The 143,436-nt window shown below is 45.2% G+C and overlaps 5 protein-coding genes across 14 annotated transcripts in view; 2 read left to right on the forward strand and 3 right to left on the reverse strand.

The window, feature by feature from the left end:
- Positions 1 to 2,616: 2,616 nt before the first annotated feature.
- KIF3B (kinesin family member 3B) lies at positions 2,617 to 49,791 on the reverse strand. Its single transcript, XM_080683013.1, has 9 exons — positions 49,684 to 49,791; positions 21,028 to 22,487; positions 17,667 to 17,768; positions 17,332 to 17,454; positions 17,106 to 17,224; positions 11,771 to 11,884; positions 11,038 to 11,143; positions 7,100 to 7,278; positions 2,617 to 6,427 (listed from the first exon to the last, which is right to left on the reverse strand). The coding sequence occupies exons 2-9, from the start codon at positions 22,429 to 22,431 to the stop codon at positions 6,331 to 6,333; spliced, it is 2,244 nt and encodes a 747-aa protein (XP_080539139.1). The 5' UTR covers positions 22,432 to 22,487; positions 49,684 to 49,791; the 3' UTR covers positions 2,617 to 6,330.
- Positions 49,792 to 72,985: 23,194 nt separating this feature from the next.
- POFUT1 (protein O-fucosyltransferase 1) lies at positions 72,986 to 95,596 on the reverse strand. 2 transcript variants are annotated; one of them, XM_080684992.1, is made up of 7 exons: positions 95,349 to 95,596; positions 93,674 to 93,795; positions 90,292 to 90,474; positions 88,978 to 89,090; positions 80,389 to 80,581; positions 78,476 to 78,718; positions 72,986 to 74,297 (listed from the first exon to the last, which is right to left on the reverse strand). In XM_080684992.1, the coding sequence occupies exons 1-7, from the start codon at positions 95,464 to 95,466 to the stop codon at positions 74,109 to 74,111; spliced, it is 1,161 nt and encodes a 386-aa protein (XP_080541118.1). In that variant the 5' UTR covers positions 95,467 to 95,596; the 3' UTR covers positions 72,986 to 74,108. The 2 variants fall into 2 exon arrangements, with proteins under 2 accessions (XP_080541118.1, XP_080541119.1); XM_080684993.1 differs by lacking the exon at positions 72,986 to 74,297 and adding an exon at positions 76,109 to 76,223 and having other exon boundaries at positions 95,349 to 95,575.
- A 75-nt stretch (positions 95,597 to 95,671) lies between these two features.
- PLAGL2 (PLAG1 like zinc finger 2) lies at positions 95,672 to 108,691 on the forward strand. Its single transcript, XM_080686778.1, has 3 exons — positions 95,672 to 95,778; positions 101,492 to 101,865; positions 104,879 to 108,691. Exons 2-3 carry the CDS (start codon positions 101,606 to 101,608, stop codon positions 106,107 to 106,109), a joined length of 1,491 nt encoding a protein of 496 aa, XP_080542904.1. The 5' UTR covers positions 95,672 to 95,778; positions 101,492 to 101,605; the 3' UTR covers positions 106,110 to 108,691.
- Positions 108,692 to 113,766: 5,075 nt separating this feature from the next.
- On the forward strand, positions 113,767 to 114,700 carry LOC308256569 (putative testis-specific Y-encoded-like protein 3; the record flags this gene model as incomplete). The annotated part of the gene is given in 4 exon segments (XM_080684901.1): positions 113,767 to 113,772; positions 113,931 to 114,285; positions 114,334 to 114,480; positions 114,483 to 114,700. Coding segments are annotated over 4 exon segments (726 nt in total).
- Positions 114,701 to 127,844: 13,144 nt separating this feature from the next.
- The window catches only part of TM9SF4 (transmembrane 9 superfamily member 4), a gene marked incomplete at its 5' end in the record, with an annotated part of 50,553 nt that continues 34,961 nt past the window's right edge, over positions 127,845 to 143,436 (reverse strand). For 2 of the 9 annotated variants that reach the window (XR_013961361.1, XR_013961364.1), the window contains 11 exons: positions 127,845 to 128,196; positions 128,854 to 129,791; positions 132,755 to 132,844; positions 133,422 to 133,541; positions 135,201 to 135,264; positions 135,755 to 135,930; positions 137,807 to 137,890; positions 139,945 to 140,020; positions 140,115 to 140,196; positions 141,370 to 141,502; positions 143,277 to 143,347. Coding sequence is in view for 5 of the 9 variants with exons in the window: in XM_080683132.1 (XP_080539258.1) it covers positions 129,642 to 129,791; positions 132,755 to 132,844; positions 133,422 to 133,541; positions 135,201 to 135,264; positions 135,755 to 135,930; positions 137,807 to 137,890; positions 139,945 to 140,020; positions 140,115 to 140,196; positions 141,370 to 141,502; positions 143,277 to 143,347 (1,046 nt within the window). Of the gene's footprint in view, positions 129,792 to 132,754; positions 132,845 to 133,421; positions 133,542 to 135,200; positions 135,265 to 135,754; positions 135,931 to 137,806; positions 137,891 to 139,944; positions 140,021 to 140,114; positions 140,197 to 141,369; positions 141,503 to 143,276; positions 143,348 to 143,436 lie in introns of all 9 variants that reach the window. The other 7 variants (XR_013961362.1, XR_013961363.1, XM_080683132.1 and 4 more) reach the window with 4 other exon arrangements.

Below are 143,436 nucleotides of genomic sequence, written 5' to 3' on the forward strand. Positions count from 1 at the left end.
CATCAGTCAGGCTGTCAGGGAAGTGGTTAGGGGGTGATCAGGCTGGCAGGCAGAAGCAGTTAGGGGCAATCAGGAAGGCAGGCAGGCGAGCAGTTGGGAGCCAGCAGTCCTGGATTATGAAAGGGATGTCCGACTGCCTGTTTAGGCCCGATCCCACCTAAACGGGCAGTCAGACATCCCTCGAGGGGTCCCAGATTGGAGAGGGTGCAGGCTGGGCTGAGGGTCACCCCCCCACCCGTGCAGGAATTTTGTGCACCGGGCCTCTAGTTTATTATAAAGGATGCAACTCCCAGGAAGAGCCAAATGGAAGAAATGCATAGAAGATGGGAGTGGGGGTGGGGGAAATGGGGAGCCTCCATGCCTTCAGACATGCCATCCTCCAATGTGTTGACTAACCTGGGAGCTCTCCAAACCCCCAATGTTTAGGGGCTTTTTTTGGTGGTTCCATTACATAGCCATGATGAAATCATTGCTATTGGTGATTAACTCAATCTCCAGTTCCTCTCCCCTCCCTGGAGGTCAGGTGGTGGGACTGAAAGTTCCAAACCTCTAATCACATGATTGGTTCCTCTGGCAATCAGCCCCCATCCTGAACCTATTTAGGGGCCCAACTAGAGTCACTTTATTAGCATAAACTCTGATGTGGTTGAAAGGGGCTTGTTAGGAATACCAAAAGATACTCCCATAACTCAGGAAATTCCAAGGGTTGTAGAAGCTCTTCAGGGACAAAGACCAAATATTTTTCTTACAGAATCATACAAGGTTTGAGTAGTTTCTTGATTTTTTTTTTTTTTTTTTTTTTTTTTTTTTTTTAACAATCCAGAAGATGCGAAGACAACTTGGTGAGTGGCAGGAATTTCCAAGTTTGCTTAGCTTCCCTGCCTTGCACCACCAAATTAGCCCTTGGTCCAATGCTCATAATTCTTCAAATCATACTTTGAACTCTTGCTTTTTGGCTAATGGATTTTGAACTATTCTACACTAATAATTATTTAGGCTAAGCCAAGCTATGGTTTTTAACTCTTTTTAGGAAAAGGGGTGTATAGGGACATTAACACATAGCTTGAGGGTATCTTATGAAGAAACACAATTAAGAATCATTTGCCTAAGTCACATAGGCCACTATCCTCTCTGTGCTCTTTAAATACTAGTATCTTGTTGGCATTTTTTAAAGTTCTATACTGTAATCTTTTCTACAATAGTTCTCCATGCTTCCCTCTAGTGAGTAAAAAAGGACTGCAGATACCTTCTTCTTTAAAAAAAAAAAAAAAGTTTTAATTGACTTTTGAGAGAGAGAGAGAGAGGACCATAGATGAGAAACATTGATTGGCTGCCTCCTGCATGGCCCCTACTAGGGATCGAGTCCTCAACCAGGGCATGTGCCCTGATCAGGAATCAAACCAGTGATCACTTGGTGCATGGAACTATGTTTAAGCAACTGAGCCACACTGGCCTGGGCTGCAGCTATCTTCTTAGTAAAATTCTACTACTCTGTTATATAAGACCTTCACAAATGCTGTTCACTCTTTCACAAATTCCTTTTCCTCATTTCTCGTCTAGCTAACTCCTTATTCTCTAGATAAATGGTTGCCAACCAGTGGTCCACGGACCACTGGTGGTCCGTGAGGTCTGAAAGGTTGGCGACCACTGCTTTAGATCTCACTGTAAATGTCATTTCTTCAGAAGGTCCTTCTCTTATTTACCCACCAATCCAAATTAGGCTCCTGTTATTCTAATATAATATACTATAATATCACTTCATGGCTTTTATCATAATTTGTAATTATACATTTATGTGTGTTTGGTTAACACTTATCCTGTCTCTCCTTCCCCATTAAAATACAAGCTCTGTGAGTTCAGGGACCATGTCAGTGTTGCCCACATCTATATATCCAATGCCCAGAATAGCATGGTGCACAGTAGGTATTCACCATATATTTGTTAATGGCCGAGTAGGTCAGTTGGTTAGAGTATGGTCCTGATATGCCAATGCTGCAGGTTCGATCCCTGATCAAGGCACATACAAGAAGCAACCAGTGAATGAATAAATAAGTGGAACAACAAATCATTTTTTTTCTTTCTCTCCCCCTCTCTACCCATTTCTCTCTCTCTCTCTCTCTCTCTCTCTCTCTCAACAATTTTTTTTTTTAATGCCAGCTTTTCTATAGAGGCCTAGGATTTTCTGAACATGATGTGCCCAGTACTAGCTTCTAGTACCTTAGGTTACAAATTGTTCATGGTATCTTCTGAACACAGGGATCTGTCACTGCAGCAAGTACATTTTAAATGTCTGCTCTAGTCTACATACTATGTGCTTGTTGCTTTAAATCATTGCTAATCCTCACAATGGTCCTGCAAGGCAGGGATTATCACCCCATTTTACAGACAAGGACCCCGAGATTCACAGAGGTAAATTAAATTCCTCATAGTCATATGGTTAGTAAGCAGACACAACCAGAATTCAGACCCAGACAGAGGCCAGGATCTGTGCTCTCTACTCAGTCCCTACATCTCAACCAGGAGGCACAACCCCCCAGGGATATACTTCAGCAGGCCTGAGAATATGAGAAGCCACAAGACCAACATATGGCCCATTTCTGATATTTCTTTTTTTTTCCTCATGGTTAATAACATAAAATATTTTTATGTAAAAAAACCCTTATTTTAAAGTATAATATGTAATACATTTAAAGAAATTAAAAAAAAACCACAATCATTACAAAGACATTTCATGGCTGTTGCCTAGGCTGGTCTCAGGAACCTCCTTGGAAAAACATGAGAAGCACTTACTTGTCACTCTGTCTTGCTTCATTTTATGTCCCTTTATCTTGTTGCTCTATTTTTTAAATACCAGCATTCCAACTCAATCTTCATTTCCACTCCCACACTCTTTTCACTAGAAAAATTAAAATGTTTAAAGAAAGTGGCAGTGTATCCGCCACAGAAATATCATTTTCAAAAGCATTAGTCATTTATGAGGACACCTTTTTGTAGGTACAATAAATCTGATTGATTTTTATTACACATCTTAGTTTAGAATCACTTTTACATTCCTAGACAAAGAGATGATACAAATAAATATTAACTGTAAAACTTAGAGCCCCAAGTATTGGCGTGTTCTTTGTCTAAAGGTAGCCAAAGAGAAGGTCAAGATCAATATTAACTCTAAAGAGCCATAAAGCCCACTGCCTCCTTCCTGCACCAGGATTACTCATTTCATAAATAACCTCAAAAACATTTCATTGAAGAAACAAGGGCAAGGAGAAAGGTGGTAGATTTCTGAACAGTACAAGACAAAACCTTGTGAGATATACAATAGCCAGGCCCACTCTTCTTATCCAGTTCCCTCTGAGCATTTTCATTATGGCTTTTAGAGTATATTAATAGCCCCATTTTTGCCCACTGATGGTATTCAGATGGCCCAAGGTGTTACTTGCAGTGAGCCTTGACCTCTAGTGGGAAATGTGAGGCAGAACTGATATCCCATGTTAACAACAGGGAATTGACACTTCTCAGCAACTTGGCAACAATTTTACATTCAATGAGGGAGGACTTACAAGAGTCAGACAGGAAAAGCAGAGAGCAGCCCATGGCCCACACCTGAGCTGCAGAACTCTGATGCCCTTGGTCATGGAGGTGTGGGTGGTGCAATTCAAGCAGCATGCAGGCAGGCATTCAATGGGGAACAATCCAATGTTAAGTCAGTCTTAAGAAAGTGCTTCATGCCTATGATTTCTGGCCTTGGGTTCTGGATCCAGGGGTCTGGGAGACAGGTGACTTTAAAATATAAAGCCAGATACATTCCTACTGATCAGAGCAAAAAGGTGCCTGATGAAGATTGCACACACAGTCTCAAACTCCTTCTCTCAGATGATCTTCTTAGATAGCGTTAGGTTGGCTTCCAGACTTCACTAACTGCTGCTGGCCCTCAGATGGCTTGGAACATTCTAGCATGACTACAGACAGGGAAACCTGGTCCCTCAGTGGGCCTGGGAGGTCCTCCACACACTTGGCTCAATTCAGAGTCCAACACAGCAGCTTATGTTCTGCTATCTGCTCTATTCAAATATTTATCGGATCCACTTTGAGAGAAGAAAAGCACCGGAGACTGGGAAGGGACAGCTTCACCTCCACTCAGGTGTTCTTCCACTTTGTTCATAGACCATCAGATGAGTACAAGGCAAGCTGTTTTACTAACCCTGCTTGTCAACTTAGCTTTCTTCTTTTGCCTTCTTAGAAAAGCTCTATGGTCACGCAACCACCCTTGGTCAGAATAGCCACCTTGAGACATCAGTATTAAGGTATCGTGTTATCTGCAGTGTTCAGTTCCCAAATTTGCCAGATGAATATTTTTAGCCTATAGAATTCATACTAGTTTTGAAAAAAATTGGGGGCAAGAGACAGGTGTAACTGGCAAAAAAAAACATCTTAGGCTCCAACTTGGTCATTTGGTTCCTATTCAAACAGGTAAATAAGAGAGAAGCAGGGTTTGATCCCAAGGAAGATGAGGGAAGGCTCCATTAGGCTCTGGGAATTACTGAAAAGGACCCTGGGTTCAGAAAGAATAGTAACTAAAAAGGAGATAAGCTGCCAGATGACAGATCTCCATTTACAAAATGCTGTGACATTGCACTTGGTACCTCCTCTTTCCCACAGGTTCTGATCCAGAAATGTGCCCTGGGAACTGAGCAGCTGAGTTAAAATACAACTCAAGGCCCACCTGAGTCACCACCTTCCTGAGGCACCATGCCAGCAAGGTACACCAGTGAGGCAGACCTGGGGACTCACACTGTCCCCTCAGGCTTGGCTTGTGGACTCAGACACCCACATGGGAGTGCTTCCAACCTGGATTAGTCATTCAATGGGCCTTTAATACAGACAAAGGCAACAACTGTACATTAGTGTATTTCTAAAATTGGGCAAGTTCTTGGTCTCTATCTTTCTCTTACAGACACACGTGGACACACTCAAAGAACATAGGCACCATTGTGCTTGCACATCCACACACACTTATGAGTGTCTCTTGGGGGAAAAAGGAGTAACAGTCACCTAATGACCAACATAAAATGAAGCTTTGAATTTCAATAATACAAAGAACTAAAACTTATAAACCAAACTAGTATATGTAAACGGGGAATTTCTAACTCTCCTCTGAGCCTATGCAATCACAAAGCACCTCCTAGCCACCACTTTAGGTTCTGCCTGGGAGAGCCACCATCCTAGGATTTGGTGAGTTTCAGCTGAAGGCAGGCAGGTTCATTTGCTCCCACCTTTGTCTTCCCTTCACACTGCACTGAGCCGCATGTCTCTGTCTCTGCATCTGCCCAGTACCCTTATGCTCTCTACGTAAATATGGGACAAAATGGGGAAGTGCCACCATATGTCTCATTCCTCCTACTTTTGTCCAAACAGAGAAGACAGAGCCAGCCTCCCTTCTCCCACAAAACAGGCCCACTGTAGAGCATGCTCAGGAGGCAGATGGGCCTAGGAAGGATGTTCAGAGTACACACACTTGGCTAAAGATGGTGACAAATGAAGAGTAAAATGACACGGTGTATGGACATGGCATCAGCTTACAGATTTATGTCTTTGACAGGATGGTCATGGTTTTGAGGTTTTTAAAGAAGCCTCTAAACTCTCTAAGGAGGCAAAGGGAATGTGATTTCTATTGCTTCCAACATTAACCCCTCAGGAGCGAAATTGGTAGCTTCCTCGGAAAACATTTCCTCATTCAGCAGATCCCAAAGACAGATCCCCTTCTTTCTGAGGAGCATGGATCATGCCCACTGGGGGTTTGGGTCCAAATGAGATTTCTCATTTCAATCTACAAGAACAAGCACGTATTCAAGTTCTAGGGCTTTCACTTTTCAACCTCACTGTTATTTTATCCTGAGGCTCCAAAGACTTGGTCCTGCTAAGGTGACTCCTGATTCTGCTCTATTGTTCAACAAGAAGGGAGCCCAGTGTAAAGAACAGGCTAGAAAAGGAGAGGGGAGAAGGGAAGGGAAAGGAAGGGAGAGAAGGCAAGGGAGAAGGGAAGCAAGGTCACTGGTCATCCTCTTGCTTTCCACTTCAACTATCGACTATCGCACTTTACCTTACCCATGCATATCTGAGATGCTAATTAAGGGACGTTGCCCAGAGGAGCTGAATGCCAGGTTAGGACCAGCACCTTTCAGCCAGATTAAGTTGGTTAATCTGCAAAGAGGCCATCGCTTCTCCCCAGGGGAATGTTCTGAGTTTGGGCTGGAGTCCTCTCTGCAGGTATTTGCTCATCTCTTTTCTCAGAAGGCAAATGCTGTTTAAACCCCAGGAGAGCAGGAACTGGCTTTACTTTGGAACCAGCCCCCGAGACTGTGGATAAAGCTGAGATGCAGGGGTTCCTGAGGAAGAGGAGGAGGATCCCGACTTCCTTCCGCTTTTAGGCCTGCAAAAGTCAAGCACATGTTCACATTATTATATGTCCCATCTCTGTCACCAGCACAGATCAGACTCCTTTCCCACCAAGTGCCATTAACATTTCCAGGTGCCCTTTCGCCAATGGCCTTTCAACTGTAAAACCATGAGACTGGCATAGCCCGACCCTCTGCACATGGCCAACACAACCTGCCAACCAAGGAGTGAAACCTCACAGAAGGAACTCTGATTCTCAGCCATTGTTCTTCCATTTAAATAAAATCTTGACTTTCTTCTCCAAAGTGGCAAAAATATTAAGTTTCCAGATAGAATTTCTTCCATTTTTGGTTTTACATCCAGTTGTTTCCTTAAACTTCTAATCCAAAATTTAATATGGCAGAATTTCTAATTTAGCACCAAATTAAGTCCCTGATACCTGGTGGGAACCAAAGAACTGTCCCCTGTTTCTGTAGAACACATGCTCCTTATAGTAGGAACCAGGCACATTCGGCATTCTGGTATTCAGTCTACCTGGCATAATGCCTGAACCATAAATATTTGTGTAATAAATGAATAAACCCAGAAGTAATATGGCACTATTTTCTGGTGTGTCCTGTAAAGCATTTTATGATAAACAAGCACTCTTGCCACCCGCTACTTTCATTTGTCCTTGTTCAAACATAGGTCATCAAGAGCCACTCACCTGGTCTTGGATTTCTTATTTGCAGTACTTTCAAAGGATGATGCATCCACCTGTATTTCATCCTCATCCTGCAGAGCTGCATCCAATGCCGCCTGGACTTTGGGGGCAATGGCAGGGCCCTCATAGTCCCTGGTGGTCCGGCTGGGCATGTCCAGCTCTAGCAGCACAATGTTTTCTGCCTGCAGAAGCACAGCCATAACCAGCAAGGTTGGTTTCCAATCAGACACAGAGAGTACAAGCAAAGTAGACACCTTCCAAAAGCAGAACTGCAAATTGCTTGCTACTCAGAGCCTACCAAGTACCTGCCTAGAAGTGATGTAGTTTTATAACGTTTTTCCTGGTGGGATTACAGATACTTTTTATTTTCTTCTATAGGCATTTCGCTATTTTCCTTTAAAAAAATTTTTTTAAACAATGTACATATATTATACCCTAAGGGGAATAATAATAAATTAAGTAAAACCCATTTGTTGAAGAAAATGTAAAAATACAAAAAGGTATAAAGAAGAACATAGTAATCACCAATAACCTCACCACCTACAGCAGCTTTGATGAATGTTTTGGTTGCCAAGGGGAGGGGGCAGGTATGGTGTATGTGTGTGGAGGGTGTGTGTGGTAGTGTATGTGCATGTAACCACATTTGAAAAATCAGTTTGGAAAAATAAAGAATAATCAGTCAGGGCCTGCTTCATAATTGGCCTTGTGGAGGGATTTCTTCACCTGCTACCCGGTGGTGGGCCTTTTCTGAGCTCCCACAAACCGAGGCAAATGCTTATCGGAAGAGCACATCCTGTCCTCTAGCTCCTCCCACACAGCAGAGTTCAGGCCCCAGCACTCCAGAGCGGGTAGGAGGGGCCACTGGGAGGAGAAGGTGAGGAGAGGGAGTGGCTCTAATTCTCAATTTTATATATTAAGATACTGCTTAAAATTTCTCTTAATGGATTGGGTCTACTGCTAAAAACACCTGCATGCCACTGCTTTAAATTCTACCTTTGGATCAGGTTAGCCTCCTGGAAATCTACATATTTGATTTGTAGGCTTTAAAAGCATGTTTTTGGCTTAAGACACGAAATAACCGGCAAGATATGCACCCTCTGAAACTGCTAGAAAAATGTTTCTGAGGATTTTGTCTGACACATCACTCATCTTCCACTATATAAAACTCCATCTAATACATCTTTTTTTGCTTTTGTTTTCTTTATTTTAAATAACTCAGTGCCAGGAAGAACGGCACCTGAGGAGCTAATTCTAATCTGTTTCACTCTGGCTGCCAAGGGAGACTCAAATATATTTTAAATGAAAACCTTTCATTATCAAAATAATACAGGTTCCCCACTGATAGTTATAAAATACAGATAAGCAAAAAGAAGAAAATTTAAATTGAGTGTACTTCTAATAACCAGGGATAACCAGTTCACATTTTGATATATTTTGCCCCAGATTTTTTTATTCATATATACACTTGCAATACCAATCTATACTAATAAAAGGGTAATATGCTAATTAGACTGGGAGACCTTCCAGGAGACCTTCCGGACGTTCTTCTGGACAAAGCCATGGTGGTGGGGCCGAGGCAGAGGCGGTTAGAAGCCAAGAGGAGAGGGCAGTTGCGGGTGATCAGGCCAGGATGGGACAGCAGTTGTGGGTGATCAGGCCGGTGGGGGGGGGGGACAGTTGGGGTTGAGCAGACCAGCAGGGGGGCCGGTTGAGGGTGAGCAGGCCGTCAGTGGGGGTCAGTTGGGGGTGATCAGGACAGCAAGGGAGGGCAGTTTGGGGTAAGCAGGCCAGCAGGGGGGTAGTTGGGGGTGAGCAGGCCACTGGGGAGGGCAGGTGGGGGCGAGCAGGCCAGCAGGGGGGGAAGTTGGGGGTGAGCAGGCCAGCAGGGGAGGGCAGGGGGGGCGAGCACGCTGGCACGGGGGGCAGGTGGGGGTGATCAGGCTGGTGAGGGGGCATTTGGGGGCAAGCAGGCCAGCAGCGGGGGGCAGTTGGGGGTGAGCAGGCCGGCAGGCAGAGTGTTTAGGGGCAATCAGGCAGGTAGGCAGGTGAGCGGTTAGAAGCCAGCAGTCCCGGATTGCGAGAGGGATGTCCGACTGCCGGTTTAGGCCCGATCCCTGTAAACTGGCAGTAGGACATCCTTTGAGGGGTCCCAGATTGGAGAGGGTGCAGGCCGGGCTGAGGGACACCCCCTGCCCCGTGCACAAATTTCATGCACCAGGCCACTAGTTGTTTTAATGAGTGGAACAAAAAATTTAAGTTCTAAAGCACTGAGGATAGTGCCTGGCACACAGCAAATGCTTATAAATAGCTCATCCAGTACTATTATATGTTTGGGTCATTAAACAGGTCTTAATTATGGCACTTTAAATTACTTCTTGACTGACCCACATTATGTTAAATGGAAGTACCGTAACTTCTTTAACCCATTTCCATCTCCTCTCACTGACACCAACATTCTTTTTTTTTTTTTTTTAATATATATTTTATTGATATTTTACAGAGAGGAAGGGAGAGGGATAGAGAGCTAGAAACATTGATGAGAGAGAAAAATCGATCAGCTGCCCCCTGCACACCTCCTACTGGAGATGTGCCCACAACCAAGGTACATGCCCTTGACCGGAATCGAACCCGGGACCCTTCAGTCCGCAGGCCGACGCTCTATCCACTGAGCCAAACCGGTTTTGGCGACACCAACATTCTTTCCAGTCTTCCCAAAGAGCCATTTTTGTTAATCCTCACCTGAGGATATTTTTTCCATTGATTTTTTAGAGAGTGGAACAGATAGGAAATGACAGAGAGAAACATCGATGTGAGAGAAACACACTGATTGATTGCCTCCTACACATGCCGGGCCAGGAAGAGAAGCCTGCAACCAATGTGCCCTTGACCGGAATCGAACCCGGGACCCTTTGGTCTGCAGGCTGATGCACTATCCACTGAGCCAAACTGGCTATGGCCTCACAGAGCCATTTAAATTTTTTGTTTGGTTGGTTTTTTTTTATTTTTTATTGATTTCAGAGAGAGTGAGAAGGAGAGATAGAAACATCAATAATGAGAATCATTGATTGGCTGCCTCCTGCATGCCCCCTACTGGTGATCTAGCCCATAATGAGAGCATATGCCCCAACCTGGAAACAAACCATGACCACCTGATTCATGTGTCTATGCCAGCCTTGGGCAAACTACGGCCCGCGGGCCGGATCCGGCTGTTCTATCCGGTTCTCTTGCTCTCCCCTCCGCTCCTTTACTTTGAATTTATATTAGTTCACACAAACACTCCATCCATGCTTTTGTTCCGGCCCTCCGGTTCAGTTTAAGAACCCATTGTGGCCCTCAAGTCAAAAAGTTTGCCCACCCCTGGTCTATGCTCAACCACTGAGCAACACCAGCTGGGCCCACAGAGCCATTTAGAAACTTATCATTAACATTTATTGGCCATTATGGACAGGATGCTTATACTCTCCTCCTTCCCTAGTCCTGATTTTCTAAATATCATTCTATTTTTACTTTTTATTTATAATTATTTATTTTTTATTTGTTATTTATTATTTGTTAAAATTGCTATATTAAGCCCAGCCAGCGTGGCTCAGTGGTTGAGCATTGACCTATGAACCAGGAGGTCACAATTTTATTCCCAGTCAGGGCATAAAATTCCTAGTTTGTGGGCTTGATCCCCACTGTGAGGCGTGCAAGAGGCAGCTAATCAATGATTCTCTCTCATCATTGATGTTTCTATCTCTCTCTCCCTCTCCCGTCCTCTCTGAAATCAATAAAAATATATATTTTTAAAAATTTTTGTTATATTAATATTAATTTCCTCAGGTGCCTCTGGAAAGAGTCAGGATGAAAACTCTGTGACTTTGCAAAACGGTGCCTAAGTGTTTACATGAGTCTAAACTCCTCTAAAAGAGAGGAGAGGAAGACAAGAACAATCGTCTCACCCTATATCGGGCCTCTGGACGAATCATCATGGACATTCTTGCATGCTGGCTCAATGGTCTCTTATATCCCACAGCTGAGACGGGCCGCTTCATCATCTGCTGATTCCTGGAAATGCACTGCAGTGGTTAAAGACCTGGCTGGCGTGTGGTCCACAGCCCCAGGATCGGTCCTGTGGAACCAGCACTCAGAAGACTCTGAGCCTGCTTAAAGAGAATCTGAAGCAAGTGACTCCCTGGATTGAGGGCTGACATGGAAATGACACAGGAGCTGCTTCTACTTTTTGCTTGAGTTGCTTTCTGAGATGGTAGGCATGAAGCATAGCTGTCAACACTCCCCACCCCTGGGTCCTTGGCAGACATCTTCCATTTTCCCAGCAGGACCCAGACTTATACTGAGAGTCCTTCTCAAAACTGTGTCAGACTGACACACAAGATAACATCTGCATACCGCCCCTCATCTGGCCTATCTTGCTTCACTTGATAGCTGGGGAAGCTGAAATGAGGAACTTAGGAAAGGTCATTAGTTCACTGTGACAAAGTCTCCCAGTTCCTAATACCATACTCATCAAACTTTTATCTTGTGGAACTATGGCCATCACAAAAGCAGAGATGCAACTGGTTCCAGCTTTAAATGAAACTGCGTTCTTACCATACCCCTCTGGCCAAGTCCAGCTTATCAACATTCCTTCCCTCCTGCCACCTTAAAGTCTACTTAAAGTCAATAGTGACTTACTCCAGTCTGGTTATAGGATGTAGTTTCCAATGATCTTCCTCTTCATCAAAGAAGGATCTATTCATAATTTTACTTTTTTCTTCCAGAGGGATAAAGTTTTCTATAATAAGATTCCTGTAAGAGCACACATACAGGGGTGAATACAGATAGAGAAAGAATACAGATGGAGTGTTGACTATCTGGTCCCACATGTAGTGAGTAATTAGATAAGTCAAATTACTCAGCAAACATTCACTAAGCAGGTACTATGAACCTGCCATCATACAAAGAACTGGGTTACAGACATGAATGATACTTGGTCCCTGCCTGAGACAGAGAGGTAATGGTATAGCACTCTTAGGTATAACAGGTGCTGACAGTGGTCTGCCCTAGGAATATAGAGAGGTCACTTCTACCCAAGGAGAAGTAGCTTGAGGAGCTGAAAGAACTGAAGAGGGAGATGATGCCTGGACTATACTGGAATGAACCTGTGCTATTTGAAGTAACTTTTGGAGGAACACTGGTACTGCTAACCCAGCTCATTAACTTCCAACATGCTGAAAACAGATTAGAAATTAAACTGCCTTCCTCCAATCCCCTGGATTGTTGCCAGAGATGGAAAATTTCACATTCTAATCACTAGGACAAAGAGTAGGACCAAATATTTCAGTCCCTTAGACTTCTCAGAATAAAGACCATTCCTGAGAAGAGTTTGTGTCAGAAGCCAGGGAACATGGCAAACAATGAAAGAGGAGCCCAGTGGGTTGTGTCTCACCATGGTGATGACTATCTCCCGCCACATTTCTGCATTCACTCTTTCAAAACCTCAGGACAGAACAATGCCAAAGGGGTGTTAACGTGAGAGAGACGCACAACAAACACCAGAGGTGAAGGGTACTGGCCGTAAAAAACAGATTGACTCACTGTTTATTCAAAAGAAGTAAGAGCTAAAAATGCCTTCATTAGGGGAAAAAAACAGTATTCTGGAGAGATTAAATTTTCTCTTCATTTTACTTGACATTTAAGAAATTATTTTTCATAACGTATTTGTTTTTTCTGATTTTAAAGGGCCTATTTACACATTGGAAATTTTGAAAAAATATCATTACACACAATTTCACTATCCAGAAATAGCTATTATTAATATTTTGGCATGTTTTGTTCTGATCTTTTTTTCCAGGTGTTCATACCTAGAAAGAGGACTGATACATACATTTAATATTTTTTAATTTCAACCCTTTAAAAAATTATTGATTTTAGAGAGATAGAGAGAAAGAGAGAGAAACATCAATGTGAAAAGAAACATCAGTCAGTTGCCTACCGTATGCTCCCTGACTGGGGATCGAACCAGCAACTTGGGCATGTGTCTTTACAGGAATCTAACCTGCCACCTTTTGGTGTATGGGATGACACTGTAACAAACGGAGCCACATTGGTCAAGGCCATTCATTTAATTTAAAGGGCTCCTTTCCAAATTTAACATGTGGTTATTAAAATAATCCCTTTGAAAAGTTCTTCTTTAAAGAAAAATTCCAGCTAATGCTGTGGTGGAGGACTGATATAGAAAAACATCATTTTGTAACCCCTAATGAAATAAAAGATCCAGACAAAGATCATTATTGGTTGAAACCATTAGCTCAATGGTTTTCAAGCCAAGCTGCACATTAATATCATTTAGAGAGTTCTAAAAATTATCTTGTCCAGATCTCATGACAGATCAATGGTTCTCAAAGTATGTTCACTGAACCAGCAAGAGCAACAACTAGACCTTGTTAGAAAGGAAAATTCTCAGGCCATTTTCCAGACACCAAATCACACTTTCTGGGTATGGGGCCCAGCCATCTGTGTTTAACAAGCCCTTCAGGTGTTTTGGTGCCTGCTAAAGTTTAAGGACCCTGTCCTAGAGCAATTAAATAAAAATTTCTGGGGTGGGGCCCAAGAATCATTTTACAAACTCCTGAGATGATTTCTATGTTGAGAACCAGTGTTTCAGAGCTAGCTTTCAGTTAAAGGAAAATAGGGGAGACAGACACAAATTAGACAATTCCATGAAGAAGCAGACCAACAAATCCAGAATGTGAGCTATTTCTACAGGCTACCTGACCCAACTTTTTCAACAAGTTAACTAGGAAATAAGTTCTTAACAGAGAAATGGATTGCTCCACATTAAAATAAAGTTAAGAGACATAACTACCAAATGCAATATGTGGGACACATATAGATCTGAATATGAACAAACCAAAAATATCTGAATATGAACAGGGTATGAGAAAATACTGAGAAACTTAATGTTAATTTTGTTAGGTGGAAAGACAATATATTCTATAAAAAATCAACTGTAGTACCCTGAAAGAAAATTAAGAAAACAATCCTATCTAATGAAAGAGTAATATGCAAATTAACCACCACTCCACTACACCCACAAGCCACGCCCACAAGCCAATCAGGAGCGAATATGCAAATAAACCCAACCAAGATGGCTACGGCCACAGAGAGCAGGAGGGAGGCTTGGGTTTCCCCAGCAATGGAGGAAGCCAAGCTTTCCGCCTGCCCTTGGCGGCCTAGGCCTCCACTCAAGGCTACAAAGTTTCAATGATAGAAGATACATAAATCCAAACAGAAATGGCGGCAGCCACGGAGCTGGAAAGAGCAGGAGGCTACGGTTGCCCCCAGTGATGGAGGAAGCCAAGCTTTCTGCACACCCTGGCCAGCCCAGGCCTCCACTTAAGGCTACAAAGTTTCAATTATAGAAGATACATAAATCCAAAAAAAATGGCTGCCGCCTCGGAGCAAGCAGAAGGCTTGGCTCCACTCCAGGCTACAAAGTTTCAATTGTAGAAGATAAATAAACCCCCAAATACCAGGGCCTCGGCTTGGGTCGCCAGGGGGCGTGGCCGGCCTGCAAACCACCACAGGCCCCTCGCCCAGGCTGCCTCACGCCCCAAGGAAACCCCCACCCTGATCCAGGTCACGCTTCAGGGCAAACCAGCTGGCCCCCACCCGTGCACCAGGCCTCTATCCTATCTAATAAAAGAGTAATATGCAGACTGACCATCACTCCAACACACAAGATGGCTGCCCCCATGTGGTCAAAGATCCTGCCCCCATGTGGACACAAGATGGCCACCACAAGATGGCCAGCAGGGAGGGCAGTTGGAAGGGACCAGGCCTGCAAGGGAGGGCAGTTGGGGGCGATCGGGTGACCAAGATGGCAGAGGAGGGAAGTTGGGGGTGACCAGGCCTGCAGGGAAAGGCAGTTGGGAGGGACCCAGGCCTTCAGGGGAGGGCAGTTAGGGGTGACCAGGCCTGCAGGGGAGGGCAGTTAGGGGCAAACAGGCTGGCAGGGGAGCAGTTAGGCATCAATCAGGCTGGCAGGGGAGTGGTTAGGGGGTGATCAGGCTGGCAGGCAGAAGCGGTTAGGGGCAATCAGGAAGGCAGGCAGGTAAGCAGTTGGGATCCAGCAGTCCTGGATTGTGAGAGGGATGTCTGACTGCCCTCGAGGGGTCCCAGATTGGAGAGGGTGCAGGCTGGGCTGAGGGACACCCCCCCACCCCGTGCATGAATTTTGTGCACCAGGCCTCTAGTTCCATATAAATAGCATCAAAAATAGAATATTTAGGTTTAAACTTAACAAAAGAAGTGCAAGTAGCTGTGCACTGAAAACTATAAAACAGTTTTGACAGAAAACAAAATTCTAAATAAATAGAAAGATATCCTATATTCATGGATCAGAACACAATATTGATAAGATGACAATATTTTCCAAATTGATCTACACATTCAACACAGTCCCTATTAAAATTACAGCTGGCTTTTTTTCAGAAATTGACAAGCTGATCTTAAAATTTATACGGAAATGGCCCTGGCCTGTAGGGCTCAGTTGGTTGAACATTTTCCCATGCATCGAAAGGTCGCTGGTTTGGGCCTGGCTGACGTGGCTCAGTGATTGAGCATCAGCCTATGAACTAGGTGGTCATGGTTCAATTCCCAGTCAGGTTGTGGGTCTGATCCCCAGTGTGGGGCATACAGGAAGCAGCCAATCAATGACCTCTCTCATCATTAATGTTTCTATCTCTCTCTCCCTCTCCCTTCCTCTCTGAAATAAATAAAAATATATTTATAAAAAAACACAAAAAAAACAGAAAGGTCACCGGTTTGATTCCCGGTCATGTTGTGTGCATGACGCACCAGTGGATGTTTCTCTCTCACATCAATGTTTCTTCTTTCTCCCTTTCAGAAAAAAATAAAAATAAAAATAAAAATAAAAATAAAAATAAATAAATAAATATATATATATATATATATATATATATATATATATATATACACACACACACACACACACACACACATACACACATATATATATATTTTTTCCAATTGATTTCAGAGAGAGAGGAAGGGAGAGAGATAGAAACATCAATGAGAGAGAAACATCAATGAGAGAGAAACATCAACTGGCTGCCTCCCTCCTACTGGGGATTAAGCTGCAACCCAGATATGTGCCCTGACCGGGAATTGAACCAGTGACCTCTTGGTACCTGAGTCAATGCTCAACCACTGAACCACACTGGCCAGGCTAAAAATACATATTTTTAATTTATTTGAGAGAGGAAGGGGGCAAAAGAGTGAAGGAAGCAGAGAGAAGAGAGAGAAAGAAAGAGAGAAAGAGCGAGAAAGAAAGAGAGAGAGAAAAATATCAATTTTCTGTTCCACTCATTAATGCATTCATTGGTTGCTTCTTGTATGTGCCCTGACTGGGGACTGAAACCACAACTTTGTCATATAGAGACAATGCTCTAACCAACTGAGCTACCTGGCCGAGGAAAATAAATATTTTTTAAAAACTCACTTGTATACTTTAAGTAGGTGAACTGTATAATATGTGAATTATATTTCAACAAAGCTTTTTAAAAATTGCATTGTGGTCATATAAGTATGCAGGAATGCAGGAGTGACATAACATGAAGTAAGGTTTGCTTTCAAATATTTTTATGAAAAATGACAAAAGATGGTTTATCATTGAATTTGGGTGATGGGCATTTGGGTGTTCTCTATACCATTCAGAAAATTCTAGTTAATAAAAGATTCCTTCTTATCAATAGATAAAGGTGAGGCCAGAGTCCTGAAAGGCTTTAGGAAGGTAGAGTGGAAGGAAACTTGGAGATCATGTAGTAAAATCATTCAGTTCACAGATGAAGTCCATAGACAGAAAGTGACTTTCTCAACAATAGAGTACAAAGTGACAGGAGATGAGCTGGAGAGAAGGGACCCTGTTCTCAGGGAAGTATTTCTTACTTAACAAACAACAACCCAGCAAATGGCTGGGGGGCGCCATGGAGGGCCCAGAACTTACTTGAGTTTCAGCTCCCTGGTGAGCTCATTCTGAGTCTGCTCCAGCTCCTGTCGCTCCTTGATGTGCTCTTCTTGGAGGTCATGGATCTCTGCCTTCACTGCCTGAAGCTTGGAGAAGAGCTGGAACCCCAGGGAGAAGCAGATGAGGAGGGTGGCCCTCCAGACAACGAGCTCTCCCTTTCCCCCAAGTCCCAAGACACCTCTGCCTGGCCTGGTTCCTTTTATACCTTTTTGAGTTTTTTGGTCTTGATGTCCACCTCTTGCTGCAACGAGCTGTAGGTCTCTTTAAGTTCTAAGGTCTCCTCATCTCGACTTTCCATCTGTTGCTGGATTTCTCTTTCTCGACGTTTCTGAGCAACATTCCAAAATTCATCAGCTTGCCTAGAGACAATTTCTACACAAGAATATAGGGCAGGGCTGCTCCAGATCAGTCTCCCACTAGGAAGGGACTACCACAGCTCATTTCCATTCCCTCTGAAGAGTCTAATACAAGAGATATTTGCTTTGTAGCATTAATGTGCCTTACCCTCCACATTCTCCCCAAACAGGAATGAAAAGTTACCTGCTCTGCAATTTCCTGCCGTTTTTGCTCCAAGATTTTCTGCTGTTCGTTGGTATGATCTACTATATTTTTTCCTCCAACAAGCAGCTTACTCTCCATGGCCTGAGAAAAAAGTAGAATCCACCTTGTGAATGGTCTCCCTCAGAATGTATCTTCTAAGAGGAGACTCCTAGGAGCTGCTTCTCCCTCTTCCTGGACTGAGGCAAAGGGGGTGGACTCCGGAGAAAAATACATTGTGTTCAGCTGTGTCTTGCTCATCACTGCGATGGGGCTGAGGGGACTTCCACCTTGGAAATACAGAAGATACATCTTCTCCAGACATACACCAACTCTGGCTTTCTTTTAACAAAAAACTGTTTCAGTGTGAATAGCAGAGCTGAGAGTCCACTGAGGGCCACAGACAAGTAAGCAGGTTCTTACTTATGGGTCAGAAGCCATCATGAGGGAAAAAAACAAGTAATAATCGGAGAGGCACACAGGAGGGAGAGAATTTAGGCTTTTGGAGGGAGTCAGGAAAAGTTCCCTGTCTCAGAGACATCTACACGAGTGCTGAAGTAAAAAGAGAAATCAGCCAAGAAAAAAAATTTGTGTGAGAGGGTAGGGTAGGGAGTGGTGATACATGAAGTTGGCAAAGCAATCGGGGGTCAGTCAGTTCAACAACCTCAAAGCTCTGTTATGGGAGACTAAACTTGATCCTGAGAACCACAGCAAACATGGACATGTTCTTTGAGCATGACGGTACACAATCAGATTTGTGTTTTAGAAACATTGCTCCCATGCCACAAGGAGAGTGCCTGGAAAAGGGCAGGCTGAATGCAGGGAGACCAGCCAGGCGGCTGTTTTGAGGGTCCAGGCCTAGGCTAGGGCAGTAGTGGAGGAGAAGAGCAAAGGGGATCATGGGTCCAAGAGATCATGATGAGACAGGAGTCAGAGGCTGTGGGACTGAGTGGGCCCAAAGGGAGAGGGAGAGGCAGCTCCTAGGAGTCTGATTTGTCTGATAAAAGGAAGGCAGGAGCAGACGCTGGGTGGCTGGGGGCATCTCTGTGGAAATGTCCAGTAGGCAGAGGCTATCAGCTTGGGTGTTAGGAGACAGCTCTGGGTTGGTTATAAGATTGGGAGTCTTCAACATTTAGATGATGGTTGAAGCCACTGGAATGATTTGCACCCGAAAGCATGGAATCTAAAAGCTCCACAACCTTGCTTTTAAGAAACATAAATATTAACTGTAGCCCTGCTGCCATCTCTCTGTGAGTCCCTGAGACTGTGTCCTCTCTTCTTAAAACAAAGGGGTGGGACTGATTGCTACCACCCCCCTGCTACACACACCCACACCCACACACCTTCCAGCTCTAAATTCTTTTGCCCTATTATTTTACAGCAGTGAGGGATTGGGAAAGACAGGAGTAATGTCATTCTCCCATAGACAAAGTGTGTTAAGAGATTCAGTGACCTTGAGGTAATGCTGAGTCCTGCCACATTTGGCTTTGAGAGTTGCCTAAATACACCAGGTAGTTTAGAGACTCTAGGTGTTCCTGGGCCTAGATAACAGATGTGATCCTAAAACACAGCATGCAAATCAAACATGGGCACTCCCAGTTACACTTCAAGTGCAGGAGTTAGGAGGGTGGGACAGTGTTTGGAACACTAATGGAACCCCTTAGAAAGCCCCTCCCTGAAATAGAGTAATCTCCTAACTGTGTTGTAAATGAATCCATTTTCACATTAGGTCTTGAAAGTCCTGGAAAGGACCCCTGTCTCTGAAGTAAATTAGTACCCAGCTCTGTGTGAGGGCTACTATGAGCCACAGGAAAGTCCATGGCTTCATAAAGCAGGGGAAGGGGAGGTGAGAGAGAGGTCACTTGTCCTTTTAAAATTAATAAACATACATACATTTTAGAGTAGAAATAAAAAGTTTGCATAAATTCAATGAGATAGAACCCAACATGTCAAAGGAATTCTGGCTTGTGGTCAGGCAGTGGTCATCCTAGAATTCCAGGGCAAGCTCTGCACCCTCCTCTGCCTTTAACGCCCTGCAACAGCCCAGGGTCCAGGCACCTGATGGAGTAGTACACTGCCACCAGAAAGAAGATTCAACACAGGGAACCTCCTTGCTCTAGAATACTGGTCAGCAACTGCACAGTTGAAGGTTGGGGGGAGGGACTGACTACAGGGAGCATTTGGGAGGTGATGAAACTGTCCTGTATATTGTGTGGTCACTGCACTGCATATTAAAACAACAATGAGCCCGGATGGTGTGGCTTAGTTGGTTAGGTGTCATCCTGTGCACTGAAGAGTTGTCTGTGTGATTCCCGGTCAGGGCACATGCCTGGGCTGTGGGCTCTATCTCCGGTATGAGGCGTGCAGGAGACAGCTGATTCATGTTTCTCTCTTACATCAATGTTTCCGTCTTGCCCCTTTCCCTTTCTCTAAAAATCAATTAAAACACACACACACACACACACACACACACACACACTAGTATATATATACACCACAAATTACCATTTTATATTCACTAGATACACAAAACACTATAGTCTGATAATCTAAGTGTTGGTAAGGATGAGGAGCAACCTGAACTCATGCTCCTGGTAGAAGTTTCAATTCACAGGGCCACTTTAGAAAACAACGTGTCATTATCTAGTAAAGTTGAAGCTGCACATATTCTAGGACCTAGCAGTGTCAGACAAGAAATTCTTGTATGTACCTGTTCTCCTGGAGCCAAGTACAAGAACGTTTATAGCAGAAAACGGAAACAACCCATTCTCTCAGAAGAATGGAATACCGTGCAAGTCTCAGAACAGTAATAATGAATAGATCACAGCTATAGGCATCAATGTGGATAAATCTCATTATCATAACGTTGAGTGAATAAAAGCAAATTGCAGCAGTGAGAATCCATTTATATGAAAGTCAAAAACAATGTGAAACTAAAACTATCCTTTATTTAGAGACATATACATATATGGGAAACTATAAAGGAAATTAACCAACAAATCCAAGATGATCACCTGGTGGGTGAGGAGGGACACAAAGAATTTATAAAGATATGGCTGTTGTTCTATTTCTTACACTGGGTGGTTGGAGGGTAATACGGTGTTAGTTTTAATGCTGCTTTTTATACCTTGCACATATGCAATAATTATTCTTACTATGAATTCAATATTTAAATTTTTTAAATTTGAAAACATTATTCTTCCTCATTCAATACAATTTGACAAATGTTTATTGGGCACTGGATATCATGGAGCTACTGGGAATGAAAAACCAAAAGAAACATCATCCCTCATGTCATTTTGTTTTTTTTTATAAAAACAAAAAGATTTGAAAGAAAAAAAAAGGCCCAAGAGGAGTCTATTACCTTGATTTTGGCGCCCAGCATCTCGGCAGCATCCTTCTCCCGCCTCAGGTCCTCCATCTTCTTCTCCTTCTCTTTCAGCAGCTTCATCTTCTCCTCTGCAACCAAGCTGTGGTCCTCTACAATGGCCCGCTTCTCAATCTCCAGTTTTTCTTGCTGTTCCCGCCAATAATCATCCTTATCATCCCCTTCCTCCTCACCCTCTTCTCCCTCATCCTCCTCGTCTTCCCCACCCCCACCACTGCTACCACCTTCCCTCCGCTTCTCTCGCCTCTTTTTCCTGCCAATGGACCGTTTTTCTAGCTGAGCCTTGAGCCGAGCAATCTCTTCCTGAAATTCTCGAAGGAGGGCATCCTTAGGGTCCTCATTGACCCTTGGCTTGTTCTTAATGTTTTTGGCACGGTTGGCATATCTCAGAGTGGTCAGAGTTTCTTCTACATTGTAAGAGGCAGGCCCCACATTGGCCACCATCACAGTTTTAGCGTTGCCACCAAGAGAATCTTGTAGGAGCCTGGTAAGCTTTGAGTCCCGATATGGAATGTGAGTGCTTTTGCCATCCACCAGGGCAGAGATGACATTACCCAAGGCTGAAAGGGACAGGTTGATCTTGGTCGCTTCCTTCAGTCTTTCCCCTTGTGCACCGGTCTTGGCTTGCCGTTCACTGCCAGCAAGATCTACAAGGTTCAACTTCCCTACACGAATGTGGTTTTCTCCATCAAGGCCCACCTCACTGCACTCGATGGTGATGACAAAAATTGCATGAGAACGCGAACTGTGCTCATTCATGTTAGTAGCACCAACAGAACGGTTCTGGTTCCCCACATTCATCACGTGCTCTATTTCCTTCACGCTCTTGGTGACAAAGGAAGACAGGTCTTTCACATACACTCCAGTGTCAGGCCTCTCTTTGAGCTCAAGCCTTTTGGTCTGATCCTTTGAGAGCAAATCTCGGATCTCCTCCTGATAGATCTCTAAGTAAGAAGCCCTGACCAGGTACTGTTGATTTTGGGATCGAGAGATATGGGTGAAGATGTGATCAAATGAGTTAGGGATGACCCCTCTTTTTTCAGGGTCACCACGGACTCCTTCCATTGTGTAAGTTTTCCCAGTCCCTGTTTGTCCATAGGCAAAAATCGTCCCATTGAAACCCTGCAGAACGGAGTCCACAAGTGGTCGGAACGTCTCATCATAGAGTTCAAACTGCTTGGCATTCCAGTCATACACTGCATCAAAGGTGAAGGTCTTGGGCATTTCATGGGCCACTCCTCTGGGGTTCTTCACAGACACCTGCCCCAGCTTCACGTCCACATCTACCACCTTGTCATATGAAGCGGCCTTTTCCTTGCCATTCATGGGCCGACAGCGAACCACCACCCTGACTGACTCTGAGCTTTTTAACTTGGACATGATGAACTCTGACCAGGTCAACCCTGAAGGCTATGATGTCTCAGGATGCTAAGGTCCTAGAAAAAAAGCAAAAGTAAGTAAGGACAGGACAGTTGTCATAGAAGGCTGCCCAATAGCAACTGACACACCCATGTCACTTTCATCTTGCTAACCTTCTGATAGCTGCATTTCTTTTACTTAAAACATTTTTTTATTTATTTTTAATTTTTCAATACTAAAAGTAAACCGGCTAGGGCAGACAGCTACATTTAATAACGTTACTACACTATATATTTTCTCACAGGACCTTAACCAACTTCAGTGGAAAAAATAAAAACTCTAGTCCACCAATAGTGTTAACTGGCTTGCCCTCGCTTCAACCAATGTTTTATCTTATGTTACAGGTTGAGGCAGCTGGAAACCTTTTAAAAACCTGAGTAATCTTATATCCTGTTGAACTACTAAAACCTCTGCATAGAGTAATTTGGAACTATCTATCAAAATTTTAAATGTACATACCTTTGATTTAGCAGTTGTACTTCTAAGAATTTATCTTACAGATACAAGGATATCTGTTATGGCAGCAATAGATTGAACAACCTCAATTCTCATCAAGAGGGGGCTGATTAAATAAATTAAATATATTTCACATATGTAGTGGAATCCTATGTAGTTACTATAAAGAATGCGCTGATCTAAATGTAGTCCTACACTAAGATATGTTGTTAAGTGAAAAAAGTAGCTGAGGCCTAGCCCGTTTGGCTCAGTGGATAGAGCGTTGGCCTATGGTCTGAAAGGTTCTGAGTTCAATTCCAGTCAAGGGCACATGCCCGAGTTGTGGGCTCGATGCCCAAAAGGGGGCATGCAGGAAGCAGTCAATCAATGATACTCTCTCATCATTGATGTTTCTCTCTCTCTTTCCTTCTCCCTTCCTCTCTGAAATCAATAAAATATATTTTTTAAAAATAGGTAACTCACATAGTTCTTGATTCAAAAGACCCTTTGGTGACAGTTCCCTCTACGCCACCTGTTCTCCAGCCACCTAGTTCCCTTCCCACAGGGCAAGTGTTATTAAATTTTAATCTTCCTGAACTAGCTAATGTATAACAAGCAAGTAGGTATTAATATATACTTACCCTCTCCCTTTGTACACAAGCATAGTATGTTATACACAGTGTCCTGCATCTTCTTTTTCTCACTAAACCATGTATCTTGGAGTTTGTTACATCAGGAAATATAGAGCTGTCTCATTCTTTATGAAAGCAGCTACATATCCCACTGTATGGAAGCATCATAATTTATTTAACCACTACCCTAGCACTTAAGCTATATATGATTTTTACTATGAAAAACCTAGGACCACATCCTTTCATGTGTGGGAAAGTATACCTGCAAGGATAAATGTCGAGAAGTGCAATTCCTGGATCACAGGACATACACATTTGTAATTTCAATAGCTACTTAGAGCAGTGAAAACAATATACTTTTTATTTGTGAGAATGACCTATTCTCTGCTAACTAAAGGGCTGGAGAATGTGAAGCAGTGACGGGCCACTCTAGGCATATATGCTGAAGTTTAATAAACATAAAAAGTCAATGTCTCCCATTGGTCTTTCATTAAAAAAAATAATTCTGCCCTAGCTGGTTTGGCTCAATGGATAGAGCACCGGCCTGTGTTCTGAAGGGTCCCAGGTTCGATTCCGGTCAAGGGCATGTACCTTGGTTGCAGGGTCGATCCCCGGACCTGGTTGGGGGCCCATGCAGGAGGCAACCAATCAATGTCTCTCTCTCACACCTATGTTTCTCTCTCTCTGTCTCTCCCCCTCCCTTCTCTCTCTAAAAATCAATGGAAAAATACCATCAGGTGAAGATTAACAAAAAACAACAAACAAAAAACCTATTCTGCTGCTAAGCATATGGAAACATAAAAAGTTATTCCCGTACTTCTTCTAGTTGCTACATGTAATAAAATTATGTTGTCTAGCATGAAGAACTGAAGGCTTCTATTTTTTTTAATATATTTTTTTATTTTTTACAGAGAGGGAGAGGGATAGTTAGAAATATCAATGACAGAGAAACATCGATGAGCTGCCTCCTGCACACCCCCTACTGCGGATGTACCCGCAACCAAGGTACATGCCCTTGACCGGAATCAAACCTGGGGCCCTTGAATCCACAGGCCGACGCTCTATCCACTGAGCCAAACGGGTCAGGGCGAACCAAAGACTTCTTACCCTCCCTGAACCCCTTTGCTGTAAAATATGCACAACAGGAATCACTGTCCTTCCTTTAAATGATTGTGACACTGCCCTAGCTAGTTTGGCTCAGTGGACAGAGCATCGGCCTGTGGACTAAAGGGTCCCGGTTCAATTCGGGTTAAGGGCATGTACTTTGGTTGCAGGCTCAGTCCCTGGGCGTGTGCGAAGGCAACCAATCGACGTGTCTCTCTTACTTCGATGTTTCTCTCTCTGTCTCTCTCCCTTCTACTCTCTCTAAAAAAAAAAAATAAGCCGAAACCGGTTTGGCTCAGTGGATAGAGCGTTGGCCTGCGGACTGAAGGGTCCCGGGTTCGGTTCCGGTCAGGGGCATGTACCTTGGTTGCGGGCACGTCCTCAGTGGGAGGTGTGCAGGAGGCAGCTGATCAATGTTTCTAGCTCTCTATCCCTCTCCCTTCCTCTCTGTGAAATATCAATAAAATATATTTTTTAAAAAATAAATAAATAAATAAATAAATAAAATAAAAAAAATAATTGTGAGACTAATAGACACTTAGAAAGACAGAAATGCTTTGTGAACTAACATAAAGCTGGATTAAAAAATAATTAATACAGATTCATCCAAATGCCCCGTCAAAGGGTCATTCCAGAGATTACCAGTCAGCCCTAATTTTAGGCATTAAACATCATTACACTAACATTTTCTCTTCTTCCACTGGGAATAATCATCCTAAAAAAATAAATTAGATTAAACTGAGATCCAAATATCTAACCAATGTTCAATTAGAAGTAAATCTCAAATCATTTTTGTTTTTTGTTAATCCTCACCAGAGAATATTTTTTGTTAATTTTTTTTTTTTAACAGAGAGTGGAAGGGAAGGAAGGAGAGGGAGAGAAACATTTATGTGAGAGAGACATATCAATTGGCTGCCTCCCGCACGTGCCCGGACTAGGGCCAGGGATACAACCTGCAACCCAGGTATGTGCCCTTGACTGGGAATCAAACCCTCGACCCTTTGGTGCATAGGCAGACATGGCGCTCTAACCACTGAGACACACCAGCCAGGGCAAGCCACCCCCTCTTTTTTTTAATCCTCATCCCAGGACATGCAGGGAGGGAGAGACAGAGGGAGGAAGGGAGGGAGGAAGGGAGGGAGGGAGGGAGGGAGGGAGGGAGGGAGGGAGGGAGGGAGGAAGGGAGGGAGAGAGGGAGGGAGGGAAACATCAATGATTGGTTGCCTTCTGTACGTGCCCCAACCGGAGATCAAACCTGCAAACCAGTAAGTGCCCTGACCAATAAGCGAACCAGCAACATTTTGGTGCACGTGGTGACACTCATCAACTGAGCCACCCCAACTGAGCAAATCTCAAGCCGTTTAAAGAAAACTATGTAACAGCAGAACAATTTACCATAGCTAAGATCTGGAAACAGCGCAAGTGCCAAGTAGATGGGTAGATAAAAAAGCTGTGGTACATTTATACCACGGAATACTATGCAGCAGTAAAAAAGAAGAATCTCTTACAGTTTGAGACAGCATGGAGGGACCTGGAGAGTATCATGCTAAGTGAAATAAATCAGTCAGAGAAAGACAAGTATCAAATGATCTCACTCATATGTGGAATCTAAGTAACAAAATAAAATGATGAATGGAGTGGATCCAGAGACATAGAAGCATGGAACAGGGTGCAGAATATTGGAGGGAAGGCAGGGGAGGGTGGGTGGGCAGAAGGTAACCAACCAAAAACCTTGTATGCAAATATGCATAACCCATGGACACCGGCAATAGGGTGGTAAAGGCCTGGGGCAGGGCGGGGGGCTGGGGGGGAACATATGTGATACTTTCAACAATAAAGAATTAGAAAAAAGCCCTAACCGGTGTGGCTCTGTGGATAGAGCGTTGGCCTGCGGACTGAAGGGTCCCGGGTTCGATTCCGGTCAAGGGCATGTACCTTGGTTGCGGGCACATACCCAGTGGGGAGTGTGCAGGAGGCAGCTGATCGATGTTTCTCTCTCATCGATGTTTCTAACTCTCTATCTCTCTCCCTTCCTTCCTCTCTGTAAAAAATCAATAAAATATATTTAAAAAAAAAAGAATTAGAAAAAAGAAAATAAAGCACATTGAAAAATATTACAAAAAAGAAAGAAAACTGTAACTTGGTTGCGGGCACATTCCCAGTGGGAGGTGTGCAAGAGGCAGCTGATCGATGTTTCTCTCTCATCGATGTTTCTGACTATCTATCCCTCTTCCTTCCTCTCTGTAAAAAAATCAATAAAATATATTAAAAAAAAAAAAAAAAACTATGTAAAAGGCAGCCCTTTCATTCATCATCTTCTAGATGCTATTAAAATTTTGCCAGATGAGAAGGAACCAGATGTTAGAATGGCCAGACTGTTTACTGCGTCTCCTTTTCTTTTCCAGGGAATGGCCCCCAGATTACAGCTGTGGCTGATCCCTTGCCTGTCTCTCCCTCCATTTTAACAAAATGTCTAGGTGCCAAGCTCAAACCCCAGGCCCTTAAGCCTCCTTTGGGGAGGTCTCTGCTGCAGTGCGTGGGACAGTTCGACAGAATCCAGACTTGAAGGAGTAAGAGAAATGTAACGGGGTAGATGGGGAATGGGTCAATGAAGATGACCCATTCTTCTGCATTATATACCTCTGAAGAGGCAGGGCTATCCAGCTTTTACCTATCAAAACAATGTATCCCCAAGACTGTAAAAAAAAAAAAAAAAAAAAAAAAGCCTGCAGCAGGCTGAATGATGTTCAGCTGCTTATATATTTTTAAGCTCTCCAAAACAATAAAAAACAAAGGCATGATAATGACCTACAATAATCTTAAAAATCTCTTAAAAAGAAGGAACTCCCAAAGCCCCAGTCCCCTTAATTAAATCTCAACTCAGAACACAGAACACCATTTCTTTTCTGAGCTCAATGAGCTCAACTGAACTAGTCATGTTTTATTGATGTATTATTTCAGGAAGATGGACTAATTTAATTTCCTGTCACTAGGGCTTAAAATCCTGCTCTGGATCCACCTCAAGGAAGAGGGTTTTCTTGGAAGAATGCCCTGATACTCTTTCTTTACTTTATTACCTTCCTTATTCTTCTTCTAGCCACTCTAATTACAGTGATAAATCTTTAAAGGAACTCACAGAATTGCCAGGAAAGACGGAATCACAGGTCAGCAGCTAATCACCTTCATCCTAAATACTTTTTCTGCTAGAACTTGTCAATCTGATGTTAACAAGTACTGTTTTAAATGGCTACTGCATGTGAAAATTTGCTAACTTCATCTCTTTTGTCCTCAGAGGAAATCAGTTACACATTTCTCAGGGCAGCCACATTATTCCAGACCATTCTCCAACTCTTTTCTGTTTAGATTCACACACCCTCACCTTTGGTAGTTCTCATGGAATCTGTCTTTTTTTTAAAATATATATTTTATTGATTTTTTTTAGAGAGAGGAAGGGAGAGGGATAGAGAGTTAGAAACATCGATGAGAGAGAAACATTGATCAGCTGCCTCCTGCCCACCCCATCCTGGGGATACGCCCGCAACCAAGGTACATGCCCTTAACCCAGGAATCGAACCCAGGACCCTTCAGTCCGCAGGCCAATGCTCTATCCACTCAGCCAAACCAGTCAGGGCCTCATGGAGTCTTACCTCAAATCCTAGAACTAGGTGTGGATTGATGTCTGAAAACTAATGGCTTCCTATAGATATCCTAGGCTTGAGGTCAACAACTGGTCACATTTTACCTGAAGCATTTTATTTGGCCCACCTCTAATTAAAATAGAGAAAAGAAAAAAACCTTTAGCAATTCCACTTTTACAGCTGTGTTTATCTTGATGAAAATCCTTTGCAAAGGCGCGTAAAGATGCTTTCTGAAGCACTGCTAAAATAGTAGAAAAACGGGAAGCAACCTAAGCATCCATTATAGGGGAATCAAAAAATAAAACATAGTATATTCATATACAGACAGGATACTATTCAGTAGTTAAAAAAAAATAAATTAAGAGCAGGGGTCAGTAAACTACAGCCCACAGGCCAAATCTGGCCCACAGCCCGTTATGTAAAGGAAGTTTTACTGTAACACAGCCATAACCCTTTATTTACCTATTATCTATAGCTGCATTAGCTATAAAACAGAATAACTGCGGAGTTGCAGCGGAGACAGTATGGCCCAAAAACCTAAAATACTTACTACCTGATCTTTTACAGAAAGTCTGCCAACACTGAATTAGTGATGGCAGGGTGGGGCAAAAGTAGGTTTACAATAGTGAGTATGCAAAACAGTTTATTTTTTTCTTTCTTTTAAAAAATATATTTTTATTGATTTCAGAAAGGAAAGGAGAGGGAGAAATAGAAACATCAATGATGAGAGAGAATCATTGATTGGCTGCCTCCTGCACACCCCTACTGGGGATCGAGCCTGTAACCTGGGCATATGCCCTTGACTGGAATTGAACCCGGGACCCTCCAGTCTGCAGGCCAGCACTCTATCCACTGAGCCAAATCAGCTAGGGGTGTTTATTCTTAAATTATTTATTAATTATTGTACTATTTTTCATTTGAACAACTGTAAACCTACTTTTGCCATACCCTGTATATTTTTACATCCTATATATAATAAAGAGGTAATATGCAAATTGACCATCATGCCCTCACACAAGATGGCCACCACAAGATGGCCGGCAGGGGAGGGCAGTTGGGGGTAATCAGGCCAGCAGGGGAGGGCAGTTAGGGGCAACCAGACCAGCAGGGGAGGGGAGTTGGGGGCAACCAGGCCAGCAGGGGAGGGCAGTTGGGGGTGACCAGGCCGGCAGGGGAGGGCATTTGGGGGTGACCAGGCCAGCAGGGGAAGGCAGTTGCGGGGGAACAGGCCTGCAAGGGAGGGCAGTTGGGGGCAACCAGGCCTGCAGGGGAGGGCAGTTGGGGCTGACCAGGCCTGCAGGGGAGGGCAGTTGGGGGGGACCAGGCCGGCAGGGGAGGGCAGTTGGGGGCAACCAGGCCTTCAGGGGAGAGCAGTTGGGGGCAATGGGGTCGGCGGGGAGCAGTTAGGCTTGATCAGGCTGGCAGGGGAGTGGTTAGGGGGTGATCAGGCTGGCAGGTAGGTGAGCAGTTGGGATCCAGCAGTCCCAGATTGGAGAGGGTGCAGGCTGGGCTGAGTGACAACCCCCACCCCCCAGTGCATGAATTTCGTGCACCGGGCCTCTAGTCTATATATAGATATATAAAAGACTAAGTGTCCAACCATCTGCTATGATGCACACTGACCACCAGGGGGCAAATGCTCAATGCAGGAGCTGCCATGATGTGCACAGAGTAACGGCACCGTGGACCAGGCACCCACAAAGCAACACTCGGCTTCCCCCAAGTGGGACACAGGCCCCACCATCACCCTGGAGTGACAGCCCACCAAATCACAGCTGACATGCCAAGACCCCATGGTGCAAAATGCAGCCCACAGCCCAGTCCAGCCCTGAAATGGTGGCTGTGGGCGCCAGGTAATAATGTCATGTAATAATGCCCAGCTCCCTCTCCCTAGTGATGACTAGCCTCCTTGCAGTTTCTTCAGCCCAGAAACATGACTTGCTTTATAGCCAGGTGCAAACATTTCACACTTTAACCAAATGTGTGTGAAGTGTTTTCCTGTGCCTCATCTTATTTGATCCTCACAGAAGTCCTGGAGTACGGAGATAGGACACTCGGTAGAATCCTATTTTCTTTTCATTCGTTGGAAAATGAAGATTTAGAAAGCTTAGAAACTTGACCCAACTGAAAAGAAGTAAGAAATGGTGGACCTTGAAAATGACTTCAGGTTTTCTCACTGCACAGAATATAGTCAAACACTGCTGCAGTTAAATATTTTACCCTTTGTTCTCCCCGAGTGATCTACAATAATAATCTGCTTCATGTTGATATTTACTGCTGTGTTGCTGACAATTACCTGAAAGAGAAGTTGGGGTGCTTCACTGGGCTGGAAAAGGTTTAGCTAAATCAGAAAGCAGGTCTAATTAAGCAAGTTTATTCTATATCTATAAAAGGCCAAGTTGACTCGCACATGTGCAATACATATAAAGCTCTTGATGGTGCCAATCACGTGTGTGTTTCGATCTGTCATTGTCACTCATGAATTTGGTTGACACTTCTATTATAGAGAAAGGGCGAATAGTGATATTAAAATATTTCTTCTAATTAATTTCCTTTCAATGTGCATGAATTTGTGCACCAGGCCTCTAGTGGATAAATAAACAAGTTGAGTAAAAGATGCAAGCTATCCTATATAATAAAAGCCTAATATGCTAAGTGTCCGGTCGTCCGGTCGACTGTTCAACCAATCAAAGCATACTATGCTAATGATATTCTAAGGCCGCTCAACTGCTCGCTATAACGTGCACTGACTACCAGGGCCAGACACTCCGACCAGTAGGTTAGCTTGCTGCTGGAGTCCAGCCAATCAGGACTGAGTGAGATGGGCTGGACACGCCCTGGAGCCCTCCCACGGTCCCTCTCCAACCCTGATTGTGCACTGGTGGGGTCCTTCGGCTTGGCCTGTGCCCTCTCGCAATCTGGGACCCCTCGGGGGATGTCAGAGAGCTGGTTTCGGCCTGATCCCACAGGCCACTCCCCTCGTGAGGGCAACAGTCGCAGGGCTCACACTGCTGCACTGGTGTGGGCGACAGGCGCAGTGGGGCTGGGATGAACGGGAGCGGCAAGTAGGAGCTGCAGGTGGTGTTGGACTGCGGGTTTCAGGCCGATCCCCACAGGCAGGCCACCCCGAGGGACCCCACCCATGCACAAATTTGTACACTGGGCCTCTAGTAGAGAAATAATTATGATTAAAAACATAAAACAACAACAAAAAAAGAAAAACATAAAACACTACTGTGTTCATGTCCATATAAGTAAAAAAATGGAATAGTAGGATATATAATGATTTATTATATTGGACAGGATGAAGTGTGGAGAATGGGATTAGAAATGGGAAGAATAGGAGAGAAACCAAGATGGCGGCATAGGTAAGTACCTAAACTGCTGCCACGCACAACAATTTCAAAACTACAACTAAAAGACAGAACGGACACCATCCAGAACCACAGGAAAGCTGGCTGAGTGAAAATTCTACAACTAGAAGGAAAGAGAAAAGTTCACAGAGAATTGGAGGTATGGCAAAGGGTCTTTGTGTGCGCAGAGAGGAAGGGTGGCTGAGAGCCTGGCTGACTTTCTCTGGCGGAAGGGGGAAGGAAGCCCCCGACCGCACTGAACCCCAGTTCTGACTGCACTGAACCCCAGTCCCGGGCGAAACCCCGTGGACCCAGGCTCATACAGGGGGAGTCTGGACTGTCAGGTAGAGAGAAAGGCACGCGGAGACTCGGAGACCCGGGGGAGACCTGGGGGAGCCCCGGCAGGCAGGGTTCTGGAGGCGCGCACACCAGTGTGCACAAAGGCTGCGGAGGTTGCCACAGGCTTTCCCTAGCAGAAGGGAGTCCGAAGCTCCTGACTGCACTGAGCCCCAGTTCTGACTGCACTGAACCCCAGTTCCAGGCGAGCCCCTGGGGACCCATGCTCTTGTGGGGGGAATCTGGACTCTCAGGCGGAGACTCGGGAGCCAGGGAAGGCAGAGGTCTGCAGGCGCGCACGCGCGCAAGGGCAAGGCTGACTGGAAGCCAAGACTGTCTGCTCCGCCCTGAGACTCCACCCCATCCAAGCTGAGCACAGAGGCTAATGCAATTTGGCAAGTCTAATCCTATAAGGCTGTCTCCAGCACCGAAATTCTCCCAACATAGACACAGCTGATCCTTACGGCCAACTGGCCTGGAGGTCAATTCCTCCCAGTGATACCAACAACAATCAAGACTTAACTACAACAAGGCTGTACACACAGTCCACAAAGGGGTGCACCAAGAGTGTCCACCTCAGGTTAACTAGAGAGGCCGACCCACTGGGCCATATAGGAAACCTAGCACACAAATCTACCCTACCAACTCAGGGAAGCAGTGAAAATGCGGCGTCAAAGAAACAGATCACAAACGAAAGAAATGGAGGAAAACAAACGACTGGATATAGAATTCAAAACCACGGTTATAAGGCTGTTCAAGAATATCCTAGAAAAGGCCGATAAATATAACGAGACCCTCGAAGATATGAAAAAGGACCAACTAGAAATTAAACATACACTGACTGAAATAAAAAATATTATACAGAGACCCAAGAGAGACTAGAGGAACACAAGAATCAAGTCAAAGAATTGAAATACAAAGAAGCAAAAAACAATCAACCGAAAAAGCAAAAAGAAAAAAAATCCAAAAAGTTGAAGAGAGTGTAAGAAGACTCTGGGACAACTTCAAGCGTACCAACATCAGAATTATGGGGGTGCCAGAAGAAGACAGAGAGCAAGATACTGAAAACCTATTTGAAGAAATAATGACAGAAAACTTCCCCCACCTGGTGAAAGAAATAGACTTACAAGTCCAGGAAGCTCACAGAACCCCAAACAAAAGGAATCCAAAGAGGACCACACCAAGACACATCATAATTAAAATGCCAAGAGCAAAAGACAAAGAGAGAATATTAAAAGCAGGAAGAGAAAAACAGTTAATTACCTACAAGGGAGCACCCATACGATTGTCAGCTGATTTCTCAACAGAAACTATGCAGGCCAGACTGGAGTGGCAAGAAATATTCAAAGTGATGAATAGCAAGAACCTACAACCAAGATTACTCTACCCAGCAAAGCTATCATTCAGAATTGAAGGGCAGATAAAGACCTTCACAGATAAGAAAAAGCTAAAGGAGTTCATCACCACCAAACCAGTATTATATGAAATGCTGAAAGGTATTCTTAAAGAAGAGGAAGAAGAAAAAAGTAAAGAGAAAAATTATGAACAACAAATACATATCTATCAACAAGTGAACCTAAAAATCAAGTGAATTAAAAACCTGAGGAACAGAATCATCTGGTGAATATAATAGAATCAGGGGAATAGAAAGGGAGTGGACTGATAATTCTCAGGGGGAAAGGGGTATGGGGGGGTTCAGGAAGAGACTGGACAAAAATCATACACCTATGGATGAGGACAGTGGGGGGAAGGTAAGGGCAGAAGGTGGGGTGGGAACCGGGTGGAGGGGAGCTATGGGGGGAAAAAGGAGAAACAATTGTAATAATCTGAATAAAGATTTATTAAAAAAAAAAAGAAATGGGAAGAATATTTCCATTTTATGAATAATATCATTTTTCTTCCAAGAGAATAAAAAAGAGAAATGAGGCTGCAAGTAAATAAAAGAAAATGTTAACTGTCAATTCCAGTTGTTTTCTATTTATTCTCTGAATGTTTAAAATTTCTCAAAATAGCCAGGCTGGTGTGGCTCAGTGGTTGAGAGTCAATCCATGAGCCAAGAGGTCAGGGTTCAATTTCCCATCAGGATACATGCTTGGGTTGTGGGCTCAATCCCCAGTAGGGGGCTTGCAGGAGGCAGCTGATCAATGATTCTCTCTCATCATTGATGCTTCTCTCTCTCTCCGTCTCTATGAAATCAATAAAAAAAATATTTTTTTTAAAGAATAAATTTTCTGCCCTAACCGGTTTGGCTCAGTGGATAGAGCGTCGGCCTGTGGACTCAAGGGTCCCGGGTTCGATTCCGGCCAAGGGCATGTACCTTCGTTGCGGGCACATACCCAGTGGGGAGTGTGCGGAGGGCAGCTGATCGATGTTTCTCTCTCATCGATGTTTCTGACTCTCTATCCTTCTCCCTTCCTCTCTGTAAAAAAATCAATAAAATATATTAAAAAAAAAAAAAAAGAATAAATTTTCTAAAAAAATCACACCCATTTTACTTTTTTTTAAAATCCTCACCCAAGGATATGTTTTTATTGGTTTTTAAAGAGAGGAAGGGAGTGGTGAAGGAAAAGAAAGAGAGAGAGAGAGAGAGAGAGAAACATCCATGTGAGAGAAACATCAATGGTTGCTTACCCTATGTGCCCCAATCGGGATGGAACCCGCAACCTGGGTATACGCCCTAACCAGGTATCAAACCCACAACTTTTTGGTGTATGGGAAAATGCTCCAAGTAAGCCATCCAACCATGGCTTACATTAAAAACACACACACACACACACACACACACACACACACACACACACACACACACACACACACGCCCTAGCCGGTTTGGCTCAGTGGATAGAGCGTCAGCCTGCGGACTGAAAGGTCCCAGGTTCGATTCCGGCCGGGGGCACGTACCTTGGTTGCGGGCACGTCCCCAGAAGGGGGTGTGCAGGAGGCAGCTGATTGATGTTTCTCTCTCATCGATGTTTCTAACTATCCCTCTCCCTTCCTCTCTGTAAAAAATCAATAAAATATTTTTTAAAAAGTAAAAAAAAAAAACAATAAATAAAAAAAAATTAAAACACACACACACACAAAAAAAAAACTGGCTTGTGTGGCTCAGTTGCTTGGAACATCATCCCATACACCAAAAGGTGGCAGGTTCAATTCCTGGCAAGGGCACATACCCAGGTTGTGAGTCCGATCCATCAAGGGTGTGCGTGGGAGACAACCGATCAATATTTCTCTCTCACATTGATGTTTCTCTCTCTCCCTCTCCCCCTCCCTGACTTCCTCTCTCTAAAAAATAAAACAAACCCTCCACTGAAGAGTCCCAGGTTCGATTCCGGTCAAGGGCACATGCCTGGGCTGCAGGCTCGATCCCCAGTAGGGGGCGTGCAGGAGGCTGCTGATTAATGATTATCTCCCATCATTGATGTTTCTATCTCTCTCTCCCTCTCCCTTCCTCTCTGAAATCAATAACATGTATATATAAAATAAAAATAAGACATCAAAACATCAATAGTAGTCCACTTTGGATGATGGATCTACAGGTGATTTCCCCTGCTCTTCAACATTTCTGTATTTTCTAAATATTCTTTAATGAGCATGTGGTATCATCAAATGGGAAAAATTAAAGGCCTGGCAATTCACCAGAAACAATCCTGCAAGGAGGAGCAATCTGTGGGCACAAAGAGTGCATACTAATGCATCTTTAATCAATGCATTCCAATGCAATGTCCTCTAAGATCAGACCAGGCAACCGCCTGCCAACTCCCTGGCTTGGAGTTTAAGGACTCAGAGTGTCTGAAAGGCAGCCCAAACCATAGATCACATGGGCAATCAAAAAAACACCACAACACTGGGGCAAGAAGAGAAAAGCAACTCCCAGTCCAAACCAACGCCCTGTGCAGGTTTCTCCCAGGGGAAACAGCTGTTTCTCCTCTCTATCCACCTCCTCACCAGCAACACTACTCTCTTTCACAATGGTTGCTAATTGTTTTGAAGTATCAGGACTCCTTGTTTGCAACCCATGAACCACACCATGACTGTAAGTCAACTCTGAGTCCCAGTGTCCCAAGATGGCCAGTTATCACAATGGGAGTTAACACAATTTTCAAAACAAGATTATTCATCTCTAGTTAAAAAATAACATCACTGCTCTGTAGAACTTTAAGAGGATTTAAGATTTGTGTTGAGGGAATAGTTCTATATGTACATGAAATGCATCTATCTGGAGGGATGTACAAGAGCCAGATAACAACAATGGTGGCCTGTAGGGAGAAGAGCTGGATGGCTGAGGGTCAAGAGTGGAAGAGACTTTTCATTGTATACTCTGCACCTTCTTGAATTTTGAATCATGAATATATTACCTAGTCAGTAAAATAAAATTAGAAGAAAGTGATGGAAGTTTTGTGAAATTATAAACTAACTAGTGACCCAGTGCATGGATTGAAAGGAAATTAATTAGAAGATGGCCGGAGGGGCAGGACTGGGTGAGATGGGCTGGACATTCCCTGCAGCCAACCTCCCGCAGTCCCTCCCCAGTGTCTGCGAAATGAGCGGGTTCCTCAGCCTGGCCTGTGCGGATCGGCTGAAACCGGATTTCTGACATTCCCCGAGGGGTCCTGGAGTGCAAGAAGGCACTCTGCAAAGTTGCTGTCGTACAGGGTGTGGGATGCAAAAGCAAGTGTGCAGTAAACCAGATTCAGGGCTGACAGTGCCCCAGCAATAACATAACCCACAGCCAAAGGTGGAATCATCGCACGGCCCCGTGAGGAATCAGGCTCCCTCCTCTTTGGTTTCAGGGTGCGTCTCTCAAGAACCACCACTGCCAAGTCATTGCAGCTCAGCAGCTCCTGCGTTAAGTGTCTGCCCCCTGGTGGTCAGTGTGCATCATAGCGACTGGTCGGATGGTCAGACACTTAGCATATTAGCCTTATATATATATATATATCTATATATCTATATATCTATATATCTATATATCTATATATCTATATCTATATCTATATATATAGATATAGATATATAGATATATATATAGATATATATAGAGAGAGATCCAGGTGTTAAAAGTCATTTTCCTGTCCTAACCAGTTTGGCTCAGTGGATAGAGCGTCGGCCTGCGGACTCAAGGGTCCCAGGTTCGAATCAAGGGCATGTACCTTGATTGCAGGCACATCCCCAGTAGGGGTGTGAAGGAGGCAGTTAATCGATGTTTCTCTCTCACCGATGTTTCTGACACTCTATCCCTCTCCCTTCCTCTCTGTAAAATATCAATAAAATATATTGAGGGGAAAAAAGTCATTTTCCTCTTTTCATCTGTCCATTTTTACCACCATAAATATAACTGATGAACAAAGGGTCCTAGAAGCAAAACTTTGTGGTGAAGCTTCATAAAAGAGCTTCGATGAGGCCTACAGCAATACAATCTTTAACTTTCTAATATCAATGTAGCATGTCAGGTAGTCTCAGCCTGAAAAGATGCTCAGAGCAAAGATGTCAAAATAACAGGCTAACCGGGGCGGTGTGGCCCAGTAGTTGAGTGGCGACCTATCAACCAGGCAGTCACGGTTTTATTCCTGGTCAGGACACATGCCAGGGTTGCCGGCTCAATCCTCAATAGGGGTGGACAGAAGGCAGCCAATCAATGATTCTTTCTCATCATTGATGTTTTTCTCTCTCTTGTGAAATCAATAAAAAAATATATATATATTTTTAAAACAGGCTAATAAAATATATTCTGTTGTTATTACAGGCACTGTTTATAAACATAAAGTCATCTTTTTTTTATAAGCCAAACAGTTGTGTGAACTGTCCAGAAACTTTCGAACTGTCCCTTATACATACAAGAGCCACAGCATCTCAAACTGGTACAAATTATTTGTAAAGTATAATACTGGAAATGTAATACTCCCTTGAAACAGCAACTCCATTTCTTGGAATTATTTTAAGAACATCATTAAATAACTGAAGACGTGCAAAATGTATGTACATGTTTATGTTTATCACAGCACCATCTCTAACCACTTAAATACTCATCATTAAGAGACCAGTTAGATTATGACATATCTCTACAATGGGAAATTATGAATTCATTAAGAATAGCAGCCCTAGCCATTTTGGCTCAATGGATAGAATGTCAGCCATGGGACTAAAGGGTCCCAAGTTCAATTCCGGTCAAGGGCATGTACCTCGGTTGCAGGCTTGATCACTGGCCTTGGTCGGGGCACATGAGGAAGGCAACCAATCAATGTGTCTGTCTCACATCGATGAGGCCCCCCTCTCTTCCACTCTAATAATCAATGGAAAAATATCCTTAGGTGAGGATTAAGAACAACAAAAATAATAGCAACATGCATCTAGGTATTTACATATGGGAAGATGTTCATGACATCTTGTTGAGTGGGGAAAAAAAAAAACCCACAGAAGAGTTACCATGGTGAGATTTGCTTACATGTATACACGAGCATGTGCAGAGAAAGATGTGGGGGAGACAGTGTGAAGTCAGTGTGAAAGCAGGAGCTTTGGTGTTCAACAGGTCAGGGTTTTAATTTTTGCTCTGCCACTTAGCTATAAAATTTTGAGAAAGTTACTTAAATCATAACCTCTTCTATAAAATGGGGCTGATAACACCTACATTAAAGAACCATTCTAAGGAATAAGTAAGCTAATAAATGTTAAATGCTTAGTTAGCACAAAATGTGTAACAAAACTCAGGAAATGCAAGCAATATTAATCTCTGGGAGTGAGCTAGCAAGTGATTTTTTGGCTTTCTCTGGCCGTGTTAAGAGGTGCCTGTATTTGGTTTCTTAATATCAAGTGGGGAGATGGTAATAAAGCTATTTTTTTCTTTGGGGATAATGTCTAGCAGCTTGATTTCAGCTTACGTGTCTTAGGCTACTTATCTGGAAAGAAACCTAGAAAGGTCACAGACAAGAAACATGAACAAATAAATGCCTGCCCTGAATTCAAATTGATGCCATGCATTCCCTGCTTTTGGATGACTGAAACAGGCAAACAAAGAAAGCATTTATCAAAGAGGAAAAAGAGGGAAAGAAATCCTTTTTTGTATCCAATTGTGAAACATTCATAGAATACATCCGTAACAAAATATATTCAAGTCTAGAGGACAATTCTCATTCACAATCAATGTGGGCCTGGGGTTTTGTTGTATTCAATAGTCACAACTCACAGTATATCAAGAGCTGTGTATTCCTCTTCTAATCCTCAAAATCACCTAATGAGGAATAGGTATTAGCCCTATTTTAAAAATAAGCATGGGAGGCTAAGAGAAATTAATTTAGCCAAGGTCACACAGCAATTAAGTGGAACAGTCAGGATTCAAAAGCAGGTTTGTCTTATTTAAAACCCACATATAAACTTATTTTTAAAACATACACGTGTCCTGGCTAGTGTGTCTCAGTTGGCTGAGCATCATCTCATGCACCAAGAGGTTGCCAGGCTTGATCCCCAGATGGGGGCATGCAGGAGGCAGCCTATCGATGTTCTGCTCTCACATCGATGTTTCCGTTTCCCTCACCCTCTCCCTTCCTCTTTCTCTAAAATCAATAAAAACATTAAAACACACACACATATGCATATATGCACTGTACATCAATATATGCATAATTAAAACAATAAAAACAATTCTAGCTGTATATGTGAGTATACAGTGAACAAATAAGTAAATATTCCCCCCACCCCTGGGAGAAAGTCAATGCATAAGCAAGCATTAATGTATCTGTATTGTTCCTTCACTTTTTTTTTTTTTTTTTTTTTTTAGAGAGAGTGGAAGGGAGGGGGAGAGACACCAAAAGAGAAGTATCTTGCCTCCTGCATATGTCCCAACCAGTGCTGGGATCAAGCCTGCAACCAAGGTACATGCCCTTGACTGGAATTGAACCCAGGACCCTTCAGTCTGAGGGCTAATGCTCTATCCACTGAGCAAACCTGTCAGGGCAGCACCATTCTCTATCTCACTTGATAGATCTTGGAGACAGCCCACTCCCCTTTAAAATAGTTGCCCAGATGCCATAGTATGGTTGTCTTATAATATATTTGATTAGTCTCCTACTAAGGGACCTTCTGATGGTTTCTAGTTTTTTTTACTACTGCAAACAATGCTGCAGTGAATATTTTAAACATATACCTTTAGCTACCAGTGGGAGTAATTAGTAGGATCCATTCCTAGACATTTAAATACTTACAAGTTCCTTTTTGACAGAGGGCACCATCTTACCTTTCCCCCAGGCTGTACCATTTATCCTTTCACTAACAGTGCACCCCACTGTCCACATAACCCTGACACACAGAGCTCATGCTCTGACCACCATGAAGCTATGAAGCTGGAAAAGCCTTCTTGCCAGGAACTTCTCATTCCATGTACTAACCCAGGAAAGAAATGAAGCTGTTTCTCTGCTAAAAATATACACACTGGCCCTAGCCAGTTTGGCTCAGTGGATGGAGCAATGGCCTGCGGACTGCAAAGTCCCGGGTTAGATTCCGGTCAAGGTCAAGGGCACATACCTCGGTTGCAGGGTCGATCCCCTGGCCCTAGTCAGGGTGGGTCTGGGAGGCAACCAAACAATGTGTCTCTCTCACATCAGTGTTTCTCTCTCTCTCTGTCTCTCCCCCTCCCTTACACTTTCTCTAAAAATCAATGGAAAAATAATCTCAGGTAAGGATTAACAACAACAAAAATATACACTGATTGCCCGGCCAGTGTGGCTCAGTGGTTGAGCATCAACCCATGCATCAGGAGGTCACTGGTTCCATTCCCAGTCAGGGCACATCCCTGGGTTGCAGGCTTGATCCCCAGTAGGGGGCGTTGCAGGAGGCAACCAATCAATAATTCTCATCATTGCCCTAGCCAGTTTGGCTCAGTGGATACAGGGTCGGCCTGCAGGCCAAAGGATCCTGGGTTCAATTCCAGTCAAGGGGACATACTTCAGTTGCAGGCTCTTCCCTAGCTTGGGCCCTGGTCAGGGCGCGTACAGGAGGCAACCAGTCAATGTGTTTCTTTCACATTGATATTTCTCTCTGTCTTTCCCTCTTTCTTCCACTGTCTCTAAAAGTCAATGGAAAAATATCCTCAGGTGAGGATTTAAAAAAAAAATTATTCTCATTATTTATGTTTCTATCTCTCCCTCTCCCTTCCTCTCTCTGAAATCAATAAAAACATATTAACATATTTTTAAATATACATATGTATATACATTCTGATTAAGAGGCTTAATCAATCAAATACAACATCTGACCCTAGATTGGGACCCTTTTTGGATCTTGGTTCAAACAAACCAACTGTTAAAAAACGTATGAGACAATCAAGGAAATTTGAACACTGGATCTTAGATGGTGTTAAGGAATTGTTGTTACCTTTTTAGGTGTGAAGTTGTATTTTTTAAAAAATATTCTTACTTTGAGATCCAGGCAATAGAATTTTCAGATAAAGTTATATGCTGTCTGGGATCAACATAATCAGGGGTAGGGTGGGGTTATTGGGAGGTTATAGGTGAAACAAAATTACTACATGCTGATAACTGCTGGAGCAGGGTAATGGGTCCATGGTTCATTCTACTATTCTACTTTTTATGTATGCTTTAGATTTTCCATAATAAAAAGTTGTCCTGGCCAATGGCTTCTCTTTTTTCTGTTAACTTTTGAAATTTTTAATTGTAGTGAAAAACCCACATAATATAAAATGTACCCTCTTAATCATTTTTAAGTATACAATTCAGTATTGTTAACTATATCAATTGTTGTATAGTAAACTTTTTAAAAATATTATTTTAATGACTATGATAATATCTTTTTTTTTTTAAATCCTCACCCGAGGCTATTTTTCCATTGATTTTAAGAGAGAGAGGAGGATAGGGAGGAGGGGGGAGGGAGAGACAGAGACAGAGACACAGAGAGATATCAACATGAGAGAGACACATCAATTATTGCCTTCCTATATGTGCTGCAACCAGGGCCTGGGATCAAACCTGCAACGAAGGTACGACGTGCCTTTGACTGGAAATCAAACCCTTTGGTCCGAGGGGTGATGCTCTAACCACTGAGCAACTGGCCAGGACAATATCTAGAACTTTTTCATCTTGCCAAAATGAAACCCTCTACCTATCAAATAACTACTCCCTTTTCCCCCTCATTAGGCTCCGGAAACCATCATTCTATTTCAAGTTTCATTCATGTTATAGCATGTGACAAGATCTCCTTTTTTTAAATATATTTTATTGATTTTTTACAGAAAGGAAGGGAGAGGGAGAGGGAGTTAAAAGCATCGATGAGCGAGAAACATCAATCAGCTGCCTCCTGCACACCCCCTACTGGGGATGTGCCTGCAACCAAGGTACATGCCCTTGACCGGAATGGAACCTGGGACCCTTCAGTCCGCAGGCGACGCTCTATTCACTGAGCCAAACTGGTCAGGGCAAGATCTCCTTTTTTAAGAATAAATAATATCCCACTGTATTTACTAGTAAATACCATTTTCTTTATCCACTCATCTGCCCATAAACATTTGGGCTGCTTCCATCTCTTGGCTACTGTAAATTAAACTATAGTGAACATGGGTGTGTGTAATGACTTTTCATTTTAAAATATATTTTTATTGATTTTAGAGAGGAAGGGAGAGGGAGAGATAGAAACAAAGGGTAAAAGAGAATCATTGATTGGCTGCTTCCTGCATGCCCCTTATTGGGAATCGAGCCCAAAACCCAGGCATGTCGACGCTGGTTCATAGGTCGACGCTCAACCACCGAGCCACACCAGTTACGCAAATGACTTTTCATTTCAATCAGACAGCTACTCACCTCAGTAGAGAGCCACAGCAAAATCTATATTTAAAAGAGGGAGGTGGCCTGGAATAACAAAAAAGATTAAGATACACCTGGGAATGAAGCCCAGGCCTACCATTCCTAGTTCTAGGGCTCCATGCAGGTCCACCCCTCTGAGCCCATTTCCTCCTCTGTGAAATGGGAGCACCAATACCCTGCACCTTGCAGCAGTGTGAGGATCAGAGGGGGACAAGCCTGGCCCACAGGAGGTGCTGCTGTCCTGACTCAATTTACATGAGGAAAAAACCCAGACTTGGAGAAGGAAGTAACATGGCACACCAAGTTAATAAGTGGCAAAGTAAGCAGAAACCAGGTCTAACTAGCTCCAAAGTTCATGGCTTTTTTCTGCACCTGCATGTCCTAAGTGTCAGTCATTGGATTGTCTCTTCACAATTTTGCCATATCCGGGCACCACCTGTACTATTATTTACTTGAGGTTTTCTTGAAAGCTACTTTCTTTTAATACATATTTATTTTTAAAAAATAACTTTATATCCCTACCATGAATGGAAAATCAGTATCACAGTGCAAGTAGAAGGTAACTGTAAAAATAAATATAAGGACACACAACATAGTCACTAAATTCTAGCTAGACACTGTAGTTTCCCTAACATTGAGACCTGATCTCTCTTGGTTAAAAAGCCTCCTTAGCAAGTGTTAAAAAATAGGCTAGAACTAAACAAATATTCTCTCTGACATAGTCAGAAGAACCAAAATAATTTAAAAGGCAATAACTCTTGGCCAGCCATGTGGTTCAGTGGTTGAGTGTTGACCTATGAACCAGGAGGTCATGGTTTGATTTCTGGTCAGGGCACATGCCCTGGTGGTGGGCTTGATCCCCAGTGTGGGGCATGCAGGCGGCAGCCGATCAATGATTCTCTCTCATCATTGATGTTTCTCTCTCTTTCTCCCTCTCCCTGAAATAAATAAAAATACTTTTTTTAAAAATGTCACTTAGGTCACTTATGGCTATTTGCACTTTTTTAATATCTCATGTGGCAATGTAGGCTCAGCCTTCAAGGGTACGTATCTTGGTTGCAGGCTCTATCCCTGGCTGCAGGTCAGAGCGTGTGCAGGAGGCAACCAATTAATGTGTCTCTCTCACATTGATGTTTCTCTCTCTGTGTCTCTCCCCCTCCTTTCCAGTCTCTCTAAAAATTAATGGAAAAAATATCCCTGGGTAATGATTAACACAACAAATATAATAATAATCTTTTTTTTAAATGCTGGCAATTGAAGAAATAAGGAAAGAAAAACACCTTCTCTTTCTTAGGCTAGAATCTGACTCGTTATTACAGATCTTGCAAAACCAGTAAGTATTTCTAAGAACTATCTTCTGTGGTTATCTTAAGTAACTTGAGCTGATATTTTATCTTACCGGAATGGAATCTTTTATGATTTACTAGCTAGGTGTTTTTGCTTAGGTTACTGAAATGTGCTATAAAGTAATGATTACTGCAATCCACTAAGCTGCAGCCTGTGCTCTGAGCGTTCAGTTTCTGTTTATGTCACCCACAAAAGCCCCAATGCAAGTCCTTCCTGAAACCACTGCTGAAGGTGATATGAAAGATCCCAGAATAGGTAACAGATTGTCAAATCTCAACTCCCAATAATCTATTACAATTTCTATTTCACTTGGACTCACTTCCATTTACACACTATGTTCAAATATGACAAAATTCAAGTGCTGCAAATATCTTGCCAACAAGTTTAAAAATAAAACCACACCTACCACAAGGATCATGGTGCTCTCTAATGCAAACTATCATTTAAATAAATCAGCATGCTAAAGATAGCTCTGCCTGTGTGAGAGGAGTTCAATGTCTGCAATCAGTGTGACAAAGTGAGGAGACACAATGTGTCACCATGATTAACGAAGCCTTAAACTCTAACTTCCCAAGCTTCAATGCAGATATGTGATGCTGATGAGATTATCTCGGACTGCCAAGAAATATGCTCTAAAATCCTCACCCCTGAAAGTCTTGGAAAAAGCCCAGCATGCAGCCACCAACGAAGAAGACAATATCACCCAATTCAAAGCTCAGTCTTCAGGAAGGACTGGAAGACATGGGAAGGCTGGCTCATGTCCTCATTTTACATATATAGAGACCAGGGCCAGAGAGGTTGAGTTACTGGCTCCAGGTCACACAGCCAGTGGCAGAATTGCTATTAGAATTCATGCTTCCACCCAGATCCCACTGCCTTTTCATACCAAAATTTCCTGAATGGCATAGGCCTTGATAAAGAAATTCTAAGACTTTGGGGAGATAAGGAGATGTTGAAAGGAAAATAAGGAGTCCACAAGGCAGAGAGGGAAAAGCAAGGCACTATAAAATTGAATCTTTTGCAATTAGTCAGAGGATGGTATAGGACTTTAGCCACCCTCTTTTCACCCAATGTAGATATTATTGCCAGAATAAAAAAAAAAAAAAAGTTTAGCGCTGAATGATTCAGAAGACAAGCCCACAGTTCCTACCTGCTTCAGCTGTTTCTGCCCTGAGTGAGATTGCTAAGCTAAGAAGTGTGAGAGGTAGTCCATCTTACATACTGGGTATCTGTTTGTTACCTATCAGTCAAGTAACTGACATCCATAGTTACATTGAAATAACTCAAGTGTTTTTCCCCTGATTTTTTCATTCTTTGAAGCCACTTTTTCATCAGCATTTAAAGTTCATTACCAGGTACAGAAGAGAAAGGCCTTTAACAAAACATCAGGAATGAACTGCCCACCTGAAAAACAGATGAACAAATGAGTGGCAGAAAGAGCAATGGACTTGGGGTCAGCAGGTCTGGGGAAGTTATTTGACTTTTTTGTGCCTCTACTTTCCTCTTCTGGAAAGCGGTAATCACAATAGTATCCAAAGGTTGCTGTGAGGACTAAGTGAGACAACATATGTAAAGTGCTTAGAACAGTGCTTGGGTTCATTTAACGTTAGCTATTCCTATTACTTTTATTATCATTATCACTGAGTTTGCTACTTATTACCAGTTGAGTGCATCTCAAGCTTTAATATGCACAGAAAACACTCTGAGTGGAGGGGTCGGGTCTTGGTAAAATACAGACTGATTTATTAATCTAGGCTAAAGTCTGCATTTCAAATAAGCTCTCAGGCCCTGGCCAGTTTGGCTCAGTGGATAGAGCGTCGGCCTGCGGACTCAAGGGTCCCAGTTTTGATTCCGGTCAAGGGCATGTACCTTGGGTACCTTGGTTGTGGGCACATACCCAGTGGGGGGTGTGCAGGAGGCAGCTGATCGATGTTTCTCTCTCATCGATGTTTCTAACTCTCTATCCCTCTCCCTTCCTCTCTGTAAAAAAAAAAAAAAAAAAAAATCAATAAAATATATTAAACAAATAAGCTCTCAGGGGCCCGGCTGGTATGGCTCAGTTGGTTGAGCATCGTCCCATGGACCAAGAGGTCACCAGTTCGATTTCCAGTCAGGGTTTGATCCCAAACAGGGGGCATGTAGGAGAGAGCTGATGGATGTTTCTATATCTCTCTCCCTCTCCCATCCTCTCTTTCTAAAGTCAATTTTAAAAAATATCCTATCCTATATAATAAAAGCCTAATATGCTAAGTGTCCGACCCTTGGACCAGTCGCTATGATGTGCACTGACCACCAGGGAGCAGACACTCTGACCGGTAGGTTAGCTTGCTGCTGGGGTCCAGCCGATAGGGACTGGGTGAGACTGACCAGACATGCCCTGGAGCCCTCCTGCGGTTCGTCCCTCCCCGATCAATCGTGCACAGGTGGGACCCCTGGCCCGCGCCCTCTCACAATCCAGGACCTCTCAGGGGATGTCAGAGAGCCAGTTTTGGCCCAATCCTCACAGGCCAGGACCTGTGCACCGGGCCTCTAGTTTTTAAAATAAAAGCTCTCTGAGGACATTAGTGCAGAACACACTTTGAGCAGCAAGGATCTACCTAACCCAACACCTAGCAGTTATTTAATACTGTTGATAAAAACGTATAATCTCTCAGCATCTCAGTGTGTCATCTGTTAACTGAGGATAATACATATCCCGCATAATCTCAACTGACTGAACATTAGTAAATGAAAATGCAGACAAAGAAGCATTCTAAACTGCAAACAAAACTATACAAGTGGAGGTGGTAAGATTATTAGTCTTAAAATTCACAATGTTGAATTTCCAACACTGTAACCCCTAAATTTACACATGCAAGTATTACCATTTATGAAAAGACAGCTTGAATTCCCTTGCTTCATTCAAAAATCCTCTAGGAATTCTGGCAGAACACAACAGCTTTTCAAGGTATTCTCAAATCAAGAGCTCTGAAACTTTAGAAATGTCATTCGATGCCAAGGAAAGAACCACTCTGGCAGGGACAGTGAGCTTCACTTGTGATTCCATTCGCTCTCCCAGACCTGGCCAGCCTCTTTCCAGCCTTCATCAGCCAAGATCTTGAGTCAGCACAGCACAGCAACGCCAACAGCACGAGACAGATAGACACTACCCAGGCAAAGCCCATACCTGCCACTCCACAAGCTGGCAAAGAGCCAGACTTCAAATGAAGGCTTTATGGATGTCCAAGGTGGAGCCTTCAGTTAGAAGCACCTGGCTGTCCTCCTGCAATGAAATCTGGGATTTCCACCCCACAGACTAAAAGATATGATGTTTATACCTTATGCCTCTCCTCGAAGGGGTTCAGAGTGAATCATAGCTAATTCTTCCTCACAGGGCACTTTACCAAAAAGTGCTTTCATCATTTTAGAGGCAGATGGCACCACCAACACCTACCTAATTGCTCAGGCCAAAACCCCAGGAGTCATTCTTGATTTCTTTAGCTCATCTCCCAACCATCCTCCTGCTGGTTCTACCTCCAAAACACATCCACTTACACCATCTCCACTGCCCTGGAAGGCCACTGCCATTTCTCATCTTGCTTCCTAACTAGTCATTTATAAATTAAGCTCTGAGGTCCTTGAGGAATAGGAAGATGTGGCTGATCTCCACATCCTCCACTCTGCTTGGCATAGAGGGATTAAATAAACATTTACTGAACTGGAAGTCAAGCTACCAAACCATGATGGCATCCTATCAACAACTCTCATCTTCCTTTGCAACCCAATCTGGCATGAGATTGCAGGTTCCTGGGACAACCCTGTCATAAATCTGATATTTGTATAATATTGTGACAGCTACTGTTTTATTCACCAATTAGAATAGACAGGAGCTATGTTAAGCCTACATAACAATAGCTAACATTTACCAAAATTTCCAGGCATTTTACCTGTATTAGGCTCAAAATATATCCTCACAATAGCCCAATATGGTGCATACTATTATTATTCCCATTTTACAGATGAGGAAACTGCAGCACAGAGAAGTGAAGTAAATTGCTCAGTGGCACAGAGCCTGGAAGTGGCAGAGCCAAGAATTAAACCCAGGCAGCCTGATGCCATGCTTTTAAGCCACAAGCATGCAATCAGAATTGCATAACAGCACTGAAAGGGCCTTCAGATATCATCTAGCCTGCTCCTCTCATTAAAGAGGAGGGGACTGAGGGACAGAGAAGCCCTCTTTTAAACATTCCAGCTCATTTTGAGGTTCACACTTTGGAGCTTATCTATTTAAATGAAGCTTTATATAAGATCTGATTTCTTTGCCACTGGCAGACAAGCCTCTGGCCACAGCAGTTAGAGTAACAAAAGAACACCCTTGTGGCTTGGTAACAGCTACCATTGAGAAATCAGAGACATCAGGGTATGGGGGAGAAAATATAGGATTTACCTGGGTGTCCTGTTCCATCACTCAATAGGTATGAGATTCTTAGGCAAGTCATTCACTTTTCTGAGCCTCAGTTTCCTCACTTGTGAAATGGAGATAAAATCACCACCTACCTGGAAAAGTCTATGTGAAGATTAAATGAGATGGTGTACCTGAAAATGCTTCTTTAATCATATACTTGTAAACAGGTATTACATGTTAAGCACTTCCCACAAGACATAAAATACCCTTTTTCTTCTGGAAGAGTCAACAAGACCCAAGTAGAAAGTAAGGCCCCATAACCTTGGCCATCTACAAGGACCTGACTAGGGACTTCCCTTGCCAGGGCTACCTGCAAAGTCCACACCACCTCCCTTGCTCGGAACAGAATGGAGAAGTAAAACTGGGGATAGGAATATCCATATGAGCTGGCACTCTACAAATCTAAATCCTACCTGTCTCAAAGTCATTTCCTGGCAGCCTTGCCCACTATCTCACATGCCTCATAATAGGGTGTTGAGCACTGACTAAGGTGCCAGGATGCTTGAGGTACTCTGGATTCCCACCGTGGTTCATTAACCCATTTTACAGATAAAGAAAAGGTCAAAGCTACACAATTACTAAGTGGAGATTCAGTCTCAAACTCAGACACTCAAACTTCAAACTGGATTCTTGGCCCGCAGGCTAGGGCTCCCTAAGAATTCTCCCTCTCCTCGTTTAGGGCACTTTCAACATGCACGCCTCATCATCTTAGCCACTCTGAGCAGCAAGTGTTTGGACCCCCTTGGCCAAAGAGGTCAACTGAGGCCAGAGAGGGGAAGGGGACTCGTCCAAGGTCACACAGTGAGCGGGAGCAGCGCCGATTGCGGACCCCAGGAGTTCGCTTCCCTGCCTCCCTCCGACGCTGGGTCCCGATCACAGCCAAACACCTGAGCGGACCCCAACAACTGGCTGCAGGATCTGGGGGTCTGGCCGCACCTCCACCCATGGATGGAGGGGCGAGGCCACCCAACGGCCGGAGGATGCCCGGGAGGCAGAGCAGAGGATGCTCCCGCGGGGAGTGCCGAGCCAGCGGCGGCGCCAGCGCGGCCTCCGCGAAGGTCCCGGGCGGCGGCGGGACCGCCCAGTCCCGCGGCTCTGGGCTCCTCCCCGGCTCACCTGCGGCGGCAGCCGAGAGCGGGCGGTAGCGGCGGCGGCAGCGGAGGCGGCAAATCCCGGGCTCAGCCATTCCCTACTGCCCCGGATGGGGAGAGACCGCGGCCGCTCACTTCCTTGGCAACTCGGCTCCGCGACCTACTTCCTTAGCAACCAGTGTCAATTTCAATAACTTTATTGGGATTCTGACGGCGGACAGGGAGAGCCTGACGGGCCGGGCGAGGCGGGGCTGGGTATTAGCGCCTAGTAGGTGCCCAACACGCTTGGTCTTTCACCCAACCAAGGAGTGTGAAAAGAGAGCAATGTGACCTGACTCCACCCGCTGGTATCTGGTGCCTCAGTTTCCCCATCTTAAAAATGGAACGCATTGCCTTGGTCCCTCCGCACGACTTGAGCCACCGGTTGACCTTTCCTAAAGAGCTTTCACATCAGTTACCTGACTTGCATCTCAAGCTGCTACTGAGATCCCATTTAGGGTCCACCTGGTCAGTCAAGCCAAAAATTTAGGAATCATTCTTTTCCCTTCCCTCTCCTTCACCCCCACATCCAGTCAGTCAGCATATCGTCAGCATATCCCTTAGTCTACTTCTCAAATATTACTCCTGTCTATCCATCTTTCTCCATCTTCAGTGCCACCACACCAGGCCAGACCAGGCTCCCCTCATCTCTAGACTACCTGCAATATCAACCAATTCTAATGGCCTTGGTCAAGTCACTTTCCCTCTCTGAGCCTCAGGTTTTTCATCTACAAATTTGGCATGACTCCTGCTGGATGATCTCACAATTCTTGTGGGAGAGTTGATAATGTAGTGAAATAGAGTAAAATGTAGGGAAAGAGCCGTGTAGGAGAAGCACGGTGATTATACTAAAGGGCAACTAAAGCCGAAACCGGTTTGGCTCAGTGGATAGAGCGTCGGCCTGCGGACTGAAAGGTCCCAGGTTCGATTCCGGTCAAGGGCATGTACCTTGGTTGCGGGCACATCCCCAGTAGGAGGTGTGCAGGAGGCAGCTGATCGATGTTTCTCTCTCATCGATGTTTCTGGCTCTCTATCCCTCTCCCTTCCTCTCTGTAAAATATCAGTAAAATATATTTTAAAAAAATAAAGGGCAACTAAAGATTCCATAGGGGGCGTTGGGGAGTGCGGGGTAAGGGAGCCAGGCAGATCTGGATTTAGATCTCAGCTCTGCCACTAATAGCTGTGGGGTCTTGGGCAAGACACAGCCAGTGCGTATTGGGCCCAGGGAACACAGTGTGGGTTCAAAGTTCATGAACTTGAGAGATCCAACTTTGCCATTTATCAGTTTTGACCTTTTGGCTTTTTCTAAGGAGCATCAAAAATGAAGAAATTCAAAGGCACATTCTTTTTTAAAAAAATACGTTTTTATTGATTTTTTTAAAATGAAATATCACTTTGAAATGGTATTTTATTTCTTTTTTTTTAAATATTTTTATTGATTTTAGAGAAGAAGAGAAAGGGAGAGAGAGAGATAGAAACATCAATGATGAAAGAGAATCATTGATCGGCTGCCTCCTGCACACCCCCTACTGGGGATTGAGCCCGCAACCCCAGGCATGTGCCCTTGACCGGAATCGAACCTGGGACCCTTCAGTCCTCAGGCCGACGCTCTATTCACTGAGCCAAACTGGCCAGGGCCGTTTTTATTGATTTTTATGGAGAGAGGAAGGGGGAGAGAAACATCAATGAGAGAAACATGAGAGAGAGAAACATCGATCTGCTGCCTCCTGCACGGCCCCTACTGAGGATCAACCTGAAACCCCATCATGTGCCGGGAATCAAACCATTGGTGCACTGGATGACACCCAGCACGCCCAACCAACTGAACCACACTGGCCAGGGCAAAGGCACATTCTTGACCAGTAGGAAAGTATGATTAGGGAATGAAAAGAGAGAGAGCACATGGATTTAGGAAGGAGACAGATATTCCACCTGTATAAGGTGGTGGTCTAGGGCAGTGGTCGGCAAACTGCGGCTCACGAGCCACATGCGGCTCGCGAGCCGCGGTTTGCCGCTCTGTTGACTAATGAGTTTGCCAACCACTGGTTTAGGGTAAGTAGACCAAGGGAGAATTGGAAGTCACAGAAAGGACATTTATAGAGTACTTACAATGAGTTAAGCACATCGATCCATTCAATCACTGATTATGCAGGTACTATTATCATCCCCATCCTATAGATGGGAAAACTGGCCAAGATTATGTCTCATCATTACATGAATCCAGAGCCCACACTCTTACCTCTGCCTCCAGTCAGGTGCCCCAGCACAGTCTCTTCACCTCTCTCAAGTGCTCTGCAAATATTGGGTATGTCTCTGGAGCAGTAAGACACAACAAACAAACAAACAAGAGGCCTCATCTCTTCCCCATCTCTCTGGAGGCTCCCGAACTCATGAAGAGGGGACACAAACTCACAACTCTGACTTGAGGCCTGTGGATGCATGTTCAGCACTTCAGTGACTGGCAAACTGAAAATTCTTGGTTATCCCTGTCCCTGTCCACAACTCTGATAGCCCCCCATCACCCAGAGGAGTAGGCTAGAGGCTCCTCCTGCCAACACGGGCCCACCTCATTGTTGGCTGCACAGTATTTCCCTTTTCTCTCTGGCCGGGCTCCATGAGCTTGCCAGCCTCTCTGTGCCTTTGTTCCATGGGTTCTCCCCGCCTGGGATGCTCTCTCCCCTGCACCCCTCTCTCCTCACAAGCACGACATATCTGTGTTCATATCTGCTCATTACTCCCTACTCAAAAGCAGGACCCTGCAGACTTCCTTTGTCAGCTGTTTTGTCTCAGCCCTGAACTAAGGAAAATGCTGTGTGTTCAGGCACCTAAGTGGACAATGTGACCTGTACTTCTATCAATTAAAAACAAGGTCCCCAAACCTTGAAATGTACCTCAACCACTCTTATCAAAAGTTATCTTCATAGCTCTGGCCAGTGTGGCTCAGTTGGTTGAAGCATCATCCTGTACACCAGTAGGTGGCAGGTTTGATTCCCTGTCAGAGCACATACCCAGGATGCATATTCCATCCCCAGTTGCAGTGCATGCGGGAGGCAACTGATCGTTGTTTCTCTCTCTTTCTCTCTCTCTCTCTCTCCCTCTCCCTCTCTCTCCCTCTCTTCCTCTCTCTCTAAAATACAAAATAAAATAAAAGTTACCTTTGTAGGCAAAGCTGGAATCAGTGCATGGAGGCCCCACAGAAGCCCTCATGATAGATTTTATTTATTGCATTTATTTAGCACTGCATATTTATTGATAAACATTAGTCCATTATTTATTTATTATTTATAAATTATTCCTTTATTTATAGCACTGTATTTATTGGTACATCCTATGTGCCAGGCAATGTGGTAAGTGCTTGACAACCTACCTTAGCTATCACATAGCTACCTCTTTAAGAGATAAAAACTATTATTATCCCCATTTCACAGAGGAGAACTGAGGCTCTAAACAATTACTCAGTGAGTAAGTAGCAGAGCCAGAGTCAAAGTCTGTTCTAACTCAACTTCAAAGCCCATGACTTTAGCGTCTTCTGAGCTCACAAACTGGTGGACCATGAGCAGCATCTACTGGCAGTTGTGTTCTATTTGGCCTGCTATGTTTATCAAAAAAGAGAATTGCCAACATTTAAAAAAGGAAGACCCTAGCCAACATGGCTCAGTAGTTGAGTGTCAACCTACGAGCCAGGAGGTCACAGTTCCATTCCTGGTCAGGGCACATGCCCAGGTTGCAGGCTCAGTCCCTGGTGTGGAGCATGTAGAACACAGCTGATCAATGATTCTCATCATTGATGTTTCTATCTCTCTCCCCCACTCCCTTCCTCTCTAAAATCAATAAAAATATATTTTTTAAAATAAAAAAGCGGAAATTTCCCATATAAATTGGGATTTCCAGCTTCTTCTGAGATATTGCCTGGAGGGAGAGCAGTTGCCCCTGTTAAACTGGATGTGAGTTTCACTTTGCCATATGCTCCCCAGCTCCACACCAACCTGGTTCATTCATTTTCCTTGCCTCCCTGACCCTTGGAAGCATTTGAGTTTATGATTCCTGGGTCCATCCATACTTTCTAATAGTTGGAATTGCCTTGCAGTGTAGTGAGCTCATCACTGGAGATGTGCAGACTGAGGCTAGCTGGACACTTGGTAGGGTGTTGGAAGGGGATTTCAAGAGGCAGTTGGGGAGCTGGATCAGATGGCATATATAATCCCTTCCAGCCCTGCAGTGACAAATATTTACTTAAGACTTTGCAGTATATATTGTTAAGAATTAACTTCCCCTCTGGTCTCAACTTACTACTTCAGCCTTTCCTTCCCCTTCACCTTGGTTTCTAGGATCTATTTATATGTATTTTAATCACATGATTATGCTGTATAAATTCTTATAAGCTTCCTCAAGTCCTTTTTGGAACAAGGCATGAGGAACAAATAAATCCATCCATAAATATTTACATAAAGGGCTTGGTTCCAGGTAAAGAAAAGAAATAAAAAAGAATTCTAAGTTGTAACTGCCAAGTTATCTCAGTGTCCCTGCGATGCTCGGGCTCAAGGAGATAAAGAGCAGAAGGACCTAAGAGTCTGGGAGGCAGCAGCTGTGAGCAGGTGCCTAGCTGCTCCCAATCTACCGTCTCAGGAAAGGCAGCTCAAAGTTTTATTTAAAATAGATTTTAAAATCATATAACTAACTGTGCAATTTCTTTTTCATTTTTATTTATTTTTAAAATATATTTTTATTAATCTCAGAGAGGAAGGGAGAGAGAAAGAGAGATAGAAACATCAATGATGAGAATCATTGATCGGCTGCCTCCTGCAAGCCCGTTTCTGGGGACCAAGTCTGCAACCCCGGCATGTGCCCTTGACCGGAATCGGAACCTGGGACCCTTCAGTCTGAGCCAAACCAGCTAGGGCAGCAGTTTCTTTTTTAATGGCCACAGACTCCTTGACACACTTGCCAAGGGAGGGAGAATTGATGTCCTCTTTCCTTAAATTTGAGTAGGCTGGTAGAGGATTTAACCAATAGAATATGGCAGACGTGATGCTATGTGACTTCCGATATTGGGTCAAAAAAACCATGCAGCTTTGCCTGGTTCTCTTGGAATATTCTCTCTCCAGATGCTTCCTCCCGGGACACTTCCTCTTGTAATACAGCTTCCATGCTGTAAGGAAGACCAAGCCACACTGAGAGTCAGGTGTTCCAGTCAATGGCCCTCTCTGAGCCCAGGTGCCACGAATGTAGTCACCTAAGCTATTTTCGTCTCCCAGTTTAGGCCCCAGAAATCATGGAGCAAAGACAAATCAGTTCTACCATGTCCTGTCCAAATTCCCAGCTCATCAAATCTGTGAGCAGAATAAAAGTAACTGTTGTTTTACACTACTAAGTTTGGGGTGGTTTGCTATCAAGCACCTGAAAATTAGAACAGTGACCCAATGATTCAAACCATAAAGAAAATATAGTGTAAAAGTGGTTAGTTTCTTTTCACAACATTTCATTCCATTTCCCTCCCCAGAGGTAACAGCTTTAATTTTATCCTTTTAGACCTTTTTCTATACATTTACATCTGTATGTATAATAGAAATATATGTTTTGTGGTTCTTTTTTTATTAAAGTGAGTTTCTAGAAAAAGGTATTAATAACTTTTTGCTATTAATAATATATCTCTGTGATCTCTTTAAATTTACAAAATAACTTGTATTGGTAATCCATGATGTGGTAGCCAGCTTCCAAAATGACCCTCAATGACCCCCACTGCATTCAAATCCTCTTATAGGCCCCTCTCACACTAAATCAGCAATGGTTTATGTGACTGAAAGGGTTCCTGAACCCAATTTCAAGTTGTGTGGGGGGGGCGGGGGGGGGGGGCGCTGCTTTACGCCAACAAGCAATTCTCAAATATCAGGAGGTGTCCAAAAGTTCAACTCAATTCTGACACAATTTATGCGGAGATAGATTCTTCAGGTAAAGGGCCCAGTCCCACAAAATCGCCCTCCACTTCAGATTAGCTACTAATGGCAGGTTCCAATGATCCTCTCCTTAGGTTCAATTAATTTGCTAGGACAGTTCACAGAACTCAGGAAAACCTGTTTACTCATTAGATTACTGATTTATTACAAAGGATATTAAAGGGCATGAATCAACAGCCAGATGAACTGAGGTCCCAAATAAAGGAGCTTTTGTCCCCATGGAGCTTGGGGCCCTGCAAGGTGGCACATGAAACCATTCTGGGTCCCCAAAGTAGAAGGGCTCTGAACTCCTTCCTTTTGGGTTCATTGTGGAGGCTTCATTACATAGGCATGATTGATTAACTCATTGGCCATTGGTGATTGGTTCAACCTCTAGCCTTTTCTCCCCTCTGTGGAATCAGGGGTGGGACCAAAAGTTTCAAACCTCTACTGACCATTGGTTCCCCTGGCAACAAGCCCCCATCCTAAGGCACTTTCCAAAAACCATCTTGCATTAATATGAACATGGAAGGCGGCTTGTTATGAATATCAAGACACCCGTTTCACCTTTAAGGCTCTGAAGGGATTTCAGAAACTGAGGACAAGAGACCAAATATTATAGCAAAAGATGATCCCATTGTCTGAGTGTCCACCCATGCATCAAGCGGTCACTGGTTCGATTCTGGGTCAGGGCACATGCCAGGGTTGTGGGCTTGATCCCCAGTAGGGGCATGCAGGAGGCAACCAATTGATGTTTCTCTCCCATCATTGTTTTTATCTCTCCCTCCCTACTCCCTTCCTCTCTCTCTAAAAAAATCAATGAAAACGCACTTTTTAAAAAGATGCTTCCATTGCTCTTATCCCTCAGGAAATTTCAGGGATTTGGGGAACTCTGAGCCAGGAACTGTAGATGAAGACCAAATACACCTGAAAAATATTTTTTGATTATCTGAATGACCAAGTTTACATATTTTTGTAAATCACAATATCTCAGTGACCAATAGAATATGGCAGAAATGTTGGTATGTCACTTTTGAGATTACTTTATAAAAGGTACTAGAGCCCTGTCAGTGTAGCTCAATGGTTGAGTGTCGACTTATGAACCAGGAGGTCATGGTTCGATTCCTGGTCAGGGCACATGCACAGGTTGCAAGCCAATCCCCAGTGGGGGGCATGCAGGAGGCAGCCAATAGATGATTCTCTCTCATCATTGATGTTTCTATTTCTCTCTCCCTCTCCCTTCCTCTCTGAAATCAACAAAAAATATGTGTTTTTTAAAAAGACACTGGAGGCTCAATGGATAGAGCATCGGCCTATGGACTGAAGGGTCCTGGGTTCGATTCCGGTCAAGGGCACATACCTTGGCTGCAGGCTTGATCCCCGGGCTAGTTCAGCCCGTGCAGGAGGCAACCAATCGATGTGTCTCTTTCACACCCATATTTCTCTCACTATGTCTCTCTCCCTCCCTTCCATTCTCTCTCAAAATCAATGGGAAAATATCCTCGGGTAAGAATTAACAACAACAAAAAAGGCACTAGAGCTTCCATCTTGGCCTCTTGCTCTCTCTCTTGGATCCCTTGTTATGGGGAAAATAGCTGCCATATCAAGAGCTGCCCTGTGGAGATGCCTGCATGGGGAATAATTGAAGCCTCCTGCCAACAGCCATATAAATGAGCCATCTTGAAAGCAGACCCTCCAGCCCCAGTCAAGCCTTCAGATGACTGCAGCCCTGGCAAACATTGTAACTGTAACCTCACGAAAGACTCTGAGCCTGAATTACCCAGCGAAGCTGATTTCAGAATCATGACTCTCAGAAACTGCATGAAGTAATAAATGTTTGTTGTTTTCACCTTCTGCGTTTTGGGGTCATTTATTCAAATACACATGATTTGAAATGAAAAAAACAAATTTTTAAAAGAATACAGCAAAAGCAATAACTACAACAACAAAAAGCAAAGAAGAATATAGCAAAAGCTCTTTGTCACTCCTACCTCTAAACATGTGGTCCCCCAGCCTCTACCACCTCCCCACCTGATTTACAAAAGCCCTTGGGAAATGTTAGATTGACTATCTGGGGTACAAAGGCAGCCAAGCCCTTGGCCCTCTCCTAGATCATCAGACCCAAGAGAGGCTGCAGCAGTAGGCGTTCCCTTTCAGCAGCTGTAAAACTGCCCATCTCTCTCCTCAGGACCTGGGCCACTAGCCTTTTTAACCTAGATGCTACCTTTCCTTGCCAAAGCCTCAGTCACCCACAAGCATCCCCACATCCTGTCACAGGTCTGGGGGTGGGGGCTTCCCCTCCTCACACACTAGTGGAAAACATTACCTGGCCTTTTTCTTTGGTCTATAGAAATCAGAAACCAACTACTTGCCTCTTAACACCTAGTCCCAGCCTAGTTCCTGGCCTTCCCTCCCATAGTACTCACCCTCCATAGTACTCAGCCCTGCACCCATCACCCCAGCCTTCCCAATCTGCTCTGATACCCCTCTAAGACATTGCTCATGCTACCGCTGTGCCCTGAATGCGGTCCCTTTAGAAAGCCCACCTTTTTTTTTTTTTAATTTAAATTCTTTATTGCTTAAAGTATTACATAAGTCTCCTTTTTCCCCCATTGATCTCTCCCTAGCCGCTCCCACCTCCCAGCACATGCCCTCACCTCCCTACTGTCTGTGTCCATTGCTTAGGCTTATATGCATGCATACAATCTTTGGTTGATCTCTCCCCCTTACCCCCACCCTCCCCTACCTTCCCTCTGAGGTTTGACGGTCTGATCGACACTTCTCTGTCTCTGGATCTGTTTTTGTTCATCAGTTTATGTTGTTCACCTACTTGTTTTCTTTTGTCCATTCTCTTGTGTCCTAGTCCACAGGCTATCCCATGGCAGAGGTGGTGGCAAGTGCCTGCAGGAGCCTGAAATTATGAGGAAAGGGAACCTTCCTCTCTAACTGGAGGAGCTGTGGGATGGACCCCTAATGTTTTGGCCTTGATGTGGTTGCATTTGTGAGAAATGCACATCAGAGTCAGGTAAATAAAACCCCAGGGAACTGGAAAGTCCCAGGGAAATCTCAGTGAGGGGGAGTTTGGGAAAGCGACCCCACAAAGTTATTTACGGACTCCTGGGCTCAGCCCCGAGCAGTATATGAGTAGATGGACCCTAAACAGTTCACCAGTCTCACAGAAATGAATAAGGAGGTAGGCCACTGTGAGAGTTCCGGACTGACCCCTGAGTGACATGCACATGGGGCCGACACATATGGCATCACAGAGGATTTGAAAACAGGATTGACATTGGAACCACAACCACAGAAGCACACGGAGTTTGCTACCTGACCCCACTTTGCCAATGGCCTGCTAAGAGAAAAACATCAGTATTTCTCCATAGATTTAAATGAGACCCGAGCTCTTACCATAATTTTAAAAATGTCCAGGACAAATTACTTACAACACAAAGAAGCAGGAAAATCTCAGCTTGCATAGGAAAAGACAATGAAAAGACGCCAACACTAAGATGTTGGAATGATCTGAATAAGGCCTTTTAAGCAGCTGTTATAAAAATACTCTAAGGAGGGCCCTAGCTGGTTTGGCTCAGTGGATAGAATGTCAGCCTGCGGACTGAAGGGTCCCAGGTTCGATTCCAGTCAAGGGCACATGCCTGGGTTGCAGGCTTGATCCTCAGTAGGGGGTGTGCAGGAGGCAGCCAATCGATGATTCTCTCTCATCATTGATGTTTCTGTCTCTCCCTTCCTTTCTGAAATCAATAAAAAATGTATGCATTTTTTAAAAAAATTAAAAATACTCTAAGGAGACAATGGGAGTTAGTGTTTACTGGGTACAGAATTTTAGTTTGGAAAGAAGAACAAGTTCTGGAGATGGATGTGGTGATGGTTGCACAACAATGTGAATGTACTTAGTGTATTTAGTACACTTAAAATTGTTTTAAATGGTAGATTTTATGCTATTATGTTTTACCACAATTTAAAAAAATACTCCAAGTAAGAATGAAGAACCTGATCTTTCTTCAGCTTCTTCATAAATAGAAAATATACATATACCAAATGGAAATTTTAGAAGAGAAAAATACAGTAATTGAAATTTTAAAAAACCTGAATGGAGGGGCTAAACATTAAAATGGAACTGTCACAGGAAAGAATCTGTGAACTTGAAGGAAGATACATAGAAATTACCCAATTTGAACAACAGAGGGAAATCTATACTAATAAAAGGGTAATATGCTAATTAGACTGGGAGACCTTCCGGACAAAGCCATGGTGGCGGGGGCCGAGGCAGAGGTGGTTAGGGGCGATCAGGCCAAGAGGGGAGGGCAGTTGGGGGCAAGCATGCTGGCAGCGGGGGCAGTTGGGAGCGATCAGGCCAGCAAGGGGGGGCAGTTGGGGGCGAGAAGGCTGGGGGGCAGTTGGGTGAGAGCAGGCCGGCAGGCAGAGTGGTTAGGGGTGATCAGGTAGGCAGGCAGGTGAGTGGTTAGGAGCCAGCGGTCCCAGATTGCGAGAGGGATGTCCAACTGCCAGTTTAGGCCTGATCCCACAGGCAGTCGGACATCCCCTGAGGGGTCCCAGATTGGAGAGCATGCAGGCCGGGCTGAGGGACACCCCCCCACCCTGTGCACCAATTTCATGCACTGGGCCACTAGTATAAAATAAAATAAAATAAAATAAAATAAAATAAAATAAAATAAAATAAACAGGGTGTAAGGGACCTGTGGCACAATATCAAAAGATCTGATATATATATCATCAGAGTAGCAGAAATTACAAGAGAAAGAATGCAGTGCACAAATGTTTACAGCAGCTCTATTCATAATTCCCCCAAATAGGAACTAACCCCGTCAATGGGTAAACCCATAAGCAAACTATGTATATCTACACAGGATTTTAAAAGGAATGGACTAGCTCTGGCTAGCATGGCTCTGTGGTTAGAGTGTTGGTCTGCACACCGGAGAGTCTCAGGTTTGATTCCGGGTCAAGGGCAGGTACCTGGGTTGTGGGTTTGTTCCCCACCCCTCGTCAGTCAGGATGCTCGCAGGAGGGAACTGATGGACTTGTCTCTCACGTGGTATTTTGTGGAAGAGCCACACTCAAGGGGCCAAAGAGCCGCATGTGGTTCGCGAGCCGTGGTTTGCCGACCACTGCCTTACACTCTAAAAAAATCAATAGAGCCGAAACCGGTTTGGCTCAGTGGATAGAGCGTCGGCCTGCGGACTGAAAGGTCCCGGGTTCGATTCCGGTCAAGGGCATGTACCTGGGTTGCGGTCACATCCCCAGTGGGAGATGTGCAGGAGGCAGCTGATCGATGTTTCTCTCTCATCGATGTTTCTAACTCTCTATCCCTCTCCCTTCCTCTCTGTGAAATATCAATAAAATATATTTTAAAAAAATCAATAGAAAAATATCCTCACTCCTTGGGTGAGGATTTATTTTTTATTTTTTTTATTTTTTTATTTTTAAATATATTTTATTGATTTTTTACAGAGAGGAAGGGAGAGGGATAGAGAGTTAGAAACATCGATGAGAGAGAAACATCCATCAGCTGCCTCCTGCACACCTCCCACTGGGGATGTGCCCGCCACCAAGGTACATGCCCTTGACCGGAATCGAACCCGGGACCCTTCAGTCCGCAGGCCGACGCTCTATCCACTGAGCCAAACCGGCTTCAGCCCTTGGGTGAGGATTTTAAAAAAAAAAATTAATGGACTATTGATACCTGCAACCACCTAGATGAGTCTCAGTGACATTATTCTGCGTGAAAAAAGCCTATTTCAAAAGGCGACGCACTCTATGATTCCATGACATTCTCAAAAAGACAAAACTATAGTGACAGATTGGTGGCTACCACGGGTTAAGGGTGGGAAGAGAATGTCACTACAAAGGGAAACATGAGGGCTTTTGGAGGGGTGATGAAACTGTACTGCATCCTGTTTGTGGTGGTGGTTACGCAAATCTACCCATGTTAAAATTCATACAACTATACAAAAAAATTTACTATAAGTTAAAACAAGCAATCTTTCCCCTCCTCTTCTTCTCTCCTCCTCCCCACCCGCCTCATACTACCTTTACCCTTCTCTCTCCTGAACTTCAAGGGCCCTTCTTTTGCCACTGTAACTTATTTCCTGAGTCCATTTCTTCTACCACTCACTTCTATCGCTGTGACTTTCTTCTTTGTTAATCTTCATCCGAGGATATTTTTTCCCATTAATTTTTAGGGAGAGTGGAAGAGAGAGGGAGCGACAGAGAGAAACATCTATTTCAGAGAGACACATCGATTAGTTGCCTCCTGCATGTGCCCTGACCAGGACTGGGGATGAAGCCTGCAACTGAGGTACATGCCCTTGATTGGAATAGAACCTAAGACCCTTCCATCTCCAGGCTGACGCTCTATCCACTGAGCCAAACTGGCTAAGGCCTTTGTGACTTTCTAAATAAAATTTCTCTTATTAAAAAAAAAAAAAAAAAGCCTGGCCGGCGTGGCTCAGTGGTTGAGCATAGACCTATGAACCAGGAAGTCACAGTTTGATTCCCAGTCAGGGCACAGGCCTGGGTTGCAGGCTTTATCCCTAGATTGCATGCAGGAGGCCATTGATCAATGATTCTCTCTCATCATTGATGTTTCGATCTCTCTCTCCCTCTTTGAAATAAAAAACAACAAACACCAATCCCTCCTCCCCCCAAAAAACCCCACCAAGCAAACAAAAAGCTTGTGGTAGTCACTCTCCAAGATGGCCCACAGTGATCCTCACCTCCTTGTACTTATGCCCTCGTGTAGTCCCCTCGCACATTGAATAAGAATGGCCTGTGTGACCAATAGAAATGGCAGAAGTGAGGGTGTATGACTCCTGAGGCTAAGTCATAAAATGCATCACAGCTTCTGTCTTGGTCTCTTGAATCACTCACACTGGGGGAAGCCAGCCATAACGTTGAGAGGTCACCCCAAGCAATCCTGTGAGAGGAGTTGAGGCCTCTCACCAACAGCCAACCCCAACTTGCCAGCCACCTTGGAAATGGAACCTCCAGCCACAGTCAAGCCTTCAGATGACTACAGTCCTGACCAATAACTGACTACAACCTTGTGAGAGACCAGAACTGCTCAGGCAAGCTACTCCCAAATTCCTGACCCACACAGTAGCTCTGAGAAATATGTGGCTATTCTTGCTTTAAGAATCTACATTTTGGGGTTACTTGTTATGCAGCAATAGGTAACTATAATACCAAGATACAGATAATATAAAATAGATAATATAAAACCTAAGTCAGATCATGTCACTCCCCTGCTCAAGACCTCCCCATGGCTTCTCACATCAATCTCATAAATGCCAGAGGCAAGGCCCACTCTGATCTGGCTCCTGCTCCCTCTCATACTTCACCCACTTCCCCTCCTCTCTGCCCCTCAAATACGATAGGCCCGTGGTTGGCAAACTGCGGCTCGCGAGCCACATGCGGCTCTTTGGCCCTTGAGTGTGGCTCTTCCACAAAATACCACAGCCTGTGTGAGTCTATTTTGAAGAAGTGGCATTAGAAGAAGTTTAAAAAATTTGGCTCTCAAAAGAAATTTCAATTGTTGTACTGTTGATATTTGGCTCTGTTGGCTAATGAGTTTGCCGACCACTGTGATAGGCTAACTTCCACTCCAGCCCTTCTGTACTTGCTGTTCCTTCTGCCTGGAATGCTCTTCCCCAGATAGCCACACAGCTTACTCACTCACCTCCTGCAGGCCTCTGCTCAAATGTCACCTGGACACAGAGGCCTTCTCTGACCACCCCAGTCAATCTCTTTCATAGTCTTTTTGTTTTTTAATCCTCACCTGAGGATATGTTTTATTGATTTTAAAGAGAGAGGAAAGGATAGAAAGAGAAATAAACATTGATATGAGAGAAAAACATTGATCGGTTGTCTCCCACATGCTCCTCAACCAGGCCTGGGGATTAAGCCCACAACCTAGGTATGTGCCCTGACTGGGAATCAAAACCTCAACCTTGCCCTAATCGGTTTGGCTCAGTGGATAGAGCGTCGGCCTGTGGACTCAAGGGTCCCAGGTTCGATTCTGGTCAAGGGCATGTACCTTGGTTGTGGGCACATCCCCAGTAGGGGGTGTGTGCAGGAGGCAGCTGATTGATGTTTCTCTCTCATTGATGTTTCTAACTCTCTCTCCCTCTCCTTTCCTCTCTGTAAAAAATCAATAAAATATATTTAAAAAAAAAAACACACAAAAAAAAACCTCGACCTTTTGGTGTATGGGACAACACTCCGACCAACCAAGCCATCCTGGTCTGGGCCAGTGGGCATTCTTATAAACCAAGCAATGGGTTAGGTGCTGGAACAGGGAGATGTATCAGACATGGTCTTTGTTCCTGGGAAGCTCTGATCTAGTTGGGGAAACCAAGAAGCAAATGTCTTCTGATTAGTAACATGAGAGGCAACACAGCATGGGGCTAAGAACACTGACACTTGTCCTATACTTTTAGGGTTCAAGCCACTCATAAGCTGTATGACCTTGAGTTAGTTGCTTCACCTTTCTGTGCCTCAGAGCCCTTATCTATAAAATGGAGTTAATAAGAAGGCAAACTCGCCAAAACCGGTTTGGCTCAGTGGATAGAGCGTCAGCCTGCGGACTGAAAAGGTCCCAGGTTCGATTCCGGTCAAGGGCATGTAACTTGGTTGTGGGCACGTCCCCAGTAGGAGGTGTGCAAGAGGCAACTGATCGATGTTTCTCTCTCATCGATGTTTCTGACTATCTATCCCTCTTCCTTCCTCTCTGTAAAAAATCAATAAAAAATATTTAAAAAAAAAAAAAAGAAGGCAAACTCATAGGGTTATACTGTGACTTCATTGAGTTAGCTTATGTAAAGTGCCTTGAACAGTCTTGGCACATGGGAAACAATACATGTTGGTTATTATTAAAATGTCAAGGTGCTGCAGGAGCTGAGAAGAGGAAATTTTTAAAATAAGATCTTGAAACATTAATGAGGAAAGTCTTGACTATAGCATGGAGCTGTGAAGAGTAGAATATGAATAGTTTCTCTTTTACAGTAATTTCAATACTTGGCCCTCCCCTTTGATAGTCCCATGGTCTTGTTCTGTGGGTCTTCAGGGCCTGGCATAAAAACAAGGCTGAGTGAGGGTCTCCCTAACTTAATCTTCATAATTCACATGCCATTATTTACTTATCATTGTTCTCTAAATCAACTCACTTTTTGTAACCTAAATTAAGAGGAAACTCTAAACCACATCTGTAAATGAAAATATGCAAATACAAAGTATCCAAAAATAAGTATAATGAAAGCAAAACTGATGTTTGACGCTGATGTCTGCTCTCCTTAATGACATGCTGACACAGAACTGAGACTTTCTCTTTGGAATTGTTAGTAGGACTGAGGACACTAGAAAGCTCATTCTCTTCTCCTGCGAGTGCCCTGTACCTCTTGGACACTGTTAGAGAAGGAAAACAGCTCCCGTATTGGAGAGAATGAAGGTATGCTACCAAATTTTTTTTAAAAAATTCTTTATTATTTAAAGTATTACATATGTCTCCTTTCCCCCCCATTGACCTCTCCCTGGCCACTCCAAATCTTTTTTAAGAGGGGAGGATTTTTAGACTGGGGTGGGGGTCTCCTCCCAGGCTTTCCCTCTGCCACCCTTGGGTGGGCACTGTTCCCCACTTCTGCTGAGTCACTGAATGTGGGGAAAGAGGTGGTTTCTGGAAAATACCTTTTGTCCCTACCCTTCCCACTGTTTACTTGGTTGGGCTTGGCATCCTAGGCTGATGCTCAATAAAGGATTAGATATAAAAACAAATCAAACCTGCTTGCTCTTAAACAATGTTATTTCAAGGGAAAGATCCCAAACCTGAAATAAGCCAGGTTTCAAGTAAGAATCTGAATTAACTCTGACAATATAATCCATATTATATGATTTGCCTTTAGGCTATGGGGCTTTTCCTATCAACTCCTCTAAGGATAGAGAAAAAATGGAGAAGAGAAGGAATCTTTATTTCCGGGACTGGGAATGCTTTTTTATTATTACTCTCTAAGCTTTTTTGAAGTGCACAGAACATGGAAATGAGGTCTCAACTCTTTCTTTTCCCCTCTATCCTGTCCTTCCTTTCTTATTCCCTTACTCTCCACCCTCTTCCATATTTTTGGAGGATCTATGATGTATCAGGACAGTGTTTCCCAGCCTTGGTTCCTGTGAACAACATTTCTGTTTAATCCACAATCTGTCTCTATTGGAAGTTACTTAATTTTAAAAAAATGTAATTCCCATTGTTTTGCTTATAAAAATGTGGACCCATTCCTAAAACAATAAAATCAATTAAATCAAGGGTTTGACTATCTGGTTGTATACTTCCCCCAATCCTATCTAATAAAAGAGTAATATGCAAATTAACCACCACTCCACTACACCCACAAGCCACGCCCACTAGCCAATCAGAAGCAAGTATGCAAATTAACCCCAGCCAAGATGGCTGCAGCCACAGAGAGAGCAGGAGGGAGGCTTGGGTTTCCCCGGCGATGGAGGAAGCCAAGCTTTCCACAGACCCTGGCCGGCCCAGGCCTCCGCTTAAGGCTACAAAGTTTCAATTATAGAAGATACATAAATCCCAACAGAAATGGCTGCCGCCATGGAGAGAGCAGAAGGCTTGGCTCCACTCCAGGCTACAAAGTTTCAATTGTAGAAGATAAATAAACCCCAGATACCAGGGCCTCTGCTTGGGACGCTGGGGGGCGTGGCCAGCCTGCAAACCACCACAGGCCCCTCGCCCAGGCTGCCCCACACCCCAAGGGAACCCCCACCCTGATCCAGGACACCCTTCAGGGCAAACCAGCTGGCCCCCACCCGTGCACCAGGCCTCTATCCTATCTAATAAAAGAGTAATATGCAAATTGACCATCACTCCAACACACAAGATGGCTGCCCCCATGTGGTCAAAGATGGTTGCCCCCATGTGGACACAAGATGGCTGCCACAAGATGGCCAGCAAGGGAGGGCAGTTGGGAGGGACCAGGCCTGGAAGGGAGGGCAGTTGTGGACGATCAGGCCAGCAGGGGAGGGCAGATGGGAGGGACCAGGCCTGCAGGGGAGGGCAGTTAGGGGTGACCAGGCCGGCAGAGGAAAGTTGGGGGCAAACAGGCTGGCAGGGGAGCAGTTAGACATCAATCAGGCTGGCAGGGGAGTGGTTAGGGCAGGGGTGGGCAAACTTTTTGACTTGAGGGCCACAATGGGTTCTTAAACTGGACCAGAGGGCCGGAACAAAAGCATGGATGGAGTGTTTGTGTGAACTAATATAAATTCAAAGTAAAGGAGCGGAGGGGAGAGCAAGAGAACCGGATAGAACAGCCGGATCCGGCCCGCGGGCCGTAGTTTGCCCACGGCTGGGTTAGGGGGTGATAAGGCTGGCAGGCAGAAGCCGTTAGGGGCAATCAGGAAGGCAGGCAAGCGAGCAGTTGGGAGCCAGCAGTCCTGGATTGTGAGAGAGATCCCAGATTAGAGAGGGTGCAGGCTGGGCTGAGGGACACACACCCCCGTGCACGAATTTCATGCACCGGGCCTCTAGTCCACAATAAATCAGTCAATGTTGCACTATGGGACACCTCCTATCCCATTGATCACATGTAATGGAAAGCTTCAGGGCTTGGGGCAGAGCAGGCCTTCCATAGGTGCTTTCTTGTTAACCCAGTCTTTTGACCAGTATTGCTCAAGCTTTAGCTCCTGGAGAGCTTAAGATTCCTAGAAAGCTTAAGATTTCCAGAGCTTCTGATTCAGCAGGGCTGGGGGAGTAGGGTGGCTGGGAGTCTGCATTCAGAGATCATAATAATCTGGCCACTCAGTGTAGAATTCAAACATGGTAAGAGTAAAGATGGACTGGTTTGTGCTTATAATAAACTCTAAAATTTCAGTGGCTTAAAACAGCGGTCATCAACCTGTGGTCCGCGGACCACCAAAAGGTTGGCAACTGCTGGTTTAAGGAAACCTTTGGAGCAGCGGTTGCCAACCAGTGGTCTGCGGACCACTGTGGTCTGTGAGGTCCGAAAGGTTGGCAACCGCTGGCTTAAAACAAGAGTTTCTTTTTGGCCCAAGCTAGGTGTCTAATCTGTCAACTGGAGGCTCTGCTTCATGTTTTCCTTATTCTAGGACCCAGGCTGAAAGAGCAAACCTTTCTCTGTACATTGCTCATGTCAGAGGAAAAAAGAATCACACACTGACTCTTAAAGTTTTCACTTGGAAGTGACACGCATCACTTTTGCTCACATTTCATTGGCCAAAGCAAGTCACATGGCTACGCTTGACTCCAAAGGGGCAGGAAAATACAATTCTACCATATGCTCAGGAGAACCAGAAGTACTGATGAACAGTACAGATGGCTGCCATGGCTTCTTAGGTCTTCATGGGTAGATTTAGTTTGCTTGGCACAGAGTAAGTGTTGCTGGGAAGCTGGATAGCAAGGTGCCTAATATGGATTCAATTTCCCCATCTGAAATAGCACTGCCTTACAGAGTTGTGAGGATTAAATGAGATAGTCTTTGTAAAGTCATGTCTTTCACATAGTAAACACTCAATAAACGTTAGCTTTCATTAGAATTGAGTACCTGTTGGTTTTGATTTAAATTATTTGAAGGGTACTGCTTAAGGATTTCCCCCCTTATTTATTTTTACTTCTTTAATAAATCTTTATTGTTCAGATTATTACAATTGTTCCTCTTCCCCCGCCCCCCATAGCTCCCCTCCACCCGGTTCCCACCCCACCCTCTGCCCTTACCCTCCCTCCCCTACTGTCCTCATCCATAGGTGTACGATTTTTGTCCAGTCTCTTCCCGCACCCCCACACCCCTTTCCCCCCGAGAATTGTCAGTCCACTCCCTTTCTATGTCCCTGGTTCTATTATATTTACCAGTTTATTCTGTTCATCAGATTTTTTATTCACTTGATTTTTAGATTCACTTGTTGATAGATATGTATTTGTTGTTCATAATTTTTATCTTTACCTTTTTCTTCTTCTTCCTCTTCTTAAAGAATACCTTTCAGCATTTCATATAATACTGGTTTGGTGGTGATGAACTCCTTTAGCTTTTTCTTATCTGTGAAGCTCTTTATCTGACCTTCAATTCTGAATGATAGCTTTTCTGGGTAGAGTAATCTTGGTTGTAGGTTCTTGCTATTCATCACTTTGAATATTTCTTGCCACTCCCGTCTGGCCTGCATAGTTTCTGTTGAGAAATCAGCTGATAATCGTATGGGTGCTCCCTTGTAGGTAACTAACTGTTTTTCTCTTGTTGCTTTTAATATTCTTTGTCTTTTGCTCTTGGCATTTAATTATGATGTGTCTTGGTGTGGTCCTCTTTGGATTCCTTTTGTTTGGGGTTCTCTGCGCTTCCTGGACTTGTAAGTCAATTTCTTTCACCAGGTGGGGGAAGTTTTCTGTCATTATTTCTTCAAATAGGTTTTCAGTATCTTGCTCTCTCTCTTCTTCTGGCACCCCCATAATTCAGATGTTGGTACGCTTGAAGTTGTCCCAGAGACTCCTTACACTATCTTCATATTTTTGGATTCTTTTTTCTTTTCCAGTTGGGTGTTTTTTGCTTCTTTGTATTTCAAATCTTTGACTTGATTCTTGCAATCCTCTAGTCTGCTGTTGGATCTCTGTATATTATTTTTTATTTCAGTCAGTGTATGTTTAATTTCTAGTTGGTCCTTTTTCATATCCTTGAGGGTCTCGCTAAATTTATCAGCCTTTTCTAGAAAATTCTTGAAAAACCTTATAACCGTGGTTTTGAACTCTATATCCAGTTGTTTACTTTCCTTCATTTCTTTCATTTGTGACCTCTTTCTTTGTCTCTGCATTTTGGATGCTTCCCTGAATTGGTAGAGTGGCTTTGTGTGCTAGGTGTCCTATAGGGCCCAGTGGCTCAGCCTCCCCAGTTACCTGAGGTGGACACTCTTGGTGCACCCCTTTATGGGCTGTGTGCACAGTCTTGTTGTAGTTAAGCCTTGATTGTTGTTGGTATCACTGGGAGGAATTGACCTCCAGGCCACTTGGCTATGAGGATCAGTTGTGTCTACAATGGGAGAACTTCTGTGCTGGAGACAACCTTATGAGACAAGACTTGCTTCACTGGGGCTTTGGTGCTCACTGAGTCTGCCCCCTGAGTGTGTCCCTTATGGATCTGAGGAGTTTTAATCTGGATGGTGCCACTCTGACCCCTGGGTACACTGGCTCTTGGATCTCCAAGGAGGTGCTAATTTAGCCTCTGCCTGAGGCCACCCAGCAGGAGCTACAGAGAGATCTGCAGATTCCTCTTCTTTGGGTTTTGGAGATGCCCAGATGAGGCCCAGCTGTGAAGCAATGCAAGCTGCTGTGGGGCCTTGGGCCTTCTTTTGGATGTTCTGGGTCTCACTGACTCAGCTGCAGTTTGTTAGATAAGTTTAGAATTCAAAGGACCAGGCCATTCATATGCAAAAGCTTCTGCGCTCAGCTTGGATGGGGCGGAGTCTCAGGGTGGAGCAAGCAGCAATGGCTTCATGGGGCAGGATCTCAGGGCGGAGCAAACTGCAATGGCTTCCCGTAAGCCCTGCCCTAAGAGACCCCTGGGTCTCAGTGTCCCGCGGTAATCGCTGCAAGCACCTCTGAGAGAAAGCCGCCCTCGAGTTTTGCCCACTGCCAGACAGTCCAGTTTCTCCCCGTATGAGTCTGGGTCCCCAGAGTCTCACCTGGAACTGGAGTTCAGAGCAATTGGGAGCTTTTGTCTCCCTTCCGATTGAGAAAGCCAGCCGCGTACTCAGTTGCACCCTCTCCGCGCACCTCCGTACCTCTGCCTTCTGCAGCAACTCTGAGTCTCAGTGTGCTTTTCTCTTTCCTTCTAGTTGTAGAATTTCCACTCAGCCAGCCTTCCTGTGGTTCTGGATGATGTCCGTTTTGTCTTTTAGTTGTAGTTTTGAAATTGTTGTGCAAGGCAGCAGTTCAGGTGTTTACCTATGCCGCCATCTTGGTTTCTCTTCCCTCAATATATTTTTATTGATTTCAGAGAGGAAGGGAGAGGGAGAAAGAGAAAGAAACATCAATGATGAACCTGGCTGGTGTGGCTCAGTGGTTGAGCGTAGACCTATGAACCAGGAGGTCATCGTTCGATTCCCGGTCAGGGCACGATATACTTCTTTGTCTTCTTACTAGAATGAAAATTCCTTAAGAACAAAGACTCTATGTGTGATTCTCTGCTGAATCCCTAGAACCTAGCACAGAGCCTGGCACATAGTAGTTGATCAATAAATACCTGTTACTAAAAGGATGTTGAATAACCACCCAAGGGAAGTATAAGCTTCCTGTGGCTTTCTGTTTCTCGGGTGATCTCCCCCAAATCCCCTGGCAGTGGCCAGCCCGTGGCAGAAGCCCAAAATGGGAGTCAAGTTCATCCTATGAACCAGGGGCAGCTGAGCATGTGGTTACCAGGACTGGCTTTGGGAGGTCAAATCCTGGCTTACAGCCACCACCTGTGTGGCCTTGGGAAAATTATGAGCATTTTCTGAGCATTCATTTTCCTTGTGCAGGAAGAGGATAATAACAGTTCCTACTTCCCAGGGCTGGTGTGGGGACTAAATCAGAGACTGCCCATAAATCACTTAACAAGCACAGTGCCTGGCACAGAGTAGGCGTGTGGCAAGAGGCAGTCAAATGAACGAACAGCCACAGATGAGCCTTTGTCTCTTTCACATTTACAATGTGCTCTGATTTGAGCCCTTTATCTGATTTGAGCCTTTCAATAACTCCGTCAGTTTTATCACCATTTTATAGCTGAGAAAACTGGGTCAAAGAGAAATAAAGTGCTTGCCTAAGAACACACAACTGACTACAACTCCGGTGCCCTCTCCCCGAGAAATATAAGCTATTATCACAGCCGATGCTAACCAACACGATTTGGATGGCCCTTCAGAGCCCAGACATGTGTCTCGTGTGAGGCAGTGATGGACAAATGAATCCAACAAATGAAATCAGCCTTCCCAACTAGCCAATGGAGGCAGGAGTACACACATGGGGTCTGTGTCTCTGAATGAGGCTCGTGAACAAGTCTGAATAGATAAACTACCTCTCTGAGTTCATCTAGCATGTAAAACATTTCACTATTTTCCCAAGAGCAAAAATACAAAAGCCCTTTCTGTATAGTCTCTCCTGCTTGGAGTTGGGTGGCAGCCCCAAGCAATAAATGTCACCTTTGGTGTTTGACACCCTTGCTGCCCTACAACCTCTGACCAGTCTGCCCTGACAAAAACAACAAACAAACAAAACAACAACAACAAATAAACAAACAAAAAAAACTCTTCCAAAGGTAACCCGAGGAAAAAGCCCCTGACTGAAGATCTGGGCCTGGCTCTCATGAGAATATCCTTCATCTTCCCAGGATCAAAGACCAGAGAAATCCTAAGATGGTGAGAGATCTGCAGGTATTAATTAGACATGAATTTTAGAACCAAAAGGCCCAGACTCTCAGGAGTCATGGGAGCACAGCATCTGGGAGACAAAGAAACTTACAAATATAACACTATAAGTCTCATGGGATCAGAGATAACATTGGATAGGAAGGGACAAAAGTTGCTTTGAAACAGGGACTCCAATGCATCCCAGGTTTGGGGCATCTTCTGTCTGGTCAGAGGCTTAGCAAACACTCCCTTGTGAGAATATGGTCTGAGGGCTCCAGCTGCAAGAGAAAGGCTGGGAGTACAGACCTTGGATACCAACTTGATGGCAAAATTCTACAACCAGGCCCCTGAGGCAAGAGAGCAGGAGAGGAGATGGCAGGCTTCAGAAGGATCCCACCAGGCTAGACAGCCGAGTGATGTGTTATAAGACCCTGATGGTGCCAGGTTTGTGGCAGGCCACCAACTACCAAGAGACTGAGACCAATGCCATGATGGCTTGGTGAGATGGTGTGGGCTCCGTGCAGGGAATGTGCCCTGTGAGCAGCACTCAGCCGTCTGTGGAACTCTGTCTGGCACCATGACTTGTATTTGCAAAGTGTTTACAATGGAGGACAGTGTTCATACCCCAAACCTTGGAAAGGGGTCAAGAAGTGGGGTTGACAGTGGCTCTGGTGAGGCAGTGGGGATGAGTCTGAGGGCCACTCTGGGGGTCATATGGAAAAGTGGTGAACACCCCCACCCCACCCCTGGCCTCATCTACATTCCGTTAAGGTCACTTTAAGTACCTATGTTAATGAACTTCATTGATTTTTTTAAAATGAGAGAGAGTTGTAGGGTAGTCATGACCTTGTATCAAAACTAGGCTGCTCAGAGTAAAACCGGACAATCAATGGGTCTGGGCTGCCTGTCACTACTTGAGCCAATTAAGTAGAGACAGGGTTGAATCATATATGAGTGTTTATTCCAATAATGCCGGCAGTATGAGAGAGCAGCAGATCATCCACAAGAATCTGCTCTCTATCCTTTCCTCCCCCATAAACCAGCTGCTTATATTGGGTAGAAGGACAAAGGTTACATGGGGAAGTAGGCAAAAGGGATAAGAATAGGTATGCAAAATGGGCAGTTTACAGGTAATGTGGGTTGGGGGTTTGCAAAGACCTGGGGGCTTGTAAAGGGCTGGCACCTCTGGTTTCTGTAACAAGGTTGTTAATCTTTCCATGATAAGAGGCAGCTCCCAGATGTGGAGGATGGGATGAATTTCCAGGTGAGCTCCCAGGTCCCGCGTGCAACTCCCAGCCAGGTGGGAATGTACTTTCTTTAATCAGAACAAAACAATGACAGTTAACAGAGCATGATTAATCAATATATATAAAAGCCTAAGTGACCGAACGACCATTTGACCAGTTGCTATGACGTGCACTGACCATCAGGGGACAGAAACTCAATGCAGGAGCTGCCCCCGGTGGTCAGTGCACTCCCAAAGTGCGAGTGCCACTCAGCTGACTGACGGATGCCAGATGCCGGGCTCAAGGCTGGTGATTGCAGCTGCTGCGGCAGTGTGCTGCCGAGCAACGGCGGCAGCAGGCACAGCGGGGCTGGGATGAGCAGGAGCTGCTCAGGGGACCAGCCCGGGCTCAGGCTCCTCCCTGGCCGCCTGCCGCTTTGAGAGGGAGAAGGCCAGGCTGAGGGACTCCATCGGTGCACGAATCCATGCACCAGGCCTCTAGTATTTCTTATAATTATAGCTGGTCTGCAATATTCTATTTCTGCCCCTAATAAGAGCAGAGTAGACCAAAAGACAGCGGTTGGACTGTTTTGCTGGTGTGAGAAACTCCCAGAAACACAGGAGCAGGGAAGATGGTCTGGCTCCTAGGAACTTGGAAGTCCTGTACCCTGGGAAATGGACCATCTTCCGCCCCAGGAAGTCCCTGGTACTTTTCTCTATCCTTGGCAGCTGCTTCTCTTTTTGGCCTGCTCCTTTGGGTATCAATCCTGGGAGCAGCTCTGGGTGCCAGGCCTGGCTGGAGGGACCAGCTGGGCTGGTGATGTACTCCAGCCTAGATCAGAACTCGTCCCGAAACTGTGGGGGCCAGTCCATGCCAAAAAAAGAGGATGGCCTCCCCATGAGGTCTCGTTCCCGTTTCACGAACGCGGAGAAGGAGGAGACACAGTTGCCAATAAAGTGGTCAGCTTGGCCAAGGATGTACAGGTCGATCTGGGCCACCTCAGGCTGCAGGCTCACCACCTTCACCTGCAGGAGGAAGGGTAGGGCATTTTAGCCAGGGTGAAGGCCAAGGTGGCCAGCTCAGTCAAGGCCTGCAGCCATATTCCCAGTATTCTTCCCCTGTGTTGAAGTTACAGACACAACAGGAGGTGCAGAGAGGATTAAGAGGTAGGGCCGGCATCTAAGAGAAGTGTTGCCCAGCAGCTGCCCTGGCCTGTCCCCACATGGAATACCAGCCCCAGCACTCTTTTTCCCACTGCCAGCCTTAGCTCCAAACACACCACTCATTCACACCCACCTCCGCTTGCTAGTTTCCTTTGCCTGGAATACCTTTTCTCTGCCCATTGAAATCCCTACCATACTCTCAAGTCTCAGTTCAAGTTCTACCTTTCTCATGAAGCCCTAGACTGACAGGCTTGGCTTCCCTCACCAAACTGTGATCTGACCAAAGAGTGCTCCACCCATCCACTTATGTTGCCCGATGCCTCTAGAGCAGCCGTGGGCAAACTACGGCCCGCGGGCCGGATCCAGCTGTTCTATCCGGTTCTCTTGCTCTCCCCTCCGCTCCTTTACTTTGAATTTATATTAGTTCACACAAACACTCCATCCATGCTTTTGTTCCGGCCCTCCAGTCCAGTTTAAGAACCCATTGTGGCCCTCGAGTCAAAAAGTTTGCCCACCCCTGCTCTAGAGCCTAAAATCTTATCCAATTTATTCCCAAGATATTCCCCAAAGGTGAACCCTTCTTTTGATGGAATACCACTTCCTGGCCAGCCACCATCCTCTCTTACCTCTTCACTGGTCTCCTCCTGGCCTCCTCACCACAGTGCAGCCAGAGAAAATCTTTTTAGATACCTCTAACCCCATCATGTCCACCTCAAATGGTGCCCTATTGTTCTTCAGGTAAAGGTGGCAAATCTTTTTTTAAAATATGTTTTTATTGATTTCAGAGAGGAAGGGAGAAGGAGAGAGAGATAGAAACATCAATGATGAGAGAGAATCATTGATTGGCTGTCTCTTGCACACCCCACATGGGGATCGAGCCTGCAACCCGGGCACATGCCCTCACTGGAAATCAAACCATGACCTTCTAGGTCAATGCTCAACCACTGAGCCATGTCGGCCAGGCAAGATGGCATATCTTGATTGTGGCCAATAAAGCCTTGTTTAGGCTCCCTTTCCACTTCCTCTCATACCTCCAGCCACTACAATCCAGGCGCCCACCTTCCTCAGGACCTTTACATATGCTCTTCCTCCCATTTGGGGTGCTTCTCTTTGCTTGGTTAACTCCTACTTAACCTTTACTCTGCAGCACAAGTCTCGCCTCCCTGGGAAAGTCCTCCCTCACGCCCCAGTCTAGGCAAGGGTCCTCTGTTCTACACTCTGACAGAACCATGTTCCTTTACTTTGGAGTGCATGTCTGTTTGCAGTTTTTACTCCTTAGTGATTCTCTGACTAATGTCAGCCTCCTGCACCTGATGGGGGCTGGGCTGTGTCAGTTTGCTTGTCACTGCTGGCTGAAGCCCTCCTCAAGAAGCATCTGTTGACTGGGCAAGTGAATGAATGAGAATCCCCCGCCACCCCATGGCATATATTATAGTTCTCTGCAAAGTTTCTTTTCTTGAGTCTGTGAGCCCTGGAGGGTCACATCACTTCTTATTTATCAGTATCTCCAGCTCAGCACTGGCCAGGCTTAACGGAGAAGCAAGACAGTCCAGGAGAAAGGGGAGCTGAGGAGTAGGGAAGGGCAAGAACAATGGTGCAGAAACAGGAAATAGAAAATGGCAAAAGGCTCAAGGCATAAAAAGTACATTAACTAAAAACTCACAAAAAACTCCCTGGGACTCTCCACATGCTTCAACTTAGTACTGAGATGGCAGTGTGGGCAGAGCTGGGCGGAAAGTGCTTTGCTGTCACAAAGAGATTTCTGATGTAACAAAAATCATCATCTTGCTATTTGAATGGTAGCAAAGAAATAATATGAGTTTAATCATGGCTCAAAAACACCCAAACAATTCCATCCACACCCTGAAACTTATCTCCTCTGTGTCACACCCATAATTAGCTCCGGCACCTCTTGGGTAAATTCTATCCCTTCCTGGGACTTCGGTTTCCTCAGCGATAAAGCACAGGGGTTGGGTTAGAGGTGCTCCGAGGTCTCCCAGCTCTGATATTCTTCTATAAAGTGGGTGGGTGGGAGACCAGAATGCACTGGCTCAGCACTTTTTTTGTTTGTTTTGTTAATCCTCACCCGAGGATATTTTTCCATTGATTTTTAGAGAGAGTGGGAGAGGGAAAGACAGAGAGAAACATGGATGTGAGAGAAACACATGGACTGGTTGCCTCCTGCATGCACCCAACCAGGGCCCAGGCCGGGGAGGAGCCTGCAACCAAGGTAGGTGCCCTTAACTGGAATTGAACCCAGGACCCGTTGGTCCATAGGCTGACACTTTATCCACTGAGCCAAACCAGCCAGGGCTGACTCAGCACTTTTGTGTCTGAGTAAAAGTCTGTGTCTGGGGTAAAAGAGAGAAAGGGAGTGAGGGCACTTATTGCTAGAAAGTGAGGGCAGCCTAGCTGGTTTGGCTCAGTGGATAGAACACTGGCTCAGGTTGGATTCCAGTCAAGGGTATTAGTATATGCCTGGGTTTTGGGCTCAGTCCCCAGTAGGGGGCATGCAGAGGCAGCCAATCAATGATTCTCTCTCATCATTGATGTTTCTATCTCTCTCTCCCTCTCCCTCTCCCTTCCTCTCTGAAATCAATTGAAAAATATATATCTATACTAATAAAAGCCTAGGTGGTCCTTGCGCCCTCGTGCTACGCCCTCATGTCATCACAAGATGGCTGCCCTCACATCATCACAAGATAGCCGCCACAAGATGGCTGGCAGGGGAGGGCAATTGTGGGCAATCAGGCTGGCAGGGGTGGGCAGTTGGGGGTGGTCAGGTCGGCAGGGGAGCAGTTAGGTGTCAATCAGGCCATCAGGGGAGCGGTTAGGGGGCAATCAGGCTGGCAGGCAGAAGCAGTTAGGGGCAATCAGGCAAGTGAGCGGTTAGGAGCCAGCAGTCCTGGATTGTGAGAGGGATGTCCGACTGCCAGTTTAGGCCTGATCCCTGTGGGACATCCCCCGAGGAGTCCCAGATTGGAGATGGTACAGGCCGGGCTGAGGGACACCCCCTCCCCCATCCACGAATTTTGTGCACCAGGCCTCTAGTATATATATAAAAGAAAGTGAGGGGGTTCATTGCCTTTTAAGATCTGCTCAAGCATTTAGGGATTTCATTCATTCAGCGTAGTCTTATTGAATGCTTACTATTAATTCAGTCATTTAATGATACACGCTCTTCACGCATACAGTACCAAGCACATACGTTCTACTGCTTATTCATATACTGAATACCTACTATTCACAGCTTTTAAAGTATCAATTAAGCACAAAAGACCTTCTCTTTATGCATCAACCCCTAACTTCTACCAATGACAGCTAACTTAACTGAGTGCTTACTTGGTACCAGACAGGTTTCATTTCTTTATATCTGATCTTCACTGATGAGACAGGTACTACTCTTAGTCCCCATTTATAGACAAGGAAACAGAAGCACAGAAAGGCAGTGCCTTGTGTAAGGCTGCACAGTGAGTAGAGCCCAAGTTCTCTGGCTCCAGAGTCCATGCTCTTTTTTTTTTTTTTTAAAGATTTTCAGAGAGACAAACATCAATGTGAGAGCAAAACATAATTCAGCTGCCTCCTGCATGCCCCCAACCAAGGATTGAGCCCACTACCCGGGCATGTGCCCTGACTGGCAATCGAACCAGCAACCTTTTGGTGCATGAGATGACAGCCAACCAATTGAGCCACACTGGCCAAGGCAAGTCCATGCTCTTGGTTCCTCTGCTACACCAGACCTCTACTGGGGCCCATTCTTTACATCCTTATTCAGCAAACATTTATCAACTGTCTACTATGTGTTAGGCACTCTCCTAGACACTGGTGATGGCAAGGCAGGGTCTCAGCCCTGGAGGAGGTCAAAGCACCTCCTAGTCGCCAAGGAATAGGACAGTCCTGGATCCTGCCTTCAAGGAGCCTGGATGTCCAAGCAAAAGTCTGGTGGCAGGAGGACACAAAGCATGTATGGGGAGCAGTGGGAACACCGGGCACTTTCCCAGATTCCCTTCCTGATGCACTCCCACAGGGCCCACACATACCTTTCCTTTGAGGAGCTGCTGGATCTCTGGCACATAACTCTCAGAATCCGTGGCGATGTAGACAGACCGGGCGTTTTGAGCCCACACCCAGAGCTCCACGGCCCGTTTGATTTCCTTCAGGTCTGGGAGGCACATAGTCATGGTGAGAGGGGTCGCTGAGTTGCGGCTATAGCCCACACACTGCGGAGAGGCCATGAAGTGGGAGTCCGCAGTCCCATCCTTCAGCATGGCACAGGCATTCTTCTACGGGGTGGGGTCAGGGGGACAGAGTTAGAAACAGCAACCGGCCTGAAACCCCAGAAGCCAAAGGTGATAAGTAGAAAAAGGCAGGCTCAACTATATTTTTTTAAAGCATCGAGGGAAGAGGGAAATGCATCAAAACAGTAACAGTTGTTTCTGGGTTGTGGGATATTGGCTTTTTATAAAGCTGGTTTTTCTTTTTTTTACTGGTTTTACTGCATTATCTGGGACTTCCAGTTGAATTCTGAACCAGGGTGGTGATAATGGGCAGCCTTATCTGATTTCTGACTTCAGTGGGAACAGTTCTGATAGCTTCCATGAAGTATGTGTTTGCTGTGGGTTTCAGAGAGATAACCTTTATCAAGTTAAGGTGGGTCTCTTCTACTCCTGCTTGGTTAAGAGTTTTTTTAAATCATAAATGAGTGTTGACTTTTCTCAAATGCTTTCTTGGCCTCTGTTGAGATGATTATATGATCTTTCTTCTTTGGGTGTTAATATAGTTAATATAGAATTGCATTCCTAGGATAAATTTTACTTGTGTTCCATGGATTTTACTTGCTGATCTCTTACTTAGGATCTGTGCATCTATGTTCCTAAGTGAGAATGGGCTATATACTTTTCTGAGTTGACCTTATCTGAGTTTAGTGTTAGTGCTATGCTAGCTTTATAAAAAATAGCATCTTCTATTTTTCTATGTTCTAAGAAAGTACAGATGAGAACTATCTGTTCTTGAAGGTTTGGCTGAAACTACTCATAACGTATTCTGGGTCTGGCTTCTTTTCTTTGTGGAAGCGGGGCAGGAAGGGCGTCTAGTGGGTGAATGTGTGATTACCTTCTCAATTGACTCTGAATGAATTTTGATCTAATTTCTATGTTTTTCAAGTCTTCAATAATGAGTATTTCTAACACATATACATATATTTATCTGCTTACATAAATTAAGGGGACTATATTACTCCTGTTATTTTCACACAGAGGATAATCTGATGAGGCTTCTGCACGTTTAAGCAGCCTCCGAATTCAGAGGATGACATCTTCATTTCTTGGGAGCCCCACCCAATCTCCAGAACTTGTTTTTTAACAAGTAAACTATTGACTAAAACTGAGCTGGGACAGAGGACTACTGGACTATGAGTCTGAGCTCTCTGGCTTGCTGCCTGACCCAGAGTCTCGCTTGATACTTCAGTTTGTCCATCTGCAAAACCAGGATAAAAATGGCAACTTAGAACAAGAGCTGGAGCCAAAACCGGTTTGGCTCAGTGGATAGAGCGTCAGCCTGTGGACTCAAGGGTCCCAGGTTCGATTCCGGTCGAGGGCATGTACCTTGGTTGCGGGCACATCCCCAGTAGGAGGTGTGCAAGAGGCAGCTGATGGATGTTTCTCTCTCATCGATGTTTCTAACTCTCTATCCCTCTCCCTTCCTCTCTGTAAAAAATCAATAAAATATATTAAAAAAAAAAAAAAAAAAAAAACAAGAGCTGGCAAGCAAGCTCTTTGGAGCCACATGTTGGACGTGTCTATGGCAGGATCATGAGATACAGTGGGAACTCTCATGTGGGGACTCTATGGTCTTGGCTGGGACTTGGTGCAATGGGTTCAGCGTTCAAACCCCAAGGCATGGGTCCTGCTCAGGGACATGTCCAACCCATCCAGGAAAGGAAGGAGAAAGTTACCCAGTCGGAGCCAATGCGTAGGTGAATAGCGACATAGGGCCGGATGAGGTGGGTGCGGATCAGGGCCTCTCCTGTCTTCACCATCTCATTTGACCATACCACGTACTTCTGCAGTGGCCTATGCTCTTCCCGGACGGGGAACTGGGCTGGGGCCCCTGGCAGGGCCAGCACTGGATGTTCCTTTGGAGAAAATCTAAGACCCAAGACACAACGAAGGGAAGTCAGACAGAATGCACAGAGAGCCTGGCTATCACCCCCACGGGAAAAAGGATGGTGTTGCACCATGTCCTAGAGACTCTGTTCAGAGGCCCCTTTAACATGCAAGAAGCATGAGAGGTTGTGAAACCCCAACGGGCTGATAAGAAACTGCGGCGGCGGCGGCAACAGGCATAAAATGCAATACTGTCCCGCCGCCTGGAATTTACAACCTTCTTTGCTTGTTTAACAATTAAAATTTTCCAGTAGAGCATTCCAATCTTTTGTATATCATGCTGGCTTCCAATCTGTGATGTGGTAATTCACTCCAGGGTGTGGTGTCTGGATGGAGCCTTGCCCTTTTACCCACATGGCGGGATTGGGATGTGCAGCTGCTTCCAGAGGGCAACGCACAGGCCACACTCACAGGGAATATGTACCCTGAATAAGCTCATTCACTCAACACTTCACACATATTTACTGATTGCCTACTATGTGCTGGAGCCCAGGGGAGAACAAGACAGGCATGGTCCTTGCCCTCATGGAAAGCACCAGAGTTCTACAGATGCCCAACATCAGACTCCCTCAAAGGCTCTTCTCCCCGCTATACATGACGCACCTTGTAATTACTTCAACCTGTCTTTTCTGCTGGACTCATGCTTCTGAAGGGAATGCCTCCATGTGTTCAGAGCAGTGTCTGGAACACTTAAGAGCTCTACTAAGACTTGCTGACTGAATGGATGAGGAGCAAACCTGTGTTCCCCTCTTGAGCTAAGCCCAGACCTATCCCAGCAACATGAAACACTCTGCTATCCCATAAACTGTCAAATGCCAGATCTCTGCAGACTTCTTCCCTCTGCTTGTAATGCCTTCCTTCACTAGCCAAAATCCTGTTCTTAAAATTATGAAATAGGCACAGCACTCTGGAAAAGGGTTTGGCAGTTTCTTATAAAACTAGACATGCAACTACTATACAACCCAGAAATGAAAACCTATGTTCACACAGGAACCAGCAGATGAATGTTCAGAGCAGCTTTATTCATAAAAGCCAAAAACTGTTGTTCAGTAAGTGAATGCTTAAACACACTGTGCTGCATCCAACCAAAGGAACACTATAGTGATAAAAAGGAACAAATTACTGATTCAGGCAACAACTTGGACGGATCTCAAGGGAATTATGCTGAGTGAAAAAAGCCAATCCCAAAAGAATACATACTGTATGACTCAATTTATATAACATTTTTAAAATGACAAAATGGAGAAGAGAACAGAAATAAAGACTAGATTAGTGGTTGCCGGGGGTTAGGGTGTGTGCGCATGTGTTTATGAATATTTAGGGAGGTAGATATTGTTATAAACTGGCCACACAATGATCTTATGTAGAACTGTTTGATATCTTGATTGTGGTGGTGGATACATGAGCTTACATTCATGATAAAATTGAATAGAACTAAACACACACACACACACACACACACACAGAAGTGAGTACAAAATGAGAAATCTGAATAAGATGGATGGATTGTGTCAATGTCAACATCCTGGTTATAATACTGTACTATATATAGTTCTGCCAAAAGTTATCATTGGAGGAAACTGGGCAAAGGGTACATGGGATCCCTCTATATTTCTTATAACTACATATGAATCTACAATTACCTCAATAAAAATTTCACTTAAAAATTACAAAATATTTCAAACAATACAGGAAAAAACAGAAAATAATCCATATACCTAGAACCCAAATTAGCAGTTATTAATACTTTGCTTCAGATTAAGAATATACATACACCTAAATAAAAGCTCTATTTTATCATGTCTTTCCCTTCTCATTCTTCCCAGAAGATAATGTGGTTTTATGCATGATTACACTTTTACTACTGATATATAAAGGTGTTATATTGTGTGCTTTTTATGAAGTGTAATGGTAAAAGCATGAGCTGTTGAGCCTGACGGCCTTCTTCTAGAATGCGGACTATGTCACTTGAGCAGGAGACTTAACCAAGTTAGAGCTGATAATAGTGCCTACCTCATAGGGCTGTTCAGACGATTAAATGGATTAATACAAGCGAAACATTTAGAACAGTGCTTGGCACATAGAAAGTTGCAAGCAAGTTGTGACTATCATCATCATCATCATCATCATCATCATCATATCACCACATTGCAGGTAACCTATTTCAACTTTTTCAAATTTCAACTTTATGTTTTAGAGATTTGGCCATATTGATCATGTAGATCATGTGATCCTGTTAGCTTCTCTTGAAGTTTTCTATTTTACACGAATAAACTGTGAGGTACCCATCTAGTCCCCTCCTGCTGGACAGGGAGGTTGCTCCCATCGTGCTGCAATGAACATGCTACTTTCTTCATGCCCAACCCAAACACCTCAAATACCAAACTTCCAAGACTTGTCGCCACTCCCAAGCTTCAGCTCCTCAGGAGGGCTCCTTGTTCCCTCTTCTCCTTTGATGCCTTCTGCACACTGATGTGCTCAACAACCATTTTACCTGCTCTACCATCAGCCCATGAGGGCAGAGGCACAAGCAGTCTTATTCACCATGATTCCCACACACTCTCCTCCAGGGCCAGTGCTGAGGAAGTAACACACAAGTGTTCATCAACAGCCTGGTGCTATATAATACTCGTCTTGTCAAATAAATATTGAATATCTCATGTAATTTATTATGCATATCACTTTCACACCATTGTAAAGAAAAAAATCCTAAGTCAAACCATTTTAACTGGAGACCATACATACATGTAAATCCTTTATTAAGCCTTATTATCTGACAATATTCCAACTGCTTTGTGTATGTTAATTCATTTGATTCTCATATGAGCCCTATGAGGTAAGCAGTATTGTTCTTATTTTACAGATGAGAAAATTGAGGCACAGAAAGGTTAAATAACATGCCCATGGTCACACAGCTGGAATTTAAATGCAGGCAGTCTGCTCTAGAAACTATACTCTTAACTACTACAACTCATCCCCACCCTGGTCAACGAGAACCTCAAAAGCTGAGTCTGGCCCAGCCAGCGTGGCTCAGTGGTTGAGCTGGACCCAAGAGGTCGCTGGTTCCATTCCTAATCAGGGCATATGCCTGGATTGTAGGCTCCATCCCCAGTAGGGAACGTGCAGGAGGCAGCCGATTAGTTTCTCTCTCAGTGGTGTTTTTCTCTCTCTCCCTTCTTCCTTTCCCTTCCTCTCTCTCTAAAAATCATTCAAAAATATGAAAATTTAAAAAAGCTGAGTTTGTGGCATATTCTTTTGTTGTTGTTAATCCTAACCCGAGGATATTTTTTCCATTGACTTTTAGAGAGAGTGGAAGGGAGAGGGAAAGACAGAAAGAAACATCAATGTGAGAGAGACACATTGATTGGTTGCCTCCCACACATGCCCCAACTGGGGCCAGGGATCAAACCCGAGACCCGTCAGTTCAAGGCCCAATGCTCTAACCATTGAGAAAACTGGCTAGGGCTATGGCATATTCTTTTGATTCCCAGCCCCTAGTACAGGCCTCAACACACAGTAGGTACAATAAATATTTTTAGAATGAGTGAATGAATGAATGAATGAATGAGAAGAATTCAGGGATCTCACCAGAAAGACCAGATCACGTTGTTAGAAGTGAATAAGAACTGAGCACCTACTCTGGGCCAAGTTCTCAGCTAATCTCCTTTCAGATGCCACCTCAAAGGATTTCAAAAGGAAAGCAAAAGTTTGTGATCTCCCAGAGAGCTGAAACGTGAGGATTAAATCAGGATCTGCACCCTCCCTGCCCTCTTGGAAAGACCCTGCTGCTGACCCTTGGTGAATTCCATCCCCTCAATAGCTCCCAGCTGTCCCAGTGGGATGTCACCTCTGACCTGACAAGCAGCAAGAGACCAAGACTGATGTGCTCATTTGCTCCCAGTGAGGGAGGAGAGTGTTGCTAGGAAAGAGCTTCACCAGCTCCATCTGGCCCCTGACTGTTCACCCTAGGTCAGGCCTTTAGCCTGGCCACTGTCCAGCTAAAGGAGGTTTGCTTTCCTGCTGGCTGGGTGCAGTGAACCTCTGGGGTTCTTCACTACCACGCCTACTCTACTGAGAGCCCCAAAAAGCTGGGGTTTCTCTTATGCACAGCATCCACTCATGTGCCCAGTGTACATCTGTGTGTGTACACCAATAGATGTTCACCATGCTGAGTGCAGAGGATGCAGGGATACGAACAAGGCAGAGCCTTGCTCTCAATGTCCCTGCTGTGAAGAATGACCTTTTCTTCCAGCTATTAGTATGGCTGGCTCCTTCCCATTTTTTAGGTCTCAGCCCTGATAATTATATATCACCTGTTTATCTTCTCTCAGGGAGGCTGTGGCTGGAGAGAATAAGCTACATGCTCAAATACCTGTTATCTTCATGCCACAAGAATGGGCCAGCATGATGGAACATAGCCTTCCAACAACAAACAGCAAATGTGCAAAATGTCAGTGGAATTAAATCTACACCAGGGTATTCACAGACTCAGAACCAGCAGAGCACAGAAACCAAGTAGTGGGGAAGAAATACCTCTTACCCTCTTCTTCCAGAACCCAACTTCAACCAGTAACCCTCTTGTATGTTACCCAAAAGTTTGCACCCAACTGTGCCTGGACACACGGCGGCCCAAAACAAAGACACTTCACAGTACTTTCTGTAACTAGGTATGGCCATGTGCCTAACTACTGGCCAATGAGTTGTAAGCAAGTTGTACTCAAGGTGAAGATGTGGCCATCTTCTGCTCCTTTTGTCCTTCCAGCTAACTAGGGCAAAAGGATGTGATGGCTAAAGCTTTGTCGGTCATCTTAGCCCAAGAGGTGACACTAAGGATAAAAGCCAGTGCTGGGATGGCTGAGTAGGGAAATGGAGCCTAATTCCTGATGACACAATGGCGCTGCCATCCAGCCAGGGTTGCATACCCCAGCACTTAAAAATAATGTTTCTATAGATTTTAGAGAGGAAGGGAGAGAAACACTGATGAAAGAGAAACATTGATCAGCTGCCTCCTACATACCCCCACTGGGGAATTGAGCCCACAAACCTGGCACGCGTCCTGGCCAGGAATCGAACTGGCAACCTCCTGGTGCCATGGGATGACACCCAACCAACTGAGCCACACTTGCCAAGACTATCCCAGTACTTTTTTTACCAAAGAAAATAATAAACTTTGCCCTGGCTGGAAAGCTCAGTTGGTTAGAGCGTCGTTCTGATATGCAAAGGTTGTGGGTTCAATCCTGGGCCAGGGCATATAAAGTCAACCAATGAATGCATAAATAAGTGGAACAACAAATTGATGTTTTCTCTCTCTTCAATCAGTAAATTTAAAAAAAGAGAAAATAAACTATCCTTTAAAGTTGCTGTTATTTTGGATTTTGTTACATGTAGCCTGAAAGATAGACCTGTGGCCATCCAAACTTTCGGGTGATATACAAGAGGGTTTCTGGTTGAAGGAGATCAGGGGGAAGAACTGAGCCCCTCCAACTAGGCCCCCATTGCCGCTCCCATGGCACTAGGGGCACTTCTCAAGAACTCCAAGGAACAGTTTGAAAAACCACTGACCTTGCTCACCCCTTCATTTTACAGATGGAGGACTGCAGCCAGAGAAGGGAAACAATCTGCTGAGTCACACAGTGAGTCAGGGAACCCATATTCTTACCCCCAAAGGACAATTTTCTACAGCGAGCAAGTGTCCACTATTTTATTTAAAAAAAACTTTGACATTTTTAGAGACAGGAAGGGAGAAAAGGAAGGATGCGGGGAGGGGGGGGACCAATGTGAGAAACATCATTTGGCTGCCTTCTGTAGGCTCTCTGACTGGGGAATCAAAACTGCAATTCAGGTATGTGCCCTTGATTGGGAATCGAACTGGCAACCTTTTGGTTCTTGGGAATGACACTTAACTAACAGCCATTCTGGCCAGGCAGCTTCCATCTTTTGTTCCTTGGGACACTCACTCCTGGGGTGCACCCTCTCAGAAGCCGGCTACCATGCCATGCTCTCAGAGTCCAAGCCACATGGCGAGGTCAAGTGTATGAATGCCAGCTGACTGCTCCAGCCTTTGGGAGGTGGTTAGGTTTAGATGAGCTCATGAGGGTGGAGTCCTCGTGATGGGATCTGTGCTCTTATAAGAGACAGAGAGCTTGCTCTCTCTCCAACATGTTTGGATACAGCAGGAAGGCAGTGCCTGCAAGCCACGAAGTCCTCACCAGAACTTAACCATATTGGCACCCTGATCTGACTTCCCAGCCTCCAGATCTATGAGAAATAAATGTCTGCTGTTTAAGACCCCGCAGTTTGTGGTAGTTTGTTAGAGCAGCCCGAGCTGATAAAGACAAGGTCTCAGCCTTGCCAATCACACACCCTCTTACGTCTTTTGGAATGATCTTATGTAAAAGTATTCACTGTCTCCCCCATTAGACTCAACTCCATCAGGGCAAGGGCCTATTCTTGACTGAATGCCCAGCATCCATACCAGTGCTTGACACTCAGGAGGTGCTTCTTAAATGTGCTTCTCAAATTGCCTCCAGGGACCTCATCTTCTCTATTAGTCTCATTTTCCTAAAAATTTGGCTTCCTCAAGCCGTCACACAATTCCTACAACTCAGTGAACTACAACAAGACTGTGGGGCAATAAAAAGGTGTTTCAGCAACATTCCTTGACTAATGCATTCATGCAGCACTGTCCCTTCTTTTCCAACTAGGATTGTGTGCTTTTTCTGGCTTTCTGGAATTTGCTTTTGGAGATGCTTTTAGAGCTGGTGTCATATTTTCTTTTTTCCTGGCATTTTGTGATAAGGGGCAAATCTCTATCCATTCAGGGCAGGTTTGCCTTCTGGTAATAGCTTCAACTTCTTCAGAGCTGAATGGGGAGAACCAAGTAGGTGATTACATGGGACTGCACTACCTGGATTAACAATGAGGGGGATTCGAATTTGCCATAACTGAGTAGCTCATGAACTAGCTCTGAAGGTAAGTTCCAAATAGGAATTGACAGTTGTTAAAGGCATAGCTGTTTTCCCCACGGAGTCAGGCTGCCTGGATTCAAATCCCAGACTGTCACTTCAGGCTGTGTGATCGTGGGCAAGTGACTTGACTCCTCTCTTCTTCAATTTCCTTACCTGCAAAGCACACATGACAATAACACCTGTCCCAAGAGGCTTGTGGAAGGATTAAGTGAATTATTACCTTAGAAGTCTTAGAACAGTATCTGGCATATAGTGGGCACTAAATACATATTAGTGCTTATTACCTATTAAAGACTTACATACAGACTGTATGTCCACTCAACAGCTGTATTACCGTGGGCAAGTTATTTAACCTCCCTGGGCTCAGTTTTCTCACCTGCCAAATGAAAATTGACCATAATACCACTTCATGAAATTTCTCAAAGGCTTAAATAAAATAAAATTTGTGAATAATAATTGTAATAGCTAAAACTGGTTGGCCCTCTACAATGTGCCATACACTTTATACACTATAAGGCAAATACCATTGTGCTCCTTCCAATAAACCAAGGAGGAAACGCAGGCGAGACAGTTAGAGTGATTTGCTCAATCACTTAAGAGGCAGGGCTGGGTCGGAGCTCAAGCCTGTCTTATCCTGAGCCTATGCTTATTTCTCTATGTCAGTCTACCTTTAGCCCACTAAATGCCAAGTGCTGTGACCACGCATGAATTCATAAGCTTCTTATAGCTCCTAACCCAAGTCTGACTTCTAAGCCCATGCTCTTTCTTGCCACACCATAGCATCAAGGGCAAGTACACTATGTTAGTTATCATTATAACTAGACAGTAGCTAGCTGAAGGCTGAGGCTGGGTCTTCCTCATTTTTATATGTCACCTCTGGCCCTTGAGTACTATGTCTCATACATGACAGACACTCTATAAATACCTCACGGCCTGTGCCTATGCCCTGCTAACCTATTTTTTTTAAAATAGGGCCTACTGGAGGGCAACTAATAAAACACATCCAATTATTATCAGGATGACATCATTCCTCAGTCTGCACCTAAAGTTGTTCTTCTTCTCTAGAAGCTGCTTCCAATTTTCACCTTGTTAAGAAGAAGGTAACAGGGGAGTGATTCTCACGCCTAGAGGAGGAAATCAAGACTCATGTGATTGCACAATATTCTTTTTATGACATTCTTTATCGGCTGATAAACTCTTGCTCAACCTCATGGCAGGTCAATGTTCCACTGTGTCAGGCATTGAAATGGGAACAGATCACACAGGATCCTGAGTTCAGCAGACAGAACAGCTGCACCTTTGGTCTCATATATCAGGGTGTGGTAGAGGGGAAGAGGGCCAGGAAGGTGCTGAATGCCCAGGGGCTCCATACCTCTCCCCAAACCCAGCAATGCTGCCCCCTCCAAGTACCTCTGGATCCACTGGTCTTTGTAGGAGGCGCTGTAGGAAATGCCCGAAAAAAGCTCCGACTTGTTGAAACTCACATGAAACTGATCCCAAAATGGGCCAAAGGGGTTTCCTTCCTGCAGAAAGAGAGTGGTCAAAGGCTTACTGAAGGGGAAGGAAAGCCAACTGGGGATGGGGCCAAGGAATTGTGGCTGGGGAACTCTAGGAGATTTTACTCAAGCTGAAACACCCTCGTAGGATGGCCCATAGGAATGTCAGTTTGTAATTCCTGGCCTGGGGCCCGAGGAGGGCAGTTCCACCTTCAGTCTGGTTTCTAGCAGGAGACATTCACCAGTGTCTGAAGGAGTCTTTCCTGCTCACATGCCACATCCATTGACCCTGTAGCATTGATGTGGATCTGGGGGGGAAGTGGACCGTGGATATGGGACCATGAATTAGAGCTTCAAGAGACTTTTAAGATCAGCTAATCCAATGCTGCTACTTTTAATATGGAAACTATGGCCCAGACAGGAAAAGACACTTGCCCAAACTCATACAGCAAGTGAGGGCAGTGTTAGGACTATAATCCGTCTTTCTCTCATTTCAAGGCTCCGCTAACCACCCTCCCCAGACTTTAGCTTAAGCACTGAAAGACATATTGAGGATTGTCTTATTCCCAAAGTGCCAGGAATTTACAGGTTTACAATTTGTACTGATAGAATATAACAGCTTCTCATTAACCTGCTGAAGACAGGAAAGGATACAACTTAGGAGAGTGGACAATGGGGTCAAATTACCTAGGGTTGAATTGTAGCTCCACCACTTGTTTGCTATGTGACCTTGGTCAAAATATTGAATCTCTCTGTAGAACTCAGTGTCCTCTCTATAAAATGGGGATGCAGCACTCAGTGTCCTCTCTATAAAATGGGGATGTAAACTCCTCATGGAGCAGTTTGAAGATTAAGTGGGTTAATATGTGTAAAGCTCTTAGCATGGCACGGCATATATTAGTGCTATGTGAGCATTAGTTGTTATTACTGATGATGTCACTTTACAATTTACAAGCGCTCTTACACCCTGGCTCTCATGATACTGTATGAGTGAGAGAGAGAAACGACTGTCATCTTTGTTTTATAGGTAGAAATAAAGGCTCAGAGGAAGCAAAGTCCGCTGCCCAAAGTGACACCACTGACATATGCCAGAAATGAGACTTAAATTTCCATCTTTCTATTTTATGCCCTTCTGGTGCCTTCCCCAACAAGAGCCATCACGCAGTGTCTCGTGATTCCTAGAGAACACCGATCAGGCAGAAAGGGCCCCCAGGTCCCTAGGACTCACCTTCATGGGGCATGTCTTCTTATCAGGGCTTCTCTGGGCCGCCACTTCAAAGCAGTATGCTACCCGCTTCTCAGGGGGCCAATAGGTGGGGGCCAGCTTCTCCATGAAGTCCTCCAGGCTGATGACCCGATGGTAGGCCTGGAGGGGCGCCAGTTTGAAGTACTTCTGGAAGGACACATGGATCTATAGAAAAAGGGGGAAACAGAAGGGCAGGGACAAGATATCTGTAAAGAACAAAGAGTAATTTCCCTTGGGTTAGAAAATGCCTACTGATCTCTAAGGAAAAAGAGAAATGATGCAAGAGAAAACATGGGCAGAGGACAGGAGTGAACAACTCACAGCAAAGAAAACCCAATTAGCCAATACACTCAAAAGATGTGCAACTTCACTAGTAATTAGGGAAAAGCAAATTACAACAATAAGGCATTACTTCTCACCCATGAGATTAGAAAAATGTAAAAGCTTAACTCTCATTATTGGAAGAGATGTGAGCAAAGGAGCATTTTCGCACTTGGCTGGAGTAGCAGTGTACGTTTTGGAACAACCACTTTGGAATGTAATCTTGAAGCATCTAACAGAGTTTAAATTGCTCCTTCCACCACCTCGAGGTATTTGCCCTACAGAAATTCTCACACTTTGCACCAGGAGATGGGTACAAGGACTCTCCAATATAGGAAAGAACTTGGAAGAGTCACACCAAAGACACTAAATCCAAGATAGTGGTTGCCTTAGGGGTGGAGGGAGGGGTTGGGATTAGCCTCAAGAGCCAAGAGAGATTTTATCTTTTAACAACTGTATCTGTAGCAAAGATGAGAAACTGTTAACGATTTTCACTTCTAGTGGTGGATACATAGATGGTGATATTAATCTGTGGTTTTTTTTATGGATTAAAAAGAATTTCTTAAAACACCAGAGAATAAAATTTAGACTTTATCCTATAGGTCAGAGTTCCCAAGCATGTTCCACTAGTTTAGGTGGGTAAAGATTCTGCAATAAAAAGACACCAGAATTAAACAGGCTTGGGAAATACTGTATTAAGCTGGTTTCCTTACTATAGGACTTTTCAGGGCCTTAAATATGCTAGTGTACATTCTGAATCCCCAATTTTGGGGAGATGGGAACTTGATAATAAAATTTCCCAAAGTGATTTAACCACTGCACACTTCTTGTATGAGTCATTGGCGTTCCAAGGAACAGATTTTTGGGAACCCTGACTATTAGCAACAAGATCTTGCTGGACGATTTTAAGCAGAAATAATATGAGATTTGCCTTTTTGAAAGATCACTCTGGTGGCGGAGGAGAGAACGTATCTATGGTAAAATTAAAGGGGGGAGTTAAGAGGCTACTAAAATGGTCCTTTTGTTTGTTCAAGTATTCATTCAACATATATTTCTGAGCATCACACATAAGTCCAAGTGAAGGTGGAGAGGCATGGAAATTCTAGAAATTGTAAAAGAAAGTGAAGTAGAGAGCAAAGCATTTAGGATAACTTGCAGGTTCCTGGCTTGGTATCCAGATGAATGAAGGTGACATACATTAAGGCTTGGAATATAGGAGGTAACACAAGTTTAAGGGGAAAGATGCCAAGTTCTGGCTTTGAAAATTTGAGATATCGGTGGAACATTCAAGTAGACTCAAAGGCCTAGGAATTGGAAACAGAGGCCAATGGTCAGAGGAGTGTCTGGGCCACAGATAAACTTGGAAGGTATGTGGAAAATAGTGAAAGCCACAAGAGTCAACAGAAATTTATAGCAAAGCAAATAATAGTAATAATAGCAACTAAGATTTATTGAGTGCTGACTCATTACAATTTCATGGATTTGCCCATCTAATTCTAAGAGGAGGAATACAACCATCTCCAGTTCACTTATGAAGAAACCCAGGTGAACTCATCTGCGGTCACATGGTTAATAAGAAAACGGAAAGAGAAGACTCACCAACATTTAAACAGTGGGCAGAGATACAGCAGCCCCCCATATAGTGCAAAGAGAAAAATGCTGAGAGGTCAGGATTGAAGCAAGAACAAGCTGTGTCTTGCAAGCCAGGGGAGTAAGGTTCAGGAAGGAGAGAGGCTCACAAGGCCACGTGCCACCAGGAGGTCAGTTGAGATAAAGACTGGATTTGGCAATTCTGGGATCCTGGGACTTCTGTGAGAACGGTCCCAGTAGGTAAGGGGAGCCTAACTGGGGCAGGGTAAGTAATCTGTAGAAAGCAAGAAGTGAAGACTCCACAAGACTTGGCTGAGAAGACAAGGTGAGAAAAAGAGGGCGATGAATGGGCAATGTCTAAATTACAAAAGTGGGTGCAAAAAAAATCAGAACATCAATGACTCCTGGATACTGAGGACTTCTTGTGTTCTAAGCACTTTATATTGTTGAGTTCAGTTGATTCTAAGAGAGAAATACAATGTTCAAGGCATGCCACAATCACTAACTCAAATTAGGAAGGTAGCAACCATTATTACCAGCCTATTTTAAAGATGAGGAAGCCAAGACACAAAGAGATCAAGTACCCTGCCCAGTCTACACAGCCAGTAAGTGGCCACGCCAGGTTATGATCTCCGGTACTCTGGCTTTTAACCTTTGTTAAAAAAAAAGTCTCTCTAACTACAGGCATGCAAAGGAAAAAAAATAAGTCCTATGTAAAGAAAAGACTATAAAAATGAAATACAATGTTTTATACATACTAAATATAATTTTTAAAGTTTATTGAAAACTTGTAAAGTCAATTCATTAAATATTAATTCAGTTACCACTGCCAGACCCTTGGGAATACAGTGTGAACAAAGACAGACACAGGACAAGTGGAAGACACAAAGAATAAGCAAGGAATTAGAAGATGCTGAGCATCACTAAGCTCAGGGATCCCTGATGGGATGAAAGGGGGTGTTGGAGTCTGGGTTTGTGGCCTTGCACACGTTATTTAACTAACCTGTGCTTCAGTTTATCTTTCTAAACGGATAATAGCACCCATCATCTTTGACTAATGGATGCACAAAGGGTGGGATCAACTCAACAAGGTCTGGAAATGAATGGGGCTTTAGGTTCAGGTCACAGGCTCTAGAATCAAACACCTGAGAATTCCAGCTCTACTATTCACTTGTGTCACCTCGGGCAATTCACCTAATCTCTCTAAGTCAGTTTCCTCATAGTGATGTGATGAAGGAGAAAAGAGCTAATCTTCATGCAGTGCTCAGAACAGTACCTGGCAGACAGCAGGTGCAGGATCAATATTATTGTATTCCAGGGAAGACAGTTCTGGGTGGCGGTGGGGCAAGCACAGAGGGGTGGGAGGTAAAGCCCAGAGGACTTGGGGACTGAGCAGAGGTGAACGGGATTGGGAAAGGGTGGACAAGGGCCAAGGTCAGCGGGAGGTACTCACATTGGTAAATGGAGGCTTGTGATGTTGGTACTCAATCCAAGGGGGTACAGCCAGGGTGCGGTTCAATAGCTTTGCAAATGCCAGGGAGCCCAAGAAGTGATCAGCCTGGTTCCCGAAGCGCCCTGCATGGTATATTGTGAGAGGTGAGGCCTGGGGCATCAAGGGCATGGGGAATGCAGGGCTCATAAAGGATGCAGAGCCAGGGTTGGAGAAGGCCAGGGGAGCTGGGAGTGTGGGGTCAAGTCTAGATGCCTAACAGTTAAGGCCCTTCAGGCCCTGTCCCTTCTGCCTCAGCCACTCCAAGTTCCCTTCTGTTTCCCAAACATGCTCTACACCTCTACTCTACACATCCTCAACCCAAGCCTTTGTTTTTTGCTGTTCCCTTCAAGAGTGCCTTTTTACCTCTATCTTTACTCACCTACGAAAGGGGCAACTCCAATGCTTCATTCACTGGGATCCTTTCACCTACCTGATGCCATTACTCAGCCCCCTCCTCTGCTTCCCATCTTGGATTTGAGTTACCAGTTCTTCACTTATCCTAGAAGGTCCTTTCCTATTTTCTGACCTTTACAGTGGCTGTTTCCTCAGCCTGTGAATGCCTTGGGGCAAGGAGCCTCTCTGATTTTTTTTTGTTATCCCTAGCATGGCATCCATTCATCCATCCCACAAATATTATTGAGAAGCTACAATGTGCCAGGCTGTCTGCTAGGTGATAGAATACAGGAGTGAGCAAGAAGGGCAAGGTCTCTGCCCTTAAGGTACTCACAGTCCAGGTAGGGAGACATTAGATGTGTAAATAAATATATAGTGATAAACTTTTATAATTTCAAGAAGGAATGGAAAAAATTTTGGTGATGAACAGTAAGAAGTAGATTATTTCGGTTGAAGTCAGTGAAGTCCTTTCTGGTGACATTTAAACTGTGATCTGAGGATGGGAAAGAGTTGGTCTGGCAGAAGTGAAGAGGAGGGTGTTCCAGGTGTAGGGAACAGCACAGGCTGCAAGACCTGAGTATGTGTGAGGAATAGAAAGGGGTGAGTGTGCAGTTGGAGGATCTGGGAAAGGAGAAGGGTGTGGTGAAGATGGGCAGAGGTCCAAATTATCATGGTTAGGGGTCTGGAGGATTAAGACATGACTTTTACAGTGATGGTCCACCATTCCATTTAAATTGCATCCCTCAGCTGGCCATTAGATTCTTCCTTACCTTTCTCTACATTATTTTCCCTAAGTAATATGCAATTACTTATTATTTTAAATGTTTATCTTTTATTGACTGTCTTTCCCAACTAAAATGGAAGCTCTACAAGGCCATGGGGTTTTCTGTCTTATTGCCATATCCCTAGAGCAGAGCACAGGGCTGGGCACAGAGTAAGCGCCGGGTAAATATTTGTCGAATGAATGGAAGAATCGCCCAGAGTCCTTGTTGAGTCAGTGGCATCAAGTTCTGGTCCACTAACTCCATTTACTGGACTCCAGGCTAGCGCAAGACATGTAACCTCTCCTGGCCTCAGTTTTCTCATCTGCTGACAAATAGAAAGTTGGACACGGAGGCCCCTCGGTGCCCACGACTGGGTTCTCTCCTGGACCTGTCAAGGAGGCGCTGGGCGCTTCCGAGGAGTGGCTTCGCCTCTCGGGGCTCAGTTTCCTCATTTGAGCAGAGGGCTCGGGAGGCCTTACCCATGCATGGGCAGTAGAGCAGGTAGCCGGCCGGATCCCAGGAGCCCGCGGGCAGCCCCGGGAGCGGCAGAAGGAGCAGCAGGAGAGACACACGCAGCAGCAAGGCCCGCCACGCCATTGCGGCGGCGCCCAGGTCGGCTCCCTAGCCCCAGCGCGCGAGGCGCAGAGGCGGAGAGAGGAGGGGCGTGAGCGTCCGCCCCGCTCCCGGCGGTCCCCGCGCGTCGCCCGCGCACCGCCCCGGCCGCTCTAGCAGGCGGGCGGGCGGGACCATAGAGATCCCGCGGCACCGCCCCCTCCACTGCCCGAGCGCCCGCTCGCGCGGCTCCCACAATGCACCGTACAATGGCCCGACCGCCGCCACTACCGGGGCCTGAGCGGGCCTGGCGGAGCCCGAGCGCGGCCCGGCCCGCAGTGCGGGGCCCCGAGCGCGGTGAGTGCCGGCGAGGGCCCCAGGGGACGGCGGGGAGCGGGGCGGGAGGCCGTCTCGTTGCGCCCGCGCGCCCGGCACCCGGAGCGACGGCGCCCCTCTTCTTGGGCCCCTCAGCGCGGTCGTCCACACCCCCGACCGGGGCCCCCTCTGCGGCAGCCCGGGCCCAGATAGGCCCCATGGTGACGAAAACTCTCCCCGGACCAGATACCTGGGTGTGGGGGACGCGAAGAAACTCCACTGCCCCCTCCCCCCCTCCCGAGACTTGGAGACGCAGCCCGAAGGGTCCACTACCCCCGACCCCCAGGGTCCCTGGAGACCCAGATAAGCTGCACCTGCTCCCTCCCTGCGGACACGCCTACTCAGACCTACAGACCCCCCTCCCTGCTCCAAAGAGCCCGCTCTTTACCCTCTGTTTCATTTTCCAGAACCTCACAACCCTTTTCGAGGCTTCCCTCAAATACTTGGTTTTGGTTTTAGAAACCCAGATAGGACCTACTACAGTTCCCTCCGCAGTGACCATATTCCCTAAATTTAGGTAACTTCTATCCGAACACCCATTTCCAGACTCTTGAAATTCGGGGAATTCACTTGTGACTATCTGGAACCTTCCAGTCCTCATAATTCCCCAATGTCTTTTTTGGGGGGGGTCCCTTAGAGATCCAGTTAGCTTGCTCATGATTCCTTGCCATACTTGCCCTTTCTTCCCATTCCTGAGATCTCCAAACCCAGCCCTGAATTTGTTCCTTCCCCGGCAGCCGTCCCGTCCACTCCCATCTCTCCCAGCCCCAGAAGAATCAAACCGAATCTAGATTCTAGTCTAGAAGCTGCTGGAGGAGCCAAGTTGTTCCTGCAATTCCAGCCCCACACTATGGCCCCAGCTTGGTGGGGGAAGGGACCTGTAAGGTGGACGATATGGGGACAACTGGTGTGGGGGAGTTGTTGGTGCTTTCACCTGCCAGTGCAGCTTGTCTTCTGGCTTGTGTGTTTTTCCATCTGTCAGTTTAGGACTGTGATAGAGGCTGGCCTTGGGTTTCTAATCCCCCACCCCCAGGTAAGGTCACCAGATTGGGACAGGGGTGGGGGTGGGTATCTAATCAGCTTTCCTCTTAGTGAAAATGGGGCTGTAGTGAGTTACAGCTCTTTTCTCAAGGCTTCCTCAGGAGTGGGAGGCAGCGGGAATGAGAGGAAATAGCGAGTCAAAGGGATTCAAGAGAGGGCCCATCTAAACTGACAGAACTAGCAGCCCCAGAGTAGATCCAGCCCCTGTTAATCCAGTTTGATGTCTCCTGGAATGAATGATGCAAGTCACCGAGACTCTCCAGTCTCTGTAATTTAATTCTCCCACCACTCCCCAGTGTGTGTGAGAGAGTGAGTGAGGGGGGCAGCTAGTCTCATTCTTGCTTCCCACTGTTTTCCAGCCAGTCAGTGTGTCTTTTGGATTCATTTCTGGTGCCCAGGTCAGGATCTGTTTGTGTTTTTTTGTTTTTTTTCTTCTCTTTAAGTCTATTTATAATTTCCCAGTTGCTATTTTGGGTTCTGCTTAAGGGAAGATTCTATCCACCCCAAGGAATGGGTTCCAGGGTGTGTTTCCTCCTCGGCAGGTGTTGAATTGAGTTCTTCAGATCCCCAAGTAGCTCTTAGGCAGGAGGGATAAAAGCTATTTTAGGGTAGTCACTGAAGTGGAGCTGTTAATCCTCTGTGGGTCTCTCTAGTTAAGAACACTTAGAGATTAACCCTTTCCTTGCTGTAGGAGGGCTGTTTCTCAACAGCGTTTTGAGAGAGTTGGGAGAATTCTAGTGTGGCAGCAGAAGGTGGGAACAGGCAACTCAATACAAAGGCAAAGATAATAGCTGCCTTTTGTTGGGTACTTACTGCAAGAGAGGCCCTATGCTGAGCTCTTTGCATACCTGACTAACATAATCCTTACAACAAGCCTGTGAGGTTAGTATTTTTAGCTTTACAGATGAGGAAACAGGCTAATAATGGAGAAAGAACACAGTTTCTATAGAGATGATGTAACATCATAAAAACTAGTTTCATCAGAAGGCAGCGGCTATGATGGCTCACAACAGAGGACAGACAGACTAGGGAGCAACTGGTCTCCTTTCAACTTCCAAAGAGGGCCATACAGAGTTTTTAGCAGGCACTTGTATTTGTGGTACAGAGACTTAATAATAGAAGAGATGCCTAAAGTGAGAGAACTCTGGCCCAGGAAGGTAAAGTAAAGAGGGACTGGTTAGAGGGGATGACTGAGGGTTAATTGTGAGGGGAAAAGGGGAAGGTTGCATTCTGGGGAGATGTTGGGAAGGGAAGGAAGCTGAGGTCTGAAAAGTAACATTAAAGGGGAGGGAAAAAAGTAGTCCTACTCAGGCCCCATGTGGAAAAGAGGCAGACACAAATTAGATGTCAGAGATGACACTGTGTATTCACACATTTTATATGTCAAATGCTTTCAGGAGTATTATTTCACTTAATCCTCCATGAGAATATTATAGTTAAGGATAATAAATCTCAATTTTATTTTTAGAATTTTTATAACCATTTATTTCAGCCAGACTGAGGTCAGAAAGCAAGATCTCAAATGTTCTTAATAAATCTCTATCTTAGAAATTGAGGAAACGGAGGTTCAGAGAAACAAAATAACCTGCCCATAGTTTCACAGCCAGTGAGTGGCAGCTCTTCTGATAGCAAGTCCAAGGTTCTTTCCACGCTACCTCCTTCTTCAGATCAGGTGCCAGAAGGAATCTTAGGATGAAAATATACTGAGTTATACCAGTAACTGGGAGTGATTGTGTTTGTTTTATGGGAACAGGTTCTGTCAGCTTCTCTGTAGTTAAAGTTAGCATGTGAGACCAGAAGAGCAGCTTTGAAAGAGAAGCAAAGAATTCTTTGACAGTTTTGCCAAGGAAGAACTGAAGGAATAGGCCTGATGATGTGAGAAAAGCTCAGGATTCTTTCTGGAGGAGTGGAGTTTGCAGACAAAGGACAGAGGGAGAGAGACTAGATTCCCAAAAGGACTCCTTAAGGTAACACTAGCAGCTTTGGTTATCCAACAGCTTTTCAATGACTGTAGGTAAGGACTTCCGCTGTGCCTTTTTAAAAGCTAGGGTAAGAAGGATCAGGGTGTTGGCTGTTTTCTTTTTAAAGCCATAGCCCCATTAAATGCAGATCAAGGCAAGCACATGGCTGCTGGCTTCCTCCTTTGGTTCTATGAGTACAACCTCATGAACCTGTTTCCTAGAAGCCCATTACTCATACTAGATTGCTATGTCTTGTTTGTGCTTGTTCAGGAGGACAGATGAGGTGGACGTGTGGGAGGTGGAGGATGTACTGTTCTCTTTCTGAGTTTGTGCGGAATTTCCAGGGCTAGGCTCCCCTCTCACATTAGCCAGAGTGGTACAACTTGCTTCCCTCTGGCTGCCATTCCCAACTTTCCAGAGGTTGAGGTGCATGATTTCAGATATCAAGAGGAAGCAGATTTGACTTTGAAGGTAAAGGAAATCCCCTCCAAATTAGACATTCAGACTTGAGCTTCCTATCTACCCAATTCCAAGGTGGATAGTAATTGCTGGTATTATAAACAGGTAATTCTACCCTTGTGAAGAAGGAAGATACTTAAACATTGAAAGCAAGACGTCAAGGACCTTTGAGGTTTATAATGAAGTAGGTAAATATGCCTTGACTTGAAGGCTCAAGTGGGACTAGTTTTTGGTGCTACCTATACCTCACCAGCATGTGATTCATGCAAAGTGCAGCCACCTTTGTGCAGATCATTCTAGGCAAATCTTCACTCATGATGGGGAAATGTTTATCATGTTACATTGCAACGTTTCTTCAACAAGTGGAATGGTTCCTGAACAGGACATAGCTCATGTTAATGAAGAGCAAAGCTCTCTAGGGCATGAACCCGCTGATCCTATCATCTCGTTCAAGGCCAGTCTGTTGGATGAATGGTCACTGTAAGCAGCAGTTGCTAATGAGCTGAGCAAGCATTCTGTGGCTCACAGCTAGTTTGTATGGTTGGCGCCCTCCCCAGATTCTCGTGGACAACCCCCAGATACCCTCTCTGCTCCCTTCACATGGAAAGGTCTCATGACCATATTTTGGCATGACCTCTTCAAAGGGAATCCCTGTTGTAGCAAGTTGCATTGCAATTGGTACTCTGTGATGAGCTTGTGAGTGTGATTGTGGATCTGTTGTCCCCCTTTTGAGAGTCAGTTTGGTAACTCCTATCCTCTTCGTCTGAGCTGATGTCAGGAAAGAAGTACTGACACTTGCTCCAGCCTCACTCCTCCCCAATCCCTACCTCTTCTACTCAATAAAAGAAAGGATCATACTTCAGGGTAATGGCTTCACACTTTGGAAGTGCTGTAACCCAGTTTAAACCAGAACTTCCTGAGTCTAAGTTAAGCCTATGAGAATCAACTTATATTCAACGATTAATTTACTCACCTGAAAGAAAGTTGAGGGTCCTTTTCTAGATGCTAGGTGTATGGAGATGAAAGAGATGTTCTGAGCCCTCAAAGAATCAGAGTTTGGTGGAGGAGACTAAGTTCTAATGCAAGTATGTTGTTAACCTGCTTGTAATGGAGAAATGAATGTGCACTGTGAAGTTCTATACGAGGGGCCACTCAGCAGCTTGGGTATTGGACAGGCTTTGCTAAAGAAGAATGGTCTGGGCCTGAGACAAAAAGACTCAGAGAAGCAGTAGAGGGCAGGATGGGACCAGCACTGGTTTAGTGGAAATGCTGAGTGTGCTGTTGCCTCCTCAGATAGAATCTCTCGATGTTGATGTGCTGCTAAGAAACATATTTGGCCTGGCTGGTGTGGCTCAGTGGATTGAGCTTCGTCCCATGGACCAAGAGGTCCCCAGTTCGATTCCCAGTCAGAGCACATGCTCAGGTTGTGGGCTTGATCCCCAGTAGGGGGCATGCAGGAGGCATATATATATTTTTAAATATATTTTATTGATATTTTTACAGAGAGGAAGGGAGAGGGATAGAGAGTTAGAAACATCGATGAGAGAGAAACATCGATCAGCTGCCTCCTGCACACCTCCTACTGGGGATGTGCCCGCAACCCAGGTACGTGCCCTTGACCGGAATCGAACCTGGGACCTTTCAGTCCGCAGGCCGATGCTCTATCCACTGAGCCAAACCGGTTTCGGCCAGGAGGCATATTTAAAACAAACTAAAAACATCTGGCACAGGGGCTGACTTTCCAGGGTGTAAATTTCCTAAGTAAAGGCTTTTCCTTCTTCTCTGTTGCCTTTTGGGCATTTTATTGCTCCTTAGCACCTCCATGAGGAGGAGAATTGTGGAAAATAGTGGGTGAGGGGGAGTTAGGGTAACGAGGAGGAAGAGAATATGCTGCTATCTCTAAGTTTAGTGGGAAGGATGTAGAAGAGAAAGTTTGGAGTTTAGGGCTTTTATTTCCTCAGATTATCTTGTTTCCAGTAGCCTAGGTGGTACTAGTGAATAATGGTTACCACTAAGCACTTAGTAGGTTCCCAGCCTTTGCTGAGTGTTTTATATTATCTCATTTAATCTTCAAAACATTCTTATGGTTTAAGAGATTATTAAGCTTATTTTGTATGTGAGGAAACCATTCAGGGAATTGGAAGGGCTGGGATTGGGACGGGGCTCTGTTTGCCTCCAGAACCCATATTTTCATGGTATTGGGCTCCCTAACACCAGGTGTTCTAATATTTCAGGTGAAGAGATTGTTTTCTGAAGGCTGCGTTGGAAGCTGTGACAGAGCAGAGAGCCCGTGTGAAGCCGATGGGGAGGCTTTCTGAGTAACATGGCCCTTCGCCATTAGCCTTGCCATGACCACATTTTTCACCAGCGTCCCCCCCTGGATTCAAGATGCAAAGCAGGAGGAGGAAGTGGGCTGGAAAATAGTTCCCAGGCCTCGGGGCCGGGAGGCGGAGAGTCAAGTGAAGTGCCAATGTGAAATCTCGGGGACACCCTTCTCAAATGGGGAGAAGCTGAGGCCTCACAGCCTTCCCCATCCAGAGCAGAGACCATATAGCTGCCCTCAGCTGCACTGTGGCAAGTCTTTTGCCTCCAAGTATAAGCTGTATAGGTAGGTGACACTCCCATAACCTCTTCCTGTCCTGGGGTTCCCAGAGGACAAAGCCAGAGAGACTCCACTGAGTGTGACAGAAGCGTAGAGGTTAATTTGTCTCATAAATGTACCCTGAATTCCAACCATTTGGGGTCACTCACTAAAAATAATGGTGGTGTTTTTTTATTCAAACACTAGAATGTGTGAGTACAATATCAGATAGCCATGAACAAACTAGATTGAACATTTTTTTCTATACCAGTTTCCCCACTCCTGTAAGGTAACAGTGAAAATCTTGGCCAGAAATTAGGAATCCATCTTAGAACTTTAGAAGGAAAAGGAGATGCTGTGATCCAATCTATAAATTTTAAAGTGGAGGCTCAGAGTAGGAAAGTAACTTACCCAAGGTCACATAGCTTCTTAGGTACTACAGTGCCTCTTCTACTGAACCAGCCTGTCATTCAGATGATTACTTCTGTGTCTGTACAGTCCCTGGTGTCCTCTGGGTCGGTGGCTTTCCTGAAACTTGTAAGCCCAAGAACCCTTGCTAAAGTGAAATTGAATGTAAGCAGAGCAGCTTTGAAGAGAAAGGGGCCAACTAAAAGCAATTTTGATTTTATCCTTGCTTTTCTATTAAAGGAACATGAACATGCTCTTTACAAATGAGATAAGCTGCCTGATGCAGTCTTTTATCTATTCATCTATCATGGTTTATTGAGCTCCTGCTACATACCAGGCACAGATAGATGGGAGTGCTGGCCCTCCTTGAGTTTACTGTCTTAATGTAGACAGAGAGCAAATAGGTAAATATATGAACAAGATGACCACAGAAAGCCTCAGTTCCTTCTCTGGAAAACAGTTGATAGGAAGGAACTAAAACAGGTAACAGGGTAGTAGGGGCCCAGAATTGCCCTCATGACAGTTCTGTGGGCCTCAGGAATGCTTTGATTCTGTGTGCTCCTATGTCTTAGGTAGATGCCTGTTGGAGCTGTCCTGTTAGACCATCTTTTTTTTTTTTTTGAGAATTTTTATGTGTTTATTTGAACCAAAGTGATGATATATGCTGGGGAGCATGATCTCAAATGCTCCCCTCTTAAACTGTCATAGTGACAGTCTAGGTGACAATGGGAGGCTGTAAGAAAGGTCCTAGTCCAGGAGGCACTGACTCCACCTATTGTGTGATCTTAGGTTAGTTACTGAACCTCTTTGAGCTTCAGTTTCTTCACTTGCTAAATGAGGAAAGTAGGCTGTGGTCACTCAGCACTTCTCATACATTATCATGTCAGTTATGTCATAGGAGGTCAATAGTAACCCTCATACGCGTGAGCATGAGAGTAGCATGAGAGGAATGGGGAGGTTTGATGCTCTTTAGGTAGAAAAGATCACTGGGTGCCATACTAGAAACAGTAGTGGCATACCTAAGTGAACCCAGTTCTCAGGCAGGTCTGTGTTTAAATTTAGTTTCTGCCACTTACTTACTGGTGGGTGAGACTGCTCTATGCTTCTAGCCTCTTATGGGGAACAAGGTTAATGACTCAGCTCACACTGGGTCTAGCAAATGGTGGGTCCTAAAAGTCTTGCTGAGTTGATTCTGAATGTATTATGGAGCTCTGGATTGTAATTCCTAGACTCTGAGCTGTTTTCCAGCCAGCAGGGAGCAGGTAAACCAACGGACACTGCTGTACCATGAAACATTTAAAATACGTTGCTGGTTTACATGGCAAGCAATTTAAGTGGTACAAATGGACATGCAGTGAAAAATGAATGGTCTTCACATTTGAAGTCACTATTCTCCTCCCCAAAGGCACCCAGAGAGGTGATGGGGAGGGTCAGTTTCTTATGTGTCCTTGCTGAGGCCTTCAAACATGTATTTCTTTTTCATTTTCACAAGGGATTGTATTGCATACATTATATTGAACTTCCTTTTTTGACTCAGCCCCAGATCAGGAAGTTTATCTAAACTTCATTTTCCCTTTATTGTGTCACTTAAAAAATTTTAAATATAATTTATTAAAAAGGAAATACATTCACATAATTCGAAAGGTACTAAAAGGTACAATGAAAATGCTCCATCACACCCATAAGCCGCATGTGTCTTCTCCCCAAAGGCAACCAATGTTGTCAGTTTCTTTTATACCCTTCCAGAAATATTTTAAGCACATATAAGCAAACTTACACATATTTTCCTCTTTTTGTATGCATAGTGCCAGTATGTATGCACTCTTCTGTCTCATTGCTTTTCCCTGTTTACTGTATTTTAGGAGCTTTTCCCTGTGGGTACATGGAAAGCTGCCTTATTTTTAAAAGTTGAGTTATTTTATGAATTTATCATAATTTATTTAACCAGTCCCCTATTGATGAATATTTAGGTTGTTCCTGATGTTTTGCTACTAAATACACAAGGCTGAAAGAAAATAGTATGTACAGGGTGGGGCAAAAGTAGGTTTACAGTGTGAGGACATGAAATAGTTTTTTGTATTATTATTTATTATTGTTTTTCATACAGACAACTGTAACCCTACTTTGCCCCCCACACTATATATGATTCTTCAGGTGGGCAAGGATATCTAGAATACACTGAGTGGCCAGATTATTATGATCTCTGAACGCATAATAATCTGGCCACTCTGTGTGTGTGTGTGTGTGTGTGTGTGTGTGTGTGTGTGTGTGTGTGTGTGTGTGTATTAGAGGCCCAGTGCATGAATTCATGCATGGGTGGGATCCAGCCAGCCTGGCCAGGGGGAGGGGACATGGGCGATTGGCCTGCCTGCCTGCTGGTCGAATTCCTGGTCGAGGGGGCAATTTGTATAGTAGCCTTTTATTATATAGGATATATACTGAGTGGCCAGATTATTATGCGTTCAGAGATCATAATAATCTGGCCACTTAGTGTATAGTTGGCATGGTATTCCATCTATTCCATTGCATGGCCCTACCATAATTTTTATATCTAGTTCCCTGATAATGGGCATCTCAGTTGTCTGGCCAGCCCTTGTGATCTTGTCTTTCTTTTCCTCCATCCCTATCCCAGGCACATGGCTACCCACTCAGCCCAAAAACCACACCAGTGCATGTACTGTGATAAGATGTTTCACCGCAAGGACCATCTCCGGAACCACCTGCAGACCCATGACCCCAACAAAGAGGCTCTTCACTGTTCCGAGTGCGGTAAGAATTACAATACAAAGCTGGGCTACCGGCGCCATCTGGCCATGCATGCCGCTAGCAACGGTGACCTCAGCTGTAAGGTGTGCCTGCAGACCTTTGAGAGTACCCAGGCCCTGCTAGAGCACCTGAAGGCCCACTCACGCCGGGTAGCAGGGGGTGCCAAGGAAAAGAAGCACCCCTGTGACCACTGTGACCGGCGCTTCTATACTCGTAAGGATGTGCGGAGGCACCTAGTGGTGCACACAGGCCGAAAGGACTTCCTATGCCAGTACTGTGCCCAGCGGTTTGGCCGCAAGGACCACCTGACACGGCATGTCAAGAAGAGCCACTCGCAAGAGCTGCTCAAAATTAAGACAGAGCCAGTGGACATGTTAGGCCTACTCAGCTGCAGCTCCACAGTCAGTGTGAAGGAAGAGCTGAGCCCTGTGCTGTGCATGGCCTCTCGGGACATGATGGGGGCCAAGGCCTTCCCTAGTATGTTACCCATGGGCATGTATGGCGCCCACATCCCTACCATGCCCAGTGCAGGCATGCCACACTCCCTGGTGCACAACACGCTGCCCATGGGTATGAGCTATCCTCTGGAATCTTCACCTATCTCTTCTCCAGCTCAGCTTCCTCCAAAATACCAGCTTGGATCTACCTCATACTTGCCCGACAAATTGCCCAAAGTGGAGGTGGATAGTTTTATGGCGGAACTTCCTGGAAGCTTGTCTCTTTCATCTGCAGAACCCCAGCCCGCCTCACCTCAGCCGGCGGCAGCTGCGGCCCTCCTAGATGAAGCACTGCTCACCAAGAGCCCCGCCAACCTCTCTGAGGCCCTCTGCGCTGCTAATGTGGACTTCTCCCACTTACTGGGCTTTCTTCCACTCAACCTGCCCTCATGTAACCCTCCTGGGGCCACAGGAGGCCTGGTCATGGGCTACTCCCAGGCTGAGGCACAGCCCCTGCTCACCACATTGCAAGCTCAGCCTCAAGATTCCCCAGGAGCTGGGGGACCTCTGAACTTTGGGCCTCTGCACTCCTTGCCTCCTGTTTTCACCTCTGGCCTGAGCACCACCACCCTGCCTCGTTTCCACCAGGCATTCCAGTAGCCCCCAAGGAGGCCCTCAGTTCAGTCTTGAACTCTGTCAGGGTGCTTCAGTACCCATCCTATCTGCATCCCCCATAACGGCAGCTGAGCTTTCAGAGCTGGGTTCAAACAGAAAAAAATCCAGTATCTGTATGGAGCACTTGGTTCAGGGGCTCAGGCTCCAGGATCAGTTCCAAGAGGAGCTTTGAGCCCCAACCCCCTGAAAAGATCACATACTATAGGACTTCAGGTATTTTTACTTTTTTTATCTGAATCGGGAGCTACACTTAGTCCTCTCTTTCTCCAAAGTGTCAGAACCTCATTCTCTTTGGAGAAGGGGTGACCTGTCGGAGACACAGAGGGTTTCACTTTGGATGACCTCGAGAAAAATAGCCGAAGAAGCCCGCCTTCTGGTCCCAACCTGCAGACCCACACAGTTGGTCAGGCCCTGATGGCAGAGGGTCACTTGGCTCCATCACCTGCTTCCAACCAGCGGGCAGGAGAGAAGGCCTCTATTCTTCCCCATCATCCCATCCCTCCTGTACCAGCACCTCCATTTTCAGTCAGTGTTGTCCAGCAACAGTACTGTTTACACAGTCGCTTCAGACACACCATTTCACCTCCCTTGCCGAGCTGTTAGCCTTAGAATGATTGCAGTGAACATTGTTTACACACCGTGAATTCATTCCCACCAGTCCATTCCAGTTGGCACCAGCTGGAACCTTTTGGTACCTGGTGTTAACCGGAGCCCTGTTTACAAGGCGGAGTCGGGTCTCACTGACTTCTCTTCACTTGAGGTCATATTTTTCCCCTGTGGGGAAATAAACTGACTTTGGACTGCTTCAGTCTCTGCCATCTTCCATGACTGTGTCTGTTCCTGGCTTCCTCAGCAGTGTCTGCAGGAGACAGGCAAGAAGATTGGAGCAGTTTTCTCACAGGTCTGCAATTCTACTTTTCTCCAAGTATACATCATGACCCCCTCATTCTCCTCTTGAACTGGGGAGGGGAAGAAATAAAAGGCATGCCCACTTCCATCACCTCCCCATTCCCTAACCCCTACCATGAGCATCATGAGCTATTATCATGAGTCTTAGAAGGAGGGGCTTCGGTTCTAGGCTGGTGTGAATAGCAAAGGAGAGGGTGTGAACCTCTCACTTGTCTCTTACCTGTCCCTTTTCCAGGAAGTTGTGGAACTGTAGGAAGAGGAGTTTTCAGAAAGGACTGGGCAGATAGTTGAGTCCTAATCTATGGGTGCATTGTTGCTTCCCACACCAAACTTTTACCCACAGTGTCCCTCCTCTCTCCTCTACTTTGCAGTTCCCTTGGACTCAGGGCCACTGTACATAGGCTTTTCTGCTCTCCATCAAAGAACTTCCACCTTCCTCTTGTGACCCCCCTCCGTTTTGTCCCCAATACTCAGCAAGATTACTTGCAACAAATGATTAGTTCTTCTGACTTGTGGGACTCTCTGCCACAGACAGCACAGCCCTTGCCCAGCCGAACCCCATCCCTGCTTCATCTCAGTTCTGCATGGGCACTCTTCCCACTCAAGGAAGGGAGATAGCTCAGGGACCACCAATGTGGGACCCTCCTGAGATACCTCCTCTCTGATTCAGAAACACACTTCTACCTCTTTACTGTTAACTCCTACAGATGCAGCCAGCAGTTTCTGGGCACTTCTCATAGAAGGCGCCTCATGCTGGCTTCTCCACTAGGATTTCAGGACAAACTACCAAGGAACTGCCTCAGCCTCATCCCAGTCCCCCACTATTCCCCTTCCATCTAGAAATAACTTTGGTCTATCATCAGAAACTGAGCAGGTCCGAGACCCAGGCTTCTGCTTTAGCCCAGGCCAGTACTCTTTGTTTGAGGTGAAAGCCTTAAAATGTAGCTCTCTAGCCCTTGATTGGAAGCAATGTGGAGTGACTAAGCATGTTTTGATTTAGGCAGGGTATCTTGGGATACCTTTAAAAAATAAAACCAGATATAAATATCTGGCAAGGTTGAAATCAGACTAGGTAATTTGCTTCTAAAAATTAGTTTCAGTGAGTCCCAGGGACTGATTAAGGTTTATTTTAAAAAAAGCGTCCACCTTGGTACGCAGCCACCTCCTGCATGCTGTGCATGTTATTGGGACTCGTATTATAGGAAATGGTATGTGAGGATCCAAGCAGGACTCAGTGCTGCCATTCTCCTTGTCTCTGGTCTTCATCACTAGACCCAGTAACCCTTTACACCTTCCCTGCACCCATTGTTAACAGAGGCAAATGGGCCTCTGGCCACAGAATATAGTCTCAGGCTGTTAGGGGAGACCCCTCCTTTCTGCCTGCTCTTTCCTGTTCCTTCCTTGAATCCTCTCCGCCATTAGTGATGCTGGGAAACTCATAGGACAGGCAGAGCAACTATTTAAAACCTTGTAATTGGAGCCTTGCCTCCTCCCCTTCTTTCCCTCCTGCTCCCTTTCCTCTTCCTTCAGTGCCCTCACCACCCACAAGGAATTTCCCTATCACTGTGAACTTTGCAAATGCAGAGGAACATCTGCCTTTACTTTTTTTTTTTATCATAGCCACTTAGCTGTTCCTTAAACCTCCCTTTCCATAATTTAAAAAAAAAAACAAAACACAAAAAAACACACACCTTATTGACCTGGTTGTTCAAAGGATAAGAATAGCTTTATCCTACACTCAGTACCAAACCCACTTCAGTACCCTTACTGAGGCCATGTGAGCCTGAGGGGCATGTGGCAGAGACCAAACAGGGACCAGGAAAAAGGGGTAATGTCCCCTTTCCCCACCATCTCCTCTAACTTCTGTCAGCGATGAGCTGCCCTGAATGGGGCAGACACCTCCCACCCTGCACAGTAGCTGGTCACAGTTGAGTGCAGTCCTGGGGGCCAGAGGACAGCATGCCCAGCTCTGTCAGCACCAAGGATCTGTGTGCATCGTAAAGGGGTGAGAGGTAGGGAAAGGAGCACCAATGAGATTTTTCTCCCCAACCTTTTGCAAATGGCATTTTGTTAATGGAAATCTGGGAAGCAGGTGTGATTACTTTTTTGCTCGTAGATATTGTCCGAAGTTGAAATTCTCCCACTACCCTAAACTTTCCCCTAGTAGCCCTTTAAATCCACCCCCCCTTCTTTTTGGTAGTTGTTTTTTCCACCCCTCTGTCCACCTCCCCTCTTTATCTAGGAGCTGTTTGTAAACACGATTTAAAAAAAAAAAAACAATTTATATTGTACAGGATCAATATTTTGCTTTTAACAAGGATATTTATGTAATAAACTTTGCCTTAGGCAGGTGTTGGCCAGAAAAATCCAGATTCCTCTGGGACCCCACCCTGGCCTCTCCTGGAGCTCTGAACCTGCTGTGGAAGGAATTGGCTGTGACCTTTACCACTGGAAAGTAGGGGCTGTGGCTAGGGAGGAGGGTGTTGTGGTTCTGACAGGAGAAGGATTCACCATGATAATCTAGTGCCTCTGTTGAGGTGTTTGGAAGAAGTATTCTATTCCGATTTCTTCAGATATAAGCTGATTTTCTTAGCGGATTCTCCCCATATGCACATCTCCACCTCTGAATATTCGGCACTAGAGCTCCTGAAATACCACTTCTTCTCATACACCCCCCTCCCTCCCAGTGGTCAAGGCTTTGGAGCCTCTCTTTCGTAATGCCAGATTATTTAAAGAGAAAGATACAAGACAAAAACCTTCTAGCACTTTGTAAACAGTGAATAACCTCTTGGAGTATTTTTGGCTTTATATAAAACAAGGTTTTTAATTGTAAAATATAAGTGCCATTAGAAAATGCACAGGGCATATCTTTGTTAAAGTAGATTTTCAATGTTTTACAGAATTACATTTTCAAAAAAAAGTTTTTATAATGAAGTTGTTTATTAAAAACTTCTGAATGATGTGTTTGGAAATTGTGAACCTATCTGATTGGGAAAGGGTTGGAGAGAGTCTGGGGAAGAATTGGAACCTCCAAACATCTTTAGCATCTAAGGAGATGATGAGTATAGAACAGACAGGAACGGCCGAAACCGGTTTGGCTCAATGGATAGAGCGTCGGCCTGCGGACTGAGGGGTCCCGGGTTCGATTCCGGTCAAGGGCATGTACCTTGGCTGCGGGCACATCCTCGGTGGGAGGTGTGCAGGAGGCAGCTGATCGATGTTTCTCTCTCATCGATGTTTCTAGCTTTCTATCCCTCTCCCTTCCTTTCTGTGAAATATCAATAAAATATATTAAAAAAAAAAAAAAAAAAAAAAAAAAGAACAGACAGGAACGACCTACACTTTGGCACCTAGAAACTGCAATCCTATCTAATAAAGAGGGAATATGCTAATTAACCATCACTCCGTCACAAAGATGGCTGCACCCACAGCTGAGGCCAAGTTCCCATAAGGAGCCTTAACAAGCAATCAGCAGGGACCTGAGGCGCTACGCTCTCCCCACCCCCATGGGGCTTGACAGGGGACCTCAGGCCACCTTCCACACCCGGCAGGGCTTGACAGGGGACCTCAAGGTGCGCTTCCCATCCTGGTGTTGGGCTAGGGGACCTCAGGCTGCTCCCCCCGCCCCAGTGCCAGGCCGGGAGACCTCAGGCCGCTCCCTCCACCTGGCAGGGCTTGACAGGGGACCTCAAGGTGTGCTTCCCGTCCTGGTGCTGGGCTAGGGGACCTCAGGCTGCTCCCCTGGCCCCAGCGCCAGGCCAGGGGACCTCAGGCCATGCCCCCCAGCAGGTGGGGCTTGACAGGGGACTTCAGGCCATGCCCCCCACCCTGGCACCAGGCCGAGGGACCTCAGACCACACCCCCCGCCCCAGCACTGAGCCAGGGGACCTGAGGCTGTGCCCCCCTGCCTGGCAGGGCTTGACAGGGGACTTCAAGGTGCACCCCCAGTGCTGGGTTGGGGGAACTCAGGCCGAGCCCCCCGCCCAGGGGGGACCTGAGGCTGCACCCCCCTGCCGATGGGGCTTGACAGGGGACCTGAGGCTGTTCCCCCTCTCAGTGCCAGGCCGGGGGACCTGAGGCTGCGCCCGCTCCCCCGCCTGGGGGTCTTGACAGGGGACCTCAGGCCATGTCCCACACCCAGCGGGGCTTGACAGGGGATCTCAGGCCATGTCCCACACCTGGTGGGGCTTAACGGGGGACCTCAAGGCATGCCCCCCGACCCCAGTCTGGGCTGGGGGACCTCAGGCCATGCCCCTTTGTCCTGGTGCCGGGTCAGGGGACCTGAGGCTATGTTCCCTGCCCTGTGGGTCTTGACAAGGGTGGGACTAGCCAGGTCTGGATCTATCCCAATGAGGGTGGGGGGTGGCCGGGTCTGGGTTTCACGTGATTTTGAGGCGCATGTGGGTGGGCGGGGACTTGACTCTGGGTCCCGTGGTGTGACCCAGACTCCGACAGGAGGAAGGTTTTCATATACATTTTACTGATTTTCTTTCATCTCTGACACTTCTATTATAGAGAAAAGGCAAATAGCAATATTAAATTATTTCCTCTAATTACCCTTTTAATGTGCACGAATTTCGTACACCGGGCCACTAATTTGAAATAAAAGATCTAGGATGCCTTTGAGGAAAGTGGCATCATATCATTACTTAATCTTGGATGCAAAGGTCAGGAAAGTCAAATTGGCTTAATGATTTAATGAAACTGAAAATGCCAGATGTAGATTAGTCTTTAGGATTGATCCAGCAATTCAAAAGGTTGGTCTGAGCATTCTGATTTTCTTTCTGCCCTATCTTGCACAGTTGTGACTGCATCCTCAGGGCCTACAAAGTGGCTTGTCCCTTTGTGTAGGAATAGAATGCTGCTATGATTCCAGACCTGTTAGTCTCACACAGTGCTGACCAGGAAGAGAAGGGGAGTCCTTTTATTCACAAAAGCCCCAGTAAGCATCTCCTGTCTCATTGGCCTTGAGGGGATTCTGTGCTATCCCCAAACCAGTCACCAAAAGCCAGTGATGACAAGGTTGAGACGGGAAAATTTTGTTTCTCAAAGGAAATTTGGGGTACTATTATGAAGAATGAATGGATACTGGTTGTCCAAGAAAAATGTTATCCACTGCTCACAGTGCACAACTGGTAAGTAACAGAGCTAGGACCTGACCTTGCTCACTTGTGCCGATCCATTAGGTTCAGACAAACTTGAGAGGCTGACATGGCTTGGCCAGTCGCTAATAAAGGTAGTTATCACTCTCCTGGGTCCCATCACTTGTGCTGAAATCCTCCCATCCAGGGCTCAGACTGAGCTTGCTTTTCTGTGGTCTGGAGCCAGTGTCTTTAGCCAAGCAGTGCAACTCTGGAGTCCAACCCAGGAGTCCAAGGGGCATTAACAAGAATTAATGTGTGTAACAGGTGTTTTGTGTAAAAAGGGCAGTGGGCTGGCCCTTCATCTCTTTGGCCTTCCACTTGACAAATGTTCACTGTCCATCTCAATGTGTCAGATCTCTGGCTAGGGCCCCAATGAAATCCACCTTGCCCTCTAGGGGATTTGTGCCCCAGGATGGGCCTGCGGGCTCAGACTATCGTATCCATTGTGCCAGGGGAGGATGAAGGCTTTCTGGAGGTGGTGGCGAGAACTTCAAGGCAGAACAGGGACATAGGTATATTGACCTCCACAGGCTACAAATTTCGAAGCCAAGACCACAGGAACACATGCATTTGTAGGATCAGGGCTGCAGGGACTGGTCCATCCAATCTCTTACCTATTCAAGCACACAGACCTTGCACTTCAGACTCGAGTTCACATTTGTGAAATGTTTGGTACAGAGCCAAGGGGTAGCCCCAGAGTCTAAGTCAAATTGTCTACCTTTCAGCCTATGGGCCAGAAGGGCCCAGCTGGCAGGGATGAAACCAGGCAGATGCCACTTGTTCCCTGGTTGGCAGTACTTGAGATACTCCCTTGCCCCAGATCCTTTTACTCTGACCTTGTTTCTCCTTTCTTCACATAGTTTGAGCATCTCCATGTGCTGGTCAATTGTCAATTACTGTCAACTGCAGCACGCAGTTTGGTTGCAAGGGATACCTCTTGAGAACCTCTACATATGCCTGAGTAATTTATCCAGTGCAAAGCTGCAGGTGTCCTACAGCTACCCCAAAGCCGCAGAGGACTGGGGGCACCTGGAGACTCCCACCTGCCCACCGCAGATGGGGGGAACGGTAATCGCCTGGCGTGGTAGCTGTGATGGAAAATTCTGTCTATAACCAGGGGTTGGGCTTGGCCCCTGATGCTTACTCAGAGCTGCTCCTTGCTTGGTACACCCCCGCACTTCACCACCAGCGCCCTACTAATATTGGGCCAGTTCTGTCTGGCACCGGATGTTTCATCCCCACCGGGAAGTTTCCTGCTCCTGGGCCAGGCCTGGCGCCTCACGACCCCCGCCTCCCCCTCTCTGCCCCGCCCCCCCTCCCGGGCGACCCTAGCGAATCACATCCCGATAAGAGGGCGCGAGGTGGCGGAGCGCGCCAAGTGTTGGAGACCATACGTTCCGCCAGCTGCCACTCTCGCGGAGTCCCCTAGTTGCCAGAGCCCCCGAGCCCCTTCAGGCCAGAGGCTTCCGCAGGTGATGGCGGAGGAGGGTGCTTAAGTCCTGGCAACCACCGCGCGCCTGCCGCCCGGCCCCGCACAAGAGCAGGGGCTTACGCCTGGCCTTGGCGGCTTGGACCCGAGAAGCCGGGGAATGCGGGTACCCAGACTCGCAGCCCGCCCCGGGACCACCTCGCCAGGTCCTGGGAGCTGGGAAGCGGCCTCCGCAGCGACAGAGCATAACCTGGAAAACGCCCTTGTTGGGGGCGAGTCCCCAAAAACCCGTGGCGTAGAGGGGTGGGGGGACTCGTGCTGAAGCGGGGCGGGAAGGCGGAAGAAGTGATTATTGAGGAGGGCGCCATCTTCTTGGAGGAGGCCGATTGGGAGGTGCAAGAGCAGCAGGCGGCAGAGAAGCTGGAGGTAAGGACGGAGGCGCAGGAAGGACAGGTACCCCTAAACCTTGATGGCCCAGTTATGGACCCACTGGAGGCCATCCAGTGGGAGCTGGAGGCCATGAGTGCCCAGGCCGACTGGGCCTATCTGCAGCTTGAGCGCAGGTATGGGCGCATGAACCTAGTCCTTAGCTTCATCATCCAGAATATTCCTGGCTTCTGGGTCACCACCTTCCTGAACCACCCGCAGCTGTCAGCCATGATTAACCCTGCACTTCACTGCCAGCGCCCTACTAATCTGGGGCCAGTTCTTCCTGGCACCCGTTGAGATGAAGATATGCTCTGCTACCTGATCAACTTGGAGATGAGGCACCTTAGGAATGCCAGGATAGGCTGCAAGTTCAAGTTCTGCTTTTGGAGCAACCCCTACTTCCGGAACCAGGTGATAGTGAAGGAGTATGAATGCAGATCCTCAGGCCGGAGGTGTCAATTGCAACTCGCATTCCATGGCACCCGGGCCAGGAACCACCTGCTCTGGTGCACAGGAACCAGGAGACTGTCCGAAGCTTCTTTATCAGGTTCTCTCAGCACAGCCTCCCAGAAGCTGACAGGGTTGCCCAGATTATTAAAGAGGATCTGTGGCCCAACCCATTGCAGTACTACTTACTGGGGAACAGGCCCCACACAGCCAGGTGAGGCCTAGTAAGGTGGCCCACAGAGCCCCCTCCTAGGTCCTCTGGGTTCCATTGTGGCTAAGTCCCACTCTGGGACCTGGCCCCTACCTACATAAGACTTCCTCCTGCCTCCTATGGACCTCTGCTTATGCCAACAATGGCACTCTGTCATCTGCTTTCTCCTCCACACACTCTGGCCTCTCTAGACATTTAGTGGATGCAGCTCCAAGACTGTAACCTTCATGGCCAAGTTCTTTTGTTTCCATGTGGCCTTCATGCATCATGGGACTCATATGCCACAGTGTCTATAGACCCAATGCTGTAGACATGTACTGCCATCACCTTCATGGCCTATCTTTGATCCTAGCCTTACTACCCATTTCTGAGATGGGTACCCACAAGTCATAGTTAGGAGGACCAATGCCTCTTCAAGGCCATAATATGCTGGGCTTCATATTTATGCTGGCCATGCACATTGGCTGTGGCAAGCTGAATCTTATCCACAATGAAGTGGGTGCATTGTGCTGGCTGTCAACCAGACTTGGACATTCCAGGGCTTCAGAGCTTCAGCAGCACAGGCCAGGCTACCCCACACTGCTGGACTGTTCAGCATCTGGCAGAATGGGCACACCGACAGCAGACTGCTGTTGGGCATGGGTGAGGTCAAGGACATGAAGCAGTGGGTAACACATTCTTTGTGATCATGCTGCTCTTATCCATGTTGGTGCTATCTCACAGCCTGCTGTCTGTGAAGTACCTTACCAATATTCTCTGCTGTACCTTACCATGTCTGGCCTCACCTGTCTCATGAGCTTTGCCCAGGTTGCCACCAATCCTTTTGCCTGCTCCCAGGTCTGTAAGGACCTCAAGAACTGCCTTTCGACTCAGGTGGGCCACCTGCAAATGCACAAGAAATCTCCCAAACCCCCAGGAACTTTGCTTCTGGCACATCTGGGTATGAGCTCAAGGCAGGGGCAATGACTGGTCTCTTCCAGAAGCCTCCCTTCCTGAGCCCTCGTCACTGGACTCCCATAGAACCCCGCTTCCCTTGCCTCTACCTGTTTTTAGCTTCCAGGTTGAGGGTTCTGGGGAAGAGGTGTTTCTGGTCATGGGGCCTACACCTGCCCAGAGCTATTTATTTTCTTTAAAGTGACAGCTCAGAAACAGAAAATAAACAACTGAAGGAGCAAGTTTTTTTTTAATAAAGAGGAGCAGGCTTTGTGGTTTAATTTGCCTCTTTGTCTCCAGAGAGGATGGGCTGGCTCATAGACTGCTGGGCTTTGTCCCGGCTGGTACCATGCCCTCCCTCTTCACCAAGGTCTAGAGTCTTCAAAGGGGGAGGGCAGGGCTGCTGAACAGAGACCAGGAGGTCTGAGCCTCCAGGAGTTAGGGGTAGCTCATTGTTTTGTTTATGCTATGTTCTTTTAGACTAACTTTAGCCCAACTCTTTCTTCTACCAGGTCCAATCCCCCTTGTGGGATCCTCCCGCCCCAAGTTCCCCTCCCCAGGCTTTCATGGCTGTTTCCATCTTATTTTGGGGGTCATAATACCCCGGCCCCTTCCCATGGAAGGCTATGTCTTCTGCTCCCCAGGACTTGGGGAGGTCTTGACACAAAATAATGAGGGGGGCTGGTGGGAGGGCGGGGGGAAGAGGTGCTCTCAGAAGCCAAAGCCAGCTGGGAAAGCAGGGACACCTGAGAACCTATGGAGTGAAAGGGAAAGAGCCCTCTGACTTAACTTTTTTGGTTCACTAATACATTTATTTTTATTTTATTTTTTAATTTTTTTATTATTTTTTTTAAAAAATATATTTTATTGATATTTCACAGAGAGGAAGGGAGAGGGATAGAGAGCTAGAAACATCGATGAGAGAGAAACATCGATCAGCTGCCTCCTGCACACTTCCCACTGAGGATGTGCCCGCAACCAAGGTACATGCCCTTGACCGGAATCGAACCCGGGACCTTTCAGTCCACAGGCCGACGCTCTATCCACTGAGCCAAACCAGTTTCGGCATACATTTTTTTTTAAATTAGAAAAACTATTACCAGAACACGGCAACTTTAGGGGTTCTCTTGGTCCAGGTGAAATTCTTGTATAGAAAGTAAATGCTGTATGTTTTCCATTTCACTGCTTTTAAGTAAGATCGCATGCATCCCCTTCTCCATTTCCATCCACTGGGGTAATTGAGTTGTCGAGGCCTTCTTGTTGCTTTTAGTTGAGAACATTTACAAGAATGTCATTGTAATTATTTTATGCTATTGGGAACTTATGTGGCTATTCCTGATTGTTATCAAATTTTTATGGCCTGTTAATTATAACCCTGTACTTAGAAGTAGTTTGAATAATGGTGGTTTTGTAGGACTTCAGAATGGAAACTGTTACTGTGTTTTGTGAGGATAGCCTCCAAAAAGAAATCTGTAACTCTGATGGTTATGATTCTGTGTCCCAGTGGCCATGTTGTAATACACATCACTCTAACTGATATCTCTGATTCTAAACAAATATTCATGAGGTGGCTTTGTCCAATTAGAATAGGATTCATGGCACTTTCATCTTCTGTGTGCATGATGAAAAAATAAAAACCTTTCAGTCTGGGGGAAAAATTAACTTGGATCATATTCTTGCCCTGTCCAAAACCCTCCATTGGGAGAAAAAAAATCCTAATTCCTTATTGTGGCTGAAAAAGCCCAGCATTTTCTGTTCCCTGCTGACATCGTCCATCAGTTGCCTCTACACTTCCCTAACACTCGCTTTCCCGCTCCTTAAATATACTAAGCACGCTCCATCCTCAAGGTTTTTGCACTTGCCTCTCTCTCTGGAACTTCCTTTCTGCAGATGTTCTCTTTTCTGGCTCCCTCAATTCTTTTAGGCCTCAAACCCTTCTTTAGAGGCCTTAGCTGTCCAGGCTGTCTGAAGTCATCCTCTACCCCTTTCTCATCTCTTCTCCCCATCCCTATCTGTCTGCTGCTTTGCCGCACGTGCACCTCAAAAATTACTGTGAGTGAATGACTATTCAGATGTGTCAGAGTGTTATGCTGGGCTCTGTCAACATGGTTCCTACCCAAGGATTTCAGTAGGACAGAGAAATATGGGGGCAATGAAGGGTGACCATGTAATTTGTCATTTAGCTGGAACACATCTGGGAGTGAAAGGGACACTACTAATAATTACCCTGGGACAAGAGGCCTAACTGGCACACAATGGTCATCTCAGAGAGATAGAACCCAACTTAAGTCCAGCTTGGCATACAGCTCACCCCAACTGTGTGTGATGTGTGTGGTCAGAGGGTGGAGACTCCTCTGAAGTCAGACACTAAAGCTGGGCTTTTAAGAATGGGCAGTAGTTTAGAAAGTGGGGCAGGAGAAGGGAATTCCTGACAGTAAGCAGCATGACCGAAGGCACTGAGATAGAAAAATGCATGATGTGTTCAGGGCCCTGAGTGTGGCTGTTTGGGAGAGGCAGGCTAGATGAGTAGGTTAAGGCCATTTTCTGGAAATAGAAACTGAATGCAAAAACTAAGGTATTATCTCATGGACAGAGGATCAAATGTGGTTCAGAGGTGGGAGAGCTCACAGGGCAGCTGGAGACAAGAGAAGATACCAGCTCTGTAGTATCTTCAGTTTGAATCTTACTGAAGCTCTCCATGACTGCCCTAGCCCACAACAATCTCTGCCGCCTCCCAAGTACAGCCTAGTACCTTAATTTTGGACACCAGTGCCTGTGTGGGCGGCACCCTCTGGGTTTCTCTTGTGCCAAATACCTGTCCTTGATGCTCCTAGGATGAGCCTCAAAGTGTCCTGGCAATCCTGGAAGCTGGTTGTCTGCCCTGAACCTACCTGGTGGGTAGATGCACTTTGGTTCCTGCAGCCCAAATTTAGGCCAAGCTGAATCCTGTATGTCCTTAGGCCCAAGACAATGGTGCTTACCAAAACAAGTGCTTACCTGATCTTTCTGCGGCATGACCAGTGGCATGCTGCCTTCACACTGAGCCTGACCTCGACAAGTGTGTGTCCCAGCCGCACTTCTGGAGCATGAGTCTCATTCTCAGAACCCAATCCTGCTTGCTCACTCATTCAGGTCCAGAGCCACTCATTTGTTTATCCATACATTGTAGCACCGCCTCTGTACTGGGCACTGGGGACACAAGATGACTCTATTCAGGTCTCGGCCCTCAGTGAGTTCAAGAGTCCATTGAGGCTGAAAACAGTGATAACTGCTGACATTTAATGAGCACCTACTATGTACCAGGTGCTTACAAAGGTATAGCAGCCAGAGTGGCTCTCTAAACCATGTGTTGGCCATGTCCTTCTTCTGCTCCAAACCTCCAAGGGGTCTGATTGGACGCAGGAGGAAAAGACAACATGCTTTTCATGGTCTGTAAGACCCTCATGATCTGACCTCACCATCTCTCTAATTTCATTCCCCATGCTTTTCCTCCTTCCAGCGACACCAGCCTTCTGCTAGTCTTCAAACCTGTCTTAAGACCTTGCTTGCTCTTCCCTCCACTTGGAACCTTCTCTAGATATTTGCATGGCAGTCTTCTCGATTCATTAAGGTCTAAGCTCATCTATTGCAATTTCATCTCTTTAGGGAAGCCTTTCCTGACTACCCTTTCTAAAAAAACACCATCACTCTCCTTCCTCTTTCTCTGATTTGGGTTTTATTATAAGACTTACGACCATCTGACATTATATTGTATATTTATTTATCTATCTACCTTTTCCTCTACACTCGTGGGGACTTTGTTTTTATTCACTGCTGGACACTATTCTCTGTGAGGGGTGTTCACCTAGAATATCGTCCAGCACAGTGGGGGGCTCAGAAACTCTGTGGAATGAATGAATGCTTCACATCCTCAAGGTTCAGGAGGGTCTTCCAGGTGGGCAAGGAGAAAACTATCTTTAGAGATAAAAACTCTATGGCCCAAGGCAACTCTTTTCCAGGCAGTCTATGGAATTTAAGTGATGTCTTTGGGCCCCTTCCCAGTCCCTTCTACTGAGAGACGGCCACTGGGCTTACACATGCTCCCAGGATGGTGAGGAGGGGCTTCCTGCTTCGGTGTGAAGAGCAAACACAAGCCTCTGACACCAGGGTTGTGCTCACCTCTGCTCTAAGAGATCAGCCCTGTTCTATTGGCCTGGGAAGGACCTTTAAACAAGTTCTTTTCAATCAGAAAATTATGTCCAGAAACTATAGATAGCAACTAGTTGTTACCTGTAACTGTGCTGATTACAGCTTGGGGGACTTTGATATTTTGCTCCATGGACATGATTTCAGCACAAAAATTAAAGGAAGTCTCTGGTATCTGCTTGCCCTGGCTCAATAGGAGAACTAAATATTGACTTGGGTCAGTGAACTTTGAGGCCCCCAGCATCAGAGCTGACTAAGGATCTCAAGAGCATGGGGCTGCGGTGTAGCAGGCACCAGCTGGAAGGCTGATGGACCTGTGAGTTCCTGATTCTGCAGTGTGGCCTTGGACATGTCTGTTGACAGCTCTCAAGAACTTGGAATTTTTTAAAGGGAGGAAAAATCCCTTTAAGATGCCTTCCCCTCCGCATAAGATCCCCAGCTCTCCAGGTGGCTGGCTCAGTTACAGTACTTTTGGTTGCATCTAACAGAAGCTTTAACTTTGACTTAAACATTTTTTTTCTTACCTGAACATCCTGAGGTAAGATGGACTTTGGGGCTGTTTGATTCAGCAGCTCAATGATGTCTTCAAGGACTTGGGCCTTCTTCTCTGATCCGCCATCCTTTCTGTTGGTTCCACTCTCAGGTTGGTACCAAGATGGTGGCAATAGCTCCAAGGGGCACTTTGGGATATGGCAACTCCAGAGAAGGCTGATTTGTCTTTCCATGACACCCTTAAAATGGAGGGAACCTTTCCCAGAAGCCACTCTAGACTTTCAAGATCTTGTATGTAATTGGCTAGAACAGGGTAACATGTCTACTCTCGAATTAGTTATTAGCGAGAGGGAGCATGATACCTTGACTTGCTTGGACCAAGCATCAGTGAAATGGATGTGTGTCCACAATGTCTAGTGGGATAACTAGGACCATCATCTCTAGAAGCTCACAGTCATAATTTGGCCTTTCTATGGGTCCCCCAAGATGGCACTTTCATGCTGTAATGGTCCTCAGGGTTAGAGGGTACTGACTTTTGGCTAGCATAGGTCCAATGGCAAGGTTTCTAGTTTTAGAGAGCTCCTTAAGTCCAGCCAAGTCATTGCCAAGCTAAGATTCTTGGGAGTCAGGCCCTTTAGACTCACCTTTGGTGAGTGAAGAGGGAATAACTGACTGAGGACCTAGTGTGAGTGACCCTTGGACTTAACAGAACTCATACAGTCCTTCACAGAGAACCTGTGTTCTTACAGGTAAAAAAGTTGGCAGGAGAGACTTCTGTTTTTAGCCAAGATGGAATTACAGGGATCATATTTATCCTTCCACCTGAAACAACCAGAAAAAAACAGATCAAATACATGAAACAGTGGTTTTCCAGGCTCTGGACATTGACCAAAAAGGACAGTGATCCCAGGCAGGTAAACAAGCAAGGTAAGCCCTATGATTGTCCAAGCTTACTGCCCTAAGAGAATTTTTAGGCTGTAGCATAAGGACGGGTGACTGAAGTGAAGCCAGTGCACTGAGTTGAGGAGACAATGCAGAGAGTTCAGGCAGACCAAAGCAATGAGTTCCTAGGACAAAACACCAGAGAATGAACGAGAGCTGCAGAGAGAAACTCCTGGAGATCTGCAGAGGGTCTCCTTGAATATTCAGCGGAAAACTGATCGGCACAAGCCTGTGGGGAAACTATCTGAGGCCAGGTAAAGAACCATCAGGAAAGATGAAAGGGAATAGAATAGTCTCTATTCCCACCAGTCATGGCACTGGGGACAATGTCATGGGGGCATTGAGGAGAATACTTAGAAAAGTCTCAGTATTGGTCAATAACTAGCCCTAGAATGACCACTGTTCTGAAATTGCCTTAAAAAATCTTATGAGCAAGACTCAAAAAGATCAAACTATTTCCAGTAACTTAACTGTCCCAGAACAAAGCTCAAGGGGATTTATAGGATTACAAAAACATTCAGCACCTAACAAGGTAAAACTCACAACATCTGGCATGCAATAAAAGATTGTGAGTCCTATAAAGTTCCAAGCAACATAATCCACAATGAGGAAATAAGCAATAAACACCAACCCACAACTGAAACAGAGGTTAAAATGAGCAGATAAAAACATTAAAAGTTACTACTGTATTCCACAGCTTTAAAAAGTTAAATCGAGCCTCACATATATGCTCAAATGATTTTTGGCAAATGTGCCAAAACCATTCAGTGGGGAAAAGGACAATCTTTTCAACAAATAGTGCTGGGAAAACTGGATTTCTACATAGAAAAGAATAAAGTTGGGCCTGGCCGGTGTGGCTCAGTGGTTGAGTGTTGACCTATGAACCAGGAGGTCACGATTTGATTCCCGATTGGGGCACATGCCCAAGTGGTGGGCTTGATCCCCAGTAGGGGGTGTACCGGAGGCAGCCAATCAATTATTCTCATCATTGATGTTTCTACCTCTCTCTCCCTCTCCCTTCCTCTCTGAAATTAAATAAAAAATATATTTAAAAAAGTCAGACTCTTACCTTATACCACATACAAAAATGAACTCAAAATAGATCAAAGACTTAAGTGTAATACCTAAAAATATGAAATTCTTAGAAGAAAACAGGGAAAAAGCTTCATGACATTGGCTTGGCAATGATTTATCAGATATGACACCAAAAGCACAGGCAACAAAAGAATAGAAATGGGCTTCATCAAAATTACATCAAAGGACACTACTAACAGAATGAACAGGCAACCCACAAATGGACAAAATATATTGTAAATCATGCATCTGATAAAGGATTAATATTCAGGATATATAAAGAACTTCTACAACTCAATAATAAAAAATACTCAATTAAAAATTGGGCAAAGGACTTGAATAAACATTACTCCAAAGAAGATATACAAATGGCCAACAGGCATATGAAAAGATGCTCAACATCACTAATCACTAATGCAAATCAAACCCATAAGAACATTCACTAGGATGATATTATAAAAAGCAGAAAACAAGTATTGACAAGGATATAGAGAAACTGAAATTTTTATGCATTGCTGGTGGGAATGTAAAATGGTATAGCCACTGTAGTAAACAATATGGTGGTTCCTCAAAAAAGTAAACATAGAATTACCACAGGATCCTGCAATTTCACTCCCAGATATATACCCAAAATAACTGAAAGCAGAAACTTGAACAGATATTTGTACACCAATGTTCACAGCAGCATTATCCCCAATAGCCAAAAGGTGAAAACAACCTGAATGTCCACTGATGGATGAATATATATATATATATATACACACACACACAATGGAATATTAAGCCTTAAAAAGGAGTAAAATTTGGATACGTTACAATGTGGGTAAATCTTGAAGACATTATGCTAACTAAAATAAGACACAAAAGGACAAGTATTGTGTGATTCCACTAGAGTAGTCAAATTCATAGAGACAGAAAGGAGAAAACAGTGGTTGCTAGGAGCTGGTGGGAGTAGAGGAATTAGTATTTAATGAGTATAGAGTTTTAGGTTGATGGAAAGTTCTGGAGATGGTTGCACAACATTGCAAATGTACTTAATGCCATTAAATTGTACATTTAAAATGGTAAAATGGTAAATTTTATGTTATGCATATTTTACTCAATATAAAGTTGATAGGAAAGATATACAAAAAAGACCTAAATCAAATTTCTAGAGATGAAAAAGATAATGTCTGAGATGAAAACCACACTAGATGTGATTAATGGCAGAGTACATATGGCAGAAGATTAGTAAATTTAAAGGCATAGCAATAGAAATTGTTCAAAATGAAACATAGAAAAAAGAAAATGAAAAGAGCATTAGTGGGTGGGACATCAGTGCTAGGACAACTTCAAGCAGCCTAATATATGATTAATCAGAATGGCTGAATGAAAGGAGAGATGGAGGAAGAGAAAAAATATTTGAAGATATAATGATCTAAAACTTACCAAACTTACTGAAAACAATAAACATACAGTTCCAAGAAGCTCAATGACTTTAAGCATAAAAAATATGTAGAAAACTATACCAAGGCATACATAACCAAAAAATAGCTCAGAAACAGTGACACAGAAAAAGACTTGTTACATATAGAGAGGACACAGGACATCAGATCTGTTGTTGGAAGCAACGTAAATGACAAGATAATAGAGTAACATCTTTAAAGTACTAGGAAAGAAAAAGAAACTTGTCAATCTAGGATTCTATAACTAACAAAAATATCTTTTAATAACAAAGGCAAAATTGAGACATTTTAGGCATATAAAAACTGGAAGAATTCAGCAGCAGCAGATCTTTACTACAAGAAATGTTAAGGGATATCTTTCAGGAAGATGGAAACTGGTACCAGATGGGAATAATTTACACAAAGGAATGAAGACCACTGGAAATGGTAACTACATGGATATATATGTAAGTTTTTTTCCTAGCATTTAAATTCTTTTAAGACAATTGTTTAAATAAAAGAGCAAAAGTATATTATGAGGTTTATAACATATATAAAAGTAAAAAGGAATGGCAACCGTACTATAAAGGCTGGGAAGGTAGACATGGAAGTATCCTATATAATAAAAGCCTAATATGCAAATTGTTTGACCGGGAGTTCGACTGCTCACTGGGATGTGTGCTGACCATCAGGGGGTGGCACAGAATATGGCTGTGCTGGCAGTAGATGGTAGTGGAGGTGCTACTGGCCCTGATGAGACTGTGGTGGGATGGTGGAGCAGGTGAGCGGGCGATGCCAGGCCAAGGCAGGTGTGCACAGGGGGCCCAATCGTCCCAACCATAGCCCCGCAGACTGCAACCAGCGGCAGCGGTGGGGGGCAGGGCCGCTGCCCGGCTCCCAGGTGTTGAGGGAGTTGGGCAGGGGGGCCCAGCCCCAATTGATCATCCCGCAGGTGGGATGGTGGAGCAGGTGAGGGGGCGGCACCAGGCCACAATGGGGTGCCAGGTGAGACTGTGGGGCTGCGAGGCTGGGGGCATGAGCTGGGGCTGTGAGGCTGGGGGTGCAAGCTGGGGCCCAATCCTCGCAGGCCACCCCACCGCTGCACGAATTCATGCACTGGGCCTCTGGTACTATTGTTAAGCTTCTTATATTATACATGAAGTTGTGTAATATCACTTAAAGGTAGACCGGCCTGGCCAGCATGGCTCAGTGGTTGAGAGTCAACCTATGAACCAGGAAGTCACGGTCTGATTCCTGGTCAGGGCACATGCCCGGGTTTCAGGCTTGATCCCCAGTGTGGGGCCTGCAGGAGGCAGCTGATCAATGATTCTCTGTCATCATTGATGTTTCTATCTCTCTCTCCCTCTCCCTTCTTCCCTTAAAAAAAAAAAAATTAAAGGTAGACTGTAACAAGTTAAAGACATATACTATAAAGCCTAAAATAATAACTAAAATATAAAAAGTTAGACAATAAACCAATGAAGGAGATTAAAATGCAAAGCATCCCTAATTTACCCAAAAGAAGGCAGAAAAAGAGGAAAAAGCAAACAACAGGAAAGACAACTAGGAAATAAATGGTAAGATTATAGACTTAAACCTAACCAAATCAATATTCCCATTAAATATAAATGGCTTAAACTCTCCAATTAAATAACAGAGATTGTCCGGCTGTGTTGCTTGGTGGTTGAGCGTCAACCTATGAACCAGGAAGTCAAGGTTCAATTTCCAGTGAGGGTTGTGGGTGTGCCAGAGGCAGCCAATCTATGATTCTTTCTCATCATTTATGCTTCTATCTCTCTCCCTATCCCTTCTTCTCTGAAATCAATAAAGATATATTTTTTAAAAAGCAGAGATTGTAAAATTAGATAAAAAAGCAAAACCAAACTATACACTGCCTATAAAAAATACACTTAAAAAATAAAAATGCAAATAGACTAAAAGTAAAAGGATGGAAAAAGATATATTGTGCTAACATTGGTCAAAGGAAAGTGGGACTGACTATATTAACATCAAAGTAGATTTCAGAGCTAAGACTATTACCAGTGATAAATTGATCCAAAGGGCAATATGTATCTAACAGAGTTCCAAAATACATATAGCAAAAACAAAATTGCAAGGAGAAATATACAAATCTATAATTATAGTCAAAGATTTCAACACCCTTCTTTTAATTGATATAACAAGCAGGCATAAAAATTAGTGAGGATATAATAGACTTGAACAATACTATCAACCAACTTAACCTGATTGATATTTATAGAATACTCCACCCCCAAACAGCAGAATACCTGTTTATGTGTACACTGTACATTTACCAAGATAGACCATATTTTGGGCCATAAAAGAAGTCTCAATAAATTCAAAAGGTTCAAGTCTTACAAAGTCTCTGCCCATATGGTCTCTGCCCCAAACAGAATTAATAACAGAAAGATCCCTGAAAAAAAATAAAATCCCCCAATATTTGGAAACTAAATAACACATGAATCAAAAAAGAAATCAAATATTAGAAAGTATCTTGAATTGAATGACAATGAAAAACAACATATCAGAATTTCTAGGATGCTGCTAAAGCAGAACTTAGGAAGCAATTTATAGCATTGAACATCTATATTAGAGAAAAAAAGAGGCCACAAATAAATTACCTCAGCTTCCACCTTAAGATATTAGAATAGTGCAAATTGAGTTGGAAGGGATGGGGTATAATAGGCAACTATTGTTTTTGTTGCTCTACATTCCTTACCTTGGGAAGTCATTCTTCCCTTATCACCCATTCCAAGTGATTCCGGTGAGGCTGAAATTCACAACAGCCAATACCCTTGGAGTATGCAGCCCATAATAATACTCTTCCCCTGGGTTTAGTGAGTGGTCCAATATGTGCAAGCAGTAATCCAAGCTGGGCCCACCAGAGACCTTTCCTGGGATTTATTTGTATTAAATACTAGAGGTCCAGTGCACAAAATTCATGCATGGGGGGCGGGGGTCCCCCCAGCCCGGCCTGCACCTGCTTGCAATCTGGGACACCTCAGGGGATGTCTGACTGCCAATTTAGGCCCTATTCCTGCAGACATCCCTCTTGCAATCCAGGACCACTGGTTTCTAACTGCACGCCTGCCTGCCTGATCGCCCCCAACCACTCTGCCTGCTTGATAGCTCCCAGCTGCCTCTGACTCAGCCCCCGCTACCACGGCTTTGTGTGGAAGGTCGTTTGGCTGTCTGGTCTAATTAGCATATTACGCTTTTATTATTATAGATACTTAAGTAGGGAAGGATATGTTTTTTCTAGGCTTTCCAAACTGGCTAATGTAAGCCTAGAGCTGTGGTCGGCAAACTGCGGCTTGCAAGCCACATGCGGCTCTTTGGCCCCTTGAGTGTGGCTCTTCCACAAAATACCACAGCCTGGGTGAGTCTATTTTGAAGAAGTGGTGTTAGAAGAAGTTTAAGTTTAAAAAATTTGGCTCTCAAAAGAAATTTCAATCATTGTACTGTTGATATTTGGCTCTGTTGACTAATGAGTTTGCTGACCACTGGCCTAGAGCCATCTGTGCCATGTCCTCCATACCTTTCCCATAGGGAAGAAGACTCTTGACAATGGGACCGAATGGACCAGAGAGAATCTGAGTGGAAAAGGGAGAATCCTAAGGCTATACTTTGAGTCCTTGGATCTATCCAAACCTGAAGCCAAATCATCCTTTTACTTGGTGACTTATGAGCCAATGTATTCCCCTTGGGCTTAAGCCAATTTGACTTGTTTCTACTGTTTGCAATTGAAGGAGTCTTACATGACAGACAGGTGAAGTGAGTTGACAGTAAAATATTGGAGCGGGGAATCTAAAATCAGGTCTCACTGCTACCAAAGCTCACAGTTAAATACCATTTCCTACTTGTGGGATCAGAGGGGCAAATACTTGTGATTCAGAATGGAGGGGATGAGCAGATGGGAGAAGCTATGGACTTGTACCAAGTAGGGGAACAACAGTGGCCTTAACTCTAGAAAGCCTGACATGAGACTGAGCTTTGAGGGAAACCACTCAGCTCAACCCACTTGGAGAAGTTGCCTCACCTCAGACCCCTAATGCTTGCAAGAGATTCAAGAGGCATGACAACAGGACAATGGCATATTTATTTACAATTGGACCAAAAAAAAGGCATACAGGCATTTTTAATTAAAAATAATAATGATGATGATTAAAAAAGTCAGAAAAATTGATGATGTTTAAATCCTTTATGAGGAGTCCATTTCCCTACTCCCCCCAAAAAGAGAATCGCTTAGGGAAAAAGAAATCCAAGATTTGAATAAACAAGATTCCATTATCATTCTCTACTGCTTGAGTTCCCTTTTCTTCAACCTGATTCTTGGTGGCTGCCACTTGGCACTGTGGAGTCACTGTGAGGCAAGGCTGAGAAGTTCACTGGTTTGATTGGTGGAGCTGGTAGGGGCCGTTCTGAGAATAACCTGGGAGGGGAAGGGGGTAGAGTGTGTTCCTAGCTTAACCAGCATTCTGAGCTTTGTCTTGTGGTGGGAGTCCTAAAGGGGCTGGAGCAAGGGTGAGTGGCTGTTACTTAGACCCTAATCCCAGGGTGGGTGTGGTCTCTTGCAATTTAAGAGAAAGTGACATGCACAGAGTGGGTGGGCAGTGGGGGTGGAGGGAAGACTTGGCCCCAAGAGTGGGTGTTGATAAAGGAGCAGACCTGCCATGTTAGTTACCTCTAACTTGGGGTAACTGGCTCCTTGCCTATTCCTGGGAATTGGGGAAGAAATGACAGAACTTACCTTCCATTTCCTTTTCACCATCAGTTTTCTGGGTGTCCCTCAAAGGAGGTGAGAACTCAAATGGGAGGGGGAGGGGAATGGGTTTGACTAAAAGAGCTGTGCATGGGCACTAAGGCTGGGGGATGTCAGGGAGGGAATGCCTCTCCCCAGCCACCTAAAGGAAGAGATCTGAAGTCTCCAGGCCTTCTTGTGCTCGAAGTGGGGGAAGAGAGACCCCACCACCAGCACACTTTGCAAGAAGAGCAACCCCCTGAGGAAGGGACTGGGAGAAATCCCAAAGGGTGAAGACCCTCAGCCCAGGCACAGACATGGATATACTTGGTTTGGCTTTGGAAATACCTGGCCCTGGATCCAGGATTTCTTGGCACAGAAATAGTTCGCTGCAAGTCTCTTCTCTGCTCCAGCAAATTCCCACTGCTCACTAGTACTTCCAGGGAGTTCCTTGTAGCAACCAAGACTGGACTTGCTCCTGGTGACAAGACGACCCAGAGGCCTGGCTAGAAGCCCTGCCTTGGGCAGCCCCAGGAGAAGGCTGGAGAGGTGAGAAGAGGGAGGGAAAGTGGCTGGTAGAGGCAGGTTGGCACTGAGGATGCATGTCCGGGCTAGAGCTGTGCTTGTCACGGCATCAATAGCGAGGATGGATGGTGAGAGGCTTGGAAACCTCACTGAAGTCCCAGAAGGCCTGGTGTTTCCTTTTCCAGTTAGTCGTGGGGTGGCCAACAGCCCTGAGGAACTGAGGTGGAGACAGTGACCAAAACCCAGTGTCTTGGTGGATTTATCCATGCTGGATCCATTGTTTAAAAAAAAAAAAAAGGAAAAAACCCCTAACCAAAAATAAACCTGAACGGGTTCCAGAGTTCCTACTGAAGGGAACTTTCTTGGTACTGAAGAAAAAATGACCCACAAAAAACCTCATCCCCCACAGAATTGGAATAAGATGATGGAGAAAAATGCAAGATTTATCTACAGGTCCTCCTGCCCCCCACGCAGCCCTGGGATCCAGGAACACTGTGCCAGGAGTTACATTCCAAACAAGCAGGAGTTACTTTATTTTGGGTGCCTGCAGTTCCCCATGCAGGGTGCTTCCTGTCCATGGACGGAGTGGGCATGGCTATGGTCCACCCCCATCAGTCTATCTTCACAGCAGCGTAGATCTTGCGGACAAACATGTAGGCTGCATAGAAGCCGATGGTGCCCGTGAGGAGCCAGAAGGACAGGACCATGAGGGCCGTGTAGCCAAAGTAGAGGAGAGAGGGGATGAACTCGACGATGTCCAGCTGGGGCATTAGCAGGGGAGAAAAAAGAGGGGTGGACGCTTAGTGCCAGCCTGCCATGGCCAACTGTCCCCCACCCGCCCCCCCGCCCCATGATTTCATGGCAAAGCCTGGCAGGAAAAGGGGCTTGCTCCAGATAGGCAGCAAGGGGCAGACAGGGCCCACAGCCACAGTGAACCTTCTTCCATGCTAGGGCCCGTGCATTGCCTTGGATTCTCACGACCACCATGGTAGGTTATTAGCCCATGTTACAGATGGGACACTGAGGGGTTAAACAACACCCACAGTTACACAGCCAAGAAGTAGAAGGAACTGGGATTTGAACCTGGGGCTAGAGTGCTAGGAGTCAAAGGCCCAACTCTATCGACCCAGGCCATTTCTGGCTGGGGTAAGAGGGGCCAGGAGTCTCTCAGGGAAAGGCCTAGGAGCTCACTGGAAGACAGGTGTGACCAGGGGCGAGGACCAGATGCAGTACAAACAGATACAGCTCTGTCGCTTCTTTACCCTCCACAGTTCCCAGAACAGTACAGTGAGACTCCTGAATGGCCGGAGTAGCAGACAGGGAATGGGGGAAGAGAGGTGTTTCAGAGTCCCAGCTTAAGGACCAGAGAGCCACCATATGCCTGCCCCAGCCTCCAGCCCTCTCTTCCTCAGAATGCTTCTGTCACTTTTTAAAATATATATATATATATTTATTGATTTCAGAGAAGAAAGGAGAGGGAGCGATAGAATCATCAATGATGAGAGAGAATCATCCATCAGCTGCCTCCTGCATGCCCCCTACTAGGGATCGAGCCCAAAACCTGGGCATATGCCCTTGACCGGAATTGAACCTGGGACTCTTTAGTCCCAGGCCGATGCTCTATCTACTGAGCCAAACCAGCTAGGGCTACTGTCACTTTTTTAACACCTCACAGAGATTTTATCTTGGAGCATTTTGGACTCCTCTGTAGAGTTTTGAGGCTTGAGCAGGGAGGCCAAGGATCTGTGTTTTGCTGGTATGTGCTAGGCCAAGTGGATCTAATCTGGAACCTTGGTATCAAGATCTGCCCAGATACTAGGTAGGACGTGCATGGGGCCTGCTCTAGGGCTCATGGATAGACACATGGTCACAAAATGCCAGGAGCCCAGAAGAAAACAATAAAGTCACTATTTTGCTTTTGTTTTTCTGTTTTTTAAAGATGTTTTTATTTATTTATTTATTTATTTTAAGAGAAAGAGGAAGGGAGAGGGAGAGAGAAAGAGAAAGATTGGTGTGAGAGAAACATCCATCAGAATTGAATGGATGACCTTCAATTCTGATGCATTGAAGTGCACGGGACAACACTCAACCAACTGAGCCACACCAGCCAAGGACTATTTTTTAAAAATTTTTAATCATCTACCGACATGTTTGGAGAGAGAGAAAGGAAGGGAGGGAGGAAGGGAGAGAGGAGAGAGAGAGAGAGAGAGAGAGAAAGAGAAAGAAACATTCATCAGTTGCCTTCTATATGTGCCCCAACTGGGGATGGAATTGGCAACCCAGGTATGTGCCCTGACCAGGAGTTGAACTGGCAACCTTTCCGTGTTTAGGTCTATGCTAAACCAACTGAGCCTCTCTGGCTGGGCATAAAGTCACTGTTTTGAGACCTTCCTGAGGTCAAACATTCTCAAACTGAAGGTGAAGTCCATGTTCTTAGGCTCCACCCACACCTCTCCTTTTATAGCCTTTCTTGTGGCTGGAGAAAGGATGAGGGTGATGGGAGGTGGAGGCAGGGGACAGGGCAGGGGTAAATCCAGGGGTAAAACCAGGAAAGGGACGAGGCAAAAAGGCAGTACTGGAAGGGTCCTTTGAAATTCAGACAGGCCAAGGCCATCATTTTACAGACAAGGAAGGCTCTGGGGATGGAGGAGGAGGTTTTTAGAACAGAGAAGAAAGAACGAGGCAGAGGAAGGAAGGACAGGAGACTATGATGTGACTCCAGGGGGCCTGGTAGGAGGCTATGATAGTTATGATTTGCTTGCCCAACACTGTCTCCTGTCTTCCTTCTGCCCAGTGTTTTGGAGTACCCACTCCTCACTCTGTGGTCCTGTTGGGCCTGTCATTCCTAGTATAAAACCTAAGCTAGTCAGTGTAAGCCATCCTATTGGACCTGAGGAACAATAAGGGATGGCATGTAACCTGGGCCAATAACAGTTTTCCCTTAGAGATTGATAATATGATGGTAGAAGACAGACTTTCTTTTAGCTATAGGGCTGCAAAGCTGAAAAAAAGGAGCCTCTAGGGCTGCCAAGGGTCAACTTTCTACTTTGTGGAAAGATCCTGCCAGCAGATTGAAGCCAAGCAAACACAATGTACCCGAGTCAGGTGAGCCAGGCTCCCTTTCATTCGCCCACACTTTACCTATGTGGCTCACACAGCATAGACGATCTGAGATGCAGACGAAGCCGTGGCCCGTCCTGACCTTATTGTGAAGGACTGAACTGTACTTGAATGAAGAAGGGAAGGAAGCATCCAGAGACAGGACACCTGAGGTCCTAAATTTGGGTGCTCAAGGCTATTTCATCATTTTCTGTTTTTATCTTTACTAACTCTTTTCATTTATCCTCTTTATCCTTTCACGTTCTTTTTTTCTCTAGCTTCTTGAGGTGAATACTGTTATCATCAGTGTCTCTTTTTACTATTAAAAGCATTGTAAGGTGATATATTTCTTTTAAGTACCCCTTTGGCTATATGTCACAGGTTTTTCATGCAATAGTCTCATGGTTATATATTCTGAAAGCTTTTGTCTTCCAAAAATACAGAACATAGATTCTCTTTCTTAAAAAGATACATGTTCTAGAGCAGAGACAGTTCTATATTGGCATTGGTCCCACTGTTGATGGGAAAGTAAGATTCAGACACTTGAGTTTTCCCCAGCACCCTCTTCTCCACTATCCTGCCCTAAAAGGGCTAAGGGAACTTGTTAACAAAATAAGGGTGGTACCTTGTTAACAAAATAAAAGATGGCATAGACCAGGACGTAGAATGCAGATCCCCCGGAGACTAGGAAATTCCTCCACCACCAGCGGTAATCCTGAGGAGGAAACAGAAGGGTCAGAACTCTTACCCAAGTTTCATAGTTGCCCAAGGAGCTAAAGATTCTGGGTAAGAACAGTAATATTTGGGGCGATGGGAATGTTTTATATCTTGACTGAAATGGTGGTTTCACAACTGTATGCATTTTCAAAGGCACATTGAAAAGGGTGAACTTCCTTGTTTATAAAATATACCTTAATTTTAAAAAATCAACAACAACAAAAGAATAGTAATAACAACTAACATGTCATGAACAAATGCTCCCCATGTGCCAGGTACAATTCTAAGTGATACATGTGAACCAGCCCAGTTTAATCATTGTAGCGGCACTCTGAGTCAGGTCCTACTGCGATCCTTGTTACATTAGGAAAGCACAGAGAGGTTAAGCAACTGCAACCAGAGCTACTAATGAAGGAGCCCACTGAATAAATGGAGGCTCAGAGAGAGGAAGTGATATATCTGCCCAAAACCTCATGGCCAGAAGGGGGAACATGGGAAACCCAGACAGCCTCAGTGACCCATTCAATGTTGGACCCAGGTTCCCCACCCCCAACTCCTGGCCCCATGCCCCTTACCTCTGCACACAGCTGAAAGTACACCATGACGATGCTGATTTGTGAGCAGGACACCACCAGGATGATGAAGACGAGGAATAGGAAGCCAAAGAGGTAATAGAACTGATTCTCCCAGATTGCCTGCAGACATATCACAGCCAGCCTTCAGCTAGCCTGCCTCCACCCAATGGCCCTTTCCCCTGGCTTACCCTGCCTGCTTTCAGGACACTAGCTCTCAGTTAGGACTGGCATACCACTTGTCACCAGGGCAGGAATGGAGATATCATCACAATGCCATCAGGGCCTATGTGCCTGGCATATGGCTCTCACTGGCCCTCCTCCCTGGAGCAGAGGGTGAGCCAGCCTATTCTTGGGGAGTGGCTGGGGCATGGCTGACCCTACGATGGGTGAGCTTTACCCTGAACACTGCAGCTTGTAGAAAGCTGCATCACACACTTGTCAAAAGTATACAGCAGCCCGGCCAACATGGCTCAGTGGTTGAGTGTCAACCTATGAACCAGCAGTCCAGGGTACATGCCCGGGTTGTGGGCTCAATCCCAATGTGGGGCGTGCAGAAGGCAGCAATCAATGATTCTTTCTCATCATTGATGTTTCTGTCTCTCTCTCTCTCCCCCTTCCTCTCTGAAATCAATAAAAATATATTTTTTGAAAAATTACATAGCAGCCACCACAACTCAGGGGTAGCTAACCAAATGGCAGGGAAGCTACAAGCTTCATGGACATCTTCACATATGAACCTATGAAAGTGTGGACTTTTACAGTTAAAGAAGTCAAGGCTCAGTGAGGCTGGTGATTGGCCCAAGGTCACACAAAGAGAATTGAGGTGGCTGCGCTGGCAGGGAACCCATTCTCTGACCCTTTTCCTAGGTAGGGCTGGGTGAGCAAGGGGATCTCAGCAGGGAGGGGCTGGGCCACTCCAGAGCAGCGAATACTTGTCCAGCACTGACTTGGTGCAAGGCACCCTCTGTGCTGGGCATCAAGTTAGGTGAGACAGATTTCAATGGCTGTGAAGAGTTCTACTGCCAATTTTCATTTTCGCATGCCTGGGACAAGAGCAATCGTCATCACAGCCACAGCTACGATTTAACAAGCGTTTCTGTCAAGCATCCTGCCTTTTACAGACATCATATTCCAGCTTCACAATGATCCTGAAAACAGGCCTCATTCCCTCCACTTCCTGAGTCTTTTGAGTAACTTAGGTAAATATGTATAGGAACCCAGAAATCAAAGCAGATGCAACAATATTAAAAATAGTGGTGACTGACTGCAGTTATTCTTTTTTTTTTTTTTTAAATATATTTTATTGATATTTTTTTACAGAGAGGAAGGGAGAGCGATAGAGAGCTAGAAACATCGATGAGAGAGAAACATCGATCAGCTGCCTCCTGCACACCTCCCACTGAGGATGTGCCCGCAACCAAGGTACATGCCCTTGACCGGAATCGAACCCGGGACCTTCAGTCCGCAGGCCGACGCTCTATCCACTGAGCCAAACCGGTTTCGGCCTGCAGTTATTCTTGAAGCAGCTTCTATTCACTGAGTCCTCCCACACTAGACCCTGCACACATGCCGTATCTCATTTGACCTTCCAAGCCATCCTAATAGGAAGGACTGTTATCCTGTCAGGGTGAAAAATGCGGGCTCCAAGAGGTTCAATGGCCCATCTGAAATTTCAGAGGCAGTAAGAGGCAGAGCACCTAAGTGAAGGGGAAGGGACCAGGCTAGCGGCGATAAAGGCTGTGTGGTGTGGAGGGAAGGGGAGCAGACAGCACTACTCACACTGAAGATGAAGAAAAGCTCGATGAACATGGCACCAAAGGGCAGGATCCCAGCCATAAGAATGCTGCAGCAGAACAGGAGGGTTAACACTGGGAGGAGACCCAGCCATTGGAAGCCCAGGCTCCCTCCCTAGCCAACCTGACTGAGAAAGCTTACACGGTGTGGTGATTTTAATTCTTTCAGCATGCTTCTGTACCATTATACCCTTTTGAGAGGTAAGCCGGTGGGCATCATTCTCTCTTGTTTTATAGATGGGGAAACTGAAGTACAGAGAGGCGGGCTGACTTGCTTAAGGTCTAAGCAATGGTTTTAACCTGTGTCACCGCACCTTTCCACCCCTCCCCCAACCTGGTTCCTAGGCCAACACCAAATCTGGCTATAATTCGGTCCTCTTTATCTTAGAGCGAAGCTAAGTTTTCATGAAGTCTACTAGGCCCAGCTGAGCTGCAAAACACCAGTCACAGTATCCTTGGGGGGAGGCACCTTCTTCCATGTTCTCCTAAGAAGAGCAGTGTTAACCTCACCCATTCCAGAAGGCCCTGCTGGAGACTCACCCCACAAATCGGTTCATGTACCACCGCTGTTCAGGGATCTGCCGGGGAATCTGATTGGTGCGCACAGGGTTGTCATATGGCTGCTTTCTGAAGCCGAAGTAGTAGCCCAGGTAGACGAGGGGCAGGGAGATCCCGAACCACATGCACAGCAGGGCCACCATAGTGGGGAAGGGCACCTGAGGACACACCACCATGAGGCCCCATAAGGCCCTGATGCCCAGGCTGGAGACTGTGCAAAGGGAAGGGGACCTTCTGGGGTCTCAGGGAAAGAGGGTGTGTACAGCAGGGCCACCATCATGGGGAAGGTCCTACAGACACATCCCAGAGGGCTCCTGGCCAGAAGCTCTGGAGCTGACCCCAGCCCTAGGGAAAAGTGGAGTGCACATGGTAAACCCACTTGGGCTATGAAGACGGAACCACAGCATCCCAGAGCTTGTCATTCAGGGAGGAAGTGGGGAAAGAACAGGGACGGAGGAAACTGAGGACATGAATGAAAGATGAAGAGGCCAGAATGAAGGGACATTATGTGTTTGGTATGTTAAGTGAAGGAAAAAAAGGGGGGCGGGGAAGGACACTGCACAAATAGTGTGTTCCCTATTTTGTCAAAATAGAACCCTACAATATACTACTAATTAAATGAGGCAGGTTATAAAACTGTATGTCTAGCACTCCATTTTACTAAAAATACCCAATATTTATATGTGTAAGTGCCTAGAAAGACCTATATCAAAAAGTTATTAGTACTTCCTCAGCTGGGATATGGAGGATGAAAACGGATTTTTCACTTTCTTCTTTATCCTCTTCTCCAAAGTATTATGTTTTGATAAGAATTATGCAAAAAGAGCCCTGGCTGTTGTGGCTCAGTTGGTTGGGTGTTGTCCCATGCACCATTGATCGGGTTGCGCGGTTGATCCCAGGTTGAGGGAGGGTGTGCTGGAGGCAGCCGATTGATGCCTTGTTCTCACGGATGTCTCTCTCTCTCTCTCTTTCTCTCCCTCTCCATTCCTCTCTCTTTAAAAATTAATAAAAGGTATTTTTAAAAATCAATTAAAAAAAGAATCATGCAAAAAGAAAGTAATATATGTCAACTATTTAAAACAGAACTTATTCCAAAGTAAGCATCTTAGAAATGTTTGCTATTATTATTTTATAATTTTTAAATTATATTCTTCGATTTTAAATAAATCTAAAAAGAGGGAAAAGACTGAAAAAATACATAGTAAAGATCTACATAGTATTTATCTCTGGGTGGTTGGATTCTGGGTTATTTCTGACTTCTTTAACTTCTCTGTACTTTCCAAATTTTCTACAATGAGTGTTTGTAATGAGCAGTTGGTTATTGGGAGAAAAAATGTTGAGAGAGAGAGAAGGAACACAGGTATAAAAAAGAGGAAGTTTGAGGAAGAGCACCACTGTTCTTCCTGGGCAGCTTCCTGGACTACTGGAAAGAAACCAGTCCTCCGGCACCCTGGACTGGAAGCCTCACCCAAGGACCTTTAGTGAGCACCTGCAGGAGGAGGGGAGGTGGCTCTACCTGCTGTGGCTGAGAGTGCAAATGCCTGCCTACCTCTACCACAGTCCTGCTAGTGGATCAAGACCCCATCTCCCAACCCTCAACTGAGTTCACAATCCTACTCAATGAGTCCTGGGCAGCTGCTAGAAACAACGGGGGCTGGCAGGATCCCCCTCTGAGGATAGAACAACCTGCAGGGGAGGAAAGCCTTGTTTTGGGACACTGACCTAATAAACTCACACAAAGCAGCTTTCCCTTGGTTGAGACAAAGGGGAACTCCCCTGTTGGCCCCTGGACTATGGACACCTCCCTATAGAGAAGTAAGTTTTGGTCAGCTATCTGAAAAAGCCCACAGGAAGGCCAGGGCCCAGGCAAAAACATGGGCAGGGCTGGGGAAACCCCAGCTAGCCCTCAGCCCCTAGAGCTGGAAATAGAACTTTGTGAAGACTCAGAAAAGGGAAGGGAAGAGCAGGAAGTGACTTACGGGAGTAGAGCTGAGCACAGCTGCCCAACCCCCCCTTGCTGGGGAGGGCACTTACCGCTCCTGATGAGTGCTTTCCCCAGATGAAGCAATTCAATACGAAACAAATGCCGAAAACCACGCCAGGGTACAGTGTCGCTGTCTGGAAGCAAGAGGAGCCAGGTTGGGGAGCTTCATCTAGGGAGCTCCTACCTGTCCCAGTGGGACCCCCAGACTATAGGTTCTCAGCCCCTCCATGTCCTCTAGGACTCAAGAATCATTCCCCCCAGAAAGCACTTCCTGATTCCCAGACTAGGCAGGACTCATGTTCTTTGTCCTCTTAGATTCCTGAACAGCCCCTTCCTTGTCCTCATACCAGTTTGTAATTCCATATTGTTGTAACCTAATCAGTGTCTGCCTATACCATAGGCTGAGGAGGAGTGTGCCCTCCTGTTCACTGATGTAATCCTAGCACTTAGAACACAGCAGCTGCTCAATAAACATTTGTTGAATAAAGAATGAATAGCCCTGGCTGGTTTGGCTCAGTGGATAGAGTGTTGGTCTGCAGACTGAAGGGTCCCAAGTTAGATCCCATTCAAGGGCACATGCCAGGTAGCGGGCTCAATCCCCAGTAGGGGGTGTGCAGGAGGCAGCTGATCAATGATTTGTACGCTCTCTCTCTCTCTTTCTTTCTCTCCCTCCCTCCGTCCCTCCCTCTTTCTCTCTGAAATCAATAAAAAAATTTTTTTAAATAAATGAATAAAACTTTTACAAAATGTATATGTCTAGCTCAACCAGTGTGGTTCAGTGATTGAGTGCTGACCTATGGACCAGGAGGTCATGGTTTCAGGCTCGATCCCCAGTAAGGGGGCGTGCAGGAGCGCAATCAATGTTGCGCTCACATCAATGTTTCTTTCTCCCTTCCCCTCTCTCTCTAAAAAAAAAAAGTCAACAAACTATTCTTTAAAAAAAATTTAAAGGATGAGGTGAGTGAGAGGGTGGTGTACCTAGGCAGAGGTGATGGCAGAAGCTGGAGGAGAAATAAGCAATCATATACCCGCACTGCTCATCTGCAAACACGTTAGAACATCAGGGAAGGCTCAGAAAGTCACAGGGAGACCAGGGAGGCCTCACAGATAGTCAAGGGTGGAGGCCAGAGGCAAAGATGCCTAAACTTGGGCAAGAAACCTGGAGATGGAGATAGGAGGGAACTCATGGACTATTTGGCAGGAAAACCCTCAACACTTGATATTTGAGGAGAAGGTGGTCACCAGGGTGAATGGTGTTGCCACCAGATGCAAGGAATGGGTTTGGGGGAAGACAGACTGGGTTTGGTGTGAGACCCACTGAGGGAGATCCTGGAGGGTATCTGGTGGGAGACCTCACCAGGGGACAAGAGGGCAGGGTTTTACGCTTCTGTAGATCACACAGTATCTTAAGAAAAACACTTGATGTTACTAAGAATTCTGGACCTTTTCTGATCCTTCTAGAATAATCATCACAGCTCTTCTATACTCAGGTTTACTGTGTGCCAGGGTGTGGCAGCCAGAGCTCTGAGACAATCTGAGTTCCCCTCCCCCCTGGCTTTCTGTGTGATTTCAGAATGCTGGGATTAAAGGCTTCTCCGAGTTTGACACCAAGGCTCTTCCTGGTCCCCTAAAGACCTCATTAGCTCTGGAAGAAGGGCTCAGGGCTCCCTTGGAGGTAGAGTTGGCTCCTAGGCATCCTTCAATTTCTATGTCCTGGTGGAGGACAGAAGCTGTCCTCACTGAAGGGGAACAAAGGACCAAAGTCTGGAAAACAGACTAATGGTGACAAGGGGCCTGGCTTCTTCTGCCTCTCTGCACCAGTGGGCAGGGTGTACTACTCCCCGCAGCCCTGACCAGTGTTTGCCCTTAAACTTTTACACTTACGCTTGATGGCTAAATTAAATTATTCTGAATCCTCTTGCTTGAGACATCAGACTAAGTAGGCTAAAAATCACCTAAATTCAATCCTCTCATTTTATATGGCAACTAAGGTTCTAGGTTCTGCTGCACCTGTGGGTACGAGCCCAACATTCCTGACCCTCAGGATATACTCTTCCTGCTCCATCATGCTGCTGCTCAGCCTCTGGCCCTAAAACCTTCCCAGGGCCTGCTGACACTGCTCCTGAGGAAACCAGGATGAAACTTCTTAGTTATCCACCAACACCAGGAGGAGGTTGAGGACACTTACACAGAAGGCTCCTTTCTTCCACCGATGGCCTTTTAGAGTGCGGTACAGACGGCCGGCGGAAAATCCACCGAAAACTCTGTGGGAAACAGCAGGGATCCACACCAAGGGACCTATTAGCTGGAGCGCAGCTGGCGTGTGCCAGCCCCCGGAGCCCGCTCAGACACACCTACCCCATGAACATGAAGAGGAAGCAGGCAGTGGTCATGAGAGCTCCCCGGCTGGAGGGCGACAGCATCCCAAGCATGGCCACAACTATGGAGGGAGTGGACGGAGGAGAGAGAAAGTCAGTGACTGATGGATGGCCAGGCTCCAACCCCCATCCCAGGCTGGCTGACAGGGACTTGGGCAGATGGAGCAAGATAGTATACTCCCTTCCTCTTTACTTAGCTGGGCTTCAGAGGGCGGGCGGCAGCTTTCAGCCCACAGGGTACTTGCAACCAACCAGGCATTGAGCTGAGAACATTATGAATGCTAGCCACTAAATCCGCCTTATCAATCCTGTGAGGTGGAGGCTAGTTTCCCAATTTCTTAGCTGGGGAAACTGAGGCTCACAGAAGTTAAGATCACAAAGCTTGTCCACGGTCACAAAGCTTGGAGTTGAGATATAAATTTAGGCAGATTAGTTGCCAAGAGCTTAGATCTTAAAAGTTCTCATCACAAGAAAAAAAAAGAACCATGAGAGGTGATAGATATTAAATATTAACTAAACTTATTGTGGTGATCATTTCACAACACATACACATGTCAAATCATTATGTCATACATCTTAAACTATAATGTTTTATGTCAATTAAAAGATGGATAGCCCTGGCCGGTGTGGCTCAGTTGGTTGGGGGTCATCCTGTGCACCAAAAGGTTGCCAGTTTGATTTCCGGTCAGGGCATACTTTGGGTTTTTGGGCTTAATCCCCGGTAGGGTTGTGTAGGAGGCAGCCAATCGATGTTCACTCTGACATCGATGTTTCTCTTTTTCTCTCTCTCCCGCTCCATTCCTCTCTCTAAAAGAAAAAAAAAGCTGGATAAAATCTTAAAATTTTTTTTAGGCAGATTGACTTCAGAACTGTCTATAACTACTATATATTAGTTTTTGGGAGGTTATTTTTGAAAAAAAAAAAAAAAATCTGATTCCAGCCCTCATTTTGGTGCTGACTTGGTAAATCACTTCATGCCTGACTGCAAAAGGAGGCCAACCTCAGAGCACTGACATAGTGGACGTGGTGGGCTATAAACAGTGCTGAAAAGCTCTGACGAGCATCAAATTACCAGGGCCTGGGGTTGAGAGGACCTAGCCTTTCTGCTGGGATGGACAGCTCCATCTGGCCCAGAGATGCTGACATGCCTTTTTCTCCAGGAAGAAAAACCTACCCTTCTCTCAGACTCAGCCCATGCTGCTCTGGTGACAGCCTCCCACACCAGGCCCACTCACAGATGACGATGAGGATCATACAGAAGAGTTGAATGCCTGAGCCCAAAAGGGAGCTGAGGATCATGGGGTACTGGGGTGGCCTGAAGACGTCACCGTGCACCAACTTCCACCCCGACTCTTCCATGGTGTCTTCCTACAGCAAAGGGCCAGAAAGTGAGGCTGCGTCTTTGGCTCTGGTATAGGTAGCTCCTGTAGGGATCACCCCCAAGGACCCACTCTGACTAGGGATGAGGGTCCCTCAAGTGTCAATCAGGTCCACTCTGACACAGGAGTGTAAGTGACATAATACAGTGCTTCCCAGAGAAATGTCACAGGGTATAAGGAGGACACAAACATAAAGCCTACAGTTACACAAAGAGAAAATCTCCCTAAATTCCACAAACCTTATGCATGGAAAAATAATGTAATCATCAACATACAAAAATGTGAACTGTGATAATTTTTGGGTGGTGAGATTTAGAAGCAATTAATTTTTTAATGATTATAAAAATAATATGTGCTCTGACTTGTATAATAAAGATGTTTAAAAAAATTTGGCATATGGCATGATAATCAAATGATCAAAAAGCCCTGGCTGGCTTGGCTCAGTGGTTAGAGCCAAAGAGTTGAGGGTTTGATTCTGGTCAAGGGCATGAACCTGGGTTGCAGGTTTGATCCCTGGCCCAAGTCAGGGAGCAGGAGGCAACCAATCAATGCGTCTCTCTCACATAGGTGTTTCTTTCTCCCCTCCTTTCCACGCTCTCTGAAAATCAATGGAGAAAATATATGAAGATTAAAAAAAAAAAAGTGATGTGTACTATAGAAAAATTATTAAAAATCTAGAAAAACTGAACAAAAGATATAAAACTCATACTCAGACTTAAAAAGATACAGAAAATAAAATGATTTATACATTTAATGATACCAGTTTTGATATATTTCCTTTAATCCTTTATGTATCTGTGTATATATACATATAATTTGAAATTGGGATCATAGTATATTTACTGTGTACTTGCTATTTTCAGTTGATGTTTGTGAACATTTCCTCATGCCGATAAATATTCTTAGCAGTATTATTTTAATGTCTATATACATTTTTCATTGTACAGCTATACCATAATATGACCAATCCATCATTATGGAACAGTAGGCAATGTCCAGTTTATTTAAATTATAAATAAAGCTGCAATAAATATTTCTAAACTAGGTCTTTGTATTTCTGATGCTTTCTTTAGGAAAATTCTAAAAGAACTACTGGATCAAAACAAGTCAATTATTTTATAGTATTATATGTTCTGTAATATATGTTCTTCCAATTACTTTTCAGAAAACTACCAATTTACATTGGCATGGGTGGTACATGAAGGTGCCTATCTCACGTTAACCTTGCCAAAAATTAGTTTTATGGAAACAAAAATATGTGCTATCTTGAAGGACCTAACTGTTTCTCATGATTGTTTGAATCTGTGCTTTTGGGGAGTATCTCTCAGGTGAAAGCAGTTTTTTCACATGTTAACTAGCTATGTACAGTTCCTTGTCTGTAAATTCTTTGTTCATTATCACATTAAAGATTTTAGATTTTTTTAAAAGAGATTTTATACCAGTTTTTTAACTGTATCATCTTTTTTTGGTTTAAAAAATTTTAAAGTCAAATCATCAAGTTTTTCCCCTGTGATTTCTTCCATTGCTTTTATGCTTAGAAATCAGAGTCTATCCCCATCATTTTGGGTCATAAACATTTTTTTGCTTTTCACTATTTTTAAGGCTTACTCTATAAATGATCACACACACACACACACACACACACACACACACACACACACACACACACACAAAAACACACACACACACACACCCCTTTTGGTCTGGCAGGCTACTCTGCCTTCCCTCTCCAACTCCATCCCTCCCCAGCCAAGACCTCGTACAATGTCATCCTCTTTGTTATAGTTGGCAATGTCCTTCCGGAGGGTCCGAATGATAATCATGCTCAGGATGCCTGAAACAAATAGGAGAGGAAGTTGTCAGCATTGCCAACCAAGTCTTCTGTGCTGCATGCCTTCCTGGGATTGGTGTTTCACTGAGGGA

Source organism: Plecotus auritus (assembly GCF_963455305.1).
Source record: "Plecotus auritus genome assembly, chromosome: 8".
NCBI classification, from domain to species: domain Eukaryota; kingdom Metazoa; phylum Chordata; class Mammalia; order Chiroptera; family Vespertilionidae; genus Plecotus; species Plecotus auritus.

What these genes read in the sequence shown, in the direction of transcription:
- POFUT1 (XM_080684992.1), bottom strand. Translation starts at nt 95,466, where the DNA reads ATGGCGTGGCGGGCCTTGCTGCTGCGTGTGTCTCTCCTGCTGCTCCTT. An exon ending in ACAAGCCTCCATTTACCAAT is followed by an intron (nt 90,475 to 93,673) that starts GTGAGTACCTCC and finishes CTTTTTCTATAG; the next exon opens with ATCCATGTGTCCTTCCAGAA. An exon ending in AGAAGACATGCCCCATGAAG is followed by an intron (nt 89,091 to 90,291) that starts GTGAGTCCTAGG and finishes CTCTTTCTGCAG; the next exon opens with GAAGGAAACCCCTTTGGCCC.
- PLAGL2 (XM_080686778.1), top strand. Translation starts at nt 101,606, where the DNA reads ATGACCACATTTTTCACCAGCGTCCCCCCCTGGATTCAAGATGCAAAG. An exon ending in TCCAAGTATAAGCTGTATAG is followed by an intron (nt 101,866 to 104,878) that starts GTAGGTGACACT and finishes TCCCTATCCCAG; the next exon opens with GCACATGGCTACCCACTCAG.
- KIF3B (XM_080683013.1), bottom strand. Translation starts at nt 22,431, where the DNA reads ATGTCCAAGTTAAAAAGCTCAGAGTCAGTCAGGGTGGTGGTTCGCTGT. An exon ending in GTCCAGAGGCCCGATATAGG is followed by an intron (nt 7,279 to 11,037) that starts GTGAGACGATTG and finishes GTGCTTCTGCAG; the next exon opens with GCAGAAAACATTGTGCTGCT. An exon ending in AATAAGAAATCCAAGACCAG is followed by an intron (nt 6,428 to 7,099) that starts GTGAGTGGCTCT and finishes TGACTTTTGCAG; the next exon opens with GCCTAAAAGCGGAAGGAAGT.